General features: G+C 46.6%; 4 protein-coding genes across 4 annotated transcripts; 1 reads left to right on the top strand and 3 right to left on the bottom strand.

Moving 5' to 3' along the window:
• Positions 1-24,842: 24,842 nt before the first annotated feature.
• On the bottom strand, positions 24,843-47,323 carry LOC139060484 (uncharacterized). The gene is made up of 7 exons (XM_070539625.1): positions 46,894-47,323; positions 43,959-44,174; positions 35,636-35,816; positions 30,764-31,060; positions 29,791-30,041; positions 25,564-25,788; positions 24,843-25,375 (listed from the first exon to the last, which is right to left on the bottom strand). The coding sequence occupies exons 1-7, from the start codon at positions 47,214-47,216 to the stop codon at positions 25,222-25,224; spliced, it is 1,647 nt and encodes a 548-aa protein (XP_070395726.1). The 5' UTR covers positions 47,217-47,323; the 3' UTR covers positions 24,843-25,221.
• A 6,936-nt stretch (positions 47,324-54,259) lies between these two features.
• LOC139060483 (uncharacterized) lies at positions 54,260-76,407 on the top strand. The gene is made up of 6 exons (XM_070539624.1): positions 54,260-54,577; positions 60,855-61,128; positions 61,773-62,046; positions 65,868-66,110; positions 71,082-71,323; positions 75,669-76,407. Exons 1-6 carry the CDS (start codon positions 54,283-54,285, stop codon positions 76,084-76,086), a joined length of 1,746 nt encoding a protein of 581 aa, XP_070395725.1. The 5' UTR covers positions 54,260-54,282; the 3' UTR covers positions 76,087-76,407.
• Positions 76,408-78,020: 1,613 nt separating this feature from the next.
• On the bottom strand, positions 78,021-86,174 carry LOC139060482 (uncharacterized). The gene is made up of 5 exons (XM_070539623.1): positions 85,654-86,174; positions 83,248-83,649; positions 81,737-81,935; positions 80,493-80,725; positions 78,021-78,468 (listed from the first exon to the last, which is right to left on the bottom strand). The coding sequence occupies exons 1-5, from the start codon at positions 86,109-86,111 to the stop codon at positions 78,117-78,119; spliced, it is 1,644 nt and encodes a 547-aa protein (XP_070395724.1). The 5' UTR covers positions 86,112-86,174; the 3' UTR covers positions 78,021-78,116.
• Positions 86,175-91,617: 5,443 nt separating this feature from the next.
• On the bottom strand, positions 91,618-99,242 carry LOC139060481 (mediator of DNA damage checkpoint protein 1-like). The gene is made up of 4 exons (XM_070539622.1): positions 99,089-99,242; positions 96,368-96,399; positions 93,832-93,963; positions 91,618-92,960 (listed from the first exon to the last, which is right to left on the bottom strand). The coding sequence occupies exons 1-4, from the start codon at positions 99,141-99,143 to the stop codon at positions 91,641-91,643; spliced, it is 1,539 nt and encodes a 512-aa protein (XP_070395723.1). The 5' UTR covers positions 99,144-99,242; the 3' UTR covers positions 91,618-91,640.
• Between the last annotated feature and the right edge of the window lie 37,734 nt (positions 99,243-136,976).

Below are 136,976 nucleotides of genomic sequence, written 5' to 3'. Positions count from 1 at the left end.
ATATCATTGTCTTTACTATCTTACGTGGAGGAATATTCACATGAGATGTCCTGCTCATGCGTTGAGAGTAGGCTGCGTTACTTTATGTTTGCCAGTGCGACGAGTCTACTGGTCAATTTTTGTAGAGAGAAAAAGTTTAATGAGAAGAAACGCACTGAGGGCTGCCTAAAGATCATTCGTCTGCCACACTGAAGTACGGGCGCGTGTCAATGTGTGGCTAATGGTCAGGGCTGATTAATGATTTACCCGGCGAGTGGAAGTAGTTGATGAACTTCAACAAAATATTTGACACTGTCATTGATTTCCTTTACTGGAGACTAGTTCAGCCGTTTCAGATGGCCTCCTAGGAAAACGAGCATTTTATTATATTTTGTTCTCATGAAACGTAAAATACGCATATGGCGTCAAGGTTGAAGTTCGCTTAAAGTTAAATATGATTAGGAAAACGCGAAAAACAAAAGACAATAAGAAACTTCGCCGTTCGTTTTGTTTATACCTGGATACCTGCAAGGATAACAGAAGAAAGAGAGAGAAATAACTCTATTGGCTTCGTAGGGTTAAAAAGGCGAGGTCTTCAGTCCAGGGCTCCAATAGACATGACGATGTCGCACACCCGCAGGACGAGCGCCTGCTAAACTTGCGGGTTCGTTTTCTTAGCACAGTCTCCCAGCTACCCATGGTTGGGATGTGGTTGATGTAAAGCCTCTGTCCAGGCGGCGGGAGCTGGCACTCCAGCGTTGCGTGAATACTTGTCGGGGCGCCCCCAATGGCACCTATAGAGGGTGTTTCAGCGAGCATTTTCAAAAAATAATTAAAGGTTTCCTGTGGCAGATATCAAAATTATAGTTCATGAGCTGGTCTACTCGAAGCGGCTGACAATACTTGCATGAAAATTGAGATGCAAAGTCGAGTAATTATTAAAAATTCACTAATGATGTTTTAACTAATTTTATGGCCCATAGTGCAGTTTACAAATTCTAGCCGTGGAATTCGCAAGGCGGATCCACTTGGAACGAATTTTCAAGATGACACCAGTTTCGAGATAGAAATTCCCGAACATTGCGGAGAAATGCATTGGCGTTCCAGTTCGTTGTTAAGAAAACGTCGTTTCATGCACTGAAGCACACAAGTAAATCGCAGTATGGGTTATAATATAATTAGCTGAAAAGGTATTAAGTGAATTCTTCTTAGTTAGTCCATTTTGCATTTCTTTTTTTTGTGCAAGTAGTGTCTGCCACTTCGAGTAGACCGGCTCATAGACTAGAATTGAATTATCTGCCATAGGCAACCTTTAAAAAATTTTGAAAGTGTTCGCTGAAACGCCCTGTATATAGTCATTGGTGAGCTCGTGCAACACTACAAAGACAATCTTAGCCAACAGCTCAAAGGTCGGATGCAAACACGTGATGCCTACTTGCTTACTGCGGGAAAGACTATGTATAGCACGACGAAGCCGATGCATGTCAGACCTGTATGTATACCCCACTGCTAGTGAATTGCTTTGTTAGATCGCGATAGAAGCCAGAACACCTGGCTGAGGCAGCGTTGAATGACACAGCGTTGAAAATTATGAAAACTACACCCTCCTCTTCAAAAAATCATGCCTGGCATGACCTTCAGACTTCTGCGATCGGTGCCCCATGCAAGAGATATGCTTGGACTAGGGTTTCGTATGTCTGATTCAGTCCATATGCACTGTAGGAATTGTCGGTACTCAAAAGAATGAATTTACTTATTGAGAGATCAGGCACGTGAAATTACATTCTTGACTCTTGGACTGTAAAGCCTAGAAGTCAAGAGTGAGAATCCATGCGCTTCATTACTGAACCATTCTTGGTGGTTGTTGGAGAAGCACTCTTTATTTGAGCACAATACAAAGTATGACGCAGTATCACTGCGGCGATTATCATTAAACGGCGCGCATGTAAATAGAGTGGCTTGCATATAATAAAGAATATGCACTTCTCACATGACTGTTAGCTGTGTTATTCGATCCTTGATATAAGTTTGAGTCGGACAAATTTTATTGCTTACGAGTTAACCGGTGCTATATCGTGCAATAAGGTTCAACAACGTAAAGAACTCTGATAACAACTCAACCGGTGTGTGCAGGCTGATGACGACGTCGATCCTATGCATCGAGGAGCTTGCATCCCTGGCTGCGTGGTGCGCAAATGACAATTTCTTGTTCTTGCTTGCGAGACCAATGATGCTAAACGTAAACACATTCCCAACATTTCTATCCTAATTTTGCAATCAACCATCCACGAATGGTAAAAACGTTTTGGGCCAACTACACTTCGCCTGTTCCGCGACGCCATGAAAACCGCGAAAATGCCCTATCTAATATGATATGCGCACATTGCTTATGCATGACTAAACCGAGCTAATGAAAGGTAATTATTTCTTATTCGACGCCTTTTTCGTCATTATCCTTCTACTGTTAGTCCAACGTTTCCTGGCTGAGCCTACTTCGCCTGTTTACCACGCAACGTCGAAAAACCATGGAAACTCACTGCGTCAAAGTGGAATGTACTCATTAAAGAAACATTAATATGCCAAACGAAGCTGAAATTTTTTATGAATAGCCGGACACTGCCCCGTTCCAAAAGGAATATCTGCCTGCCGATCGCGCTGGCACTGGTTACTAGGATCTGCTTGGGAGCATGGATTTATTTTCGTATAATAAAACATTTTTGCGTCGCATTATAACGTCATAAAGCCCTTTGGGCATGTATACGACATCACTATGCCAACTTTTCTCAGCTAAGGGTCCATTCTGTTGGCATTTTTAACCTTCTGTTGCACACCATCGTGATTTTCGACCAGCCACCGCAAGCTAAGGGAAGCAGACCAATCGCAGATGCCGCCACCACACCCCTTATCCGGTTATCTACTTTCACTGGGTTGGCTCGGCCCCGTTAAATTCCTCTCCACTTTAGCGTGCTCCTCGCATCTTGTCGGCCAATTAGGCAGGAAAAACTGCTCAATGTAGGCAATGCTATTCGCTTACCACCACCACCTCTAAAGCTAGAAAAGCAACCTCATATAAACGAACACCGTGTTTTATTGGACTTTTCAAATAGCGCTGCGGGTTTTCACGCCTATGGCGACGCAGATTTGACGTCAGGAGAATAGAGTAAAAACTGGTTGGTATGGTTTTACATTGTGGGGCCCCCAGTTATATTGAGTCTGTGCGCTAGTTCGTTAAACCTCTAGTCTGAAGCCTATCTTGTATCAAGTGTACGTCTGGGATGTGCAGTCGCGTAGCATTTTACTTCTGATGTTGTATGGTCGAACGCCTCTACAACGAAATGGCCTGCGTAACGAAGGATTCTGTCTGTACAGCTGAATTTTCGTCTGTCATATTGTGAATGCCTCTACAGTGAAGACCGCAGCAACAGTTTCGTGCGCAACGATGGAATGTTCGAGTCACTGCTAACTGATTTATTGCTTCACAACGTACGCGCCTAAAGTGGCAGCGCCACTTAACTGCAGTGTTTATATGGAACTACAACGACCGTCTACACCACGTTAAAGATCGACCATTCTGACGAGCTGCACTAGCGCGGCCCACTGAAAAAAAGAAAAGGAAAAAAAGGTCGACCTACGCCACAGCCATGTTCGCGCTCTGGCTAGGCGGCGGCTCTGACGCGAGCTGCAGCGAACTAAAGAACTAGGAATGAAATCCAACACTGAGAAACTCTATGCATAATAGGGCAAGCATACCGATGACGGCGGCTGCAGACGGCCATTTTGTGACGATCCAGTCGAGAACTGACCAAATGACAAACTCGCGCAATTGACTTAGGACGTTGCGTCGTTCTGGCCTTCAACGCAAGGCATTACGTGAACCTAGATACGATGAGTTTGGTTGCACTTGAACATTCCATTGGACAGAGTGTACAGCAGAAAATTAGCGTCTTTCGCTACGTATCTTTTCAATTTAAAGGTTGAATAAATATTGTCGTTTGCTGAACGTGACTAGCTGCTCCAGTGCGAGCCGTGTGATGCTTGGTGTTTACAACGAAGTGATCTCTATACTGAAGGATTTTGGATGTTCCCAAGGGCACTGTTATGAAGTTGTCTGACAGTGCTTGTACTTGCACTGGTATGGGCCATCTTGTCTGAAACATTTTGTTTGTCATACGTCTGGTCGCACTAAAAAGAAACAAAAAAGAAGATAAATGAGTAAAGCTGTGCGACGCAATTTTGGAGGCGACAGTCGTCATTCACCGAGTGCATGCTAGATCGGGCAACAATACTGTGCCTCACAAAACACAGGTGCTTCTAGGTAGCGCATCTTTGTCAACGCCCAATTCAAGCAATTGATGAGCAAGTGCACATCAGCCACCGGCGCCATGTACGAGGGTGCTGTGAACCTGCTCTTTTAAGTCCCTTCCCTCTTACAAAATTTGTTGAAAGGTTACTGAAATGTCATCGGTCAACGTCAACAAATGGCATTGAAAGCACAATGGGGAGTTAAAACATCATTTAGAAAGTCGTGGATAGGTGTTGATTATTGGCCGGCAACATTTTGTCAAAAAATCATTGGGACCTTTCAATTTGAAAGATCCTTGGTGTGTTGTTGAAGTTATTATGTATTTCAATATTGAAAGCCATTGAAGCATTTTTGAAGATGTTTTGAGTCTCGATATTGAAAGCCTATTAAAGTGTTATTGAAATATCTTGTTTGTCAATATTGGAAGCACATTGAAGCATTGTTGCAGACGTGTAAAGTCTCAACGTTAAAATCCCCTTGACATATTGTTGGAACATGTTGCATGTCAATATTGAAAGCTCACTGAAACACTGTTGGAGCTTTGTTGAACGTCAACTCTCAAAGTATGTGGAAAGATCTTTATGCCAGCATGTATTTAGCAGTGTTTAAAGCTGCATTTTTCTTAAAATACTGCTGCGCTATGTTGTGTTGCATATAATTATTTGATTTCACGTTGATGTTTGGTAGGAGAGGACAGGGGAAAATTTAAATACAGGCGTTTCTGTATTGCAGGCTTTGGTCCCCATGGGCTTAACAGCATGCTCCTAGGCTGCCGGTAATTAATCATATTGTAAAGCTGCTAGCAGTACTATTATGCCAGTTATTAAATTTGCAAAGTGAATGGTGTTTTACGAAACAAGAGTTCTGAACAGATGATGCAGATAAAAACTATATTTCTAGGTGAAGTGTTTATTTGTAATAAGATATCCGTGTAAATGTACAACTATTTGTTGCTTGAGATCATCACCTACTTCTTAAGAACTATTGCAAAGCACAAACTTCCCGCAGCTTGTCACCATAACAGAATAGAATACTGACAGATGTAGTCTGTGTGTCCCTCAAGTAAAACATATTTCCAAAAGAAATAAATCTTAAAAAATAAATACGCAAATAAATAAATATACAAGCAGACTGACATGGCTGTAAATAAGAACACTCACAGCAGGTACTTGCCTTCTCTATTAGGTATCCAGTGGTACTGTAACCATGGCACAATTTGATTGAGCCCACAGCAATCACTGAGACTTGATATGAAGGGTGGTTATCTTTAAGTTTCATTGAATTTATTAAAGACTGGCTGTTGCACTTGACCTAATTCTAGATACAGAGTGCCAAACATTACTTGCATGAAAAATCTAGACAATATATTCAGCTAATTAACAAAAACTCACTTCCTAATAAAGTTTTTACGAATGGTAGCCGGTAACCTTACAAGGTGTATGCACTTCGAATGAATTTCCAGAATGACACCAGTGACGAGATAGATGCCATCAAACTAGCGGTGAAACTGCACTGTTCTTCCACTTATTTTTAACAAAACGCACTGTTATGCATTGAAGCACAACTAGAATGCCCAAGTATTTCATCTCATATTTATGGATAAATATTGAAACTGGTGTCATTGTGGAAATTATTTTAAACTGAATACGTCTTTCAAACTCACTGGTTTCCATTTGTAAACTGCAATATGTGCCGTAATGTTATAAGCGAATTAGTAAATTTGTGAAAATCAGTTGAATGTGTTTCCGTTTTGTGAGCTAGTCATGTCCACCTATGAATAATCTAGCTCAAGAACAAGAATTGTGCTACCTGGCACAAGCAATCCAAAAAAATTCTGTAATACTGAAAAAGGATAACTCTGTACAATCCTTATTTTTTTCTTGAATGGTACGTGCCAATTTCAGTAAACATTATCTACTTTTGAAACCTGGCAATCGCAATAAGTGATGCCATGGGAGCAGTTAATATATTGTGCTGAATTGCTTGTTGCATGATCCATTTGTGTTTTCTGTCATAATAACGTTCCTACCGAGGTCATTTCACATCATGCGACGTATTCATATTAATTACTTTAGATAGTTATATGATGAAAAACTATTACTGAGGTGCTGGAAGAAAAAAAAATTCTGCCTCATGTGAGTTCCATTTCAATTTTGTTCAGTGCCACAAAAAATAAGGAAATTCAGATATCTAGTTTCATGCAAACATGAAAGGCACATCATTGCCATCACTGCAGAGCTTTTGTTGCACTTTAAATTTAAGCCAGCCTATACCTATTAATTATTGCTGATGTATTTTAGACAGCAAAATAAACAATGTTTGCAAAGTTGCCTAAAATGCAGTTTTTACTGAACAGACCCACTCTGACAATGGCAAAGATGCACTCTCAGGTGTGTCATTCCATGCCGAATCGACCAGGGTTTTTCCGGCACCACAGATACAGCGGAAAGCATTGCCACATGTATACTGGAGTTCAAAATTCGTTCTCCACTTTTATTTTTGCCAAACTTTTTCTTGCATTTTGGTGACAGTGTATTTTTTTTTTCTGCCGAACTCAGTCAGAGGACGTCAATCAACATTTTTTTCAAACGCACTATATTTGCATCGAGGCCTTCAAATAATGTACATGGAAATACGGTGAAATGATGTGGCTGCCAAAATAGTCAATTTTTCCAATACTTGAATACTTCGAGTGCTTTTGGCACTGGCGAGAGTGAGTAAAATTGCAATGTGTTAATTTTTTTCTTAACGAAGAGAAAATTAAGAAGACAGAAATTAAACACAGAATGGTAGGCCAAGTGACATAGCATGGCGGAAAATCATTTGACGCTTTGAAGGTTCAGCCAACCGCTTGTAAAGAAAGTGTAAAATTTTAAGCTTTTGCAAATGCTTCAGGTTCAAGGTCAAAATAGCAACTTTGGTGGTTGGCCAAAAATATATGGGATACATCATCAGATAGCTCTACATGTCTTCTATGCATGTGTGAAGTTGAAAACGAACGCATAATTTATAAATGGGAAAACGTTTTGTTGAATTTTTTTGTCAGCACTGGCTTTTCGCCAATGCGCGCACAAGCTTGCTGACAGGGCCTGCAGATGACAGAGCTGGCTTCGTCTGCAATGCAGATGACAGAGAAGCGGTGTTGGGGTCTGCATTTTATTGACAAAAAACGCATGCTCTAGCGCAACGAGGCTTGTGCTTGGTGTGGGTCGGGTAAGCTATACAGCCTTTGCACTTAAGATATTGATACGTGTTAAAATCGTGAGGGAGTACTGCAGTGTTAAAAGATACGTTTATTGTAGTTCAAAAAAAGAAATATTTGCTCTTACGTAGCTAGTAAACCCAAAAATAGCACTGATATTGTTCATGCAAAGAATTTTAAAGGACATGGCGCAATGTTTAAAGAACTGCAATGCAATGCGACACATGAACTTGCAATGCGACTTACAGGAAACTGAACACTGTGCCCTGTTCCCTGGAACCCAATCACGATGCAAGTAGCAAACACCTTCCTAATTAACACTGAAAGCCTACAAGAGTGGGAACAAATTTCTTTGTGGTGTTGCGTGTTACCACTATTTGATAGCCAGAACATGCTCATCTATAAAAGTCACACATGCCATGTTGAGTCTGATGTGGTCAGATGTCGTTGCCGACCACTTTTCGCGTTCATGTTAAAAATATGAGTCGAGACTGTGGCGCTTGAAGTCGCCTGCCTTCGTATTAATAAAAAAAAGGGAGTCACAATTGGTTGACTAGTTCTTGTAGCTAATTATATTCACAGTCTTTCCTTGTTGGATGCCAAGGCTTCATATATTTATTCTCTATGCGTAATCCACAAATGAACATTACAAAAAGTTCATCAAATTTGCAGAATAATATCTTTTCTTAACTTGTCACTTGCATAGCAGACACGTAGGGCTATGTAATGACGGGTCCCATATACTTTTGGGCCGGCCACCAAAGCTAATGTTTTTTGCCTTCAGCACAAAGCTTTCTGCAAAACATTTGAACTTTACAGATTTTTAGCCTATCGACTGAACCTCCAAGGCTCCAAATATTCTGCAGCTATTCCAAGTCAACCAGGCTGCGATTTCACATTTATTTTGTGCCTTCTGTATTTTCCAGCGTTTGAAGAAAAAAATTTACACTGTGCAATTTTGGCCGTCATATCACTTCATTGTCTCGACATGAACACCATTTCCATATTTGGATCACACAATTTCTCTTTCAAAAGAAAACGTTGATCAGTGCCTTCTAGCTTAGCTGGGCAAGAACAATCAATTTTTCGAAAATTTTTACGACGAAAAATAAATGGGGAGAAAGAATTCGGAACTTCAACAAACATATCGAAATTTTTTCAACTATATCTGTGATGGTCAAGAAAACGTTGGCTGATTTGACGTGGAATGACTCAGGTGCATGCATGAAACCAAATTTCTTTAGAAAGTTTCTCATTGTACCAACTTTTCCATACCAAGAAAACTTGAAATTATTTGCCATAATCGTACAGTTCTTGACAAAACTGGGTGGTTTGGCATGAAATGCCTGAAGGTACTTCTTTGGTGGAACTATATAAAAAATTTACAGAAAAATGTAGTGAAAAACAACAAAGCACTTCACTTCTATGCTGGATTGAGCCATCCAACGCTGGTGTTTCAGGAGACCAGCAAAACTAACATAAATAAAGTAAGCATAAAAAGGTCAAGACATACAAACGCACAACATTCGTACGCTCGTTTAAAAAATCCAAATTTGGATCTTCAGGAAACTAACATAAACATAAACAAACACAAAAATGGCGAGAGTTACAAAAGCACAGCGCGTGTTTTGGCTTGAGCTGCGCAACTTGGGGTCTTCATAGTCTTTTGGTCCCATGCGACAAGCGAGGCCAGAGTGTTTTTTGCATAGGGCATGTCGGTACCAGGAAATTTGCGATACGTGAAGCCTTAAAAAAACAACAAAAAGCCAGAACAAGTTTAAAAAAGGAACTTTCACGTGCAAGAGTGTGGCATAGAATATGCCCTCGTTATAATGAATTCGATTTATGTATTTGTCTTGCTTTATTCAAACTTTCCTTTGATACAGGGACATAGTGTCACCACTTAAATTTATTGAAAGTGGCACAGGACTCCACTAAGTGTCAAATGCAGAAAAGCGCAAAGAGGACCAACACACCGTAACAAAACAGTGACAGTGACAGTGACAAGAACTTTATTAAGAGCGTCCTGAAGAACTCGATTGGGGGGACCGAAGGCTCCCCGATCAAGTTGGTGGCTCCGCCCACGACGGGACAGGGAGGTGGTGACTCTCCGCGACGTCGCGGGCCCTCTGGACGGCCTGTAGTTGGTTTGTGAAATCCGAGCTCTTCAGCAAGGCGTCCCACTTGGACTTGTTATGAAAGTCGGAGCCCGCGTTGTACGGGCACAGCCAGAGCATGTGGTCGAAGGAGCAGCACGCGTGACCGCATTTGGAGCATGATTGTGGGAAGTTCGGGTCTATCCAACTCAGTGCTCTAGGGGTGAGGTAGGATCTCGTCTGTAAAAGTCTGAAAGTAACAGCCTGAGCCCTGTTCAGTTTCGGGCTGGGGGGAGGGAATTTTCTCCTGCTTTGTCTGTAATGTTATGTAATTTCATGAAAGGTCGTAAGATTATCTTTGAAGGAGCAATCCTACGGGAGAGCCGGACCGTTATCTTGGGCGCGGTTCGTGAATTCACGCGCCAGGCAGTTGGCCCGCTCGTTAGGGTTGCAACCCGCTTGGTTAGTTACATCGTTCATGTGCGCCGGGAACCACGCTAATGTAAGACCTCCAATGTGTTCTCGCGTAGTAATACGAAAGGATCTGTTGACGATGTCGACTGCGTATTTACAAACTAGAGCGGACGAGAAAGCTTTAACCGCCATGCGCGAGTCGGATAAAATGGTCACCGGGCCTATTGCGGCTTGAAGAGTCAAGGCTATCGCGGTTTCCTCCGCCTCATTCGCGTGTTTAGCGTAAATTGATGCGGCGCTGATAAGTGTTCCGCGCGCGTCAACGACCGTGATTGCAAACCTGTTTCCGCTGCCATATTTGGCGGCGTCGACGAAGAATGCGTCTGCCCCGTAAGGATCGATTCGTCGAAGGATGGTTCTAGCCCGCGCTCTTCTGCGACCTTCGTTATATATTGGGTGGATGTTCCTCGGCACGGGCTCAACCTTTATACCTTCACGGGCTAATTTAGACAGAGGGTGTCTGTCGAGCGGTGCTTGTAACTTTATGAATCTCCTCAACGTCTAGGATGTGAAATTCGCTTGCTTAGAAACAAAGTGGTGAAAAAAAAAACTTCACTTCGTTCATGAAGAAACCTAAACTACTGACAGCTAACATTATTTCTTGTAACTTTCATAATTAAAAATGGGCAGAACTTCACTGTGCTTTTACATGCTCCAAATATAATATTGTCATGCCACTAGAATTGAGTGTGGCTTCATTTGAAGTTAGGTTTAACGAGTTCACATGCAATTGGGGTGTACTTCTTGCCTTGTGTAAGGAAATTTGCGTGAGATGGTCTGCTTAGTCCGCCATTTTAATGAACTTTCTCTTCTTCTCTTCTCACACCCCATGTTTCGGTCGTCGTCCTTCTTAACTTACCGGAGGTTCCACTTCAGGCACTTCATACTCTCCGCGACTTTGATTGGGGCCTGAGGTTATAAGGAATCACGTTGCCTATAGCGCTGGATTCAATCTGCTTAGTCCGCCATTTTATCGAACTTTCTCTTCTTTTTCCAGCACCACAAGTGTCGGTCATTCTTTCTTATCTTCACGGAGGTTCCACTTCATGCACTTGACACCTTACAATGGCTTAGGACTCTCTACTTTTAAAGAATATACTGCTTACAGCGAATTGTGTTTTGTGCCTCAACGACTGGTGCTTCATAATAAATGGCCTCGAGAACGCCTAGTTGCTTCACTGTTTTGTTCACCATGTAACATCAAGCCGTAAAGTCCTTTATGTACAAGGACTAAAAGCCCTAGTTCGATGTCTGGAATTTCATACCGATGTTTGGAGTTCTAACATTTCTTCATTGATATCTTGTACTGATGCTGTTGTTCTTTTGTCTTTGCACGTTCTCGTAGAACTACCTTGCCCGTTACTCCCAGGAGACGATGCGCCGGAAGCCATGGGCTGGTTCCACAGGCAGCAAAATGAGGTGTGCAACCAAGGCCAGCCTTATAGGAGTGGTTGTGATGCTGGACAGCACTTTCCAGAGTGCATTTCCATCCGCCAGGGAAGTTTGGAGATAATGTTATGTATGTCTTCAAATCGCGGATCAATCGCTCGGTCAAAGCATTACCCTCAGGATGGTATGGTGTGGCGAATCGCAGGGCGATCCCCATTTTGTCTGGCCAAGATGTTATCCTTTCGTTTCTGAATGCTGGACCGTTATCCACGACAATGGCTTTAGTGTTCTTGAACATTTCCCGTTGCAGAGGCGAATCGATTGCATTGGAGTCTTCGTTTCCTGGTTTAGGAGCTGCCATTCGTGCACATTGGTCAATATGACCCAGAAAAGCTTGCATCTTACGCACTCCTTCCCCTTTGTTTTTAAGGTCGGAGAAGTCTAGGTGTACAACTTCAATTGGCACATTGGAGTACGCAGGTATGGTCATTTCTTTGCCCTTAGGCTTATATTTTGCTTGTCTCACTTGACAATCATGGCAAGTCTTTACGTAATTGTGTACATCATTTTTCTTATTTTTCCATGTGAGCCGTCGTAGCACTTTCATATTTGTCCTCCAAAAGCTGTCGTGCCCTCCCGAGTCGGGGCTGTCGTGATAAAGCTTCAAAATCTTCTGGTGGCTTGTTTCTGGTACCTCGAACTTTCCATCCATCAATAGAATCTCTTATGTCTTCTCAAATACTTGCGACATGCTGATTTTCGGCTATTTCATTCTGCGGAATGTGCAATGTTGAGAAAGCGTACGCGTCGGGGAGCTTCTTTTTAGGACGTCGTTCCGAGGTGAAAGACGTAGAAGGCGAACTGCTGGATTTTGCTGACCCAACGAGCAATCCTTCCCTTCGGCTGAGTAATATTCAGCAAATAAGTAAATGCACGGTTTTTCGTAAACAAGTTAAAGTGTTGACCTTTGAGGTAAGGGCGAAAGCACCGCAATGCCAAGATGATGGCCAATGCCTCTTTTTTTTGGTAGTGTAGTTTCAGATTTCTTTTCAAGCTGACTAGCTCTTCACTGTCACTCCGGTAACTTTGGACGTATCCGCGTCCATCATGGCGTTGGCCGGTTCCAATCTGGACCCACATCAGCTTCACGTTGTAACGGCTGCGCCAAAATGTAAGGAAATAAGAGTAAGACGGTCTGCTTAGTCCGCCATTTTAATGAACTTTCTCTTCTCTTGTCGCACCTTAGGTCTCGGTCGTCGTCTTTTTGATCTTCACCGAGGTTCCACTTCAAGCACTTCACAACTTGCAATGGCTTAGGAATCTTCACCTTAACGAAAATATTGCTTACAGCGAAGTGTGTTTTCTGCCTCAACGACTGAACGACTGTTATAATGAGGATTGTCTGTAGTTGTACACAAAGCTGGTTACCATGACATATGCAGATTGTGACAGATACGAATAAATTCTCAGTTTTCTATGAGCCATGCGCCAGTGGACTAACTTCTTTAACCCTTTGAGGTTCACTGCCGTGAGGTTGACTGCGACGGAAGACAAAAAAAAATGCGCGTTTTCAGAATAAAGCGTTGCCTAGCATTTCACTGGAGGTGCTGCAACATTGTGGAACTTCTAGAAGATATCTGTATTGTGCTGTGGCCGTTTGGGTTTCTCCAAAACTGATTTTTCACTTAGCTCCTTGGTGGCTGTCCAGTAGTTTGGAAGTGTGGCCACTTCGCCTAGTTTACTATAAAACCAGAATAAAACATCTGTAAAACTGCAAATACTAAAAGAGGTTTTGTCGCTTGATTGTCACAAAAATTATTTATCTGTCTTTTCCTCTAAAATTCACTCTGAATAACTGAAACGTGGAATAAAAATAGGGTTGTGCGAATAGTGATTTTTGAGACCGAATCGAATAATGCGAGAAGCGAAACGAATATTGGGCAGTTTCTGAATAATGAACGGATGTATCACAATTATTGTAAAATTCTATTCACATCCTAGTATTCTTATAGTTAGCAAGTTTCTGTCTGTGCAGACTACGTTATGAAGAGCTGTTTATTAAAAGCACAAATGAAGCAGCAAAAAGTAGTTTGTTCGCATGCACAGGACTCTTGATTGATCCCGAATGACTTCTGCGCAGCCTCTAAAGTACAGCTACTTAAGTAACGTAGTCTGCTCTGTTATTTGTACAAGTTCTCACGTTTTATGTCTATACTATGTTCTTGGAGGTGAAAATTTACCGTAGTTTGGCTCGAATTTTATGTTTCATTGGTGTTTCGAAATAATCGAATATTCGCATTTACAAATGACTGTTTGATTCGAAGACCAAATCACATAGGACACTTAATTCATTATTGAAAGTTTCGAGAATTTGCACAACACTAAAAAATATATACCTCCTAAATTACAGAGGCATATCTTTCCCCAAAACGTGTTTGTCAACGGGGTAAACAAGAATGACGGGAAAGCCCATTCATCTTTTTCAGAAATCCAAGGCCATAGGCTAGTTAGCAATGGGTTATAATAACCCTGTAAATGGGTATGTGAAGTAAGGAATCAGGAGGCACTTCTGAAAATTTCCGAATGGGAATAGTGGACATGTCCGAAGTAGTCGCCAAGAGCCTATTCAATGCTGCTCAATTTATTTATGCATATAGGGAAAAGCCACATAAATGTTCCTTTTTTCATGTTATAAAATACAAAGTGATGAAGTACATGTTAATAAATGGGTTAGGTGCTTAGAATGAATAAGCGTCCACTAAACATAGAAATGTTGACAGTGATGCTGGCAGCTCTGCCCCTGTTGTTTTTTTGATCGAAACAAAAAACAAAAAAAAACGCCACATGTCCCCTCTGCTGAAAAGCTGCTGTTTGGCATCAGATGGACCTCCTTCAATATAGGAGCAACTTTAATTCTATGTAGTCTAATAAAATTGGCGAAACCACTGTTTTGCATTACAGAACCTGGAGAGCTGTTAGTTTTGATTGCTGAAATTTGGTGAACGTGCTGCTTCTCGAGCTGAGCAGTAACCACACTTGAGCGTAGCTTCTCCACGATTCGTGTATTAAAATAAAACTTTCAGGCTACTTAAACATGTCCTCCATGCCACTAGATTTGGAACGTGTTTCACAGGCAACTATCATTGCAATAACAGCCAATAGCCCTTATAATGCACAAATGCGGCTAATTTCATCTGGTGGAGCCGCCAAAAACTTCAGGCAATGAAGGCAGCTTTTAAATTTTAGAAGCATTTGAGTATGGAGGCCTTAGGCACTTAAGATCATATGAACAGTCGTTCTAAATGGTAGGCTATTGTGGCACGCAATCGCACATCCGGGCTACATGAAAGTAAGTTGTTATGCCTATGGCAAATTCCTAATTTAGGATACAAAGTGTGAATGTAAAATGCAACGGGAAAAGATGTATGGTACTTGCCTATAACAGCGTTGACTCTGGTGGGGTCAAGAGCTGCTTTTGCCCCTTGGTGTTGCTTCCAAAGAGTAAATAGCCCAAGAGCTTCTACTCTGCGAACATACGGTGAAGCAAGGCTCTTGCAAACTTTCCTGGTCCACCATGGCAGGCCATGGTAAGCTGCGCCAGGATAACCTTCTCAATGCGCACTTCTCCAACTTATGTGAACCTGCATGTTTAAGCAAACGAGTTTTATGCCTTTTAAGCACATTTACACAAGAGCCATGCTGCAAATAAATCACAACCATAGTGCCTGTTGCAATTCTAAAATTACCTGACTTCTTACTAGCTTTTCCCGCTTTTTTAAAATTACGGGGCATTACGTGTCAAAACCACTTTCTTATTATGAGGCACGCCGTAGTGAGGGACTCCGGAAATGTGGACCACGTGGGGTTCTTTAACGCGCACCTAAATCTAAGTACATGGGTGTTTTGGCGTTTCGCCCGCACAGAAATGCGGCCGCCGTGGCCGGAATTCGATCCCGCGACCTCGTGCTTAGCAGCATAACACCATAGCCACTACGCAACCACGGCGGCTCTTCTTACGCTGTCTGGATGCCACGTGTTTCAGAAAAACAAAGATTTATCCAGCACAAACAAGATAAATATTAAGTAAACCAAATAATCGAAAACAGCTAGTATTATTTTATGCAATCAGCATTCTTAGAATACTTCATATTTTCAGGTGTTTGTCTCTATTTTGCCACCCATCTGTGTCAATGGGTAGCCCATGGCCTAATGGCAAGAGATCAGGCTGCTATGTTGAGGAAAGTGGTTTCATAATGAACTGTAGGAACAACTTGGGTCACTGGGTATGTGACCGTGGGCATGTGCGACTTTTCAATGAATCTCTTTCACGCCATCTTGGACCACTGCTGCTGCTTGTGTCGACAAGCAGCATTAGGAGCTCGAAGTGAGAGACGAATGTCGATCGTTACCTTGACTACCATCACAAATCAGGTTCGCTAAGCTTGCTGTGCTCCAGAAGCAATATGCGAGATTCCACTCTGCTGTTCGAAATGTACATAAGCCACAAAAGCAGTATGTGCCAACCACCACCTCATACATTAAATTAATTGACTCGCAAAGCACAGGCTGCACAAAATCACGGAGGGAATCGAAAATCTTGTGGACAGTCAGGAACCTCTAGGGATAGATACTCGGTCATATCCCTGACGTGCGTCATCGTTCCCTCACGCACTGTATTGCATTTCTGTCTTTCTCGTTAGGGCCACCGTTCTAAGAATAGTCATCACGTATCACCACTTATTAATATATAAGTAGACACTTATATCTACTGTTTATTAAATATTTATAGAAAATGCTTTGAGCACGAGTTCTGGCAGAGATACTGAATACTACAGCGTAAAGGAGCACTAAAAAAATTAATAAATTAAATTTTGGCGTTTTACGTGCCAAAACGACAATCTGGTCTTGAGGCAAGCCATAGTGGCGAACTCCGGATTAATTTTGGCCACCTCGAGCTGCACGGTACATCGGTAGTTTTGCATTTCGCCTCCATCAAAATTCGTTTGTCTGATCCTGTGACTGTGCTTCGCAGCGCTGTGCCAACGCCACTAAGGAACCACGGCATGAGAGCACTAAAGAGAAAACATATTTTAGACGTATCTGTAAATGACCTTCCTACAATTCGATTCACTCGTACCGTGACAGGAGGCTGACTAAACTGTATAAGGAACAAGAGGAAAGATTGGTGGCCGCGCTGCCTTGAAGTTGCCACTCCAGCTTGCTGTGACGCCATGGACGTCTGCTCAGGTGTAGCCTTTTTTTTTACAAATAAAGGGGTTCTTCATTGTATTCCAAAGAAGGCGAAAACTAAAATTAAAAAGCGTCACGAACTTTTACTGAGCCAAAACAACCCAAATTTGTAAATATACTTGAAATCCACAATGTGGCAATGTGACAGAAACTTTGGGGCGATAGTCAGAAAATTGAACTTTCAGCTTTATTTTCTATAATAAACAGCCAACTATCAAGAAATAAACAGAAGTAGTTATTTAAAACGAGGCTTTTTATTTTAAATTGATACATGATGTCATTAGTGTCCCCTTAATAGAAAACAAGGAATGCACTTGGCTGCATAATGGGATAACATGCATCACTGGTTTTCATTAGGCAGGATTGTCAGTATAGCAGAGGGCATGCACTGGCTGATCCAGAGGGGAGCGCTGCCACCTGCCCCCAACATTCCAATGATGCAGTGATGCGATTTCCCCATCCTAAAGCGACATAATAACAAGGTGATTCATGCCGCGCTGGCTACAGTATATGGTGACCGGCACTGCACACTGCCAAGCCCGGTATCAATATTCCTGTAATTTGGCACGTGAAATGCAGAAAGCCCGGATTCAACTAACTTGCTTAATGGTTGCTGCTGTTTTCGTTTGGTGCCACTAGCAGTGCATTGCTGTATGACATACGGCATAATACGTTTATTCTGCAAAAACCTGAAAGATGTGCACTCATGAAGACCCCTAATGTGCACCCCAAGTTTCTGAACGCCCCTCTTATATCAGGCATACACTCTTAAAAGGCACATTCTAGGTTTAATATGTTCACAGGTGACACTGAAATTTGCTCCTAGTCCCGGTGCAGTTGCAAACGCTCACAGTCGAGTGCTTAAAGGGATGATGCCTGCTACTGCAGGCACTGTGCACCAACTGATTACCGGAGGCAAATGCTTGCGGTTGCATCAGCAATGTTTTTTTTACTGCTCCCTGCAATACATTTTCACGGAATCACTGCATTTGATCATAGTGACGCTACAGAATGAATGGCCAAAGAATTCTCCTTTCGCGCTTTCAGCTAGTACGTCTCCCAGCTCATTCTGAATCTGAAAAAAGATGTCAGTATTAAATCATGAAGCCGCAATGCGCCAGAAGCAACAATAAAAAAAAGGTACATAGACCATTAAGCTGACATGGATGGACGGATAGAAATGACTGAGTGAAAACAATAAAGTGAGGTTGCTCTTGCCACTGGCAGTGTGAGCTGGCCAAATAATATATTTCTAATTGATCTCCCTATTTAAAAAAATATTTCTGCGCATCTACTTAATTGCTATGGCAACATCTTAATGGCAGCTTCTTCATATAAAACTACAATGTTGCATTTTCTTGCTTGCTGTCTACCCAATGCTACTGAAGTTTTTCTTACTCTACAAGAAAGTATTTCATAGAACTGCCCCACCGACAAAGCAGTGTTCCAAGCTTATGGCAATGCGTCATTTAATTCACAAGGACACGCTTCTCTTTCAATGTTTTCTTTATAGTGCTCGAATTCAAAGCAGAATAGTTTTTTTGTCATAACTAGCTACCTCTGTTGTCACAAAAAAGTTCACAAATTATTGACGTTTATCTTGTCGATAACGCATACATGTCGCCTGGAAACACAGTGGGACGACACGACAGATATGCCCAGGCATCTCGTTCCTTCACTGATTTGAGAGCTTTGTTAAATAAATCAGTTACTGAAGTGTGAAAAGCTGAAATTTCAGGCTATTACATTTTTCTGAGTGTTCTATCCCAGTAAAGTAGGACCTAGAGTGCCACGGAATCTGCCTTTTCCGCGAATGCAAAGAGCAACTACGCGAAGCCGCTTGCGCGAAGCACTCGATGGCGTCGAACGCAGAGCATTAAAAAAGAAAGTTGAATGCGTGCGAACTGGTGGAAAACAAAACACACGCAGTTGGCAAGGCGCACAACTCGATGATTTCGCAGCATTCGGTGGCACCACCCCTATTTTACCTCACCTATCACGCCGAATCACATGTACAACCTTGAAATTCTTTATTATTATCGCGCCATAGCTTGCCATCTGTTTTCTGATATAGCGAGCGTCGACCACACGGCATGTCAGCGGCCTTGCGGCAACGCGAGGGTACTCGATCCTCGAGCGAACAGCGCAGCCGAATATATTTTCGCCGATCCTACCGTCCCTCGTTGCTGCAAGCCCGCTCACACGCCGTGTACTAGACGGCATGGCGCAAACCAAAGATCTTTGATTAGAGTGCACTCCGGATGGTTTCACATCGCACATTGTTTTGAGCTCATTAATAACGATAAATCAATCGGTGCTCGAACACCATACCAGAAATCGTTGCGTACAACATGACCTGTTATAGCTAGCACCACATAGCTGCCTTACGTCACAAGCAGACCGTGAAGTTAAAGCAGGACAAAACTTTATGTTCAATATCATGAATCTAGTGCTGTACAACCGATTCTCGCTACGAAAGGATAGTACTAGGAATGAAAACTAGAAAACAGGCGCGCGGAAGACGCGCACAAGCACGGTACGCATTTTCGCGCTTTTCACCGCGCCGCAATGGACGAACATGGGAAATTCGAAACGCTCACTCACCGTTGGTGTTACAGTGTAGGAAGCGGTCTTGTTGATCTTCGAGGCAACAAGCCCATAAAAAGAAGTCTCAACGAACTACACAAACAGCGCGGCAAACGCAGGAACCTTTCAAGCAAACCGCCTGCACAAACTCCCGGATTGCGCCGAAGCGTCAATAGCTCAAACGCGCATTTATACAAGTACACGCATACAAACACATGGTTATATCAACGTGAATTGTAACATTTATTAAAACATTTTGTAATATAACATTATTGCTGAAGAACTGTTGCGATTTGCGAGGGTATTAAAGTTTTCTGCTTGGCTTCTTTGATGAACAACTTTCTTTATTGCAGTAACACAGTGCACCGGCCGGAGCTAATGGAGTGCGCGGGAATTGGCGCAAAATTGGAACGTCGCAAACGCCGTGCCATAAGTGCGCGCACAGTTTTCGTCGTTCGGAAAAAAGAAAAAAAAGTAATGCGTGCCGCAACAATGCGAACTGAACTATTGACCAGAAAAGGACAGAAATGTCGCTGTTTGTGGTTCTTAGTTCGACATCATGGCAAACCGCAGACGGTCTGTCGTCCCATTCTTTAGGAATTTGTGCCTGTGCTTCTGCGCTATACGATTTGTAACCGGGAAAGTATAGCAGCGTAGATTGTGCTTGGTGGCCAAGCAGATTTCGAGCCCACTGGCCAGTACCCCGTCTATGTTATCTATCAGTACCCCGTCTATGCGTCTATCATTATCAAGATGGATTTACGCAGCGAGCGCTCCTTAGCTGCATCTACAATGCCAGCACAAGGCGAGGATGCTTCGGGCCCGTCAGCACCCACGCCCACCGTCATCCTAGCACAACACCGCGACCCAATAACCTTTTCTGGCACGGACGACACTGATGTTGAAGACTGGCTTCAACTATATGAGCGGGTGAGCTCCAGCAATCACTGGGATCAGATCATCATGCTCGCTGATTTGATGTTTTACCGCGCGGGTACGGCACGCGTATGGCTTCAGACCCACGAGGAGGAACCTACCAACTGGGACATTTGTAAACAGAAGCTGAAAAATTTGTTTGGCAAGCCTGTTGGACGCCAGCGCGCCGCCCAAAAAGACGTCGCTTCGCGTGTCCAGACGTGCACACAATCTTACCTCACGTACATCCAGGACGTGCTCGCTCTGTGCCGCAAAATGGATCCGAAGATGTCCGAACCTGATAAAGTTGCACACGTCATTAAGGGAATAGCAGATGATGCCTTCCACCTCCTTGTGTTCAAGAATTCTTCCACTGTGCAAGCAATTATTACTGAATGCCGGTGGTTTGAAGAAGCCGACAGTCACCGCATTGCCCAGCCGTTGCCCCGCCTTCCCAATACGGCTGCTACGTCGACCTGCGAAGACCTCCGCAGTCCGCCCATGCCCGATCGCTCTGATGAGGTCCTACATATCATTCGACGTGAAATAGAAGCCACATCTCCTGTCACAACCCCAACCCTTAGCCCCGACAATTGCCAGGCGGCGGTCTCACGGATACAGTCCGTCGTGCGCCAGGAATTGGCCAACATTGGCTTGACCAACGTCTGCTCAGTTAATCGACCTGACTACACTCCGTCCAGCACTGTAATACGCACCCGGAGTCTGAATGCCCCAACGCGGTACCGCAATGCGGCCGAATGGCGCACTCCAGACAACAAGCCTATATGCTTCACTTGTGGCCGAATCGGCCATATTTCACGTCACTGCCGGTCTTCGTGGATTTCAACCCCCTGGCCCTACCTCCCATCCCGCGGCCCTCATGCTGCTCCTCGGTCCCTCCCGCAAACGCAACCAGTGCATTCTGGCGACCCTTCTCTGCCTTCCTGCTCTCTTTCGCCACGTCGCCGCTTCTGCCGGTCGCCCCCATCTCGCCGATCACCGTCCCCTAGCTCCTTCCGGCGCACCCTTCCGGAAAACTAACGGGTGCAGCTCCTGGAGGTGATGCTGTCAAACCAACCCGACGCAAAAATACTCTTCTGACGTTGCCCACACATCGGAACCTCATTAAAGTGAACGTGGATGGTGTACCTGTTACGGCTCTGATTGACACTGGTGCGCACATATCTGTGTTGAATGCTCAGCTTTGGAATCGTCTCAAGAAATTCCTTACTCCTTCCCCGTCGGCTGTGGTCCAAGTCGCCGACGGTGGAACACCAGCCGTTATTCGCGTGAGTGTCACCGGACATCATACTTCTGTTTTATTTTATGTTCTAGAGCACTGCCCTCTCGACCACATTCTGGGCCTTGACTTTCTGTCTACATATAACACTTTGATAGACTGTTCTGCTGGTGTTGTGCAACTCACTCTACCTGCTGCTATTCACCCTCCCGATAGTGCTCCGATACGGCTATGTTCCACAGAGCATATTCGCCTCCCACACCGTGCTGTTACCTACATAGGTGTCTCCCCCGTTCCACCTATACCAGACGGTGTCCACATCGTATCCCGTAATCCGGATGTCCTGCTCTCGCATAACGTCACTTTTCCTCACACCGTCATTACCATTTAGGACAACGCGTCTTGCCTTCCACTTGTGAACTTTGGACTTTGTACACAAGTACTCCCGCGCGGAATATCCCTGGCGCAAATAACGCCGGCCAGAGACTACACCATTTCTACTTTAACTTTTAACAGCTCCTCGTGTTCAACTCTTGCTTCGCCCCCTGTCCCTTCAGACTTGAATGCCCTAACAAAAATGATTGCTCCCGACATTCCACCCCAGCGTGCTAATGAACTGCGTTGCCTCCTTGCCTCATACTGGGACATATTCGACCTTGAAGAGGGCCCTCTAGGACAAACATATGTCGTAAAACATCGAATAAACACCGGTGATACGAGCCCGAGCCATCGGCGACCCTACCGCGTCTCACCTACTGAGCGACAAATCATCCAACATGAAGTTGACAAGATGCTTTCTCGAGACGTCATCGAACCTTCTTGCAGGCCATGGGCATCCCCTGCTGTACTAGTTAAAAGGAAGGACACCAGTTGGTGATTTTGCGTGGATTATCGACAGCTCAACAAAGTAACCAAGAGGGACGTCTATCCGCTACCACGCATTGACGATGCCCCGGATTGTCTGCATGGAGCAAAATAGTTTCCGTCCATCGACCTTCGCTCCGGCTACTGGCAAATTGCCGTCGACGACATGGACCGCGAGAAGACAGCATTTATTACTCCCGATGGCCTGTATCAGTTCAAAGTGATGCCTTTCGGTTTATGTAATGCCCCGGCCACATTTGAACGAATGATGGACGCTCTCCTACATGTTCAAGTGGTCCATCTGCCTCTGTTACCTGGATGACGTGATCGTTTTTTCTCCGACTTTTACGACACACCTCGAACGCCTATCAACGATCCTATCTGTTTTGCGTCAGGCGGGGCTACATTTAAATTCGTCTAAGCGCCACTTCGGTCATCGGGAAATCTCTGTGCTCGGGCATCTCGTCGATTCTTCTGGTGTATGCCCTTATCCCGATAAAATACGGGCAGTGAAAAACTTTCCTGTGCCATCATGTGCCAAGCATGTTCTCAGCTTCTTGGGCGTTTGCTCCTATTTCCGTCGGCTTGTCCGAAATTTCGCGAACGTTGCCCGCCCTCTCACTCAGCTCCTCATGAAAGACGCCGCATTCATTTGAGGCCCTGAGCAAGCTGGGGCTTTCACCGAGCTGATTGGGCTGCTTACGTCCCCGCCAATCCTCGCTAACATTGATTCGTCAGCTCCAACAGAAGTCCGTACCGATGCCAGTGGCCACGGTATTGGCGCTATCTTGGCACAGAAACATCAAGGGCGAGAACGTGCTTTAGCCTACGCCAGCCGACTTCTTTCCTCTGCAGAGGGCAATTATTCCACCACCGCACGCGAGCATCTGGCTCTCGTTTGGGCAGTGGGCAAATTCCGCCCCTATTTGTACGCCCGCCAATTCACACTGATCACTGATCACCACTCTCTGTGTTGGCTTTCGTCCTTCAAAGATCTTTCGGGGCGTCTTGGCCGCTGGGCTCTGCGTCCTCAAGAATACAACTATTCAGTTTTATACAAGACCAGCCGGTTACATCAAGATGCGGACTGCTTGTCGCGCCATCCTGTCGACCCTCCTGGTATTTCTGCGGCCGGCATACCTGTCACCGTTCTCTCTCTGGCTGCTTTTCGCGATATTGGTGCCGAACATCGTCGGAACACCTCCTTACAAGACCTTATTCAACGGCTCACTTCAACGACGCCCGATCCTTCTCTTCGCATGTTTGAACTCCAAGATGGTATATTGTACCACTATAACATGCGCCCGCACGGCCCTGCCCGACTCTTCGTTGTACCTGAGCATCTGCGTCAGGCTGTTCTCGCCCAGCTTCATGATGCCCCGCCTGCTGGTCACCTTGGCGTGTCACGGACCTATGACCGCGTTCGCCGGCGCTTCTATTGGCCTGGTCTATACCTTGACGTCTGCCGTTATGTCACTGCGTGTGACATTTGTCAATGACGCAAAAAGCCGAACACACTCTCTGCTTGCGTATACAGGGTGGCCAGTTTCTCTAGAACAATCTGTCCACCATCCTTCAACAAATCTGCTGTTACCTGGTCCTCCCCAGCTGCCTTCCCCCTTTGCATATCTCCCAAGGCTTTCTTTACTTCTTCCGGCGTTACCTTTGGGATTTCGAATTCGTCTAGACTATTTTCTCTTCCAAGTCACGTAACTTGAACTATAGGCGTATCTACATAGTGGGCAGGGGGGCACTGCCCACTCGGTACATACGCCTATTGTTCAAGTAACATGAAACAAGCTCTATATATGTAATTGGGAATAAGTGATCAACAAATAACATATATATGTGCAAAAGACGCACACATACACATTTGCGCTTGTTATCGCACATATTTCGGAAGTCAATATTGCTCAATAAGGCTCAGTATTACTGTCTGTTATTCAACAATACGTGAACCGCATTTAGTTAAGGACTTTATTGTTGTGGACACTCAACAATTGCTCAATAATACTCAATACTCTTCAAGCATAGGACAGCATCATTAGACGACTTTTCTGTTGTGAAATACCCACCAACTTTATTCTTGAATTATTGCTGTGTGCTTTCAATAATTGTTGAGGTATTGTTGAAAGGCTATTGAGTCAACATTACATCAACAATATGCCAACAACATTTAAATATTGATTCTTATAAGGGCCTGGTGATTTTAAGGCAAGTAACTACTTTTTTCCCCTGACGAATCACACAGTATGTTAGAGTGGAACATGCCCTTCCACTGAAACCTATGTTGTAATAAATTAGCAGTAAAGTTGAACATTTTGAAGAAAGCTGATCTTAGAAATAAGTATAAATATCGCAAGTGCATTTCAAATACTATTTTGTCCTTGCGCGCAAAAGTATATGTAAGAAATTTCACCGCAGATGACAATGACAACAATGGCGACGATGTGCGAATATTTTTTTTATCATGAACGAAAAAAATCAGTAAGATAAAAAACAATGCCAAAGCGCCGACAAGGTCGGTGCTGCACATTTACAGACCCATTGCGAGCGCCTGCGTGCTCGCATGCATCACTTTGTTTAACAAGGCTTTCCGGACCGTCAAGCACGTAAATTATCCTCCAGGCGCATTTATAAGCACCATTTTTCAGACGCCAACCACCACCTTTATCGGTCACTTTAATTTGATAGAAGTGCAGTGGGCATTTCTGGTGGTTAGAGATGATTATATTAGATTTATTTACAATGATGCACGCCCAAATACATGTCCACCACTTGTCCAGGCCACACACACTGCCCAAACGATGACTGAACACGCCTTGGCGGATGTACGTGCCCATTCCACAATCGACGAGAGCCTTCCCCGACCGACGGCTGTTCTTGAAATGTGGCACAGTACTTTTCTCGCCCTGTGCGGGCGTCAGCGACGTGCCGGGGGATTCCCCATGCACTTTTCTCGGCATTTCTGCTCGTTGACGAACAAGGTAGGTGCCGCGAGACAGCGGCGTCTTGCGAGGAAGTCCTCTGACGCTTCGAAGCACTTGTTGGCCGAGTGATGCGAGAAGTAAGGGAACCTGCGGAGGTTGCGAAAGGCAGCAGACTTGCTTAAGACAGGCGCACGCACGCACGCACGCACGCACGCACGCACGCACGCACGCACGCACGCACGCACGCACGCACGCACGCACGCACGCACGCACGCACGCACGCACGCACGCACACACGCACACACGCAGGCAGCCGCGGTGTTGCAGTCGCATACCTGAGTACCTCCGGTCTGCACACCTCGGCTGGTCCAGGACCGACGGGACATGGCTCACGTGGAGAGCTGGTACCCCACTCTTCTACCTGGAGGCACCTGTGCGCGCACTCTTGACGGCTGGAGAACACGGCGGTATTGTTGGTCGCCGGACAGAGCCCATCGGGGAAGGGCCATCGCACGCATCGCACACCGTCGAAGATGGCCCATGTGGGCTTCACGTCGCGCCTGCGTTACGCAACAGGATGGGTGCGCATGGCCCGCAGAACTCACTCATGAAACGCTTTCATGATATCAGGAGGGATTATCTTGACACCACGTCAATGTGCAAATTCAGTGTTTTATTACTTCTTAGGTTGGACTTATGTGTCTGATGATCTAATTTCACTCATTCACTAGAGCACTACATGCTTGTTCAGGAGAGCGGTTTCGATGAGGTTGCTACTTATTTCGTAATACCGTAATACACATAACCTCTTCAGAAGATGTGCGGAGTATAGTGCTACCCTTAATTACTTCTGAAACCCCTGAGCCCAGTCCGATGCGCGATACGCTACCTAGGCGATGTGGTCATAGCGTTTGAGTGCATATGTTGCATGCTTTGGAGCCATGGGACAGGGTGTTGTCGTTGGCTATGATGCATACCCATTGACACATTGACAGGTGAGTCCCCTTGTATGAAAATAGCACTATCGTTTTCCACAGTGCACCCGCCTCAAGTGTTTTCAAATATAGAGTTATTTCAACGATGCGATTTTTGCTTGACAAACATTGTCAGAATTCTTCCATTCATAGACCCCTTAAGGGTTCTTGAATTGTACTGCACATTTTCATTGGAATACAGTTCAATGATCACTCTTATAGCAATCACAGTGCGTTTATTTTTGCAGGGCTTGTACAAGTTGCCCCATTTATTTGCATTTACAATGATATGCAGTGCGTTTCGCATAAGGAGTGTCACACTTTTAAATTCTATAGCAGTACACAGCCGGGTGAGCAACCTAATGTTAATTGCTGTCATATTGAGCCAATCGGAATGTTTTGTAACACAAGAAGCTGTCTAATGTAGTTTAAATAATGATGACCGTGGGAATATGTATTTTAAAGCGATTGTGTTAGCATTGCACTGTTCGGCATTTTTCGTCTCTCTGTCCGCAGCCAAGCGATGGGGGCCGATCCCGGATGTAGTGCAATAGCGGGCCGACCCGTGGCGGTGAAGCAGGCAAAAGGATAGACAGCTGGGCGAGTTGGTACGGTAACATGATATTGGCTTCTAGCGCGAAGTGAAACACGGACACAGAAAGGAGCAGACAGGACGAGCGCTAACTCTCAACTAAATTTTTATTGAAACGAAGAACATATATATAGGTGATTGCAAAAACCGTAGCATCAGAACATGACAATGTAAAAGCATCAGTTAAACATGTCAGTGGGTAAGGAAGTCAAAGAACAAAAAAAATTATTTCAGATTAGTACACGTATTGCGAAGGTACTGGAATTCGCAATCTAACAGAGACAACGAAGCATGACTGACACAAGTGTCTCCTAATCTTTTTATGTGGAAAGCCTCGATAATTTCCCTCGTGGTTTGGCATCTCGTGGTTTGGCATCTCGTGGTTTGGCAAAAGATTAGGAGACATTTGTGTCAGTCATGCTTCGTTGTCTCTGTTAGATTGCGAATTCCAGTACCTTCGCAATACGTGTACTAATCTGAAATAATTTTTTTTGTTCTTTGACTTCCTTACCCACTGACATGTTTAACTGATGCTTTTACATTGTCATGTTCTGATGCTACGGTTTTTGCAATCACCTATATATATGTTCTTCGTTTCAATAAAAATTTAGTTGAGAGTTAGCGCTCGTCCTGTCTGCTCCTTTCTGTGTCCGTGTTTCACTTCGCGCTAGAAGCCAATATCAGGTGAAGCAGGCGTCAAGCACTCCGCGAAGGGAAATGAAAAGTGCATATATTCTTTGGAATCAGGCGTGCAACACATAGAACAGTATTCGTTTCAACGAAGAACAGGCACAGTACAAGCATCCGAACCACATAATTGATGATGAGGCACTCCTTATAATGCGAAGCACGCAGCGCTCCTCACATACGTTTCCCGGTAAAGATTACTGTTGCCCAAGCTGCCGCTACGACGGCAGCTTGCGACGTAGTGAGTGATGTCACTAGTCTTCGTATATAAAAGACCCAGCCTATAGCAACTTATTTCATTGTTGTTGTAGCACCGCTATGAGTAGGCAATGCACATTTAGAATTCCCAAGGAGCAACGTGAATACGAGGAGTGGCAAAGGCATAAAGAAACGGCAATACAAGCAGCGGCGGCGTGCTGTCAAGATAGCAGGTACTTTCATTAGCCCATTACTCTAAATTACCATTACTACCATTACTCTAAACAACAGCTTCGCTGGACATCCAATTTCGCATGTCCGGTATAAAGAGTCAATATTTTTATTGCAGAAGACATACCAACAAAAGCAAATGTCAACGTAAACCACTTTGCACAACTTCAAGTCATATCACAAGAAAAAAAATAAAAGGTTAGAGAAATTTTGAAAAGCATCTGGTTTACGTATTCCGATAGGTAATTCTTTAAGTGCCGTTTCCTCCTGAGGTATGATAGAATGTGGTAAAACACGAAAAAAAAAAGAATGACGTCAGTTGCAGGCGATAGAAGTCATGCTGCTGGCGATGTTTGAAAGAAGTGCTAAAAAAGAGAAGTGGTATTGAGATGACCAAATGTTTTCACTTTGTCTATTTGTATGGACAGCAAGATAATTATGAGAAACAAATTAAATTATAGGACCCAACGTTCGAAAGAAACACACGCACTATGACAGACGTCCTAGTAGCATTTTCACGATTGATTTCATTAGCTTAGGAAAGTTTTTTAACGTGCAGCCATTAGATGAACGGCTCTGCAGTTCTTCATCAAAGGAATGTGACCTTCACGGCAAAGGGTCAAGCTGCCATCGTGTTCAGTGTAATGAAGCCGTATTGACTGATCCATCTTGGCGGGGATCATGAGGTACCGTTTTTGGGTCTTTTCCTTTTTAATGCCGAAAAGGAGTTGTGTAAAAGAAAAAAAGTTCGCAAAGAAATATGATTGATCTCAGCGCCATGAGCTGTCGTCACTAGCATTGCTGTTTTCATATTCGTCGAAATAAAATCCCAGTAACACCGCAATACGGCAGCGACAAAACGTACGTCACGCTGTGTGTTCTGCAGACGTCTATCGTGTGCATTACGGCGCTTGCATAGCGGAAGCCGTTAGCATCTATTCCCCTACCTCATAACCACCATCATCATCATCAGTTCAGCAGCAGCAGCATATATTATGTCCACTGCAGGATGCAGGCCTCTCCCTGCGATCGCCAATTACCCCTGTCCTGCGACATACATACATACATACATACATACATACATACATACATACATACATACATACATACATACATACATACATACATACATACATACATACATACATACATACATACATACATACATACATACATACATACATGCCAATCCATAAAACAGATGCGCAACCAGGTATCGGACGCCAGATTGGAGTGATAGTCTTGGTTACATCATTGTACTCAAGGAAGATGGAAAAGGAGCAGGAGGGAACATGACGTCAGGCCGCTAAGGCAACCTCCTCTGACGTCTCCCCTCCTTCTCTTTGGGGCCTATCTGTGAGATGGCTTCTGTAAACTAGGCCTTCAAAAGTGCCAAATGTTTCATGGAATTGTTTGGTTCTTAGTATCTGTTTGCGACGCCCCCGTAACGGTCAGATCTTGGCCCCCTTTCTCCTTTATACCCTCTGAGAACTCGGCAGCCAGAAACTGCCTCTCGCCTGTCACGTCGAAAGGCATGTTTCCAGCGAGTCTTTGGATTCTTTATGTCTAGGCTTCAGGATTGTCACGAGACGCTCTTTCGTAGAGATACGTCCTTTTTCCTTCCTCCATTATCGCACCGCATAGGAGCGCGCAGGTGTTCGCTTAGGGTTTGAAGATCCCGTGTTTATTCCGAATTCCGAAGCGCCATCTGTATTCGCTTCGCTAACGTACTGATTCGCAGTAATTGATAACTGATGTTCGTTTTTCTGTGTGTGCGTCTTTTTGCCCGCGCTTGAACTTGTTACCGCGTCTATTCACTTCCGCCGTGGGAATTTCCCCTCATTCCGGCAACCCTGCTATTCGCTAGAGATGTTTCTCACCAGGTGCAGGGCGCGAAGAGTGGTCCTGTCGAGCACACTTTTGGCCTGTCGGCCACCAGGTCATTGATGCCCGGAACTACGCAGACGCGCCGACAATCGTCCATCGTGGCGAAGCGGTCCGGGCTGCGGTTGCACACCCGCACGTTCTCCGTCACGGTAAACACGCATTCGTTGCTGCTGGCTCGGTAGTGGTACAACTGGTACAGCATGCCACAGAAGGTGTACAGGGCGTCGCCGCACTTTTTGGATGACTGGGCGCGTGAAACGCAACCGCACAACGTCGGAATATAAAAAAAAAGTATATGAAAAGTCCAGGTTCTGACGTCGATAAACCACAATCTAATTATGTCGCACGCCGTTGGGAGGAGGGGGGGGGAGGGGCTTTGGAATAATTTTGGCCACCAGTGGGGTTGAATAACAAATCTGAAATGCACGGTACAAGTGTTCTTTTTTTTTTTTTTGGACACCGGCGCCATCACAATGCGGCCGCCGCTGCCAGCATAGGATCCGGGACCTTGCGCTTATAGCAGCGCAATGCCATATCTCGGCGGGTGTGTTAGAATTCAAAGTTGGTGGTTTACCAAATTCTGGTTTGAGCTCTGGCAAACAACAGGACCTCGAAATAATGTAACGCTAATACATTTCGTCGGACACATCAGGAATACATATCTCAAAGCCGGTGTCACCCGTAGAATCCGTTCCAATTCGACACGCTTTGCAAAGTAACGGGCTACAATTAGTAAATTGCAATATGTGCCGTTGAATAATTGGTTAAAACTGAGTGCTGCTATTTCGTTCATTAGTCGAGCATGCATTTTGATTTCTCATGCAAGTACTGCCCACCACTTCGAGTAATGTAACCGAAGCACTTAAATGGCTTTCTCTGACACAGGCGATCTTGAAAATTTTCTTAATTTCTAAAATTTAAAGATTTCAGAAATTCAATACAGCCGGTATATTGAAAGGGCCTCACCGGCTCGAGTATCGGAGGCAAGGGCTTCTCGGCGACGTCTGTATCGTCGTGCTCATTATGCGTGGTTGGTGTAATCTTCGAGGCTCGGTTCGGGTCGGGCTCAGCTGTCCCGGTGGCCAAGTCGACATCTATCATCGGTTGCGCTGCACCTGCAGCCTTTGCACCACCGACCAGGCCCATGCTGCCGGCATTCTTCGCGGCTTTCCTTGCCTTGTGACCTTTCCCTGTTCGGAGAGTCGAGCTGTGGCCTTTGGGGCGCGCGGCCGAGGGGTCGGTCTCTTGTGCAGGTGTCACGGCCTACGATCAGGCAGAGCCCCACATTTTACGGCTTGCGATAACCTGAATAGGGGCGCAATTTTGTAGCGATGCGTCTTCGGGTGCTATACCATTTCGGGGTGCTTGTGTTTCGTCACTGGCCGGAGCGATGCTCCGCCCACGGTATTAACGGAATCAGCCAGCCGTGAACGCTTGATAATAAGAGTTGCATAGAATCGAGCGGATTGAATTCCTAGAAACTTGCAGCTTAAGTGATCAAGTTGGTGCGTGCTTTGGAAGGCAATAGCATGGTTCCTTTCCCATAAAACGGCCAGGTGATTTGTAAAGGGAGAGAGCGTCTCATCTTCGGTGTAGTCCGACCGAGTGAAAATATTTCATTCCCGGGATAATTTGAGAATGAGATTCCGTTTGTTGTTCATTTTCAGGCTTTGTCATTGATTCGAGTGGCGCTACGCCTACGCTATTTCCCGGATCACCCAGTCGTGAACAGTGGATGATAAGAAAGGTACAGATTCCAACGAAAGGAATCGTGACATTACACCAGCCCAGGACTCTTGCTACAAAAATATTGTTAATAGCAACACAGTTCAATTTAATGTTCAAAATGTATGCGTGCTTTTGGTTTCTGGCAGGCGTTATATATTTCAACAAGCAGGCGAATTATTTCCAACAGACATTTCATGAAAGGAGCCACACTTACTGTTGTCACCTTACCACGTATGAAGGAAATGTGAGCATTGTGGCTTTTCGCAGGGTCACAAAAACCCAGCGCATTCGGAATCAACAGAACTATCCACAAGGACGATGCCCTTCCTATCCGCCGCTTGCGAGTTTGTGTGAACGTTAATTATTGAAGGAAAGGATATATCTGGAAAGACGTTAAGACGGAATAACTTCCCCTGAGTGGTTCTCAAGAGACGGTCGCAGCGTGGGGGATCTGATGGCCTGAGATCGTGGATTGGGCGTTTAGATGAATGACGATAACACAAGGTCATTTCAGTATACGCTACCATATGAAGAATGAAATCATGCTCGTGCACCATACAGGGCCTCCAAAGTCAGGGACTCTCTTTCACAAGAACCGTTGTGATTATTTTTACCTTCAAAGACATCAGCGCCGTTAAAGAGCCCTATTTCGAGACTTGGGAAAGAGCAAGGCAATCCTTAATCATACATCTGAATACCGCGAACGAGTTGCTACTCTTGAGCTCGAAAAGGTGATGATCTTGCAAGAGCGGGCTGCTGCCTTTCGGTCGGACCTGCGTATTCATTTGGTTAACAGGGATGTGGTACACTGACTAATTTAGCAATGCTAGCATTGACAGTATTCTGCAAGGAAAGATATTTTTTAAAAAAATAGAGTTGAACCCTCCGCCTCTACTAAAAAAAAAAAACTTTCTCAGGTGGATTAGCATAGGCGGCAACTCATACATAAAGCGAAGCGTTATAAGGAAGTTCTACCGCCTTTCGGAAGTCCTGGAGCTCTCTTTTATCAGCCGCGATTACATATCCAAGAATTCACAAACGCCTTTGCTATAACCCCTTCACTATGCCTTCGCCATACCCGGAAACTTGTTCTATCGTCCCTTCAAGTTTAACCACTTCCGTGCTACGCGAGCGTGCATGATAACGGTAGCGTTGACGTTTGGCGGTCATCCAAGCTCGAGGAGCAATTTTCATACCATTGTTGAACGCGGGCAAGAATGCGGATTCAGATAAAGCTTCGCAGCCACCACATAGACTGGTGAGAGCTCAAGAGAGAGGGTGCTAAAATCTTTAAAAGAAAACTAAGGGATTACTGAATCTGCAACGAATCTTGGAGCGGCTGGGTGGTACGGCATCTGTCGGAAGCCATTGCGATGTTCGTGACGGTCATTTGTAAGAGCTCCCGCAATCTTGTTTAATACTGTGAAAACTCCCCTTACCACTGCAATGAAAAGCCATTTCGTGTATTTATGTGAGGGTTCAGTCTGAGCTGACGCTGTAATATAAGGTACCGCATTGTGCCCTGACTGACGGTTCACTTACTCAACACTGCATGCTGAATGTACGCTGAGTGAGCCCTCGATGTATGCTGATTACGGACCGAAAGGATGTTAAAGCAGGTCGCAAGAGTACCTTGTAGAATAGTTGGTAAACAGCAAAACCGCACCGAGGACAGTAGTGGCAAGCACTCGCCGTTGGCCATGCAACGGCGAGTTGGCCATACAACTACTCTCCCTCTGTTACGCCGCAAATAGGCAATGAGCATTCTTTGGGCGCTCCCCACGAGTCAACCCTTTTATTAACACCCGCAGACACGCCGACGGGGCCCGACATGACATGTGACGCGCAAAAAAAGGAGCTTACTTCGAGGTGACAACAACCACCGTCATCCATGGAGGCGGTAACTACTACGAAGTCCACTCTCCTGACCCTGACAAGCTGACCGTCACGGAGAGTTCACTAATTGATCAAAGGGGCCAACGTCGAAGACTTCCGTAAGAATGGCGTGGACTTTGGTTTCCCAAATTGCTACGCGGTTGCGACGTATGCGGGTTGATGGTGCAACAAGCGAGGGCGAATCAGAATGTCCTTGCGCCAATTTTTTTACCCAAATTACATTTGTAAATGCGAAGTCAACAAATTAATGCCCAGCGGCGAACCTTCCTTGTACCAGCCTTATATGCCGGTAGCTCCGCGGAACGGCGCTGCTGTCAGTTTTCAATATGGCGGTTATACTTCACACGTTCACGGCGTACGAGAAATGAAGTGTGATTCGTTTTCTGTGGAGCAAGGGACGATCACCCATCGTAATCCACAGGGAAATGCAACCCATGTATGAGGAAAGATCTCTCGTTTTGAGAAATGTGAGGTGGTGGTGGCGTGAGTTCGCAAAACGCTGTGAATACTTGCAAGACAATGAACATTCGGGGAGCTTGTTGCTTCGGTGACTAACAATAGAGGCATTTCAAATTTAGTGCTGCGGTGGGACACATGTCTAAATTGGTGTGGAGACTATCTGGAAAAATATTGTAAGGTACGTAGAATAGTACGGTATATTTTTAATTACCTGCATATGCGTTATTTTAGCTAATAAAAAAGAAAGGGGAAAAGACTGGTTCGCCCGAGTAGGAGGCGGAGTATTGCAGGACGATGCGACCTCGGGCGGAGTTATGTGAACAGTATGGCTCCTCCGACTGGCCGCGACAAGGTAATCAAATTCCCTTGTGCAAGGAACTAGAGAAAAAAAGAACTGCTTAAAGAGGACCTCTGCAGTGGGACTGAGAGAACTTTGAGTAGAATTCGACTATTTGTTTCAATATGTAAATAAACCCTTCCACTCCTACTCCCGGACGTACTCATCGTTATGCCTGGAGGATTGTTGGTCGTGTTGCGCCTTGTTGCACGACCAGACGTTTTCTAGCGTGTACCTGAGTCAAACTACATGATCGCGTTTGCATTTACGTCCCAGCGAAATGCAGCTGCCGCACCGCGGATCAAATCTGCGATCTCGATCATAGTAGCACCGCGATAGCCACTGGGCTACCGCGGCGCGTAGGATAAATTTTTCAGTGATGCTGTAATGACAATATTACAGGCGTCTGGCAAAGGACTTGGCGTCAAGCGCGGTTTTTCAATCATTTTTGCTACACTCCCCACATGCGCTAGTCCATTCTCGGCGAGCCCTGTAATATGCAGTGAAGCGGAAGCTACGGGTCGTATGAACACACAAGACACGCTCCTCCGTTATACGCTTCACATCGCCCTTCACGCGTCACGCCGACTTTACGGAAGCTTCAACAGAAGGCTCAGTGTGGCGTATATAGACAAAGAAACAAAGAGCAGAACTAGGAGGGAGCTTCAGGGGTTAATGTTGAACGCAGGAAAAGTCGGCAGGTGATCCAGACACATTTAGCATTTGTGTCTAGTAATGCCGCGCTAGCCGCCTACGCCTTTCCAAAAAGACAACGAGTACTATAGCGACGCACAGCTGCGGCACTTGTACGTCGCAACGAGGACGATGAATGCATACGCTGCAATAGGTGACCGAAACATGCGCAAGGATATTGGTAGAACATGTGCACAGGCAGGCTAGAAAACCGAACAAGTGCCGCATCGATTAAAAATAGGCGTAAACCAAGTAGACTAGACTAAGTCCGCGTAGCACAGCGTCAAGTGTTGGGTCAATCCCTTGAGAGAGAAAAAGCGATGGGGATGGCTTCATAGAGAGCCGGCTTGAAGGGACAGCTGCGGGACGTAATGCTCTTCCTGTCAGTCTATTTCCTTCCTCTATGGGGGCTTACAATGAGCGAGTCCCCTCCTCCTCACAAAACACAACCAATCATTGATCGACCAGTCGACGCCTTCATCCTCGTGACGTCACGTGTGGGACCCTGCTTGCTTCACAGCGTGTGAAGAACTGACCGAAAAAGCCCGGAGAGGAGAGGATCATTCCTTTTTTTCCATATAAAAGAATTTGGGTTCCTCGCAGAGCGGAAAGCGGTTATGTTCACCATAGGTGGTCGTCACTAGATTCTGCACATTATGCACGTGCTTGTTTAAAGGGCGTTTAATATTTTATTAGTGGCATTGGGGCGCTTTCTTCGTGCTCACCGGGACGACCCGCTCCTCCATGTGGTGCGGTTCCTGCCAGTCGGCCAGAGCGAGCTCCTCCTCGTCAGGAAGTTGGGCGGCCCAATGCAGGTCCATAAAGACCGCGACCACGGCGGTGATAAGAAGCACCATCATAATTGCCATCATCGCGTACCACAGATAGGGCGCCTGGAACCAGTCACTGCGTCCAAGTTTTCGTGAATGACACAGTTGCTTAGTTATTGACAAGCACATGCAAAGAAATAAAAAGAAAATCACGTGAACGTAAGCAAATGTCTTTAATTGAAGTGTATAAATAATGAGAACAAAATTTACCGATTATTACGATACTTCCTGATGCGAAATTTGAGCGCAGCTCTATACGCGTTTTTCATTTCGCGATATATTGGTTGGCTTGTACGGACTTTCTCGCGTGGCAGGTTGCAAACGGAGCTAACCGCGACGTGACTGCCTCGCTAATCGCAAGATCACGACAGGTAGCGCGTGGGTGACTCGTGCGCGCGATTCAGAGCAGCCGCCTCAGACAGATCTCCGCTTATGCGGCGCGTTGTTTCCCTATAAGATACTGTGCGACGCGCTCGCCGCATGCCATCGGAGAACAGACGGCAGCGCGCTCCTGTGGCGCCATCTCGTAGCGGTCGTCGCAAATCTTGCACGGCACTACGCTTTCCTTCTCACGCTTTACCTCTGTTTTCCGTCTCATGGTTCCGCTGCACCCTCCTCACCACTTTCCTCCTCGCGCATTCTCGCTCTCGCCATTTTTACATCCCCGCTGCGCTCCACGTTCGCTCTCGAAGGGAAATGAAAGTGGACGATAAGAGAGCCTGCAACCAATCGTACCTGAACCCACACCTAAAGCATGATAAATTGATTGAGAGAGCTTACCGCTCCAAAAGAACACTGCGCATACCGGCGACACCGTATTGGACGGCACTGGAATAATTATGACCATCTTGCGCTCTTTAAGATGCAGCTCTGCCTAATTACGCTAGCGTTTCTGCATTTCGCCCCCATCTAAATGTGGCCACCGAGGCCGTGACGAGTGGTTAAGCAGCAGAATGTCATAGTGAAGTCACAAAACCACGAAGCAAAAAACAGGTAGAAAAACAGAAGTGGTGTCCCTGGCCCAGCGACTCCATCACAAACTGCAATGATCGCACGCAGGGACTTATGTCACACTCCAAACACCAAAGAGCAAGCCGCGCTAGCGGGAAGAGCACATATATTCGTATGTGGAACACGTGTTTTCTTGCTTTAGCGCAGCTCTTAGGCGTCCGTTCCTTGGTTTAGTGTCGGCGTCCTTCGGCGTAACTGCGCGACCGCGCTTGTGCCATTGCTCGCGCGTTCGTCTTCCTCTTCTACAGCTGGATCCGATGCCGCTCATCATGCCAGCGTTCCCATTCTACCCCTCGCGCTCGTGCCACTGCTCGTGCGTTCGTTGTCTTCTTCCACAGCTGGCTGCGATGCCATTCATCGTGCCAGCGTTCCCATGCTGCCCCTCCCTCAGCGAAGGAACTGATGGAACTGGCTCACAGCCAGTCGGTGCGCTGATTTCGGTTTCAAATTCTCTGCCGCAATATATCGCGAAATGAAGACACGAATCGAGCTGCACGAAAATTTCGCGTTACGAAGTATAGTATTCCCAGGAATTTTTTCATCTTGCTCCTTTCCCCCTTCTCCGAGTGTAGGATATGCACTCAGGCGCTAAGGTTAACCTCCCGGCCTTGCTTTCTTCCTTTCTCTCTCTTTCACTGCCATGCCATCGTCATCGTGCCGTCGTTCGTCCATCGCCGTCATTCCCTCGTCGTCATGTATGGGATTTGCATGTTCGAGGACGACAGGAATTCACTGAAGGACGCGTTTCCCTATAAATGTCCAACTTCGTCATGTGCCCTCTATACTGACAAATGGTCGCTAAACAAAAACAGCCTTCGTTGAAGAATTCAATGAAACCTTTGTTTAAAGTGATTACCCCAGCGCGCGGGTACCACACATTTACAATGTATTGACTCGCCGTAGAATAATCAGAGCCGCGGCCGTGTGACTCGAAGCACACTGCTCGGCTCTGGCGAGGTGGTGGGCCTGAATTCTAGAGCTGGATTAGGTGTCGAGGGTGTGTGACCATGACGCAGCCACTAAGCCGTTGCCAGAATTTGAATCCGCTAGCCGGTGGAATGATGGTGTGCCTCTTTGGCCTCATGAGAGACCGAGATCAAAGTGTGCTGTCGCTGGCCAGACGTGCTTGGCAAAACGCGAATGCGGCTGCGCTGCGACCTAGTCCAGCTTATCGACCGACAGTGAAGTGTCCGCCACGGTGACGCGACGGATTGGGGTTGATGTCCCAGTGTCAGTTTTTTTAAAGTGATGCATTTTCTTTTACATGTTTGGTTCCAGAGCAAAAATAAAAAAAACAATAGAAACGTTCAGATTCAGTTTCAATTGGCGCAAAAGTAACGCTTTTCTTCTTTTTTTGCATTGTACTACATGCGGCACAAGAACAGTAAAAGTCAATTAATAAAGCCGCACAACCTGTTCTACAACACAGATGTTTATGGCTTGCGCCTATTCAACGCCCCTAAATCGAGCTCTTCTCTTTACTTTCATTAGCAGGTAAAGCATGCAAGTCGCGCCTCCATTAGCGAATGCTAGGCTTGTCCGCTGTGAGCGGAGTCGGTCACGAACGCGCCCAACTAGTGCGTTCTAATGTCTCCAGCCACAACGGTTTTATTTTTCCCGTCAAGGTAAACCGGCAATTTGACTATAGCTGTTGATTTCTGGACATACTAACGCATTCATAACCATATTTTGCTTTTCGTGACATACGTGTTATGTCCCTTCTCAGCTGTCACCACAAGAAGCTCGGCTTCTCCTTGTTGCGTTTCTCACGTGACCTTTCATGACAGACGACTTCGTTTGAAACGACTTTCTAGGGCTACTATCCGAATCATTATAATTGGGTATCTGTTTCGTGTCTATAGGGTCTGCAGACAACTGCTGTTATGGGGGCGTATACTTGTGAATAGTGATGTTCTCCGAATTTGTTTATTTGTAGTCGCCCGTCTGGCTGAGATGATGAATCACGTGACAGACGAAACACGTTTAGTTCGAGCGAGTGAGTAAAGGCAGAAAAAGAATAAAAATGAATAGTTATAAAATGCATCCATCGTAAACATTACTGAGTCGGCTTCTGCCTTAACACGAAACTCGGCTAATAGTGCCATTAAAGAAATTCATGCACGAGCGAATTAGGCGATCAAACAAACGATGGCAAGCAGTCTAGTGCGACCTAATAATGTGCAGTATTTTGTAAATTCGCATTAACGACAATGTACAAAATTTCAGTTTCATACTGAGAAAACAAGAGCGAGACTTAGCGCTGCAACAGTTAATTCACAGTGACAAACATGAGCAACGCATTGACGTTCCGCGATGTGAAGCAGATTTGTTAGGAGTGCACATTCGAGCTTGTGATTTTACTTTGTGGTTGAAATGTACTACATACTAGCGTAACTACGCTTCCTTACAGTAGCTAAGCTTGTTCCATTCTCATTTGTTTTCGTTTTACAGCGCAGCTGTCTATGCCTAGGATCTAGAAAAACATGTGTGTCGCCCGAGACGTTGACAAAAACAAATAATCCTGAGGGCCGATCATGGTGATAGTGCAGAAAGAGTCCAAGCTCAATCCCCTGTGGGCTCGGGGAGCTGTAATGGGCCCTTGAACTACACTTGCCACACGTGGAACCCGAAGAGATCTCAGGAACTAAGGTAAGAAGAGATGTTTTTGAAAAAAATGTTTTGTACTACTTTATGAAAAAGGCGCAAGTTGAACAGCAAGTTGCCATTATCCCTCAAGAGAAATGTGTATAACAGCTGTGTCTTACCAGTACTCACGTACAGGGCAGAAAACTGGAGGCTTACGAAAAGGGCTCTACTTAAATTGAGGACGACGCAACGAGGTATGGAAAGAAGAATGATGGGCGTAACGTTAAGGGATAAGAAAAGAGCAGATTCGGTGCGGGAACAAACGCGAGTTAATGACATCTTAGTCGAAATCAAGAAAAAGAAATGGGCATGGGCAGGACATGTAGTAAGGAGGGAAGATAACCGATAGCCATGAAGGGTTATGGACTGAGTTACAAGGGAAGGGAAGCGTAGCAGGGGGCGGCAGAAAGTTAGGTGGGCGGATGAGATTAAGAACTTTGCAGGGACAACATGGCCAAAATTAGCACATGACCAGGGTAGTTGGAAAAGTATGGGAGAGGCCTTTGCCCTGCAGTTGCCGTAACCAGGCTGATAATGATGATGATGCTGCTGCTGATGATGATGATGCTGATGATGATCAAAAAGGCTTGTGCGAAAATTCTCGGCGCCCAACGCGCCAACGCGCTAGTGCCACAGCTCGCGCATTCGTCGTCGTCGTCGTCGTATACTACAGCTATCTCCGTTGTCGCTCATCATTCCAGCCCGCAATTTTACTTCTGTAATCGTAATGGGGAGGCCGCGTCTACGGGGCATTGATTAAGGGGGTATGAGCCGTTCGTTGTCTTTACGTGATGGACACAGTTATCAACAGAGGTCATACACAAATGTGTGCGCGTACTTATATCGCAATGATGACGACAGGTTAAGAAAATAGATATGTTTGCACCTTTTTTCAGTGTTGTGGGTCACCTCTCTATCGAACGCTAAGTTTCGGTGGTCATCCAACTTCACAGAATGGAATGGCTCATTAGTTTTCTGCCATTTTAGTGGTTGATTGCTCAAATGCAAAAATCACCGTGGTTACGAGCATACGCGTGGCTAAATATATAGATAATATTTTGTAAATCTCAACATTTGTAATAACACCGTTATTCTAACTAATTTCTTGCAGTCGTCTCCATTCAAAGTCAATGAAGTTAGACGCTATGTGAAAATAATTATGGTCACAAATTGCGTATGTAATGAAAAATCAAATTGAATTGCCCAGAGAGTCGTTTGAAGCCTGAAGAACGTTGTGAAGAGAGTGCAGTTGCTTCCCGCTATTCCAAAGTTCGAGGCATGCTGGCGGCTTCACAAGTAAACATTATAAGCCCAGATTAGTGCGATACTGCGCGGGCATAGTCCGCTTCAGGCACGTACCCAGGGGGGGCCCGGGGGGGCCCGGGCCCCCCCCGAAATGAAGTGGCATAACCCCCCCCCCCTCCCCACCCACGCCACCACTCCTCACACATTCCTAAAGCGCCGCCAGATCAATGTTGAGACTTCGCAGCTGTTCATCGGTCAGCATAATGCTGCCCTTTTCACTCCTTTTAGATGGCGGTAATTATCGGCATCTCTTGTAATGTGAAGGACAGTTTTCTCGTAGATTCCGCACCCACGCGATTAACTCGAGATGCGTTCAGTTGTCACCATCTATTCAACCGTCACGCGCATAGCTGTTGCATTTGTTAGTTCAACCTTCTTTGTTTAGGCTGATCCTGGGACCAGGAGAGGGATGCCGCTGTTACTCAGCTTGTCTGTACTCTCATGGAACGAGTTGCGGCCGGAGAAAACGCCAATTGCGTTTAACTTATCCTTTTGCTTCATTGTTTCCTTGAGTTACGGCTCGCCGCGACGCTGGCAGATGCCCTGAACCATATACACGTGATATGGGTTAGATAAGGGGGAAAATAAAATAAAATGCGAAACAGCGTCCATCACGAAACCCTGCAATAAGCCTTAAACCCATAAGCAAGATGACTGTCGCCCGTTACTTCGTCTGTTTTTCCCTAACTGTATAGCACTTTTCGTGCAAAATTGGCAACTGGAAACAAAAATCGCAAGGAGTTGAGAAATTAAGCGATCTACTAAGGGAGAGAGCCAAGGCAACAACCAAACTCCAAGCAAAAGCGAATAATAAAAATGTTAACCCTTGTTTATGAGAATATTTATGGATCAACATCTTTTATTTAAAAAGGAAGTAGAGAAAAGGCCGCCGGAAGTGGAGAACAATTACTTGTTTTGAATGACGCTTCTACAGTTATCGGTCGAACTGCCTCACATAGCCACTTCTCTGCTGTGCTTATGTGGGTGTTTTTCTAACCTTTAGCGGTGAGCGCAGTACGTCTAGATTCGCAGAGTCCTGCGCTCTACGCGGTTGTATGGGACTGGCGGCCGCACAGCGTTACGCAATTCGCGGAACTGTCAAAACTGATCAACAAGGCGAACATAACTGATATTCGAAACTATAACATGAGAAAGACTGAAGAAGCCATAAAATATGAACGCAGCCCGAAATCACTTAAAAAAGAAACCTGGCATAGGACAAACCATGATGTATGCACTAAAAGATCAGAAGGATAATATCATCAGCAATCTCGAAGATATGGTAAAAGCAGCGGAAAAATTCTAAGCTGACCTGTATACAGTACCCAGAGGAGTCACGATAGTTCACTTAGAAACAGTCATGAACAGGATACAGAAACTCTCCTATAACTAGCGATGAGGTCAGAAGGGTCCTGCAAGACATGAAAGAATGAAGAGCGTCAGGATAAGGTGGAATAACAGTCGATTTATTCAAAGATGGGGGAGACATAATGCTTGGAAAACTGGCGGCTATTTATACGACGTGTCTATCGACTGCAAGGGTCCCAGAAAACTGGAAGAATGCAGACATTATAGTACTAATCCACAAAAAAGGAGCCGTTAAAGAATAGAATAATTATGGGACCATTACCTTGCTCCCAGTATTATATAAAATATTTACCAAAATAATCTCCAATAGAATAAGGTTAACACTGGATTTTGTCAACCAAGGGAACAGGCTGGCTTCAGGAAGAGATACCTAACAATGGATCACGTCCATGTCATCAACCAGGTTATCGTGAAATCTGCAGAGTACATAAGCCTCTCTATGTGGCTCATATAGATTACGAAAAGGCATTTGATTCAGTAGAGATACCAGCAATCGTAGAGGCACTACGTAATCGAGGACTACAGAACGCTTACGTAAAAAGCTTGGAAAATATTGCTACATGCGTGTGATATTTGTTTGAACGAGGCGCGTAGGCGCCATAACACCAGAAAAGAGGAGGAAGAACGAACTGGGCTCGCGCTTTGAATCTAACCGGTCAGCGCTGCAACCGTTGTTGTAAATATAATCTGTAAATAGTTTCTCGTCTTACTGACTCGTATTTCGCGTTAGAATATCTACGAGGTTCTACAGCTACCTTAATTCTACACAAGAAAAGCATGGAGATACCTATAGAGAAAGGGGTCAGACAGGGAGACACAATTTCTCCAAAGCTATTTTCTGCATGCTTAGAAGAATTCAAGCTATCAAACTGGGAAGGCTCAGGAGTAAAGATCGACGGAAAATATCTCAGCAACCTTCGGTTTGCCGATGACATTGTTCTATTCAACAACAATGCAGACGAGTTACAACAAATGATTGGAGACCTTAAAAGAGAGAGTGTAAGAGTGGGGTTGAATATTATTATGCAGAACATAAAGATAATGACAAAGAACCGGGCAAAGGAACAAGAGATCAGGACGGCCAGTCGGCCACTAGAGTCTGTGAAGGAGTACGTTTACCTAGGTCAATTAATCAGAGGGAACCCTGATCATGAGAAGGAAATTCACAGAAGAATAAAAATAGGTTGGATCGCATACGGCAGACATTTCCAGCTCCTGACTGGAAGCTTACCTTTATTATTGAAAAGTAAGGCGTGCAATCAGTGCATTTGGCCAGTGCAATATGTCCAGTGCCAATGCATTTGCCAGTGCATTTCCCAGTGCATTTTGCCAGTGCATACGGGGCAGAGACTTCAGAGCAAGTTAAGGACCACGCAAAGAGCGATCGAACGAAGATTGCTAGACATAACGTTAAGAGAGAAAGAGAGTGGTTTGGGTCAGAGATCGAACGGGTATAGACGATATTCTAATTGACATCAAGAGGGAAAAATGTAGCTGGGCAGGTCATGTAATGCGCCGGTTAGATAACCGTTGGACCATTAGGGTTACAGAATGGGTACCAAGAGAAGGTAAACGCAATCGAGGACAACAAAACACTAGGTGGAGCGATGAAATTAGGAAATTCGCGGACGCTAGTTGGAATCGGTTGGCGCAGGACGGGTAATTGGAGATCGCAGGGAGAGGCCTTCGTCTTGCAGTGGACATAAAACATGATGATGATGATGATGATGATGATGATGATGATGGAGGAGGTGGGCCCCCCCCGAAAAAATATCCTGGGTACGTGCCTGGTCCGCTTCTTGTGCAGACATATTGGTGTCAGCGAAATTGGACGCAAAAGCGTTCTTCGTAAGACTGCCTTTACAAATGGGGAAAATGTGGAACTTACTGCCAGTGGGGTCGATGGGCTATCGTGTCATGAGTGTTATCCGGTTGTGGCTGCAGCGACAGCTGCTCGCTGTCGCCGTTGATTCCTTGGGCGTAGCTGCACTGGGTCCCAGAGGACAACTTGCTGATGTGGATAGCACTGTCGGAGCGCAGAAACGGGTAAATGCCATGGACGTCGTGGAGGCTTCTCCCATTATCATGGCCGGTGCCTTCAAGGCTGCGTGAAGAAATATAGCGTTATAAAACTCGTTACTCCTGAGGTTTAATAGAAGACACATGCACGTCTATTAAGATAAATGTTACTACACAACTGCGCATGTAGTGTGTTCGGGTCGTTGGGGAACAAAGCTGCATCGCCTGTTGAGGAGCATGATAGCGGCAGTCTAGAGCGGCGGTGACACCGGCTGACATAATTTGCAGACCAAAATGATCAATCGTGAAGAGCATACCGAATATTCATTGTATACGTATCATTACAAAAATGGAGAAATTAACACGCCATGGTTGAGATACTTTGGTATTTATTTAGAGTTCTATAACTCTCAGCGTCGTGAATGTTCCTCTGTCCTACGAAAGTAATTAAACAATGGTTGGCCTTCATCCGATTACAGCAGGAGTTGCGGACACTGCGAGCAGAGCGCATCCGTGGTTTTTACAACATCGGGTTCAAGCCCCCCTCCTCTCTTGCATGGCGTGACCATTTCGTGGCACTGTTACCGTGTGCTACAATCAGAAATGCACGCTCTTCCTAGTCCGATTCACGGGTGCACGATAGCCCTTTAGACATAGCAGAACTTCCTCTCATCGCGGGGCATGTGATAGCAGGGCGATTGCTTTGGTCTACATTCTTAAGAAGCTTGCAAGCTTTGAGGCTTATTTGCACTACAATAATAACCCACCACTATCTTGCGTCCCTTTCCTTTCTTCAGTGATGTTCGAGGAACTTCCAGGTCACGAACGGCATGTGCGTAATCAACGTGACACAGCATTCTCGACAGGAAAGTAGCGAGCTCAGAGTTTACAAGAAGAAAAATGCGGGGGGCAAGGCACATATGATTATTGTTGTGTTACAATATAGGCCCCCAAAAGTGCAAACCGTAAGCGGAACTGGACTGGAGGAGACACCAGAGCAGCCTTACGCATCCCGCGAACAGCTGGTTATGTTACCGTTCGACGTGAGAGTGATATTGAGCTTACCTCTCTCCCCAGTGATGCGTTTATAACTGGAAACGTATCAACTCGCCTAGCGATGCACAATCGTAGATAGAGTTCGGCGACTGAACGGTGTTATGATCGGCCTTAAATTCAGCGTCGGAAGTGCAGGCAACGTTCCAGCTCACATGCCTTTATCAAGCTCATTGCTCTCCTCTCGGAGATGGTGTCACCATTTTGGCATATACCACTCCCTGAGTTGACCCGGGCAACAAAGTTAGCAACGAATGGTGAAAAGCCATTGACATCACACACCGCCAAGAAGGCCAAAAGGCTGCGGCGAACACTCGGGCACCGGCACATCTATGGGCGCACATATAGCCAACTTCGAGAAGACAGTAACCACGAAGGGTAAATGACCTTTTCGGTGAAGACCTCTCCACTTTCCTTGACAATGCACCCCTGCGCCAAATGCACTGCCTGCACGCGGGAGGTTACTTAAGGCCGTCATGGACGCGGTGTTAACCAGACATTGTCGTGATTCTGATCGCGTCACCACCTTGTACAAATGATGTAAGTAGATTTCTTGACACCTTATTTATCAGGATGCCCCTCCCCCCCACCTCCTACGCCATATACTTATTCTTGCGCTGGAACCTCGCTCAGCGGGTCCAGATTGTATCAACAGATAAAATGCCTACACAACAAAGAACTGGACGCAAGCGTAGACATTTGGAAGGAATCTAAATGTAGACAGTTGCAGCCACTCTCAAGATTCTTTTCTGCTTCAAAAGTGTTACCTTTGCAACGAGCCCTATGCAAGCCATATTTCAGGGCAGGTGCGAACAGTCAATATCATCGAATAGTGAATGTAGTAACAAGGCATTTAATATTTACTTTTGCTGTAATCGCACTATTGTGAATTTTCGAAGTATCTGAAAAGTAGCCAGTATCAACGTGAAAACTTCTACCACCAACAGCTTCAGTTTTGGCGGGCAAGTCGCACCGCCATTAACACAGCTCACGGCAAAGATAGGCCAAAAAGGAATAATTTGTCTACAGTGGCTGACTGATTTCTTGAAGCGGTTCGATTGTTCGAACATTTTACGGCACCCGCACTTTGTCACTAACCAATGCATAACGGGTGATCGAAGTTTCGAACGATATAAGGTGTCTCGCGCGTCTTTTAGGACGTGCTTCATAGGCACGATCCCGCTAAACGATGCTGCCATGACGAAAGACAGCGCCATTCTGGTTGCAGCCGCACTCTCTCTCTTTCTGTCGAGGTGGTTTTTCGGCTTACAAGAGCCACACGACAGCTGCAAGTAGACCTGATTCGACTCGGCACCAAACCGTTATATTGGTTGTCGAAAAACAATATATAAGAACTAGTTACGTTTGGAAACACTGTGGCAGAAATAAGCAGTCACTTCTCGTGGCTAAAACAATTTATCCAGTGCATATGAAAAGAAAAAGAAACTGACACTCAACTTCAACAACCGCAAATTCAGACAAAAGGAACTCCTTTTCCTTGGACACCACGTGCATTCCAATGGTTTAAAACAGCGCTGGAGCCGTTGTGAGAGCGTCAACTCCAAATCTGGCGCGTGAACTCAAAGCACTCATGGGGTGAGTTATTTATTATGCCAAGTTTTTTGTCAAAGCTGCTCACGCTAGCGGCTACAGTCTGTTCTCTGCAAGTGATGCTTACGTCATGCTTCTCCATAGATAGGCAGACGTTTGCCATCAAGAAACGTTTCATGATGTGCGTACGTAGTGCCTACCTGTGCTGAGAAATTCGCGGCGTCCTCTCCATGCCTGCTGGGCAAAGCGGATGACTCAGAGGTAAGCCCTCACGTGGTTCATCGAAGAACTCGGTGTCGTACTTGTGCAGCCGTAAACTCCCGCTGCTCTTAGCGGTAACCATACTGTAAGTGTTGCTACCTGAGCTTTGTTCGCGCCGCGCTTGATCTGGCTGCTGCTCGGTTGCCTGGGCGCCGTGCTTGCGGAGGCTGTGCTGACTCACTCTGGGGGCCTGTTCTTCACTCTCGTAACCGAGGCATCTGCGCGATGACAGAGATGAACTAGTTAATGGGGTTTCCTCCATGGCCGCGTTGTTCAACGCTTTATCTGCTGCGGTGTCTTCAATATGGCGTCCACAATCTGACTGCGTCTGCGATGCCGGCGATCCAATTTCTCGTGCTTGCGCGAGCGCACGAAAGCGCGACAGAAGAAAACAAAGAGCAGGAAACTTTCCTTAGTTTTGTATTTATTTTGTCTCACAACATTGGCTCTTACCCACTACGAGAGATTGTCCAAGAAGCGGGTGGTCTTACAGGTGTTTTCAATAACATTAAACCCTGCCTGAAACTTCGAAAGTGAGAGCTAGGGTGAGAAAAATATACTGCAGAAATTAGAAAAACAAAAGTTTGAGAGAAAATATTTTAACATGAAGAAACAAAATTGATGGAAAAATATATTAATCTTTAATCTATGAAGGTAATCGTTTTCTGGCCCCTATAAAATTGCTTAGATGAATCCGACTGTTATAAATTATTAAACCGGGATATTACTCATTTTGTAATATATGTTCTTTAGTTAGCATTCAATTTGTTTCAGTGTTCAACTGCGTACTCTTCTTGCTTGTGGTATATATTTTTGCACGTTTTTTTCTCTCCATTAAGTACTTCTACGTCCTAGGTTACCTCCTGCAGCCCGATTCATAACGCTTTTTCGTATTTGTGTAGAGCCAAAGTTGAGGATCATCATCATCACCATCATCATAGGTGCTGCTTTTTTTTTAATGCTTCCGGGCATACAGGGAAATGTGATGCGGGAGAACAAGGATGATTAAATGAAAGAAAAAAGGTTTGTGGATCTAATGAAGTTCATGGACGGAGCGATAATTGGTCCCTGCGTCCAAGCAGTGTAATGACTAGGATTATGCGGAGAACACCCCGCTGCTGCGAGGTGCCGGAGCCTCGTCGGTTTCAACGCAGGGCAAACCCACAGCAGGTGGTGGATGTCGGCTTCAGCACTGCGTGACTGGCAGACTGGACACCCAGGGCGGGGATATAACTGGCGAAAGTGTGGCCACGTCCGAGTCACGGCAGGGCTGAGGGCAACCCCGACCCGGGTCCTCCGAAGCGGAACCTCCTCTGCACGGGTGAGACCATGGAGACGGTTATTGCACATGGACGTATGAGAGCACGTGTGTGGCGCCAGAGGTGGCATCATCTAAGGGCAAGAGCTGAGGCAGTGGCGATATAGACGTCACTAGATGGGTTGCAGAATCCACACGGCTTTGGAAGCTCAGAAGGTCGCGTGAAATCCATTCGATAGATATTTTCTGCGGGAGTCGCGCCGCCGAAAGATGTATTTACTTACATACTTCAGGGCTACGACTAACGCGCTGTAGGAGCCGCGTAACCTGGAGGGCATCAGTGCGGATGACAATGCAGACCGTGGGGACCATGGGAAAGGCGGCCCAGAGCACAGCGCTTCTCGAACAGCAAGGAGCTCAGCACAAAAGGAGGAAGAGGCTCATGGATTTGAGACCGGGACCTCTTATTAAGGGCACGTGCGCAAGGACAATAAAGCGTAGCGGTCGTTTCACAGTCCTGTATGCTTGCATCAACGTAAATGACGATGGAGCCAGCGGCGCATGGGCGTCTTGAGCTGAAATTCGGTCACAAAGCGACGCCGCCGCCTGAGCTGATGTCGGGCGACGTATCGAAGCGAAAAGCTTCACTACGCTAGTAAACACCACGCTTCGCGCGGGCCCGCGTATGTCGGAATTGGCTCTGTAAGCGTGTTCGGAGTCGGCGCACGTGGCCACTGCCGCGCGCTTTGCATCATCGCTTGACGTTCGCCGCAAGTGCGTGTTAATTGCGGAGGCCGACTATATAACCGCTTGCCAGAGAATCGGCATGCGCATTCAACGTGGAAGGAGAAGAGAGTGATAATACCGATACAGAGAGCTGTGTTTATGGCTGTACAGAAAGCGCAAGACAATGTGCCCAGCAATGATGAATAAAGAAGTTTAATAATCTCGCATAACTTATGGTATATATCATTGATAAGCAATTTGCATAACTACACAAGGCACACGTATAGCATAGCCATAAGCTAACCAAAGCATATCCATAAGTGAAACCGTAAGCATATCTGTAGGCTAAGTCATAAAGCATAACCATAGGCTAAATCATAAAGCATAACCATAAGCTAAACCATAAGCATCACCGAACCTTTTCGCTTCGAGATACCCAGGCTTAACCTTTGCTAAGCCCCAGCCAATTTTATATCTTGGCTTGGTATCGCTCAGCTGTACCAAACTTTAGGGAGGAAGAGCTGGCGATGGCGGTGGTAGAAGGGAGCACAAGAAAGCGTAAGCCGTGAGAGCACACGTTGCGTCCAAAAGGCTGGCGTTAAGCCGGCGAGCATCACGTCACTGCTGCACCAGCTGAAGTCGTGGGCTCAATCAACTGCACATTTTCTTGCTGAGCCATGATCGGGGCGATGCGGGGAAGGCAAGGGATAACCGTCATTGCGTCACGATTAACAGCTTTAAGGCGATCTCAATATTCCCTTGTCAAATACTGGAATTAGGCTTAAAAACAAAGCGTGATTGCACTACCACCTCCACCGCAACATATGAACGGGCGCCGCCCGTTTTAGGAGCAGTGCGTCAAATGAGAACCAGCGTCTGAATCGTCTGCTTCTTAGCGTTGGAGAGCTAAGCTGTCCCACTTTCCGACTCGCGGACCGTCAAACCCAGAATTTTATGATTGAACATCGTTGAAGTGGGGTTCCGGATAGAGAAGTCGAATGGGTGCTGCGGAGAGTTGACGCCGGCCTCAGCGGTTGGCGACTGACATGCAAGCAGATTTGCTGACGGAAAGATGAAGCCCGACTGAATAAGCGTAAGTCGACGTAATGTCTAAAGCCGATTGAAGGGAAGCTGCTTGAGCCTGCAGGCGCTCTGTGGTCGCCTTTCCCTTGGTCCCTATGGCCCCCTTCGTCAACTGCACTGATGCCCTCCAGGTAACGCGGCTCCTGCGACGCATCAGTCGCAGGACTGAAATATGTCAGCAGATCCATCTTTTGGCGGCACGCATCCTGAAGCAAATATCTATCGAGTGGGCCCCACGCGACCTTCTGATCTTCCAAAGCCATGCGGATTCTGCGACCCGTCTAGCTACCTCAACATCATCACTGCCTCAGCTCTTTCACCTCTTTCACCTCAGCTCTTTCAGATGATGCCACCCTCTTTTAAGAAGAAAGGAACACCTCCGGTACCATACACAGGCTGTCATACCTCCATGTGCAGTCACCCTCCCCCGCGGTCTTACCCGTGCAGAGGAGGTTGCGCTTTGGAGGATCCGGGTCGGAGTGGCGCTCACTCCTTCCCTGACTCGGAAGTTGCCGCACTTTCACCAGTTATATTCCCTTCCTGGGTGTCCAGTCTGCAAGTCACGCAATGCTGAAGGCGACGTCCACCAGCTGCTGTGGGTTTGCCCTGCGTTGAAACCGACGAGGCTCCGGCACCTGGCAGCATAGGGAATTTCTCGCCATAATCGTTGCGATTACACTGCTTCGACGCAGGTACCACATCATCGCTCCCTCCAGGACTTCATTCGATCGGCAAATCTTTTTTCCTTCACTTATTCATCCGTGTTCGCCCGCATCTCATCCCCTCCCGTATTTGTTGAGGCATTAACCCTCACACTAAAAAAAATTGCGACAGAGGGAAAGGTCGGATCAAGTACCGTACTTCCACAAGGTCGCCCACAATTGAGAAAAAAAGAAAGAAAGGTGGCAAGTACGTACGATGTACCTGCGGTATTATCGGTGCCTAATTGCCTAATATGTTGCACAGGATGTGGGCTCCTGTTTCTGAGCAAAAGAAGAAGCGGCCGTGGGAGAAAAGGCACGCCAAGCCCTTTCTGACCTGCACTGTTGGTGTGGAATAGGAAATACTCTTGAGTTGCGGCATGGTCTACATCAATAAAAATGGCCATTCATGACCGCTTAAGGAAATATGATGCTTGTACAAAGAGTTGATCACGCTCACATCTGGCCATCCACTGTGGCTCGTGCGCGTATGTACCATGGCTAGCGGGCACTAGATTACTTGGCAAAAGCCGCGGCGAAGTTGCTCCAGAATTGATAAAGGCGTTTCACTTAAAAAAAGGGGGGGTACGGAATGCGTTCATGTTCATTTATTGTCACTTTTACAGCAAGGGTGTTTCGTGCCCGTCAGCAAATCTGTGTGCTTGTCAAATTCCAGCGGCTTGGTATTTGAAGATCCTCGCTAACTAACTTTGTAATGCCAATGGGTCGAGCATCAAGCGAAAAGAAGTATTACGAAATATTCCTTTCCAACATACATATACGAGATTCCACTCCCGTTCGTAGGTATACTCTGTGTGAGATGTGTTCTGTGTGTTCTTCAACTTTCGTTCCTCCCTTTCAGTACAGGTGACGCATTAAGAAGGAAATTGCTCGTCTATTGCTCTTACTTACTGAATTCTGTGGAACAGCCACTGCTGGTTATGAGCCATCGGTTTCCAAGTTAATGACAACCAGTATTGAGGCTGTGTTTATCTATGCTTAAGAGCTTTATTTGATCAGTGTCATTTGTTTATGAAAGCAATCTGACTAGGCGAATAGTCCGAATGGGTGGATACAAGAGTACTTTAAAGGCCCCATCATAATTATCATCATTTTTCAACGCCTATTAGTGTGAAGCGTAAAAACGAAAAACAACAAGCTTTTCTTTCAGGGCTGCAAATAAGCAAAAATCTGCGTTCTCTGACGAAATATGGTTTCATGTGTACAATCCGCTAGTATTTTTTGTGCAAGCATAACTAGAACCATTGAAAGTTCAAATACGCTAGCTCATGCTTGGCCAAAGGTCGTAAATAAAATTAAGATTTAATTTGATGACATATATTTTCTTTCAATGCTAAGCTGCTCCTGCCCACTAGATAACCCACTAAGCGGCTTATTACAAGATCATTTAGCACAATTGCAAATCAATAATCTTATAGCGACGGATGCATCAATGTCGAAAGAGAAAGCGGTTGTAGGCATTTTAGAGCTCATCTCTTAGGCGGCCGTTCCTGCGGCGAGCGTCGGCGTAACTGACAAAAGGAGCGCAGCAAAAGATGAAAGAGCGAACGCCGAGCGTAGCGGGGAATGAAAGATGCAAGGAAAAAATCGGAGAAGGAGGGTGCAGCGCAAACATGAAGTGAAAGGCGGAGGAGGAGGGTATGCTGAAAGGGCTAAAAGAAAAGCGTAGTGCGGCTACGATGGCCACGAGATGGTGCCAGAGTAGCACGCGTCGTCTTGGAGGTTTGCGGGTGGCGGCTGCTGTGAATTGCGCCCACTCGTCACCCACGCGCTGGCTGTCGTGGTATCCAGATTAACTAGCCAGTCACGCCATACTTCGCACCGTTTGCGACGTGCCGCACGAGACTGATTGTGCGTACCAGCCAATATATCGCGAAATGAAAACACGTATAGAGCTGCGCTGAAATTTCGCATTAGGGAGTAACGTAACAGTCGGTGAATTTTTTCAGAGGTGCTATCCTGTTCTTGTTCAATGCCCCTTCCTGATTTTACACCCATAATTCAGGCATACTTTTTAGCAATTACTTTAGCTCTTCGAAAACTTCCTGTAAATTCTTCGACAGCTGTAATAGTACCCCATTCTTTGTCAATGTGCACAGCACTCACCTCATCCTTAGATAGTGCAGTTTTGAATGTGCTAGAATCCTTAAGCTTGTCGGCCTTTCGTCCGGTGCGCTCGATACTGGTACCAAGTAACCGCGATTTGCTTTAAAAGGAACTGGCTGACACACTTGCGCGTACATGCCTATATGGACCAGTCATGCATGTTCGGCCGACTTCTATTTGTATCACCTGGGCTAGATTTGCAAAATTCTCTTAAAGTACTCTGCGAAACAGACATTCCAAATATTCGACTTAAATCGTTTGCTTGTCCCTTGGAACAATCAATGGTGTCCCAACACGTAATTTTGAAGTAACCTTTACCAAACTACGATGCCGTATTCCACCAAAAATATTTATTTAGACAAGTCTGGTCTGGCGCTGTCCCCTGTGTGCCATATCTGCAAGGAACCTGAAACCACGGGCCATTTTTTATTAACCTGCTGTCGGTTTGCCATCCACGAAAAAAGTACTTCGAAATTCTATTCCGAAAATCAGGCATTGCTGTAAACAACAACATTCTCTCCTTTGGGGCATACACATTCGTTTTTTTTTTGCAACATGAACGTATGCGCACCGTCTGCGAGTTGATTTCTGACGAAATGAGAATGCCTAGTTAATTTACTGATTTCTTATTCATTATTTTGTGAAATTACAATTTGATTTGTTTAAAATTTCTTACCTTCTAGTTTGCTCTCATTTCAAAAAGCACTCGTTTTCCATTAGGAAAAAAATTGTGTAACATTAGCTTGTCTGCCGTAGTTGATCCTCCAATTTCAACTGTTCCCTCACACAGGCGGTTCAGGTGGACTCACGGGCGGCGACTTAGGGCTGTATAGGGATTCGCTTCTCACCTTCCACGAAGTCTTGACACATTATCAACTTGCTCGGCGGGCCTTTCCGCTACCACACCCTAAACTTAATAGACCACAATCGTCGGCGTTTCGCATGCTTCAGACGGGGTCATTTCCCTCCAGGGGCAGATTCAGTCACTTCGCGCCTAACGTAGAACCCCACTGTCCAGACTGTGGGGAGGCGTACTGCTCCTTGTCCCATATGCTCTGGCAATGCCCTGCGTTACGCAGCTCATCGCTAACCACTCTAACCGACTGGGAGGCAGCCCTTAAGAGCGGCGACCTCTCAGAGCAACTACGGGCTGTCCAGAGGGCCTGCGACAGGGCGGAGGACCACGATCTTCCGACCCCGACGTGGGTGCGGCCCGCGACGGCTACGGGGACTCCCTGAAAAGGGGGGTACCCTAACGCCGGTTCCTCAGGACCATTAATAAAGTTCTTTGTCTGTCTGTCTGTCCCTCACACATACTTTTTCGCTCGAGTTTAATACCCCAGCGCCACCCGTTTAGTCTCCGGCTACTTGGCCAACCCCCTGTAGAGGGTACGCGCTATAATATAGGAAGCAAGCAATCAAGCAAAACTGCTATGGCGTCTCCAGTCACCAACGTGAAAAAACCCTGCCGCAAGCTTCAATTCTTCGACAGTTTGACCTATAGCATAAGTTCCAGTCAACCTCCCAAGCAGGATCAGCTGGATGGCCTTGCAAACCAGGAGAAAGCTCCCGAAAGCGTGGTTGGCCCTGTGACGAACTGGAAGCAGCCATCACTCATAACAAAGCGACCAGCAGCGCCGGCTCCCACGAATACGTCTGGCCAAACTCATCGGTCCACGGAGGCGGTGAGGATAACGCAGGAATCCCCGACGGTTACAATGCGTTCAGGTACGACGTGAAGCGAGCAAGTAACAGAGTAACTGCATTGGCTGAGTGGTTAAACATTTGTTTGAAACATTCTGTCGTCTTCTCTCCTTCCGTATAAATTGTGCGCCAACTAAGGCTTTTCCTCGATGAAAGGTTGCATGAAGTAACTGTGATGATGCCTTGATATCGCATTTGTTGCAATTTGCCTCTAACACTGGGCTTTCGAACGATAGAAGCCATTGTAAAGAAATCACGATAACGTATTTGTTCCACTTCCTCACGCATTCCGGGCTGCTGGACAATGCATTGCGTGGAACTTGCAGCACAGATCGGTTGATGAAAGTTAGTTGAACAACCATTGTGGACATAGACAATCGTGTTTATAGCTGGACTTTATGAACGTGCCGCGAAATTTTTCTTGCATTCAGTACTTTAGGACTTTGTACTTATATGCATACCCTTAAATTCAGTTAACGTTGTAGTACTCGCCGTGGCTGCGTAGTGGCCGTGGTGTTGGACGACGTGGTCGCGGGTTCGAATCCGGGTCACGGCGAGTGCATTTCGAAGGGGGCAAAATGCAAAAACACCGGTGTACTTAGATTTAGGTGCACGTTATAGAACCCCAGCTGGTCCTAATTGCTCCGGAGTCCCCCACTACGGTGTACCTCATGATTAGATCGTGGTTTTCGCACGTGAACGCGATAACCTAGTTTAAATAACATTTTAGTGCGACATTTGTTAAAAAGAGGTTCTCATATTCTAAATGGTTTGTTTTGTATGAAGTCATCAACCATTTGAAAATGTGCTATGACGCAATAGATTCAAGTAGTTTAACATTAGCCCTTAAGAACATTTAAACGGCATAAAGTTCCTGCACTACCAGTAATTTCTGCCGAGGTTAAGACACAATATTTTATTAGGATAGCAATTATATGGGCACTCCAGGCGCATTTCTGCCGTCGCCGTTGGTGTCGCTGTGAGGTTCCGTATGAGTGAAAGCGCGTGAGGGTGAGCCGGCGAGCGCGGTAAATTTGCGTGCGCGGGCGAGCAACGCGGCCAGGACAAAGGGGTTCCTCGATGTCCTCCTCGCCCGCCGCTCCGTACAGAGTGGAGACAAGCGTGGCGCCTACTACTGCGTTGGCCACGCGAATCGCGGGCGCCGTAGTAGACGCCTTTGGCGGACGCCGTAGGGAAGCGTTGCCGGCGCTCGTGTGTCTTGAAAGCGGTCTGCGACGTGGCCTAAGTGCCCGCCCGCGCGGGCCTCACCTTGAAAGCGATGTGGGATGCTTGCAGAGTGCGCGTAGTGCCGTTCCGCACATCCTCTGCCCCGGGAGCGGACGGAATCACAAACCGAACCTTGAGAAACCTGGATGAGGAATCAATCAAAGCTATCACAAAACTCTTCAACCAATGCTGGGAAAAGGGCAAGCTGCCGGCAGCGTGGAAACACGCAAAGATAACCTTCATACCGAAACCAGGGAAGAGCCTACAAATACAAAATTTGAGACCTATCTCCCTCACGTCATGCCTGGGCAAATTGCTAGAACACGTGATTCTAGGTCGCCTGCAAGAACACATGGACAAGCATGAACTCTTCCCCAGCACAATGTTGGGCTTTAGACAACATCTCTCCACACAAGACCTCATGCTTAGACTATCGGAGGAGGTCATTAACCCTATTCACAGCAAACGAACCAAAGCAATCCTAGCTCTGGATTTAACCAAAGCATTCGACAAAATCAAGCACTAGGCTATCATGGAAGCCCTTTCAAATCTAGGAGTAGGCGAGCGAGCCCACACCTACGTCAAAGCCTTCCTATCCGCTAGAACGGCGGAAATACGCTTCGGGTCACTCACATCTGACCCTTTCACAGTGGGAAGCAGAGGAACGCCGCAAGGATCGGTACTCTCACCCCTCCTTTTCAATGTCGCGCTCATATCCATGGCACAGCTGCTCGAAGTAATACCAAACCTATCGCATTCCCTATACGCAGACGACATTACACTCTGGGTAACCAAAGGGAACGACGGAGAGATCGAGCACCTACTGCAAACTGGAGCATACGTAGTCTCGGAACACGCCAGAAAGATAGGATTATCGTGCTCCCCACAAAAATCTCAACTTCTCGTCATGAGATACAATCCGCGAGGCCATACAAAAACCTCAGTCCCTATAGAAGTATACGTGGACGGCACCCTAGTTCCCGAGGTCCAAACGATCCGGATACTAGCTATGCACCTACAAAGCAACGGCAAAAACACAGTGACTATAAACAAACTTACGGCATGCGTGAACCAAACCAACCGTTTGATCCGACGCATCGCCAACAAACACTTTGGGATGAAGGAAGTGGATCTTCGGCGTCTAATCCAGGCTTTCGTGCTCAGCCGTTTCGTGTACTCCCTCCCATATCTCAACCTGTATAAAGCGGGGAAAGAAAAGGTAAACTGCCTCATAAGACAAACCTACAAGGCGGCGCTCCACCTGCTGAGATACACATCAACCGAGAGACTCCTGAAACTGGGCGTCCACAACACGCTGGACGAACTAGTTGAAGCACACAGAACGGCCCAATACGAAAGATTAACCAAGACACCTGCGGGAAGACACATCCTAAGGAAATTAAGCATCCCGTACGAGAGCACTCAAACAAAAGTCGGGCCCATACCCAGAGACATCTTCAATCGCCTCAGGGTTGACCCAATCCCAAAGAACATGCACCCGGAGTATCACAGCAAACGGAGGCAGGCCCGGGCCAAAGCACTCCAGAAACACTACGCAAACCACGAGGAGGCGGTCTACGTAGACGTAGCCGAACTCGGAGAACGCGACGCTTTCTCCGCAGGGGTAGTAGGAAACGACCTCAAACCTATCACCGCGGTCACCATTTTTGGAAGGCACGCGGAAGAAGCGCAAGAAGCCGCGATAGCAATAGCTATCAAAAATACCGCAGCCAAAATAATTTTCTGCGACTCCAAGACGGCAGTGCGTAATTTTGCCAAAGGCAGAACCCACGAACCGGCGCAACAAATTCTGAAGAAAGTACATTTCACGCCCCGCCAGATCAAAATCATCTGGATCCCTGCGCACTCGTCCCATCCCGGGAACGAAGCGGCTCACAATTTCGCCCGAGGACTCGTCAACCGGGCAGTGAGCCAACCGATCCTGCGAGGAGCAAAAGAGCGCATGATAACCTACCACGAAATTACGCAATACTATAAAAACGAAAGACTCGAATACCCACCCCCTGACAATTCCTTAACCAAAAACCAGCAGGCGACGTGGAGGCAACTCCAAACACACACCTTCCCCAACCCGTACAAACTATCCATAGTCTACCCAGGGACACACTCCCCTGAATGTACGCTATGCGAGGCCGACAAAGCCGATTTAGCACACATCTTGCACGGATGCCCTGAGCGCAAACCTAGAGCCGAATGGCAGCTATCCAACCGAGAGCAGTGGGAGGCTGCGGTGACCAGCTCGGAACCTGCGGTTCAACTGCAGGCCGTGACCTGGGCTTTAGAAGTCGCCGTAAGACACGGTCTGACGGCCACCTCACGAAGCCATCATGACTTGCCACATCTAATCTCATAAATCATTTTCTGTTGACGAATTAAAGTTTTTACCACCACCACCACCTCGTATGCGCTGTGCATTCAAATTTTCGTTCGCGTTGAAGCGACGGATGCACGGAGGTTAATTGCCTCGTGGCTGCTGCCGCGATTCCTAACTCCAGCGTGTTCACAGACAGTTTCTGCTGTCATCGAGTGAGATGTGTTCATGTTTACAAGTGCGTACGCGACACCGTGCTAATTAATGTAGTTAAAACATGTTGACGGGCTAGTTGGTTTGAATCCGTGATAGAATGTGTAAGCGCGACTGAACAAGGCCGTAGAAAGAAGCAAACACAGCGCTGTCTCTGTGTGTCTGTTTCTACGTCCTCGTTGGGTCACGCTTACGCATTCTGTCATTACTAATTTAGTTAGTCAGCGAATGTTTACAAGTTTATATGGCCGAGAAAACTACGACCCTTACTTCGTACAGCTATCCACTAATTTGCTATCGCAATTGGCGCCCCGCCTTTCGAGTGGAACTGAAGATGTTTTCAGAAACGCACCAGCGTCATATTTTCCAATGGAGATATTCGTACATTCAACGTTGCTGACGGAGAACTGCGCCGAAAGGAACACACTCCAGCCATCTGGGTACTTATAGTTACCCTCCTGTTGCAGAAGTCAAGGTGATTTTTGATGTTCTGTTAGTGTGTGGAAGTCAGCTGTTACGCGATGCTTTTTGGTACGCAATCGGCCATAAAAATTTACGGGGCACGGAAGTTCCGTATAAGCTGAATCTCTGCAAAGATTCATCACATAGAGTCGTATTGATGTTTCAATCCTCAGCAGTTTCTTCGGCCTACACAGTGGTCTATTAAATGAGAAGCGGCATGCCTTAACATTGCAGAAATTCATATTTTCATGAGTCTCGAAAGCTTGTCTAACAGAATGTACTGTGTGCACTCTCTTGACCTGCAATGATTAAAAGACATATAGTGCACAGCCTCTGTACCAAGTGTTTGTAATTTATGCACTTGGGATGAGTGCGGCTTTGCCGGAAGGGTGCCTGACAGCTGCATCCTACTGATCAGATGATATCATATTATGGCCTTCGAGTTGACGTGCCTGAAACGATTGGCGGTTGAGAAAACCGACCATGGTGACCATGCAGCCAATGGACTGGTTACACGTGCGCTAAGTCACGCGTGGTTGAGAAATTTTTGTTCTTGCCGTAATGTTCGAGGTAGGCCGCGACGGCATAGCGACCTGCTGGCGCATTCTTAAGTGTAATGTAAGACAACTCCGTGTTTTCGCTAGCCATTATCTTAAGTTTAAGGATAACGCTAATAGGACATGTAAAAGAAACAACAAAATAAGAAAGTTCTCCAGCGTGCGTAAAAGGGCTTCAGACGCACCACGTGGAACATTTCAGATCGTTCGCGGCGCCGCTGTGAATGCGAAATGCCACCTGGCACGACCTCATAGTCCAGTTCGCCAATACGTCGGATGATCTTGTAGGGTCCCAAATAGCGTCGCAATAGTTTCTCACTCAGTCCTCGTTGGCGTATCAGGGTCCAAACCCAAACACGTTCGCCGGGCTGATACTCGACGTAGCGCCGTCGGAGGTAGTAGTGTCGGCTGTCGGCACGCTGCTGGTTCTTGATCCGTAGGCGGGCAAGCTGTCAGGCTTCTTCGGCGCGCTGGAGATAGGTAGCAACATCAAGATTCTCTTCATCAGTGACGTGCGGCAGCATGGCTTCGAGAGTCGTCGTCTGGTTCCTGCCGTCAACCAGCCTGAACGGCGTGATCTGTGTTGTTTCTTGCACCGCCGTGTTTTAAGCAAAGGTTACGTCTGGCAGGACCACGTCCCACATCTTGTGTTCGACATCGACGTACAGTGCTTGCATGTCGGCGACAGTGTAATTCGGGCGCTCCGTAAGGCCATTCGTCTGCGGGTGGTAGACAGTCATCCTCCTGTGGCTTGTCTGGCTGTATTGTAGAATGGCTCGGGTGAGCTCCGCTCTAAAGGCCGTTCCTCTGTCAGGCTGTCGGTGACGAGAACTTCTGGGGCGCCATATCGCAACAGAATGTTCTCGATGAAGAATTTTGCCTCCTCGGCTGCGCTACTTTTCTGCAGAGCTTTCGTTTCACCGGAGCGGGTGAGGTAGTGCGTCACCATGACGATCCACTTATTCCTGGATGTTGACGCAGGAAAGGGTCCCAACAAGTCTATCCCGACCTGCTGAAATGGTTGGGAAGGAGGCTCGATTGGCTGTAGTAATCCTGCTGGCCTTGTCGGTGGTGTCTTGCGTAACTGACAGTCTCGGCATGTCTTGACGTAACGGGTGACGTCGTTGGTCGGGCGCGGCCAGTAATATCTTTCCTGTATTCTCGATAGCGTCCAGAAAAATCCGAGGTGCCCAGCGCTGAAATCGTTATGTAGGGCGTGCAGTACTTATGGACGCAGCGCTGAGGGAAGCGGGCGCGTCCAGCGCTGAGCGAAAAGATTTGTTAGGCGGTGAAAAGCGGTCACCGGAAAAAGATATACAAGCACACGTGTCAATATTCTGATACTCAGTTTCTATCTATTCAGTGTATCTATCTAGCATCACGGCGTAGGATGCTAGATAGATACACTGAAAACGCCTGTAGATCGAACAGAACGCTTCGCATTAAAAAATGTGGGGTTCATATCAGTATATTTTAAGCGTTTTCTCTTTGCCACGAATCTAATGCCCAGATCAATATGCGAGAAACACAAGGGTCTCTGCCAACATGGCTGTCATAAGCGCTTCGTCGTCATCGTCATCTACGGAGACGTCCTCATCGGGAAGTACGCTGAGCAGTCAGTCGACCACCACTTTCGAGTCGTCCTCCAGCACTACGACAAAAGACGGCAACCTGGCCATTGTGCAGTTCCCTGGTTCACCCGTCATCGGCAACAGCTTAGAGCCGATCGCAGAACCCGTGCTCCCCGCCGGCGATACCACCGCGGCCCAGGAGGAGCTACCGCTGTAAGCCGATTTTATTCATAGCGTATATGTGTACCCTCAGCTGCAGATAATTCTAGATCACATCCGGGGCCCAGCGGCGCAGTCGAGCAGTGGGAAATGTTACGGTGCCCACCTTTTTATTACCGGAGCCTAGAATCAATTTCTGTTTGCAGAAACTGCACCACTACACTGCTAGCGCCACTCACTTAATGATCGGTGCACGTTTGAAGAACTACATGTTGCCTACGTAAATACGTGGACGGCTGCACTAGGGTGTCTCTCATAGCACAGGTGTCTCTTTAGGACTTCAAAAGCACCCGTTCACTCAAACATGATTCAAACGCCACTAGCATGCCTGGCTCACTATCTTTTTGTTTTCATGCATCTCCCGAGAATGCCGCATCTGCGATTTATTACTACACCAGGTTGCGATGCCAGACCCTACACGTTCTACTATACTGAGCAGCTGAGGAATTAATTCTGCTTCCCTGTACAAGATGCCGGGCCCATATACGGTCTAATCCAAGTATTTCTGAACTTTTGAAGATTTTAGTGTTACAACATACTGGTCGTGCTTAGGGCCATCTCTGCGCGACGCGCTAAAGGAAAGCAAGCGTTGCCTAGTGTTTGTAAGACAAAGTTCTGTTTTGTTCTGCGCATGGTAGTTCTGCGTCACCGTACATTTGGAATCAAGGACACTTGATGCACCGGCTGCTGCCATGCCGCAGAGAGTGGATGCCAGTGGTCGGAGCAGTTTTGTTGACCGCGATCCTGGTGGCGTCTGCCATCTCCGCTGCGTCGAGGGTGAACGGAATCGTGCTGATGACATCGGCGGTCATCGAACATGCTGAACCGACGCCTCATCTTGTCTTCCCCATCGACAACGTCGCGGCTGGACTCGTGGTCACAAGTCCGGTGCTAACAATAGGGAAGGAAGGGGTACGCGCATGGTAAAAGTAATACCACATTGACAACATATATGTTCTTCTTTGTTATGACGTGAGGTATTTAATGCGAAGGACACGACGAAGCTTAATTATTCAAAATTTATTTTTGACCTGCAGGATAAGTTCCTGTCCCATCCTTATGCTGTCATATACGACTGCCTGTAATAGTCCTTATGCCGTACGTCTTCCATTCAGGGCGTTGCCGACTTATTCACGGATACCAACGCTTAGGGCGGTGGGCTGTAGACTTTAAACTATAGAAACGGGTATCGAAATCACCAACGTACATAGTTGAACACACTGATGGCGCGAATGCAGATGTAAAAAGACCTTGACAAACTGTGCTCTTGTAAGCTATTGTTGGAAAACATTCAAGTTCCTCCAGATTTCTCTAGCGTCCAGCTCAACCCGCCTGATTCTGTTGCCTATGCTTGAAAGCTCACCACAATCTTAGCGAGGCGGCTACCATTGTTCACCTTTGCATGAACTACTCTGTTAAGTGCACATTTGCGTGAACTCCTGTTTACATTTAAACACTGAAGTTTAAAGTTGATTCAATAATAGGAAGAATAGACAGGAAATGTTGTACAAGATATCTGGATCCTTAGCTGAAAGCTAGTTGGAATTCATGCTAGTTATTATTGACAAGCACAACGGCATGATATAGCAAATCATAAAGGAATCATATCCACATAAACATTCATTTATAAACAGAAGGCAGGGTACTTGTAATAGCTACGAGAAACCTACAGAAAGGAATTCATGATTATACCGATACAGTGCCAGCGAGAAAAACAAATAAATACACCAGCGAAATGAATACCCTATACAGGTAATAGTAGTGAGCGAATATGGAATTTCAATGGTATTAAAAAAAATTTGCCTTGTTTTCCTTCCGATGGGGTGTTGTTCCATATGAGTGCTCTAGTGCTGCTTAGCGTCCTCCTTCCATATACATTATGAATTTTTGGCAAGAGAAAATTTCCCTTGAGTGCACTGCGTGTATTGTTTCTGGAGCATGAAAGTGTTTGATAAACTCGAAGGGTTATTAGTGGTTATACTGTTTTGAGTATTTATTGTGTTCAAAAATTCAGTAATAAATGAAAAGACTGTATATATACACTTTGAAAGAGGGGCAATGATTTAGCATTGTAATCAGAAAAAGTCATTAAATCGAATTGCCCTTTTCTGAAGACGTATAGTTGGTTCTACGTATGAAACGTACGTGTGACCCCAAGATGCAGTGCAGTAGGATAGATGGCTATGGAATGTGGTCAATTGCTTTCAAAGTGGCAGTATCGAAGTAATAACGGCATTTGTAAAAAATAAAACAGGCTCTGCTTTAATTTTTTTTACGGAGCGATGCAATGTGAGGTTTCCAATGAAGATGCTCATCTAATGTGACACCCAAATGTTAATTTGGACTCCCCCGCTCAAGTATATTATGGTTTAGAGAAAGCAAATTACATTCTCTTAGGGGTGCTTTGCATGAAGAAGCAAATAGAATATATTTAGTTTTGTTGGAATTTAGAGTTAGCTTATTTGACGTAAGGCACCGGTTAACGTTGAGAAGTTCAATAATAGCCGCTTGGAATGTTTTGTCTGAGGTGTGTAGCACGCAACGTAAAACTTTGTGGTCTACATACACTACAGAAGAGAAATTCTTTAAGGCATTATGAAGATCGTTTACAAATTAAGAAAAAAAAATGCTGGTCCCAGTACTGAGCGTTGTGGGACCTCTGTAAGAATGTCAGAAAGGTCGGACTTGGTATCTGCAATGGCGACTTATTGTTTTCTGTTATTTTCTGTTATTGTAGAAAAATTTAAGAGCTGGACCTCGAAAGCCGTAGCCGTAGCATCAGTATACAATAATCCACCGTCTCAAACACTTTTTGGAAGTCTAGAAATATGCCTGGGATACTTTTGTTGTTGTTCAAGTGGGAATTCATATAGTCACACTATGATAATACTGCTGTATTTGTCGCTATTTTAGCTCAAAAACCATGCTTTCAGTAAGACAAAATGGATTCACGTTGAAGAAATTAAGTGATACGTTTAGCGATAAGTTTTTGAAAGACGGTGTATAGGCAAGTTAATACAGATAAGTCAATAAACATTCGCAATTTTGCATCGGAGTTGCTCTGTTCTTGCTTGGCGCACGATAAATTACCTCTACAACAAAGCATAGAGAATTTACAACAAGCATAGTGCTCAAAAATAGTGCAACACCCCAAAGACCTCAAGACCTCCTCAAGACCTCAAAAATAGTGCAATACCACCACCCCTATTTACCGTACTTCAAGGTTTGGAAAATAATGAATATCTGGGTGTATAGTGCAATTCGTCTGAAGGCAGCCATGTTTCTGAGGTTCAATAACACCCAACGGGAAAGTATGCAATGACATACTTTGCTGTGCGTAAACACGAACATTAAATTGCAGTACACGTTGCATATGATAAAAATAACTATAACTTTATTCATTGTATTTAGCGTTTCAACATTTCAATAACTGTTTTGTTATATCTTTGCCCCTTTGCGTAGATCGCATCATTTGCTTTGGATCTTCAGTTTTCAATGCGTGTAAACTGCAGTCATAAATAAATCTGCTTTTGGCTACGGGGCCTTATACTTGAGGACCTTCAGAGTTTAGTACAATGCCTCAGCACACCTTAACGGTAAGGTTGTTTTAAATTTTCTGTAGGGAAGTTTGCAGATTCGCCGTAGAGGCGAATAATTTCTTCCGAGGAGAAAGTAATAGAGAAGGGCATAAGATAAGATTAGCAGTTCTGTAGGTCATATAAATTACAAGAAACACTTACTTACTGACAAGCACACATGGTCTCATTCGCACACTGACGGCCATCAACAGGTCTTCCTCGACGAACGTGGGCCATCGCTATTACAACGCTAGCGGGACAAGGAGCGCTGGCAGCGGGAATGGCGCGCGGGCTTTCAAAAAAGTTAACGTTTTGTGGTGCCGCTCGCTTCGTCATTTCAACCGCACCGCGAATAAAGAATTGGATTGCGCAGGCGAAGATTTCGCGTTTGAAGTCAGCCTGCTCACCCCTCGGTCTCGGACTCGTTGCTGATGGCCTGCAATGTGAGGCCCGAGGGTTGCCTAAGAGCTCGGCCGTGCGGGCAGCCATGCGCTGCCACAGTCGGGCCGAAGTAAGAGACGCACTCTTCTCCTATTCCCGGCCTGCTCTTATACCAGGCCAGCTGAATCACGTGACCTCCTACATTGGGCACGCGGCAAGGTGGCGCGAAGGAAGCCTATAGCTTTCTGGGCTCCCACCGGCATGCTTATCCTCGCACCGCGGCACATCTCATGACCATCAACTTACGGCACCCGGGCCACTCTTTGCGAAATTGTACCTGAAGGATCCCCATAACCGCTATCACAACAAAACTTCATCTTATTACACCTTTTTGCATTGTGTAAGTAAAAACATCACACAGCAATGTGCTCGCTAAATAAAGCTAGCCTGCGAAAACTTAGGTTTCGTTTTAACCAAGGTGAACTAAGTGCGAGCCTTCGTGCCATACTTCTAGCATTCACTATCCTGAAAATTTGCACACAAACACAAACACACACACACACACACACACACACACACACACACACGCACACGCACACACGCACACACACACAAACACACACACACACACACACACACACACACACACACACACATATATATATATATATATATATATATATATATATATATATATATATATATATATATATATATATATATATATATATATATATATATATATATAAATCCTTGAAACCTTCATTCTTACAGCAGCCGATTGGCCCCGATGGTTTCGACGTCAACGTTGGTGACATGGGTGGTAGAAAAACCGGTGCACGAAACGGGTCAAGCCGCAGTGCACGGAAGATCAACGGGACTGCAGGTGCTTGGACCACTGATCGTGCTTCAAAAGTGACATCTGTTGGCCCTATGATTCCAGGCGACGCAGGCGACAAAAACCGAGCTGGCACCGAGACATTGGAAGATATTATGGCCTTACCCTTTCGACTTCCGGTAAGAGGATGCGGCACTTTGTGTCCTGTGTGCGTCGTTTCTCACTAAGCTCACTTAAGTGGCAATGCTTTCGGCAATTTTGGGTCTAAATAAGCAAAAGAAAAATAATTTGACTGTGTATCGAAAGAGAGGTGGTATCCGCGCTATGCCTCGATACTCCGCGTACTGAGGCTAGCGCACGCCTGCTTGTCAACCATGGTTCCGATCAAGCTCTGGCAAACAATGGACCGCCAAGAATGACCACGTGTACCATTGTAAACCATTTGTCAACGTGGAGCAGGTCATCTAGCTTTAGCTCACATCACTGAGGGACCGCTCGCTAAGTAAAGAGCCGTTCAGGACTTAACGGCTGAGGTGCGGACGGTAGCGGTGTTTGCCGCGGCACCATAACCACGTGCACAAGATCAGTAGCGGTCATGGAGACTTCCGGGCTCCCCGGTGGCTTGGGGCCAACGATGTTCGCGCCACGACCTTGGCGATGTCGACTGCAGCTCACGTGACTGGCCCGATGGTGGTGATAACGCCGTCGCCTCCCGCACGCACTCCATGTGACTAAGGTCTCCCGCTCTTTCCAGAAAGCGAGCTGGCGCGCGTCTTTACCGTAGCGAAGCTTTGCCGTGCGAGCGGCCACCCTGTGGCACGAGGTTTCTCACGACTGGTAATGACGTGCTATTACGATCAAACGGGAACAATGTCGGAGATGAATCTGGGCACACTTATTAGCAATCAAGGGCATTTCTGAAAAGAGGGTCTCTTCTGTGTATTATGCTTCTGCATGTGCAGTATCTAGGCAAAACCGTCAAGCGAGCATAGGACGCAGCTTCGCGATTCGTTGCCCGCAGAAACGCTGCGAAAACAATGTTTTAGAAGTGGTTGAGTGGCCTGGCAAAGTAACGGCCTCTGCGAGTGGTCTAAGTCGATGAGTCCGTTCGCTCTGCAAGTATCCTAAAAAGCTGAATTTTGGAGGCGATGAGAGAGAATGAGCTGTTGTTATAGGCGATGTTTTAGCATCTCATTGTTGTTTTATAGCCATACCCCTTTCGCAGTAACGGTTAGTTACTTCGCGGAGCGCAGCTGCGTCAGCAGCAACGACCAGTTCAATACACCACGGAGGAGCGCGCTGTTTGGGTCTCAAGGCTGTGAAAAAAGAAGTATGTTTTGTGAAGTGCGAAACATTGAAGCGGCGAAACAAATCTTTTCAAAGACATAGAAAGCCGAAGCTTGCAATACCTATGCTGTGAAGTGTTTCGACCACGGGCAGAGCACTTGGAAAAATTATATCCACGTGCGGCGGGGCGACTGGGCCGTCTTAAACGGTGTGAATGGATTGGATTATTGCAGCTATCGATACCTATAGGAGGCATGTAGCGAGTGTTAATCACTTCCTTTTCCCCACTCCGAGAAAGCCCAGTTTGCCTCGCCTTGGGGGTCATTGTCCCTTGTTCGCCCGAGGGGGGCGCCACCATAGCCCCCCTCCATTCTAAACCTGTCAAAACGGGTATTCCTTGTCTCCGTTAAACCAACCTCCCAACAAGTGGTGACCCGGACGTCATGTCTTGTGGAAGCGTCACCTTAGGCCACCTTGAGTACTGGTCAACACACGTGAGGAGATACCTGAAACCTTGGCAGAGCAGAAAAAAGTCCCACCAAATCTAAATGCACGTGATCGAAATGACGCTCTGGTGGTCGAAACGGCTGCACGCTGAAGGTGTTTGCGGTGTCACTTTCACGGATTGATAGGCTTGGCAGCTTCTTGCCCAGCTTCAAGCATCTTTGTTGAAAGCTGGCCAGATGAGGTGGCACGCGATAAGCATCTGTGTCGTTCTGATGCCTAGGTGGCTTAGTCCGTGCAGCGAATCGAGTATTGGCCGCCGAAAGTGATGGGGCACGAACGGGCGAGGAGCTGCCTGCGATGTGTCGCACGTGACCAATCTATTGTCTAGGGAAGTGACACCTCCGCAAGCTGGAGATTCGAGCCTTTTCGCCGCAATTGGCGCAGCTCGAATTCGTTTTGCTGGGCGGGGGCTAGAGCTTCGAAATCGGCAGGAACAGCAGGCACAGCGCCGATCCGCGGCAGTGCATCAGCGGACTGATTTGGCGGATGTCCGTAGAAAATTCAGAGATAAAGGAAAGTTGCCGAACCTCAAGTTCTAAAAATAGGAATTGTTGTTTTTGGAAACGAAGGTTAAGGGCTTGTGGTCGGTCAAAATGTAAAAGCTACAGCATTCTAGAAAAAAATAAAGGGAATGCTTGACAGCGCAATATATGGCCTACATCTCCCTCCTGAAAGTGCTCTAGGGAGCTTCGGTAAGTTTGTGGAGCTTTCATAAGAAGCCCAGTGGCTTCCAATCTGCGTCATCGTGCTGCTGCAGTACTGCACTCATTGCCGTGGTCGACGCGTCTATGATAAGGCGAGTGGGCGCGTCGGGAAGCGGGTGAATCAGCAACACCGAAGTCGCCAACCGCGTTTTTTTTTTCTGGCAGGAGTGTTCATGCTCGAGAACCAGTGGAATGTAGGCAATTTTTTTGAACTCCCGATACAGTAGGTCGGTAAGCGGCTGTACAACTTGCGCACAGGATGGTATAAAGTGCCTGTGAAAATTTATCAGCCCCTGAAACTCCCGCAACTTTCGGAAAGAAGTTTGAAACGGAAAGTGCTCGATTGCCGGCATCCGTGATTCTAATGACTTGGTGCCTTATAGTGAAATTCGATGGCCGAGAAAATCCAGGGTTTCAACTGCAAAAATACATTTCTGAGGCTTTAGGTCCAAGCCATGTTCATCCAGTCACTCAAATAGAAGGCGAAGGTGCTCTTTGTGCTCTTCATCTATGCGACTTGCAACGATAATGTCGTCATGGTAGACGAAAATGAAAAGAAGTCCGCGCGTAACCTCGTGCATGAACTTTGAAAAGTTTGCGCCGCATTATTCAAACCGTAGGGCATACGGAGAAACTCAAATAGGCGAAATGGAGCAGTTATTTTTGTATTTGGAGTGTCGATGGGTTCGACAGGAAATTGGTAGTACGCGCTCATCAAATCGATCTCGCTGTATATTTTGGTTCCTGCGAGACGAGCGCCGAGGTCCTGTATATGGGCAAGGGGATTCTGATCCGGAGTAGTGATGACACTCAAAGCTCGGTAATCACCAGAAGGCTGTCAGTCGCCACTGTCCTGATTTGGAATCAGATGGAAAGGTGAAGACCAATTGCTAGACCTAAAGACGAATAACGCCGGGCTGAAGCATGTGTTCGAAGTCACGGCGGGCGACTTTCAACCTCCGTCCAGCGAGCCTCCGTGGCGGGGTGGTGACAGGTTTGTCGGTGGTGGTGACATGATGCGTCACCTCGTCTTTCACGGGCAGCGCATCGTTTCGGGGCTTCGCGAGTTGCGGGTACTCAGCAAGTACCTTGTCGTACGTTGAGACTGGCCGAAACAGTATCGGAAGCATTCGTTGCTACGTGGGTGTGGCGGTGCGGTCGCTCTTTGCGCATAGGTACTGAGTCCGACAATTCCAAAGGTCACCTTTTTCTCCCCTGGCGAGGCTGCTCGGCAGGCGCCTTCATAACACCTCGGATACCACCCACATAGCAACGGCATGGTCGAGCGTCTCCACCGACAACTGAAGGCGTCATTGAGCGCCACGCTCGGCAGACAGCACTGGTTGGAAATGCTACCCCTAGTACTGCTGGGGCTGCGAAAAACAATAAAGGATGACGTCCGAGTCAGTGAAGCCGACATGCTCTATGGGTCAGCAATCGGCGTTCCGGACCAGTTTTTCGGCACTCAGCAAGGCACTCCGCCAGCGACCGCGCAGCAATTAGGGAGACCACATCTCTGGCTCAACCAGCTTCGACCTACATACTCACGGATCGCCCGCCGGCAGCCTGTGTTTAGTTTTCCGTCAATGGACACAATCACGCATGTCTTTCTGTGGGGCGCCTCTATTAGTCCACCACTGACTTCTTCCTATGAAGGGCCGATCCGTGTGGTTTCGCGTTCAGAGCAAACCTTGAAGGTCGACGTCCGTGGCAAATAAGATACAGTGTCGTGTCACTGCGTGAAATCAGCCTATCCCTGAACATTAACTCTTCATTCCTTACGCCATTCACACGTAAGCCTTCGGCATTCTAGGGGGGGGGGAGGAGGAAGCTCTCGTAGGGACCGTCCGTCACGTCGCTGTCCCCACTCCTCCGAAATTCAGTTTGTCTCGCCGTCGGGGTCATTGCCCCCTGCTCGCCCTACGCGATCGCCTCCATAGCCACTCGGCAAACCTGGTTTTACTTTTGAATAAAGCCAGTCGACTTTAAGTTCTCAAGCTGTCAAAATGTGCATTCCTTGGCTCGGCTAAATCGAGCTGCCAATAGGTACAAAGATGCTGCGAACACGCTAGACCTAAGAATGCGGCTAATATAACGCTTCCGCTGCTGCCTGTGGAACGTTTTTTACAGACTAATTGTTGATACGGGCCCTTATTATACCATGCAGGAGTCTGCTTTCTGCAACGTGATGTTGTACAACTATTGGGTTTACAAAAGGTGGCCTGGCAATTTTAGTTAAATATTTTCCGTCGAAAGAGCTGAAACGCGATGTGTTCATATAACTCTGACGTAGAAACTGCGTACGCACTTTTCGATATTAGGTAAAGCAGGTAAGCGTCAGGCGTTGCTTCTTTTTACCCTTCACTCATAAGCCCCAAGATGCTCACTAAAACAAAATATTTAGTCTAATTCTCTCCACTGAAAAATATACACGATGATGCCATGGAGTTTCAAAAAGAGCACGCGGCTGACTAGAGTGCCTTACACGAAGCTTCGAAGCTGTTTGTACAATTTATTTACTTCCGAGTCCCCACTCTGTGTGCTTCTGTATAGACAAAAATAACTACTAATTGATTGATTGAAAGCCATCACAACAGCTGCAGATGTGAAATCTTATCTTGTACATGATCTCGTCGTCATCGTCCCTCGCAGGCTCAGCGCCCTTGCACTGATGCGCTCTTCACGATTTGCCGCAAGAGCCGCCGGGAGTATCGGTACAGCCGCACGGCGAACGCTTGCGTCGAAGCCGGCGCTGGGGACGCGGCTCGGCTGCATGTGTGCAACCGCAGCCCCAACCGGTTTGCCTCTGTGCAAGTCTGCGAGAAGCGGTGCGTCTTCAGCGAGAGACCCAGTGACTCCTGCATGGAGCTGCCGCTCTTCGCAGCGTGTGCAAGGTATGAACTTAAGCGTGGATCAGAAGAGATGGGGCAAATCCATAATAGCGATACATTGTCAAAAAAAGGGAAAAATTCGGCAAAATCAATCTCGCGATTACTGCCGATGGTGGTGCAATTGCCGATGGTCCTACCGTCGAAATGACTTGTGTACGAGGTGGGTACTGCAGCGGAAATTCTCTTTCGCACTTCGATGGTGGTATGATGATGATGATTTATTGGCATCCCCTTGGGAACGGGGCGTTGACAAGTCGTTACCTAACCTGTTGGAGGTAATCAGGTATGCTACAAAAGTTTCTTTTTTTTTAATGCGAGGGTTAATGCCTCAGGGCATACAGAAGTATACATGTTTTTCATTCTAGCATGTTAGTATACATCTCTTTAACCTCATTTCTCTTCCTCAAAAGAGATATACCTTGTTGCGGATGCTTGTTACGGATCCGGTCGTATCAATCTCTTCTCTGCATTTTCCCCACCAGTATTCTAAACGTCTCTTGCTTATCTTGACTGCTGAATAGTTTATGCTTCCATTCATTTTAAATGCAGGCGCTTCTGGAAGGTGCACGTTATGTAAGGGTGACACTGGGTGAGTCCCTTCGCATTCGGTTAGGACGTCCTGAGTGGTCTCCAAATTTTTGCTGCAGCATACACATGCCTAACTTTGTTGGAAATATTTACACCGGTATGTTTCTGTGGTTACGCAGCCAGCTCGAGCCTCGAATAGCAAGACACTGCCCTTTGCTTTACCGCTGGATGGCGCCGAGTGTTCCTTAGGAACACGTAAAGACTCCCCCCGGAAACTCTGCGAAGTACCAAAAGAATGCTAACGCGTCAGGAAATTAAAGACAGTTAAAGTCGAAATGCAAGCATTCTTCTTAATTACTTAGTCCAGTGTCGTAATGTTTCAGGACTGCCCGGATATGTAATACAAGGGTAGGTGCAGCCATGCAACAGGCCTGCAAAAGGTTGCTAGCTAAGCATCTGCTACATTGATAGGCTTACTGGTTGAGCTAATGTATGATGTGTAATGGGTGCACTCGTGCTATGTTTTGGACGGCCACAGTTCACGCCCAAGCTGGTCAGATATTGTAAACTGTAGGCATTGCCGTCTTTGCAACACGCTGCACGTGTCTCAAGACGTTCTAGCGTTCTCACCCTGAACAAATTGGCAACGAATAAGCGGCGATACCCTGAGAGCACGACGGCGGGAACGTGCCGCGACTGTCCCTATAATTGCTATCTCAATAAAAGGAGAAACACATAGGACTGTGGCCACCCTAAGTAAACCTTACATAAGCAAAAGATAGACACTTCGACAAACAGGCATTGAGCACGCAGCGTTTGATCTGCATCTGAGTGCAAGCTTTAAGAAATTCGAATTCTCTCGAGAAATGGCGACCGACTTGGGCGTGTTTCGATGCAATTATTCTACCGGCTCCGATTTCCCTGCCGGTTTCCCCTTTCTTCTCGGGCGGGCGTCCATGGACGCCTGTGTTAACAGTTTAAAGCAGTGTCCCATTTTTCTTGCGGCTAAAGAAGGTGGCGATGCTGATCTACTACAGCGATTTATTTGCTTTCTCACTCACCAGTCGTGCCTTGCCCCGCCCTGGTGATAACCTACTCAGCTCTAATCAAATAAACGACAAACCACGAAAGGAGAAAGTATTGGTGCAGAATTTTTGCACTATATAATCTGCTACGATCATGCATATAAAGCAAACAGATGACGAAGAAAGAGAAAGCCTAAAGTAAATATATTTTTAATTGATAATTAAGAGTGCTTTCGCCTCACTTGTCATGAGGGCGATCCTTGACGGTCTCATTTCTAATCTTGTACACATGCATAAATATCTAAGAAAGTTGACGGGAAGACGGCTGCCGCGGTAGCTTGATATTAAAGAACCATATGCGTCATGCGGTTGATGTAGGTTTGATTTCGATCTGCAGCAATTTAACTTTCCGCCCACTTTCACTTTACCTTTTTCTTAGTAATCCTACATTTGAGTTAAACATGACAATTTATCTCGTCTGTTTATTTTTCTGGATTCATTGTGGTATTCGATTTATAAATGCTAACTAGAAAGCAATCAGACATGTCGGTTACCTATAACTCTCCTTCTCCATGCTTCCATAATACTTGTATATATTTTTATATAACCTCTCCCAGATTCGTGCAGCAGTGAAAATATAAAGGATGCAAAAAAGTTACGAACGACTGAATAAATAAACGGCTCGTCGTCCGTTGACACACACACACACACACACACACACACACACACACACACACACACACACACACACACACACACACACACACACACACATATATATATATATATATATATATATATATATGTGTGTGTGTGTGTGTGTGTGTGTGTGTGTTTGTGTGTGTGTGTTTGTGTGTGTTGTTTTTTGTCCACTTTCATTTCTATAAGTTCATTATTTCTTTATTTCATTTATCAAGTATAAGTAATTTTCCCTCTGTTGTCCTTGATGTCTTCGTTGGCTTCTTATGATATAACTAATAAAACTCGGGTGCCTCGGTTCTCGTTATTAGATAACAAGTGTCTGGAATCCGGCAGCATTGACTCCTTCAGGTAGCACGTGGGGGTTTATTGATCGGTTGGCTCTACTAAAAAGAGATCAGGTAGTCGTGACGCCTGCAGCAGAAAGGATGTTCCACATCCGCCGGCAAGGTTTATGAGGGGTGGCGCTGGCTAACACTCCCAGGGTTAGTTCTTGTAGTAACACATAAATACCGAAGAAAGTGAATGGGAAGTGGGTGATTGCAAATAGTTCAGGAAAAATTGTTGCCGATTTCAAAGAACTCAATCTCACCTTGGAGACCTTTCCTAAATGCGTGTTGGCCAGAAGAAAAATAACCGCCGTTTTTTTTTCATCAGGCCCTGTAAGCATTGAATCAATAAAGATACGTGCTTTGAAGTTTGCAGTTTCGGGGTCATTAGTGCCCTCTTCCGCTTGCACACGCAGTGTCAAACCCTTTCCTAAACAGTGCAGCTTTTTAAGACGTAAGCCTTTAGGGGATCATGAGTGTCCGTGCAGTCCATGGTGGGCGCAGGAAAGCGCTGATCAATCACAACCGGTGACGCCTGTCACAGCGCTTGATGGATGACCTTTGGTGAACAATGGGCGATCAATCAAAGTTGAAAGGTGGCCTTAGGTGAACTGTGGGTGATCCATCAAAGTTTACAGGTGGTTCCGAATGAACAATGGGTGAGTCAGTCGGATGTCTCCGAAGGGCACGGGCACTGCGCCCTCCGAAACCATACCTTACTCGCGTCCATGGCGGCGTCCGTTCGCAGAACAGTTCAGACAGCAGCAACAGAGACAGCCATAGACAGGATTTCGCCTATCGCAGTTTAGCTCAGCAAAGTGCCCATAGCTTTTTAGAGCGCAGCTCTTTGGCGTCCGTTCCTGGGTTTCGCGTCGTCGTCGGCGTTGTCGTCGGCCTCGTAACCAGCTCCGCCCCCCTTTCATCCCCCCAGCGCTAGCAGCGACCGACTGATACCGCTGGATGCCGCTGACGCCGCTAGAGAGTCAAGATAACGTGACTGCATAGAACACCGTCGCCGCCATGCAGAAAGAGGAGGAAAGGGTCCCCCCCCCCCCGTTCTTGTGTGGCGTATAGGGTGCTCTTCAGTTGCCGACGCGCCGGTTATTTCACGTAGGCCCCGGCACGTCGACGAATACGTGACCACCTTCCCACGGCTAGACCTGGTTCTTAGCGCTGCGGAAGCGAGGGTATCATATTTTTTGTGTCGGCATCGGCGGCGTTGTCCCTGAAACCAACTCCGCAGCTGGGGTTGACTCACTATCGGCGTCAGCGGCATCAGTCAGTCGCTGCTATCTCTTCCCTCCTCCCTTTATCGTGTTGTCCGCTTGCTGCGCGCGCTTCTGCCCCCATCGTTTGCCGCTGGGTGTACACGCCGCCCCCCTCCCCCCTCTTCCTGCGAGTCTCCGGTTGTCAAAGCGCCGGCTCGAACTTAATTCCTTTCTTCGCTCCTCCTCCAATGCAACCCCTGTGCGGTGGCAATCAGAGAGCCAGATCGGTGGCGGCGGATCTGTATATGTGCACCGCCCGAGCCGACATTTTTCTCCGACCACAAAGCTTCCTTCATGACTGTCAAGAACTGTTAGTGGAGTCTTTGTTAAAGGAATACGTGTGAAAAATAAAAAAAAAATTCTGTGATAGCGCATACATGTGTTGCTCGATTTCTTTGCCTCAATCTATCGAAAAGGTGAAACAGCTTATTTGCTGCGCTCAAATTTCGCATTAGAAAGTAACGTAATCGTCGGTAATTTTTTTTCTGTCTTTTCGCAGGCAAGACGTGAAGAACGGATGGTGGTTCTTCGACGGCAGGTCTTGCCTGCGTTGGGACTTCCCAAGGGGAGGGTGTCCGGCAAACAGCGGCGTCGTGGCCGTCTTCTCGACGGAGGCCGAGTGCGTTTGGCGTTGCACGAACCCGCGCTACCCGCCTTGTCGCAAGCCCGCTTCGGCGCCGTGCGGCGACGCGTTCCTGAAGTTTCCGGCGTTCGCCGACGTGTCGGCGGAAGAGGGCCGAGTGCGCTGTCTCACGACGCCGGGGTCCCGGCCGCGGTCGCGGCGCTGTCTCGCCGGCTCGAACCGCTACCGCTCCAAGGCTGCTTGTGAACAGTCTTGCGGGAGGCGCACTCGCTTGACCACCACAACGATGCCGAACAGAATATGGAGGGGAAAAGGCTCTTCCGGAACGGTTTAGTTCCCTCCGCGTATAAAGAATTCGATTTTGCGACGAGGCTGTAGTGCCGATCATGCTTGCAGCCTTAGTTTGTAGACATTAATTTTGAATAGAACTTGATGATCTTTTTTCAGGATGATAATAACGATGCCTAGCGATTTATAGTGTGCGTGGTGGACAATACGGAACAAGGGTTGTAGTCGAAGCAACGTGTATGGGAAAACTTTGTTGTAACTCGTCTGCCGCAATGTTGGAGATGTACCCATGTGTGGAAAAGCTTTTTTTGTTTTCATAATGTGGCAAACTCGTCTTGTCAAAAAAATATAATCTGGGAATATTCAAGCGGATAGTTCGGTGTTTTGATGGAGCTAATAGATAGGGAAATTATGCGAACAACTGATACGCCTGACACACAGGCATAACTAAAGTCCTTTCCAGTAAACCCCTTTTGATACTCTGAAGGACCCTTTACAGAAAGGAGTTGCGCCGATGACACACGGCACCGCACTGAACTTCTTTTGGTAGTTCTTCAGATGAACGCCGCAAGAAAAATAGCGCTGGCTGGTAAAGCCACTAGAGAGAAAACATTCCTAAAAACCTGCGCATTTAATTACACTTAGCTACTGTAGAACCTAAAAATACATTTTTTTCATTGTTGATGGCTAATACTGCTTATGGTTGTTTATTTTATTCGCGTTTTTGCATTGTTGGCAGCCATTTAACTTGGTCCAGCAACTATGTACAGCCGGTGTTTTGCTGTGCGTGCTGTTCATTGGTGATGCCCACGTTTGCCGTCCTTTTTCACGTCTTTGTCGTCCATTCCTTTGTGCGCGCAGGCGTCCTTGTTTGCTGGCGCTAAATATGTTTTCAATTTACCAACACGCCCAACAAATGGCAATGCTTCTGATATGATCTGTGCAAGCTGATTAGGCGTGATTACACCGAACGAAGCAAATGTAAGTATTTATCATTGGACGCCTTTTTCGCTACAATACTCTACCATTGATGAAACTTTATCGTGCTGCGCCCACTTCGCCTCTCTGTCACGCGAGATCACAAAACCACGAACACTCACAGCGTCAAAGTGACGTGTACACGTTATGGACTCACTAACATGCCGAAAAAAAACTGAATTTTTTTCTGAATAGCGGGAGGCTGCCCCGTTTCGAAAGGAAAAGAAGATGGCTGCCCATCGACTGCTCTGGCACTAGCTACTGGGAGCGGTAGTGGAGCATGAATTTATTTGCGTATGACAGAAATTTTCTAGGGGCAGTGTCACGTTATTGTGCCCTTTTGGCACGTATGCGACATCACTTTGCCAAATCTCTACTGAGAATCCGTTCTGGCGCCATCTTTAGCGTTCACCCTGGAACCTCTACCATTTTCTACGATTTTCGACCAGCCACCACAATCTATGTAAGGGTAAGCGGACCAATCGCAGACGCTGGCACCACCCTCTTCAGCCGGTTATCTACTTTCACTGTGCTGACTCGGCCCCATTCAATCCTTTTCCACTTGAGCGTGCTGCACGCCTCTTGTTGGCCAATTCGATAACAAAATCTGCTCAATGTAGGCAATGCTATTCGCTTTGAAAGCAAAAGAAAAGTGGCGACCTATAAACAAGGAGCGTGTTTAACTGGGCTTTTCAAACAACGCTGTGGGTTAGTGCTCCATACTTGTGCCGATGGTTCCGTAAATTTGACGTCAGGACATGGCAACAAAAACAGAGTGGAATAGTTTGACGATATAGGGCTCAAGGAATCCGAACTATGAGGCGCTGTCACTTGTGTGCAGTTTGCCACAGTAGATTTGTTTGCTGCATTGCTACAAAGGTGCCCGTGAATATATCGCTCGCGCGTTTCGTTATCGAGTCTGCTGTCAAATGGAACCCATGTGTGCGCGTTATATAAAAACAGTGAGGCAAAGAAATATATGAGAGGATAAGTAAGGATAACTTAAACAATGAAATGCGTAACCCAGAAGCCAGCCCTGCAAGCGTCTGCTGCAAGGACACGACGACTTTACGCACAACGGTTTATTTTCGTTTTCATCTACGTCGTAGGCTTTCGGCAAGCGTCTTCACACGCCAGCGAGGAGTTGAATCGGTTGAGCCCGTCCAGGCAGAGGTGGCTTCGAATAACGGAAGCTGAGAGCCTCAGGCAGCGTACGCGCCCGTCTTTCGGCGAGCGGTCGGCGAAGTACGGAAAGCGCAGCTGCTTGCGCCCGCACTCCGCGGGTCGGGGTGCTGAGCACGGCGTGTCCCGCGGGTTTGAGCAACGGCTGCTGCAGTCCGAGGCCGTGGTGAACACCAGACTGTCGTTGGACGGGCAGCGACCAGACGGAAAGCTCCACGGCGCGCACCTATTGCCGTCAAAGTACCATGGCGGTGACTTGAAGTCATCGCTGGAAAGATGAAGAGACAAAGTCTCGTTTAGGTCTAAGCCTTGCGCCCCCGCACGCCCTTTAAGCTATTATGGTTAGACGAAGCTGGATATCCAATCACAATTTATTGACGCAATAAAATGCTGTAGCATATCTATTTAGCCGACCGTGTACATGAGCGTGTACAGCAAATGTTTGCTAAAAGGACTGACGAAGGACACACCTTTAATTAAACAGTAATGGTAGTGCCTTTCAACTTCCTGAGCGGTTACTGCGCTTTGGAACGGGTGGTTAGTAGTTAGGCCAGCACATGGGTGCAAGGTGTCGATAGGTATTCAGGCATATAGGTGAGTGATATGATCATATTTGCGCTGTGCTGCAGTGCCCTTTTAAATTTCTGCAAACAGAAAACAACAGTGCACATGCACGCGAGAAAACTGCGGGACACTTCAAGTGTAGCAGGCATGAAAACATGGCGAGTACTATAGCTGCGCACAGGAAATGCACTCTTCTTGTGCTTCATGTAGCAGAAGTTGAGAGTAGCTACAATATTTTGATGGGCTTATTTGTTCTTACAATGTTTCAGAGCAATGAATGACTAAGTACAAATTAACACATTGCATTCTGCCGACAAAGATGAAGAAGCAGCGGAGTTTCGACAAGGTATCGCAGTGAACGTTGGTGACGAAATAGGGCCAGATTGGCCAAGTTGGTCGGCACAGCGAGAGTAATTCAGCGCTGTCGCATCAAACGTCTCCACAGATTCATCTCATCTTAGGATTACTTTACGTTCTCTGTCAATGGCATGTGTACCCATGTATAAGTGGAGTAGTGGCGGAAACGTGTGCATTCTCGCATATCTGTCAACATATGATTCCGCACTTGTGCCCAGGTATTTAACACGCAATCGCGAAAGGAGCGCGCGGCTGATGAACCAGAGTGCCTGTAAAACTGCTCAATATAAGTGCAGCACTTTCTGTGTTGCAAGTTTTCGAACACCACCATGGGTTGTACGACCACGGCGGTGGAAAAGGTACTTGAGGGATTCAGGTATATAATCATACGTAGTTCTTTAGGCGGCCACGAGTCAAGTTTCAGACGTTTAGCCACTTTTGATGTTGAGCATTTTGTCCATTGAAGTTCGCTCATAATGGGGTCATATATTATCGGCTGGAAGAATAAATTGAAGAACATGGTAGAATACGACAGTATCCGGAATACCATCCATGCACTAGATCCCAATTACTTCGTCTCACATCTTCGTCATAAAATGCGTAGCGCTTTCTTTCCCAAATAATGATGGTCCGTCTTGCCTAAAATTTTCCTACGTGAATGTAATATCCGATTCGTCATTACCATAGCGGTCCTCGCGGTATTGCGCCAGCCACCTTTATGAGAAAAGGCAAATGAAGGCGCACAACAATAAACAAACACTTTTGATCACTAATATACCGTTATCGAGCTTTGATTGTTCGCGGTAAATGAAAGTCATATAAACCACAAAAACCAATGAAAGAAATACTTGCCAGTTGTAGAGCACCCCAAACTATTGTCCATGATGGTTTTTGTGCGAGCCAGTTTCCGATTTATTTCCCAGCAGCTTTGCGTGTCATGTTATGATGCCATAGGCGGTCACGTGGGAGTACGACTTCATGACGTTTTGATAATCAGGCTCATTCACTCATTTGCAATGCGACTACTCCCTGTGCGAACCTGGCAAATGAAACCTAAATTAATTCGTAGAAAAGACATGATAGTGCTTTGTTGAGGGCTCTCCAAGTCTTGCCCACATTTTTTATAGGGTTTAGACGTATAAGACCTTCTTTTTCCAGCTCCAAAAGGAAAAGAAAAATTGAATGTGTCATGCCAGCACTTGTTTAAGAGTAGCTTAGGAAATATGAGCAGTGATACGTTTCATCAAATTGAATGGGGGCACAGCTTCTTGCGTGAGCACCAATTGTTTTAGGGGTTCTGCTAGGTAGCGCAGTTATTTGTGCTTGCCATCTACGTAAACGAAGTTGGGAATAATGCCCCAATACTCTTGCCTTCCGCAAGCGGCGAACACGGGCTTCTCCAGGCAGTTCGGAGAAGGCTGTTCACTCCGCAAGCAACGCATTTCGCATCGGTGCTTGGAGGAAAACTTGTTCCGGCCTCGGTTGCACAGCTGGACGAGGTTGTGAGACGCGAGCATGCAGGTATCCGTGGAGCTGCTGTAGAAGAATTCCGAGTTGCTGCCATGACAATATGTGTAAAAGGCTTTCTGGCAGCCAGGCGCAGTCTGCCAAAGGAGGAAAAAAAATGGAGGCTTTCGTGGTTGCAGAAAGTTTTGGTAAATGTAGCCTTTACAGGTCACTATACAAGTTATTATTCTGTCGTAACGAACAACGACATGCATGCGAAAAATGAGAACGCTAGTCAGAAGTTACTTCCTGACTTAGAAGGATGCAAAACACCTTCGTTGACGTTATGATTGCACGCTATTGTTTAGGCATTTGTTTCTTACCCATTTTTCTGGTCACTGAAGACTGGTTTAGTTCCGTAGCTTGGCGTTTCAAATTTATTTTCAATGTTTTATTGGCGTTTCAAATTTATTTTCAATGTTTTATAATTACTGCGAATGATTAAAACACTGAAGTTGAAGTTTTAGCTTTATTTTTTTTAGGCAATAACAATCGTATTGCGCTCGAACCAATGTCAAAAGAGAGATTAGAAGCCTTACTGGGTACAGGCCTCGTTTGCCATTACCACAGGAGTTACTTGGCCAGAAATACTGAACAGTCATACAAAGGTGAAGCATTCGAATAGTACATATCCGGCAAGGACACATTACAATATCCCAAGAACTTCACAACATGAAAAAAGTGAAGTGTGAAAATTAGAATTATGGCGACCGCTGACAACTGCTACGCAACTCACTTCCAGGCGCAGCAAATGTCGCTACAGTCAGTTGCGATTTCTTGTGTTGAGCACTTCTTTTCGCATGCGGTTAAACAGTGATCCAAGAAATTAAACCACGGGCGACTTCTTTCATTGTTCTTGGCAGGTGAGTTTCTGTTACGCAAGTGAATAGGACATGAAGAAACACCAACGACATAGACTACATAGACGGGCACGGAAATTTGAAGTCTGCCCCCGTTTATGCCGTTCATGCTCATTTCGTCTTACATGTCCACTTGTTCTGTACAAAGTCAGTTTGCGGGAACCGTGAAATGACACTTGTGCCTAGCCAAAGCTTCATCTCGACTATGGCACCGCGCATAAAACAGGGAACGGAAAGACGTGCACTCACACTCCCAATGTGGTACGGCGGACGCGTGGCATTCGCCGGCACTAGCATGCCGGGGTGACGATGAAGACGGCTCCCGCGTTTACTGCTGCGTCTCGCGCGAACCGCCGGAGCGCCCTCGAAGTCCGACGTCTCTGCTTCTGCCTCCCAGCCACTCTCGCCTTTGACTGCAACCTGATCGTGGGCGCTTCGAAACGTTGCCCTGTCATAGTGAGAGTATAAATGTGGTGATAAGGCAATATATGCGAGAAAGCAGAATCGGAATAAGTAAAATATCTCGGAAAAATAATTATTTTAAGGCCGCTGGTGCGCCGTAGAGTTAACACAATGCAAGATTATTTCCAGTGGGGCATAACGTCAGCGGCATTTTAGAAAACCAGAGACAACAGCCTGAAGACGATTTCAAATATTGTCCCGATGCGCACAAAATAAGCAGCAAGTAATTTTTTATCCTAACATGATGTCTTTTTCATTCTTTTATTCTGACTAGCAGGATTGTTGAGGTCAATAATCCAATACCGGTCGGTTTGAAACAACACAACGAGAAATTTATATACTAGCGAGGCGAAAGTTACAATAATGGAGGAAACAAGCAAAATAATTGCGGGTAATTAATTACCTGCAGGTATGGCACGTATTGAATTTCACGATGTCTATTGGTATAGAAAATAAAAAAAAATCAAGGTAGGTAATCAAAGTGAACAGGTCATGATTTATTTAGCAGAGATCGTTCGGTGCTGCACGGCTTTTGTCTTTCGTAAAGATGCAGAAAAGCCTTCGCGATGATTATTTCACAGGCCTGGCACACAGCTAAGCCAACATGTGAAACATAGCCGGCCATTGCAATGGGCAGCACAAGATGTTGCAACGATCACAGGTTCTGACGTCTTCGTCGCTTAGTGTTCTAGTATAAGCACACAGGAAGACGTATTCTCTCTTTGAATGATCCCTGTAATTAAAAATTAAAAGCAGCACCACGGCATAGGCACGGTGTCGCCGCGGTGAGTGCTCTCTGTCATCAGCCCAATTCAGCCTACGAAGCGAACCCTATTCTCTGATTTGTGCAGCATTGGAAGTTTTTTTTTATATCTAGCACCGTCCCATAAGCTTTCAGTTACGTGATTGGGCACATGTCGCCACTAATGACTATTAGGTGGGGGTGTGGTTTTGCAGATGCGAATTTAGATAAATCAGTGGATTATTATGGTGTCTTGGATAACCAGTGTGCCACCTCTTCACTTAATTCGAAATCCGCATGTCTTGAGCGCAGGGGAAATATAATGGTGCGTCTTTATTTCTTTATGGACGAAATGAGATCATCCTTGATACCGACGGCGAAACTTAGAGAAAAGAGAGAGGAAAATCAAGGGGAGCAAAAAGTGGGAGGTCAGCCCTGACGGTGTTCGGCTTGCCATCCCACACTCGAGGTAAAGTGTTCTGGGCTCCGGCACCATTTATAAATCTAACAATGTTCCGAGCTCGAGGAGAAGTGGCGTAACTTCCGGAGCACTAACCTTGGATGTGCCGCCCTGAGCGTCGGCTGCAGCAGCAACCTCCGAGGCGCCATCATGCTCCCGACGTCGCCGAACCCGTCATCGAGCGTGGTCTGCGGGATCGCCTGGGGCGCTTCCGCCGGGAGCGGTAGCATGTCTGCCATGCGGATCACGGTGGCGACGGCCGTGCCCAGCAGCAGGGACGTGAGCACCATCAGTCCGACCACGGGCAGGCACGACTGCCAGGCAGAGCGCGCCGAAGCCGCGGCCGAGTCCTCGGCGCTGGCGCCAACGCCGCAGCTGCCGGTGGTGTCGCCCCGTGCCGCCGCGAAACTGCTGGGGTCTTCCATGGAGTAGGACGACGCAGATTCCGTCCACAGAGCCGGCATCGAGCATGGCGTGGAGTGGTCGACGACGTCGTTGCTGTAGTTTTCGTTGGAGCAGCTTTGTTTTTTTACTTCTCGTTAACTTTTGTTTACCTATATAGCCACATTTCCACTAATTTCAAGTTGAGGTTCATATGTCTCTTATGTGTACTTCCTCAAGTGACCCAATTTCTTTTTTATCTCATTTATTCCTAAACATGTTGCGCATCCTATACCCGTAAGTTTACTATGTGGTCGTTTACGCGAGAGATGCCTGCTCACGCACAATAACTGTATGCTTAAGTGTGGCAGAAAATGTGCCTAAATGCTTTTATGCGCAATAACATTCATTATTGAGCATTCTTCTTATTCTAATTATTGTTACTATTATTAGAGTGGTACAAACAACATCAAATGCATTACAGTTAGGGAGAAGGGCAAGTCAAGCATCTTTTTATATATCTTGGCAGCAAACATTACTTGGACAAAACAAGGCAGTGCAGGAAATATTGCGGAAAAACAAAAAATAAAGAAAGGTCTTCTTTGCGGAACAAGTGCGAAGTTACTCAATACCACAAAGAATTAATCACACAGCCAGCGGGACTGCAGATGTAAATGAATATCATAGACGTCACTTAATCGAGGAAAAGAATTGATCATTAGGAGTAATGACTACCACAGAAGGAAGCAACCAAGCTTTTCAACCTGCATTTGAGCACACGCACTTGTCATGCGCAGAATTTACTGCTTCCCACGGCTTATTTGATCGTGTACCTGCGGTAGGCGGGATTTCTTACGGCGACATTTTCTGCGCATATGAAGCGTACCAGAAATGAGATGTACAGAAGAGAGATTTCAATTGAAATTAAACTTCAACTTTCCCATTGAAGACTGCCATTCTGTAAGCTAGTATACCTCAATAGGGTGTCATCTTTCAAGAGGACAAACGCAGCAGAGGCTTTGGGAGGCACACCGGTATTGAAACCTACTCTGTCATCCCATGCAGTTTCGCATGGCAGTGTAGCGTTCGTGCGAGTTTCACGTACGCGTGGAAGGGAAGCAAAACTGTAGCACTCGATTATGCAGCGTTTGTTTACGGATAGGGTACTAACAAAGTTCGGCAAGGAAATGTAGCGAGCTAAATTTACCGCCAGTCGCCAACGAGCCGAATCATGCCAGAATGGCCACCACGTGGTACATCCTGCCAGAGTACCACCTGGTAACTTTGTGAACGCGATTCACACATGCCAGCGTGGGTTTTTTGCAAACATGTGTCGGCCAGTCGAGACATCAAATTGTATTTGATCAAAACTGGCCGGGCGATCACCAATGGCTCTTAAGAACCGAAATAGGAAAGCCCTACTAATTCGAACAATATTTACTATGAGCTTTTCATTTTCTGTCATATGACTACTGGCGTTATAAAAGCACATCTTAGTCATGAGAACCTGCAATTAAAAGCTATTATTGCTTTGAGGCCACCGAGCTCTTTCGATAGGTATTCCTGCAGTAAATTACAGACCTTCAGAACAGAATATAACGTCTCGCGAGCTTTGGATAACAGTAGGAGCGAATAACATGCTAAATATGCTATCTTGGCGCTACTGTGAGTGGTGCGGCCCCCGCTGTATCCCTGTGGGGATGGCAGTGCATGGCTGAGCTCGGGCTCGCACGTTCGACCCTGGCCAAGACAGCCACCCTTCAATGCGGGTGAAGTGCAAAAACATTCGTATACTTAAATTTTGGTGCACTTTATCGAAGCCGAGGCTGTGAAGGTAAGTCCGGATTCTTCCTCTACGGCTTTACTGATAACCTTATCGTGGTTTCGGCATGTACAACCCCAAGAATATAACTTTTAATTTTACCTGTCATGTTCGAGCTTTCCTCCTTTTTGTCCGGCGTAGAGTATGGTGTCCTTTGGATATTCAAATCGCACACACTTAAGTTTGTCCGAAATAAAGCGGACTCATCTCTTCCTTTCTTTAAAACTTTTTTTTGACTGATTAGGGAAGCCCCATTTCAAACGTGCGCAACGCGAAAATTCATGCAGTACTTTCCGCACATGTAAGTTGGGGCCCCCGTGGTTGTGCCGCTCGTCCTTGTCACCGTGGCCTCCGCGCTCCAGGACTGGCCCTCCCAGTAGGAGGACGAGCTGTCAGTGTAGCCGTAGAAATCATCCGAGCTCGACATCCTGCTCCACGGCGGTCTCGCCTGTCTGGCCGGACGGGACGGGGCAGTGACGCCGGCGACAGCGTGATGTCGAGCAGGTCGCAACACTTCGTGAGTCTCGGTGGACCTCCGGTCGACGATAGGCCGCTGCAGCCGCTGCATCGCTTCCGGCCGAGCGACCAGGAAGGACCGCTGACCATCGAGTTGGCGCCTCGGTTCTAGCTCGAGCCATTGTTCGTTGGCCTCGTTCCATCCTCGACGAGGCGGCTGTCGCTGATAGCGATGGCCGGGCATGACGTACGTCAGGGCGCCGAATGACGGTTTCTTGTTGCCTACACTCTGGGACATCATTTCCGTTTGATTAGACTACAGTATGTTGAGGTCAAGTGGCGAGCTGGTTGAGTACTTCTTTCACTTCGCTCGTGACGTTGATGTTAAAGATGATGTTAAAGGGCACAGACCCTCGAGTAGAGGTCGCCACACACCGAGAAAAATATTAAGTGTGCAAACAACTTGAACAGTTTGCTAACGAACTACGACGAAACTGAAGAGAATAATTAAAGAACATGTGAGAAAATATTAACGTTTTAGTGGAAACGACACCTCTAATAATGTCGCCTACTAGACGAATTTGGGGAGGGCATTTTAAATTGCCCTCTGCCCGAGGTGAAGCTTAGCAGCTGCTAAAAATAAAACAAGTAAATTAGGAACAGACAACCAAAACGCTATATGAGGAGGAGAGAATTCTAGGAAAATGTTGTGCAAGGTACTGAGGCAGCTGTAAGAATCTCAATTGCAATGATGCTACAGCATAATATTCCATAGTGGGTTACAGGGTAAATGAATAAAAAGTTCGTAGATGGGCGTCCCCCCGGCCACTGTCGAAGACGCCTACCAGGGCCTTCCGAAAGAGCAGAAAGATAACATCATCATATCACCCGCCCCGCGCAATATGCGTCCCCAGCGCAACGTAGAAAGAAGGAAGGTCAGAGCGGTGGCGCTCCTACGCCGTGCAACAGAACTCCCTGGCGGCAGCTGCTTCGTTGACGCGGCCAAGTATGGCAACAGCAACAATTTCACGGTAGTGTCAATCAACCACAGGGGTTCGACCGTTAACGCCGCTTCGGTACGAAGCACGTCATCGCGTGCGGCCGAGCAAGTGGACATTGCCTTGGCCCTCCTGGACGACGGACATGCCAATATCTTTAGCGACTCCAGGGCAGCCATCCGTGCCATCAGCGTTGGCACTGTGTGTAAGGAAGCCTGTCGCATCCTCGACGGCAAAAGCATCGCCACCCACACTCTCACGTAGTTCCCCGCTCTCATGGGATCCATCATGGGAGACCCCACAAACCTCAACGAGCTGGCCCACTCCAAGGCGCGAGGTCTCGCTTTCCGCGACCATGGAGAACTCCAACGCCGGCCCGCAGTGGTGGAGAACAGAGATCAACCGACCACATACAACAAAATTGCGCAGCACTTTTACCTCGGCAGGAGAGACTTTCCCCTTCCACACAAGAAGTTAAATAGAGCGGAGGCATTGACCCTCAGATTATTGCAAACAGGTTCATATCCCAACCCGGCTTTATTCCACAAAATTTATCCCGACACCTATGCTACTAGTTCTTGCAGGCACTGCAATGACATCGCTAGCCTAGAACATATGCTCTGGCGTTGCCCCTCGTTACGAGGCACAGAACAAATCAACGAGGACAAGTGGCTCTCCGCTATCAAGAGCGCCGATGCCGGGGCGCAACTATGGGCTGTCCAGAGGGCCCACGATGCGGCGGTCGGGCAAGGCCTGACTCTCCCAACGTGGGAGCGGCCCGCAGCACGCTGAGTCACGTACCTCAGTACCTTATTAAAGTTTTGCATCCATCCATCCATCCATCCATCCATCCATCCATCCATCCATCCATCCATCCATCCATCCATCCATCCATCCATCCATCATCTTCTGAGTTATTGTTGTTGCTGTTGTTGTTGTTGTCTGTCGAAGATGAGCGCATTTCTACGACTCAATGGCCAGAGGTTTACGCCCCCTCATACTTCGCAGAGAACGAAGTCAGACTTGGCAACTGTGCTTACGTTAATAGTACTTGTGCAGATATTTTCCTTCTTAATATGGCTGGTATATACATAATAGAGAAAAATATTCTTATGCAGAGAAGTCAATCGGGTTAACTCCTGAAGTGCCTCATTATTCTGAGCAAAAGTGACGTAATTAAATTTTCAATGACGTATTTTGAAAATTAACTTCATTGAGAACCCTTCTAAAGCTTTTTCGACCAACTAGCTTGATGTATTAAGCGTGAAAACGCTGCTCCACTGTCCGGCCAGGTCAATGGGCCTTATAACATAGAACTGTTCCAATATGATTTTATTTCAGTCTCCTGATCTGAAGTCTACGTAATCACTGAGGCAAGCATCGGGCGCTGACCCACGGCGGTGTTTCAACAGGCAAATGAAAAGTTTGTTTGCTTTCAAAGCGAATAGCATTGCCTACCATCACATTTGTTTTTGTTTTTGTTTTTTTGGCTGACCAGAGGCGAGGAGCATGCGGAAGAGGAAAGGTTTTTTGTGGGGCTGGGCTAGCGCAGTGAAAGTGGATAACCAGATGAGGACGGCAGTGTTGGCGTTGGCGATTGGCCGGCTTCTGCTTGCTTAGCTGTCGGTGTCTGGCAGAAAATCACTGTGGCGTTAAGCGGACGGGCAAAACTGGCGCTAAAAGGGATCCTCAGGTAAGATAACTTGGCAAAGGTAAGTGGTGTACATGGTAAAAGAGCTCGCCAACGTTGTAGAGGCAACGCAAGAATTTTTATTATATGAAATAAATCATTCTCCCCGGCAGCACCCGAGCAGCCAGTGCCAGAGTTACCGGCGGGCAGCCATCTTCTGTTCGGAATAGGGTAGTCAGCGGATATATATATATATGGAGCAAAATTGCGTTCGGCATATCAATCCAACGTTAATGCCTACATCTCCGTTTGACTTGGTGAGATACGACGCGTGTGACAGACAGGTGATGTGGGCACAGCACGGTAAGTTTTCACCATTAGTGGAGGGCTGATGGTAAAAAATGCGTAGAACTGGAAATAATTAGGTTTCTTTTGTTTGGTTTAGTCATGCATAATTAGCGTGTGCAGGTCATATCGGATGACAAGTATTCGTGTATTTCCTGAGGGCGCGTGACCGACAAGGAAACAAGAAATTTTAATCAATCGTGGAGTGCTCACTGCACAAATCGAACAGTTTGGGATAGCTGTACATTAGAGTGCTTTGATGTCGCGATCGCTTTGCGAATGATCATTTTCGGTAGACGAAGCGAAGTGTAGGATATCATCGACATCTTAGCTCGAAGAGCAACACTCTAAGCGATGACAACACTTACAATTCTCTTCCCTCGAAGAACTAAACTCTATTACATCGTTTTCACTCACACTTTCGTTGTCAGAGTCAAGCAGCGGCTTTCTTTAGCGCGCACGACATGCAACCTTGACGTGACATTAGTTTTCTCCCATCATTCTCATTTCTGGGAAAACGGTATTTCCGTCTCTGGCATAGAGATCGCTAAACTATATGTATGAAACGCGTAATCTGGGACAACAAAATATGAAGTGGTGGCCTAAATCCAGTCACCATTGTCATAGGTTTCTGCATTGTGAAACCATCGCTAAGGTAAAAAAAAAACAACGTTAATTCTTTTCGAATAGTCCCCGTCGTATAGTTGGAGCTCTCAGTATTAGAGTGTCAGGAAGCTAAGAATGAATAGATGTTTTGGTTTTTATAGTTGCTCCCTGTGAATTTCCATGGCTATCACAGTATACCAGTTCTGCGCCAGCCTTTTTCGAATTCCGCTAGCCTGAGTAATTGTGCTGACGGGACCGGTGAACAAAGAAGAATGCATCTCCCGGAACAATAGAGAGATCGCACTGAAGAGATGCTTGCATCTCTTTTGCCTATTTCACGCCCTTTGTTTCAAGCTATTCTAGGCATGCAGGAAGGCACCATTGCTCCTCGGCTAAGCCATCGTGCACTGTCTTTGGTTCGTTCGCCATTACATGCACTTGTTTGCAATGGCAGAGCTTCCGTTTGCAGAACTAAATAATTAGGACTGGAAATAAGGACGTGCTGATTGTCTCAAATAGAACTTTGCGAGCATAGCCGCGGTTATCTCGTCATTGTTTGTCCAGGGAATGCACCAAAATGCATTGAAATGGTTGCTGGAATGTCTAGTCTGAGTGGGGAAGTTTGCGTCGAATGTCTTATACTTCACTATTCTAACCATCTTTTACCAACAAAGTAAAAGTGGGTGTTGATGGGCTTTTGCCATTTACAGCTTTCTGCGCTAACGTTCTTCTCGCTATAGTATCGGTGAAAAAGTGAACGTACCGTGCGAATCAAAGAACTTAATGAAAGTGGGTTCGTGGTGGCAGGCATTTTTATAATTTTCTTCATCATCTTTCGGCCTTTCCATTGGTTGCACTTTCATTAAACAAATGCCGAGTGGTTGGCCTGAATACCATCGCGTGGACGTCTAATAAAACTATTTTATGTGATTTTAACGAACATACTATGTTTCATCCAACGTTCCTTTGCTTTTTATCTGCATCCGTTCCGCTTAGATGGTAGAGTGTAGTTATTAAAGTGATAGAATGAAGCACATTTTATAGCAATGGGAATCTGTTTATTTCTTATATACAAGTACACTGAGGTGCGCCGACGCGATGAAGACGCCAAGGTACCACAGGCGCACACCGCTAGTACGGCTTCACCGTTCGCGAGAACACATCCACTGCGTCGCACTCACTGCTACAAGCTAGTTGCGAACTTTCAGTGCTATTTAAACGTTCCAGACTTGGTCATAATGATTAGGAGTCCTACATTTATTAAGCAGCTTACTTGCTCCTTTGCGCCGTGTATTAGTTAGCTGCTCAGGGAGCAGAATTTCGGTGGTCTTTGAATATTTTTAAAGGATCTGAGCTTTGATTGCTAAAGCGTCTTCGAGTATTAATGTGTACTATCAAGCATATGTTTGTTCACACGTGAGAACTGAATTTGCAGCTATAAGATCACAATCAGCTGTGTGAACTTGGATCGACAACAGCTTCTTGTAAGTGACGTGCGCGGCAGGGGATGCGTTCTTCGCACGTGGGATAATGTCGCATTTATAGTTCGCGATTTGCCAAATGCAGTTCACTTAAGGGGCAAGCTAGCAAAGCAGTTACCGCTTTCGGTAACTCACTTTCACTAAAATAATTGTTGAAATTACCATGTTTGCTGTAACGAAGATTTCGGCAGTATTTTTTGCACGCTGCTTTCCGTTCTACTTGCGATTCCTGCCAGGGAAGTAATGCGACGACATATAGTAGGTCTTCAAAACCATTTAAACGATTATGGTGACAATACTTCAGGCACAGTACATCGACTCGTGGAGTAATTTGCACCACGAGATTTAAGTTCAGGCACAGTTCAGACAAGGAATCCAGCGTACTTAGGCTTTCGATTACGTATCCGCACAACTAGACGTGTCGAACAAACTGTTGTCATAACATTCTCGGGGAAGAAAAAAAAATAATGTAAAAGACCTGCACGATAAAGCACAGGAACAGACCTATGCATCTGCGTGAGCTTGTTCATAAAATCACGGTTCTAGCAGGCGCTGAAAGCAACACAGTTATACTTTGCACTCTGCAGTAGCATTCCCGAGTGACTTTCATTCCCTGGTTATCAATATTATCCGAAGTCTTCGAGAAGCAGACATGCCTCTGTTCTAACTGCATTCAAACACATTGTGACCATGTGGACTTTTTGCGTGGATTCAGTACCCTACTAGTAGGGGCTAGGTGTCGTTTCGTTGGCAGCACAGTGAAAAAGGCACTAGTGGCATGGGCAGAAGCATAGCCCCGGTGGCGCTCCTTTAGCTGGTCTGGAGTCCACCTCCGAAGACTGGTCTAATTTTACCGACAACAGCAGTGGCTTGTAAGCGTGCTCTGCATCTTTCTTTTCCACCTTGTTTAGTTTGACAGTCACGAGGCGAGGCAACCTTGTGAGGTCATTCATGGGACCTCGGGTTCGGCCGAAAAATGACAGAGCGCCGTAGGCGCCGAATGGTTCGGTGGGTTGGAACCTGTAGAAAAGCCGCCTCTTGTCATGCAGCCCGGGAAAAGCTTCCTTCTTTCCGCGCCAACTGTCACGCTGCTTTTTTGTGCGTGGCTCTGGCACGGCCTTCGCCAGGCGTACGACATCATCCGTAGCTGGCTGTGACTTGTTGCGCCTCAGCTCGGGCCGCGCGGTAGGCGAACCACCCTCGGGTGCCATCTCTTCTAGAGATCTGGCGTCTTCAACTTCTCCTCGAAACTCTTCCCTTCCGGCATCTGGCTGCCGATTGAAGTCATCGTCAAGCCAGCTAGCCGGATCGATAACGGATTCCGGCTGTGGTAGCGGCGGGTCGAATCGGGGTGGATTCGTAGAAAACGTGTGAAACTGCACCCTAGTTACCGATGGCTTTCCTGAAACAGGGCCAATGCTTGTCCACTCCTGGAAGCTCCCGCCATTCTTATGGGGGTCAGTGCCTTCGCTAAAGGTAGGCATCACGCTTTTTGGAATCTCCACCTTTTCAGTTTTGGACCGAGCCTTGCTTTTTGAAGGTCGAGGTTCCGGCTCCTGACCTTCCCTTATTTTGGCGAAGACTCGGGCTCTGCTTCGCGACGAACGTTCTCGCGTCGGCGCTGTCGTGGTTTCCTGTTTTGTCTTCCTGCTGTCGGATGACGCAGCGATGCTAAGCAATGGAAGCAGTATCAAAGGCTCGTGCGTTTTGGGAGACGCTCTGGCTGATGTCTTCGAAGACGCCTTCGGTGTTGGCACCTTCGGGGAAGACTTACTGTAGCGAGAAGTCATAGAGAAGGAAGACCTAGATCGTGCTTCGTTTTCTCGGTAGCGTGTGCTGCTTGGTGGCTGCCGAGGTGGTGGCGGTGGTGGCGGCAAGACTTTCGGGGCTACAGGAAGGGATCCTTCGGTAGACGCAGATTTGGTGCCGTTCTTCTTGTTCCTGGCTAAGTTGAGGTGGTAGAAGCTGGGTGCCTTGCGGCAGTCAAACTTGTACCACCAATCGCACACGAAGTTTCGCTGGTTGAATATTGTGCCATTGACGCAGAGGAAGCTCGAGTTACGGCCATCCGCTAGGCAGTTGTGGTAGACCTGAAAGTGATAATGACATAAAACTTATGTCAGCAAATTGATCGCTACATACACTTAAGAATTTCGGCACAGAGCGGGAAAGGCCTACTGATGTTGGATACCATTAACGTGGCTTGTATGATGAGCCTGAAAAGCTAAGGCTGTTAAAACCTGTAAAGTCAGTGCACGCTTAAGTGCACGCTGTAAAGTCAGTGCAGCAACAGCAAAGTGACGTTGTAGGTTTGCCACATTGTGAAGCTATAAGTATCACGAGTGTTCGCAGCACAATAACATTTCATCTCTGGAGTACTACGTTCGAAGATTCCACAGTAGCTATTTGGCGCGACCCAACAATAGCTCCAGCGGGACACAAACTCTTTTGGCGCCCTTGACAAAGACCTATCTGATTCTACCACAGCTCCACTCGCTACTGAATCCATATTCTTTTTCCAGGACAGCAAACTTGCGGATGTGACGTCTTGAAAACAGTACTCAGCGTTCTTTTCTTTTGTTGTGAAAATTTAATAGAAACAGGACATGGTTTAAAAATGTGGTTACTGGCCTCGTTCGAGAAGTTATCAGGAGTAGGTGTACGCATGTTGCAAAACGTTTAAGCTGACCGACAAACGCCGTTCGGGCACTTCGTGCGACAAGAGTGCTTTTTTTCGTTCACTTAGGAGGTTTCCTTGAACACTTGAGAAGTTTGTGTGAGCTGTCCTAGGTGTCCATAAAGCTTTGCACATCGTCTGGACTTTATCTGTTAAAGTACATTTGAATTCAGAATTGAATGGTTACTTATTAGAACGTGGTGGTGCACGAATGACTGTTTGTATTCTGACTCCTTCAATACCCAGGTACATGAAATTATATTCAAAATTTCAAATAGACTTACCTGGCAGTCCGTCTCTACGTCGGCAAAGTATCCGGGGAACTCTTGATTGCTGCAGCGGAACTCTGTGATAGGTATTTCAGATATGGCGGGTGCTGTGCCGATCGGCCGGATGGTAGGAAGGGCCCTTTTGCCCTGCGAGAAAACATCCTTCAACGTGAGCCACTCTAATAATGGACCTGCCGGGCGGAAGTCACAAATGCTTCCGCAACCTGCGAAACCACACAAGCAGTACATCTAGGGGGAAGATTTGGCGAAAAACATTGCCACGGATTTGTGTACATATAGAATCAGAAAGAAAATATTACACTGAGCTAACGTATATGCCTCTGTAAATAACAATAAAAAAATTGGCAGTGGCATAGCTCGGCGATGCCAGGATAGACGTAGCGAAAGCTAAGGCATAGCATGGGTAGCCTTCGTTAATCTTGAGTGCAAGTCCAGGTTATTCTGGTTGTCTAGATATGTTACGGCGTTTAGCCAGTCGTTCGGCACGCTGTTCGTCTGTTTTCTGGGCGATTCGTTTCCTATTCATCCCGTTCCGATGTCGATTCCAGGCCGCCTCCTGATTACGCCGCCTCCTGCTTACTCCCTACTGCTGCCTCAACTGTGGTTTTGGTGCACGCGAGTCTCCTTTTGAATCTTCCCACATGTTATCAGGCGTGCGATGCAGCTGGCGAAGCGCGTGGAGGTGAGCGCAACGACGAGGAGCGTGGTGTGACGTAATGTGCCTCCTCGGAGCACGGCCACGGAGAAATCACAAGTTCGCGGCCAGTAAAGCTTTCGCTTTAAAAAAAAAATGTGGGATTTAACTTCCTGTAAGTACATAGTTGGTTACGAGAGACGTTGTAGTCATGGGCTCTAGCTGAACATTTGGAAGCTGCGGTTTTATTGCCATTATCGCAATGTTGACGACGAGATTGTACCCACGACTTCGCTCTATGTAGCGCAATGCCATTACGTGACGGTTCGCTAAAAAATGAAAAAAAAAGAAAGATGGTATGCGATTTTAATCTTTCATTTAAATGTCTCTTAGTGGCACTCGAACCTCCGCTTTGGTGTTGTTTAGGTTACCTTAGGCGAACGCAACCCATGAACCGACCGCGGAGGCAACTGCATTCCATTAATTAGCCGGTTAAATATCAAGCCGCCTTCTTGTGTGTGACGTCATTAGCGGCGTCATTACTACCGCTTTCTAATTCTGGTTTTCCAGGAATTTCGCCTAAGTCGTGTTCCTGGGGGTCGGGCTTTCTAATGACTACGATTCAGTGCTTTGGTGTGCGGTAATCAGTGATTTCTAATTATTAATATTTATTCCAGACACTTCAGGGAGAGATAGATAATTTATTTCAACGAAGGCAGAGAAGTCGGCGTTGGCTAACACACTCTAGACATTTCAGTTGTAACTGACCTTATGTTCGGAGATATTACGTGTAATGAAACCCATGCCTATTACAGTGTGCTATATTTTTCTAGTGTTTTTTTAACTTCTCTTGAATTTCCTCCCCGCTCGTCTCAGGAGGGGAACGGGAAGGGCTGCGAAACAAACAGTGTCCCTCGATGTTTATGCCTATGAAAAATTCACCGACGATTACGATACTCCCTAATGCGAAATTTGAGCGCACTTCTAGATGTGTTTTCATTTCACGTATCAATATTTTGTATTATGGTTATATAGGTACACAGTTTATATTAGGGAGAGAACGCTGTGAGCAGCGCGCTTTGTTCCCGTACAGACGTCGCGCGCTACTCTGGCGCCATTTCGTAGCCATCGTTGCCCGTCCTGCGCGACACTTCGTTCTCCTCACGCTTTCGTTCCCTCATTGACTACAGCAGCCCTTCGGCGCGCGGAAAGCGTGCCACCAGAGCCAGCGGCGGCAACACCCAAGAGAGCGGCACATCAAGCCGTAGCACTCGTATCCGCCCGCAACGTCCCTTGCAGATGAAGTGAGCCACGTCACACACGCTGGTACTGCGGACTGACGACGCCGCGGACGAGCGTAGCACTGCCCACCTCACGCTACCCCCCCCCCCCCCCCCCCCTGAAGGCCAAGATGATACCGCCCACGAAGCTGCGGGGCCCGTGCCCGCCGGCAACTCAGCGCATGCGCAGGCCGTTCGCCCTCCGCTCCTTCTCCACCTCGTGCTTTCACTCTAGCGTTCTGCTCCACTTTCTTCATATCTTGCTGTGCTCGTTTGTACGATTACGCCGGCGAGGTATGACGTTGACGCTGATACCATGAACGGGTGTGTGAGGCCTGCGTTCTAAAATGCGATTTAAAAAATGAAATAAAATATTGACGCGGAGTTCATGAGAAATAATTTTTCGCGAAGATGCTGTTATGAGAACAGTGGCACAGGAAGAACTGTCGGCGCTACGCATATTGATGTGCCAGCCGTTTGTTTCATGGTGGTGCCAATGTTATTTTAAGGCGCGCAGTATGAATCTCATCGAGGGCGTTGAATTGCATCTGGTGGGATTTAGAAAAATACCAATGACGTAGAAGAAAACGATATTGCCCCGAGCAACAACACTTACCTTTCTTTCGGCTGCACAGATGGTGGACACGCCTGGAAATAATGAAGAAGAAGCGTATGAGCTAACGGAAGGGAATTTTCTCAGTAATTTTGGCCATGACAAAAGCGCGCATTCTGGCCACACGTCTTCCATCTGCGATTCAAAAGCGTGGAATTATCAACAAATGACTGATATGTAACTTTCCTGAGGGTCTTGAGTTCCAATAGAGCTTGTAGAGTTTCTATATCATGTGTTTGAAGAACTGTTGTTGCTTTAAAATTTCATAACCACTCGAAGAACTATCAGGGATATAGAACAAATGCAGAATTTATATTTTTTCGTATGGAACTGCAAGTGAGTACAGCGAACTTGGAAGTGCTCATCCCTGGTCGTGCTCATACCGTCGGGATTGCATCAAGGAAGACAAGAACTTCATCATCGAATGGCAAATGGTTTTCTTAGATTATGAACCGATAAATGTCCTACCTAGTTTTAATCACAACTTATAAGAAGCGCTTATCAGTTATAAATTACCGACCTTTCGCATCCCCAACACGCTCCCAAGCCCCCGTATTTCTTAAAGATTTCATTCTTCTCTTTCTTTTTCTTTCACCCCCCCCCTTTGTTGTGTCTTGGTACGGCCCTGTCTCCCCCCTGCTTTTTTTTTCTTTTTTTTCCCTTTTCCCCCCCTTTTTTCTGCTTCTATTTCTTTTCTTTCCTCCCCGCGTGCCCACTCTCACGCTCTTGTCCCTTCGTCTTGAGAATGAGGCTCACAGACGTCGGACGACAACGCCTGTTCCCTCTTGTACTCTCTCTCTTTAAAACCAGCCGCCAGCGACAACACCCGCACGTGACGTCACTGCACTAACCCTTTAAAACTAACACGCCGAGGATGACGAGGCCGCCTTTGACGAAGATAGGTCCACCTATCGAAACGTTGGCCAGCCTGTCTGAGGTACTTCAACCCTGTTTAAAAAAGTTTATACCACGAGATAAATGCAAGTATCTCTGTTCCATCGAGGGCCGCGCATTAATGTTTCGCAAGTTTTTTCGTTCATATGCGCTGGGGCAAGTGCACCGAAAACACACATACACACGCACACACACGCGCGCGCGTAAATACAGGCATATTTAGGGCATTCCAACATGGTAAATAGCGGACACCATGACATGTGATAAAATAATTCGAGCTACAATCAAATACGCCCTCCATATGCAGTAGTCGGCATCTATTGAAGTATTTATAAATAAATGAAGGCTACAAAAGCTTCCTTGAATGACAAGCTCCACAAGCCGACGAACAGACAACTGTCATCAAGAGAAGACAGTACTTGAGTCGTCAGCTAAAGGAAAAATTAAAAAGCGATGTTATGTTATGATGCCGATAAAGCAAGGAGGTGAATGAACGTCATTACATTTTTGGCGATTTAAATAATAAACAAAATAGAATAAAGCGCGTGACTCTCGATTGCTTCACTATCTCCATAGCGCAACAAGTGCACTAGGTACGCATGCACACACATCATGTGCACATGAGTACACATGCTGATCGTAAGATACCCTTTAAATTATTTTGAGAACGATAGTGACCCATCTGAAGCAGACAGTGAACACCAAGAAATAAAACATCGTGGAAAATCGGGCAGCCAAAATAAAATAGATGTCCCTAAACTAAGCACTGCCGCTGTTGTCCCTCGGAGTTATCCAGTGCCTTGATTGAGTCAAGTTGAAGTAATAGCTTGGTGCCCTGCTGTACTAATGCTGAATGAATAAATCAGGAATTAGTAAATAATATGTCTTATGAATAATTGGAAGTAACGACTTACGCGCAAGTCCACTGTAGCAGTTGTCAGCAACGGATTAGAAAAAAAAAAGAGAAAATAAACTGTGCCACAATGTAGCACCGCCGACAGTCTATTAGCATGCGACAGTGTCACGATTGCGGCTTCTCGACAGTTGCGCGCGCCTGGGTCACGGGTTACTCTGAACGCGCGCTTTTACGAAAGTTACGTTTTTGTGCCTCGTACCTCTCACAAACGCGATTTCGCTCGTACTGTGGTTGCGCCCGCCTACGCTTAGCATGCGTCGATTTTTCTGCTAGATATCTCCAAAGCGGGCGAAACCCACCTGTAATGCTGTATACAAATACGTGACCGATGGTTCGATCTGTTTTCTGTTTACCCGCACGGCAGCCCAATTGTCATTCTAATCATTTGGTCCCGATCGCAAGCATGCATGCTTCTGTCGTACCAAAGCTGTGAAATGTCTGGCGTGCGCATCTCGGTATTCTTTCCTCATGACTGTTAGAGCTTTGAGATGCTGTGCGAGATCGTACTACCTTCGGGATCGGCCCATATATTTCGACACACCAGTGCCTACAAACTGGCTGCAGGCCGCCTTATAATGCTACTACATTAAAGCCTCGTATCGAGCGGGTAACCCGTAACATATTTAAATTTCTCTTTAAACTTCGCAATATTCGCCAGCTTGTTTTACAACGAAGCATGGAGAAGTGGCAACAAAAAAAATAAGAAGAAAGAATGAAATTCCTCACGAAACTGTCACAGCGAATATCTCCACTCTTTCGCGTAGCTACTCTATGCCATACACAGAGAATAATAATAATAATAATAATAACGACACGTCGCGTCGCTCATCACGTTGAAGACCGCGCAACACAGCACGGTTTCGATCGTTGCCAAGCGGTAATCCAGGAGTTGTGGTAACACCGTCGTCGCTCACCGAAGACGAGGAGAAGGATCCATGCGTCGGCGACTGCTCGCGAGAGCCGCATCATTTTCTCGCCGTGGGGATGAACTGCGCGCGCGGTGCTGGCGGCGCCGCGGAATCACCGGTGCGTCTCTCCTGTCTCGGGTCGGGACGGATGAAATGGCGAGAAAGCACTGCTGCCAGGAAGAGCTTGTCCGCGCCGAGGTCTTTATAGGACGACCGCCTCTCCCGCGTTGCCGCCCGCTCTTGCCGGCTTCACCCCTCCACGTCTCCTTCGCCGAGGTGGAGGGTAGCGCAGTTAAGCGTTGCCGGACACTTCCGAGAGCTTCTTCTCGCCCCGGGACCGACGCGTCAGCTTTCGTGTCCGGCGTGACCCGGCGAAAATCGGTTCGTTGGTCGCCTTCTAGGCGCGCCACGCTTTCACCCGTCCACCTTCTGATTCCGCGCTTTTTTTTCTGCCTCTAATTAGCGCTTGACCGCTGTTTTTCTTCTGCGTCGTTTGCACACCGATGAAACAAACGACAAAGGCCTAGAGGTAGCACATATAAAAAGAAAAAGAAGAAAAGAAAAGACGGCTCTGCGTGTTGACGCATAGAAAGTGAGATCCTTCATGCTCGTTAACCGAGGTTGTACTCGACACATTGAATAAATTTCGAATGCTGTGGTGGTGCATGTTGCTTACGTGTTTGAGAGCATGTGTCGAGTTTCGTTTTTAAGGAAATCTTATATCTGTTCGTGTAATCAACAAGTTGCTTTGCGCCAGAATCACCGGCGGGCAACCGCAGAGGCTCGTTTGAGAAAGCAAAGCACGGGAACGCTGAGAACTGTCGCTGCGTTTTAACAGTTGAACAGAACGAGAGTGTACCAATGCTTGTAGTTCCACGATGTACTAGCATTGGTGACAGAGACAGTCACGTGGCTATTAGGCTGCGCGTCATGAACTTGTGAGCACGGAGAAAGGCTCTTGGCAGGCCTCAATGTGTCGTTATTATAAACTGTCACCTTCACAGAAGAAACTGAGTCTCCGAATACAGGCCTAATGAGCGTGTATACGGACTCTTCCGCCGGCCCGGGGCGTCGGTCTTCAGCATAACTTCAACGTGCTCAAAAGCCTTTGGAGAAAGTGTGCGCTTAGGAGAGAGTTGCGTTTGACTTTTAAGCAAAGGTTTCTCGATAACTGTTCTCGGTAACTACGATAACACCGCTGTTGATGTGCCAAGTACGAAGGGAGCAACAACTGTCCGAATGATAGGCGTGCGTTGCCACGACGAGGAACCGATGTAGCATGGGGTGCTCTGTCCGTTAAACTTTACTGCCGCTGTTACTCGAAGGAGTGCCGGATGAGCTCTGGTACGTACGTCTGTTTCTAACTAAATCTGACCCGTTTCTAGTCTCTTTCGTGGCCCGATACAGACTACAGTAAAGTGCAAAACAAAGTGCCCCACTGACGCCACTGAGTTTGTGCTATAGAGTACGTGCTCCATGGGTTACTAGTATGTGCCACTAGATGCATATCTGCAACTGGAGCTACTGGGTATGTGGCGGCTATTAAAGTTAAAATTAGGTTCTGGGGTTTTACGTGCCAAAACCACGACATGATCATGAGGCACGCTCTACTGGAGGACCCCGGATTAATTTTGACCAACAGGGTTTCATTAACACGCACCCAAAGCCCGGCCGCCGCGGTCGGGATTTGGTGCCGGGTCGTCGTGCTTAGCAGCGCAACGCGGTAGCCAGAAGCAACTCGGGCGGGCTGCGATTGACCATGATAATGATGACCGTAATGATGATGTTCATTTTGGTGATGATAATGATGATTCGAGTGGTGATGACTATGATTGTGGTGATAACTGATTACAGAAATTTCGACATCGATTCAACCTCTAACTGACGTCGTCCAAACGCTGTCACTTCAGCACGGCTCTCAAAGTAAGCCACGCTGTTCATACGCTCATTCTCACCCGCAACTCACACGAAACTTTATTCCAGCATCCTGGACGCTAAAGTGGCCAAGAAGACTCGCCCAGGAAGGTACTGTCCTTCGTGGAATTGAATTTGATGTTGCATTGCCTTCTAACTTTTCGGTGAAAGTGACACTTTGAAGTTATTTTATAATGGATTGATTGTCAATTCGTTTGGGGGCATTCGCAAAATGGTAAGCGAATGTCACCTGAGTGATTGTCAAGTGGGCGTTAAGGCAGAGATGTATGCATGCGGTGCTCCATTGAGTGGCAGTTATCTGTTCCGATGACTTATTGATGGGCGTAGAAAAGTACGAAACTAAGGCACTATATATATATATATATATATATATATATATATATATATATATATATATATATATATATATATATATATATATATATATATATATATATATATATATATATGAAGCACATGCACATGTGAAGTGTTCAGATTTTCTGGTACTTTGCAACTGAAATTGCGAAATTGTGAACGTGATCTATGTGGCACGACACGCTACACCGACATCACGAAAAACCGACTATTTAGCGGGGATTCTCCCTCCCCCCCTCCTTAGAGCTATTGCTTTCGGTATTCTATCTAGAGCTATTGTCGCCTATATTGTCGCCTGTACAGGGTGTTGCAACTGTCATGCGCCAAGATTTAAAAAAAAATATCGAGATACTACGTAGCTGGACGGAACCAAGACAATGTTATTTACCGGCGCTTGAGGAGGAGGAGGAATAAACGTTTATTTGGGAAACAGTATCCCGCGATAAGCCCCGGTTCTACTCTATGTGGGATGTCTCCTCATTCCCGGAACCCTCTGGCCTTCGCTGCCTCCTTGGCCCTGGCGACGAGGTGTCGTTGTTTCAGGTCCTCGGAGACGAGCTTGACCTCTCACGTTTCTATGAGGTCTTCACTTTCTTGTGTGGCGTTACAACACTCTTTCGGTGAAGGCAATTTGTCTGTGTCTGGATGACATGGACATTTAGGGATCAGGTGCGCCAAGGTGACCGGTACGCCGCTCATTGGGCAATGGTATCCTTGTAGCGTAGGGTATATTCTATGCATGAGGATTCCGTGGGTGTAAGCACTACTCTGTAGTCTTCTGCGTGTAGTGCTTTCTTCCTTATTGAGCTTTGGGTGAGGTGATACTCAGATTATATTTTGTATTCTGCCTAATCACACAATTAGTCTGAATTAGTTAATCATTTTTTGAAATATTATAATTAAGTGGAAATTGTCGCTGAGAAAATTGTAGAGCAGAATTAAAAACTCCCGATGCACCTTTTTGTTGCTCAGTACGTGCTACATAAAAGTGTTTTTCCGAGCACGAAAGAAGCCCGCGATTCCACGCAAAATTGCTGCGTGTCTGGCCACTCAAGGCACTTTGCTTGGGTTCGTGGGCTTATTTCACCTTGGTTTCACCTTGGGTTTGTCCAGCCACGTGTGGCACTTGCTTGTTTTTAAATTTTGATGCAGGGTAGTCGGCAAACAACCCTGTGTAACAAAAAGGTGTAACCCTGAGTAACAAAAATAAAACCCTGTGTAACAAAAATGGTATAGCGCACGACCCGAAGCGCCATTTCCGACTGTATGAACAACCTTGTTTAATCGAAATGCGATACCTTACCGAAACATAGCACACATTAGGCGCAAACGTTACGGGTACAGATAGCTATAAGGGGTTAATATTTTATTATTCCCGAGCACTGTACTCCAAGTTTGTGGACAAAAGATTCTTCCTTTTCTTAATTATCAGCTTACTATGACGCAAATTTCGATTTTCGAAAGGGCAACGATTTCATTTGATTGATTTTGATTTGATTTGACTTTGCTTTTAACATGTTGCCCTCGTTTAAAGCAAGAAAATAACAACTTTTCTTTATAGCAAGAAAGAAAGTTTCCGGTCAATAAGTGATCCTTGTGAGGCATGATTTTTCTGAATACGAGCTTCGTCTCAGTTCCTTGACACGCGGAGTGCCTGGCACAACAGTTGGCGGCTGGCAATACTCCCTCCTACTTCGCCACCCCCTCCACCATCTTTAATACTCCCGGTCAAACAATCCTTCTAATTGAAAAAAAAGAAAAAGTTATTTCTCGATGTGTAATTAAAAAGAAATCATGAGAAACGCAAGAAACAACGAGGAGTAGGATGCGACTTCATGAATAAGTGAAACCCAATGAGATGACTACAGCAAACACTTCGTGCGGACGGAAGACGCAACACCATCGACCCCGTGAACTGCCTCGCCTCTTCCTCCTCGTCCCGGAGAACTAGTTTTCTTTCGCGCACTCCGCTACGTTGTGTGTCAGCAGCTGTCCAGCGGCTGCCGTCAACGGGGCCGCGCTGATGGATTGATTAATTAAGGGCGACACGTCAAACACTCGCGTGCACGTGACTGTTTCAGAGCGCTGGTGTTCTGCTCGGTTGATTCGAATGGACGACGACAATGAGGTTCATTTGTTGCGCGATGGATCACTCTAGCACGCTTTTGTCCCCGGCGACTTTCGCGCGCGGGACATTGGTGCCGCGTTGTAAGCTATTTGACCAGCATAGGCCTGTCCTACAGAATCTTTTGAACGACCTCTGCAGCGACATGCCCGAGTCGAACAATTGCATGTTTTCTTCCTTTTTACGTTTGTACACTTAAAACAATTGTGCAAACTTTAGCTCGTATCTTGTGTCCAAGCAAGAATTGTGGCCTGTCGTACTCAGGGTAACCAACTCTCGAATGGTCGAAGTAAGAAGGGGGCGGGGGGGGGGGGGGGGCGCACGGAGGGGAGAGGTGGTGGCCGGAGAAAGGGGGCAGCTAGCAACGACCGATGCTGTCAGTGCCAGCAGCCGCCCGTCTCTCGGGGAAACAAAGTTCCACAGCTTTCTTTAGTCCTACCACGTCGCGATTTCCATCAAGAAACGTGCACTAGTTGCCTAGTTAGCACACATACCAGCAAAGATAGGGTTAGATCATACTGCACCTGACATGAATACCCCCTTTGTAAGCGGTTAAGGCCTACATCAGAACTAAAAGCATTACGAAAACGAAACTACCTTTGTGTTTATGACAATGCATCATCATCACTATCATCATTATCAGCCTGCTTACGCCCACTGCAGGGCAAAGGCCTCTCCCATACTTCTCCAACTACCCCGGTCATGTACTAATTGTGGCCATGTTGTCCCAGCAAACTTCTTAATCTGACCCGCCCACCTAATTTTCTACCACCCCCTGCTACGCTCCCCTTCCTTTCGAATCTAGTCCGTAACCCTTAATGACCATCGGTTATCTTCCCTCCTCATTACATGTCCTGCACATGCCCCATTTCTGTTTCATAATTTCCACTAAGATATCATTACCCGCGTTTGTTCCCTCACCCAATCTGCTCTTTTCTTATCCCTTAACGTTACACCCATCATTCGTCTTTCCATAGCTAGTTGCGTCATCCTCAATTTAAGTAGAACCCTTTTCGTAAGCCTCCAGGTTTCTGCCCCGTACGTGAGTACTGGTAAGACACAGCTGTCATACGCTTTTCTCTTGAGAATAATGGCAACCTGCTGTACATGATCTGAGAATGCGTGCCAAACGCACCCCAGCCCATTCTTAATCTTCTGATTATTTCAGTCTCATGATCCGGATCAGGTCCTACCTCCGGTCACTACCTGTCCTAAGTAGATGTATTCCCTTACCACTTCCAGTGCCTCGCTACCTATCGTAAACTGCTTTTCTCCTCCGAGACTGTTAAACATTACTTTAGTTTTCTGAAGATTAATTTTTATGACAACGATTAATTGATTATGATTAATTTTATGCCAATTCGACAGACGACAAAAATTGTGCGGCTGAGCTAACAATCAGGTATTGTAAAATAAGAACTCTAATTTATTACAAATGCAGAATTGTGCCAAGTGGACGTCCGGGCGGGGTCAAAGTGGGACTAGGGAATTTCACTTCAAAGTCGGGAATACGCCAACTAATTTCGAGTGGTTAGCTATGTTAGTCTTATACGTGCGTTTATTGAACAACTGTGACACTCCCGCGTGTCTTTTTATGTGTGCGTGCATTTCTTTTTCTCCTTATCTTTCTAGGCGTCCGCATTTTTTTCTTTGGGTTTCTGTCTCTCCTTACCCATTACCCATTGCAGTGTAGCAAACTGGATATCTATCTTCCGGTTAACCTTCCTCCCTTTCGCAGCTCAATTCTCTCTCTCGCTCTCTCTGTCTGTTTACTTTCCTCTTTCGTAGTCTGCGCTGGCTGTATTTTTGTCAATTACTCTGTACCACGGGGATACTACATGCTGTTCTTAATTTTAAAGCACCAGGCGTGGAGCGTAACAGAAAAGGAAGATAAGCGAGAGAGATGGCAGTTATTGCTATAATTCCGGAATTTTGTAGGCAGTTCATCTTTCGGTACACAAGAGAGAGCTAACTCTGAAGACAGAAAAGACACTTTTGCGCCCAACTCTGCGATGCACAAAAGGCTGGAGACTTCATCACTGCCGGATTTGAAGTGGCGTGATGCCCAGGCGGTTGTCACTTAAAGCGCACATTAACGGACACACTCCAAGGCATGTGTAAGAATGATTTACCGCCCCCTATGGCGAACAAAAATAATAAAGCATCTCACGCCATTTAGGGCTCCTGCCAAAAAAACAAAGAAAAAAAGACAAAGCCCCGTACATAGCAGGTAGTGACCTCGACCCTCCAAGTATTAAGAGGTTTAGCTCGAGAACTTCATTCTAAATACATGAAGAACGAGAAATTCTGTTTCTGGGCAATCACTATACTAAACTTTGTAAGGCTTGCTGCGCTAAAACGAAAAAAGTTAAAATGTAGCGACCACTGGAAGCGGAATTTTTCCTTTACGCCATCAATCTGAAAAGAAACAAAAATCGTATGGTCAAAAATCGCTAACTTTAGGAAAACGATACTGTAAAGTTTACAAGTCTCACGCAGTAATGAAAAATGCTATCATAATTCTGTAAATTGCATCAACAGTACATCTAAAGCGGACAAAATTGCTGTACAATGCCCTAATCTGCAATATAGAGTATTTATGTGAGTATGACTTCTTCAAAACCCTTGTAAAGATTGTAATAAATTCACGTAAGCTGTAAACTTACATATAAAATTTGACCCATTCAGATCCTCGAACGCAGTCAGTTTAGAAAACGGCGATATCCCCTTTTGATGCAGAGGGAGAAATTTGTAAACTTCAGACTTTCACTTTTCTGAAACATAAAATAAAAAAAAATCTCGTGCAGACATAGAGGACCTAAGTCAAAATTTCACTTCCAACAGTCACTAGCATATAAATGGTGTTCTAAAATGTAACAAATTTCCTCAATGTGGTCCGGCGGGTAATCATAGAAAAGCATTTCTGCAGTTTACATGTATTTGAATAGGAGGCATTGGAGTATCGTGCTCGAGCTAATGTTTCCCGTTAAGATGGTACCTTTCTAGTCAACATGTTCTTGATTATTTCTGTTCTACATTCAGTAAAATCTCTGTTCCAATCATTTCAAATGAAACGTGTTTACCACAACAGTTCGCCTTCGAGAATCCCGCACGTTAGGGAGACATTATCTTCAACACGGAAATAAAAACGAGTCTGCTAGAATCGAATTAAGTTCTTAGGACAAAAATTCAGTGAGTTCATTCAACAGAAGTCCTCTTATTCTGCTAGGCGATTTTGCTCTTGTTTGGACCACTTTCGATTCGCAATAAGTTCCACCCGAAGTAACGAGTAATTAAACTATCCTGACGTGCAGTAACCACCGTTATCTCGACAAAGTGGCAACAAACTTGACGCTCCACAGAACAACGGCAACACTACGGCATTCGCGGCTATCAACGTGGATGAATGCAGCATAGCGAGTGTAGTGCTCTCAAAGGCACACTGCTACGCGTCTGCGCTCACGCTTCCGCACACACATACGGGAACGTCCGCACGCATTCGCGTACGGACGTGCGTATACCCCGGCATCAACGAATGAGTTGACGTGGCCTGCTTGGTCACGTGAAGTTTCGACACATGGCAGTACGCGCGAATCGCGAGCGCCTCCGAGCACAATGCGGACCGTCTCAGCGGAGCACATTGTTGTCAGCTCTCAACGCCTATCCCGATTACGTAACGGAGGCCAGGTGGCTTCTTCTTCGCGCGAAGCCCTGCATTGTCCGCCGACCACGGCTCTTTGTCGCTGCTCGAGCGGCCATCCGGGGCGGTAGCCTTATTCGGGCAACAATTACCCGACCCCACGGACCTCTCATGCGCTTTTTGTCATGCGCGTGTTCGTACACCCGAGTAGGCACGGTGAGGCGGCCAGCCGCGTTGCGTAAGAGGACAGAACGCGCGCTCGTGCCACCATCCTCCTCCTCGCACCTCCTCCTATTCCTTTGCTGATTCTGTGGTGGTCCGCTTTCTCCGAGTCCTCCGGTCGGACGATGCGAATCGCCACGGTGGTTTGCTTTTGGAAGTTCAATCTAAGTGACGAAACGTTGGACCACTTTTGACTTGGTGGAATGTTTGTACTTTTCCGGAACAGCGCAGGCTACCTGCTGTAGCATATCTGAAAAAGGCAAAGCATCAGTCTTTAAAAAGGCTCCGTAACTACACGAAACAGAGATGCCTAAAGCATGAAACAACGACAACGGCGGCATCAGATGTGCTATGTTTCACTATGCTTTGAAGCTCAGGAAATTTCATACTGATAATAAAACCATGTATTTGTTTGTAAACTCTGTTCTTCTATTTTTTTTCAGAAACAATACTTCCCCGACACCTTTACCTTTAGTTTCCAGTTACAGTACATAAATGAATTAATCAATGTCCTTCTTCTTTATGTATAGTAACCCAATTATTTTCTAGTTTTTTACTTTGGGCGTATCTGATACATAGTTTGGACAAAAAGCCTAAACTGCGGCAAAAGGAACAAGAAAGGATGACCGATCGAAAGAAAAATTAAGTTTACAGGCTTGCAGATGGCGGTGGGTGTAAGTGATGATGTTATTCTTATATAGTGGTGAAGTACCCAATTTTTGACCGATGAACACACGTTAAAAAAACTGAATTTTGAAGTGCCTCACGCATAGTAAATCGGTGGATGTCATCTGCGTACGAGACAAGCGAAATGAACTTTTGGCACCGAAATGCTGCTGTTAGTAAATTCTAGTAATTAGTAGTGCATACTAAATTCTCCTTGACAGACGTATTTTGCTTAATAACAAGTATTCATACAAGAATATCGACACTTGAATGGGACTTATGCGCTGTAACATCGTCGAGCAATGTTTTCAGCTGGGGTTTTCTTTGAGAAGGAATTTATATACGGCACGCAAGGAAAAGTAGCGGCCGCCGGTTGAGTGAAGTCAAATCTGAAAGCAACCCAATATTCGCATGGCATACTTTTGAACACCTTACAGATGAGCCAGTTGGTCTTCCTATACAAATAGGTTATATTAGTGCCAAATAGTGGATGGGCTTAAACACAATACAGACAACGACAAGCTCCTCTGTCAGTTGTTCAATAAAACACCACTAACCGCGCTAGTGTAGTGGGTATGTGATTTGCATGGTTGAGCTCGTGGTTGTGGGTTCGATCCATGCCATGGCGGCCGTATTTCCATGGCGGCGATATATAAAAATGCTGGCGTACTTAAATTCAGATGCGCTTTAGAAACCCCTGATAACCTGTATTATTCCGAAGTGTACTTCTACGGCGTGCCTCATAACCGTAATGTGATTTAGGCAAAGGAAAACACCACAGTTTGCTTTGAAATAAATTTAATAGAAGGAACACTCCCTAATGTAAGTATAATTTTGAGCGAATACACGCCCTTTGATCATCGCGCCACTCCACAATAACTATGACAAAAACGTAGCGCATGTCAAAGAGCTGCACTCATGAATTCCTTCTGGGAAGTAAGCAAGAAAGCTCATGGAAACTCTCAAAACTTTCATGCAAACTCAAGCCTTGTTTTCTTTTTTTTTTCATAAACAACGCCTAAAAAGCCGAAAGAGCCGAGTTGTTGTTCTTGCTCTTGCCTAGACTATTTGTCTAATGGGTCAATATATTGTGAGGATTGACATTTCAATGCTATTCCTTCTTTCTTTTCGTCAGTGGTCCTCGCGGGTCCTCGCATCGCACCGCCCAAGTTATCGCCGGGTTCGGCCGGACATGAGTGGTGTGTGATAAAGAAGGAATAGAATTTAACAAAACAGAATCCTTACGAGGAAGCTTTAGCTCGGGCCCAACTCCGACGCGGCCTATACAAATACATGTAAAAACGCAAAAACGTTTTTCTGAGATAACCCCTGAACCGATCTTAATGAAATTTGTTGCATTTGAGAGAAAAAGTTATATTCTAGTGACTGTTGGAAGTGGAATTTTGATTTAGGGCTTGAAGTTTGTTAAAAGGATTTTCAAAAATTCAGATGTTTGAAAAAAATAGAAGCACGAAGCTTACAAACTAATAGCTCTGCATCAAGAACAGATATCGCGATTCTGTAAACGGCATCCATTAGACCATTCAAAGCGGACAAATTTGTTATGTCAGTTTACATCTTACGTGAATTTGTTACGTTGTTTACGAGGGTTCTGCAAAAGTTGTAATTACACATTTCCCCATTTTTTGACGTTCATGTGTAACATATCAATTTTGTCCGCTTTAGATGTGCTATTAGGTACAATTCACAGAATTGCGATATCATTTTTTCTTGCTGAGTTACGGAGTTGTAAACTTGAAAGTTTCGTTTTCTGAAAATTTGCGATTTTTGACAAATTTTTATAAAATATTGACGACCTAAATCAAAAATTCGAAACCAACAGTCACTAGATTTTAAGTTTTTCTTTTAAATGCAGCAAACCCCGTCAAATTTGGTGCAGTGGTTGCCTAGAAAAACGAATTCTCCTTTTACATGTATTTAGATAGGAGCACCCGAGCTAAAGCTTCCTCTTACATCATTTCCCTCCCTGGAGCCATAGTATTGGATAACGTGTCCATGGGCTAATTGGCTGATATTCAGTTAAGTCATCGTAGCGCAAACGAAACATGACACATAGAACAGAAGACCAGCGACCATAGAACAGAAGAAGTGTCAGTGATTCTCTCACCCTAACTAATGTTGTTTTAACTATTGTTGTACATCCACCCCTTATATAATACCCCATGTGGGGTCTTTAGGGAAATAAATAAAGAAAAAAATACCAGACGCCACGGATGCCAATATGTGATGCAAGGTCGTAATATCTAAGTTGTTTTCCTTCGACTCTATTCTATTTCGTATCACCCATCGCAGTGACTTGTCGATACCGCCAATAGAGAAGGCGAGGTCGTCGATTTGAAAGTTAAAGCCTGCAGGTATTCTCCGGTAGCTTTCATTCAGCTCGCTAGGAGGCTGTTTGGCTATGTGTCGTTGTGCCGCGAGCATCCGTACGAACTAACAACGTGACGTGACTACAGGCATGCCTTGCGCAGAGTAAAAAAAAAAAAAATGGGTGTGCGTGTAGGTGGCTGCTAGCAAACGTTAACTGCACCTGTTTTCTTTGAAGCTAGGAAATAAACAGTGCGAGCATTCGTATGGGCAAAACGTGGTCTTCTGGCTTTCATTCTTATTTCGACCTAGTTGGCACTATTCAACTTTAGTCTATTTTCCCTTCTTGTATGCAACCTGTTATTCTTCTCCGTGTTTTGTACCAGCCATATGAAGACGAGTATCGCCTTGGCTTCTTGCATGTCTAAAGGTTGGAGCGCTAATGGTGCTTGCGCGAAGTTTGACACTTCGTTGTTTTTGTACGTAAGTCTTGCGGCGCTAGCCTTAGACGTTGTTGAAGGAAATATGCAAGTTGTGTGGTTGCTCGCATACAGCTACACGGAACGAATTGAGAATTAGGACAGCTACCCTGCCACTGAACGAGACGGAGTAAGCATATGAGAAGAAAAAAAAGTTCTTAAACAAGTGGGTGAACGAGGCTGCAGAGGACATTAAATAACATCAACAGAGCTACGGCGAGGGCCAAAGGTACGCGTACGAGAGTGAACTTTTCTGCCGGGAACTTTGGAAACCGGAAAAAGGGTGACTTCTGCTCGTTTCCTTTTCCATCTCTCTAAATGGAGCCATCGTGAGTCATGATTTTAACGCTTTTCAACGGAGAACTCACGTGGGAAGTTAGCCGCCCACGTGCCCACATTTTGGGTGCACGACGTTTATCTTCAGACGGACGGTAGCGAAGAAAGCGCCAGGAAGTCACACGGAAACAAGGCAGCAAGCACGACCTGCAGGATGCACTCTTTTGCCGCAGAGATATTATAAACACCGCCACTGCAGCTTTCTTAGGAGGAAACCTTCATGGCAGAATTCTGGAGAACTATGTAGCCCTGTATTTGGCGGACAAGGTTGCATAACGGCAGGTTGCCGCAAGTTCTGTGGTGATAGGGGTTTTAGTAACTGCTGTGTACTGTTGTGTTGTTGGCCTCTGCGTTGGTAGTACTGAATAGCACTACTTCTACCAACATTTATCCTGAAAGATCTGACGTTAGAAACGGTGGAAATGTCGCGTAAAAGGAATCGGCATACAGTTATTACAAGTAGCATTGCTTCGCGCGTAGTCGCTGGCAAGAACTCTGAAGTTCGGGGTTATCGAAACCTACTGTAAGGAAATAGCTCTAGAAGATTTTCAACCGTGTCGAGGGTGAACCAAGATGAGATGTCTATCATGACAGTATCTCTCACGTGGCAAGAAAGACAGAATGAACAGTTGTCACATGTAGGACGAGATTAGCACCATTCACTTGCCATAAATGTTCGACATTTTTAAGACTCATTGCAACGTCTCATATACGAAAAAATAGCGGTGTCTAACGGAGTGAAGCAAAAAAAAAAAACCTTTATCAGCGATGGCTCATAACCCCCAAAGTCCCTTTATGAGATTTTCTAAAGAAATGCGAAGTACCGAAAACATTTGCGGTGACGCCGACGCACTTTATTGGACAGCGCCCACTTCTGGCTGGGAGCTGCTTCCGTCCGCCATGTTCCTCCTGGGCCAGTCCAGCTGCTGAGTTCGACGGCGCAAGCAGGCTTGTTTTCTTGCTTGAGCAGTTGTGTCGGCTACATATTTGTAGCGAAGGTGACCTCCGTATATCTGTCGCCGTTTGCTGGAAGTCAACGTACCTTTGCGGACGCTTCTTGCTGCCTGCTGCTGCAGCAGCCACCGCGGCCGAAATGCGCATTAGGAAGAAAAAGTGCGGGGAAAAATGCAGTAGGAAGAAAAAGCGCGTTAGGAAGAACATGGCGGCTGACGCGACCCGCAAGGGAAAGCGTGGTAGTCGCTAGTTGGCGAAAAGCGCTCTAGGGTCTTGAATAACCTTGTTAGCAAGCAAATGTGCCATGGCTGACTATTAATGAGGGAGTGAAAGAAAGAATGAAGGAAAGAAAGAACGAAAGAAGAAACGAAATAAATAAGAAAACAAACAAAGAATGATCGAATGAACACAGAAAGAAAGAACACAAGAAAGGAACAAAGGAAGAAACAAAGAACCAAATAAAAAAAACGAGAGATCCTCTAGGTAGGGCATTAGTGGCTCGCATGTGACGCTGAGGAGGTCGACCTACAGCGTCATACGTTTACTTCGCACTGCGGCTCGTTATCTTTTGCAAGAATGACCACTCCGATCCTAAAACTTGATGCATTACCACGTGCGCAGCAGGCCTTCGCCTTCACGTGTTTCAAGAGTGTAACAAGCTGCTGAAGTTTCTTTTATTGAATTCTGGGCTTTTACGTGCCAAAACCATCATCGGATTAGGAAGCACACCGCAGCGGCGGATTCCACTTTAATTTTTACCACCTGAAGTTCCTTAGCATGGACCCCATGCGCGATACACGGGCGTTATTGCATTTCACCGCCAGCGAAATGCGGCCGGCGCGGCTGGGATTTGATTCCACCACCTCGTGCTCCGAAATGCAACGTCACAGCTACTAAGCTAAAACTGCAGCTACACCTCGGCAAAACAAAACAGTGGTTTGGTAAGGCCATGCGTTTCTTTTTTCGTAATGACATGAAAGCGTTCTCCTTAAATGGCTATGCAATGTTTTAAGCACTTTTTACCCGTTTCCAACTCGAATACATAAGATGAGTTAACTCTTTCCCGAGCTCATAGACATGGAGAACATGTAGTGTATAGCGACCAATAACATTACACGGTGATTAACTTATGTTCTGGACTTCTTTAAACGTCGGTTAATCTGTTACAGGCAGGTGATATTTTAATTTGGTTACTGCTCTCCCGAGCGCTTCGAGAGAGAACAGGTTTCAAGAGAGAGAGAGAGTGCGAACATGAAACGATGAAAGTCAGAGAGGCTTACCAAAACCCATTTCGCTTGGCTACACTGCGCGAACAGATGGCCCCGCAAATTGGTATAAAGAGTAGAAACAGCGAGACATAGCCACGTCGCAAAGTTGACGGTACATGCAGCATTATTAGAGTTCCACGCAGGAAGGCTTCAATAATCAATTAGTGCATTCGGGGCCTTTTAAATATGTGCAATTTAAATACCGACAGAGCTATATAGTTACGGGAGTGCTTGATCGGTAAAAAAGTAAATGTTGGGGTTTTACGGGCATGACCGACCAGGCACAACGTGGCGAGTCACTCCAGATTAACTTGCACTGCTTGGGTTTCCTTAACGTGCGCCTAAGTCTTAATTTTCTAGTATTTTTGCATTTCACCTTTTACCCTCATTGAAATGTGGCTGCCGCAGCCAGGATTGAGCCCGAGACCTTGAGCTCAGCATCGGAAAACCATAATCACTAAGCTACATCGGCGTATCATTAAAACTTCTTTCTGGGCGAGTTGGTGCATACTTGACATAAAAACTGTTACAGCGCAAACACACGCAACCACAAAGTATACAGGACAGGACAGTGTCCTGTCCTTTATACTTTGTGGTTGCATGTGTTTGCGCTATAACAGTTTTTATGTCAAGACATCAGTGTATGTTCAGAAGTATCGATGGATGACCGACAGCACCTGAAGCCCGTCATTGCATGCGGATATACTTCCTTATGTTATAATTGCCATTCAAGGTGTGTCAACACCATCCTGTCCTTCGCAACTGGGAAGAATAATGGGGCGGTACGATGCCAAGTCTAATGGCGATTTAGAACGCTCAAGTAACGGTACTAGGGGGCTGATCTTCCACTTACAAGGAATTAATACTTTGCGCCAGGATTCGCTCTATTTCTCCAAGAGGACATCGCCGGATTTTTTGCCAAGGTTTCCAAGTGCCTTATATGGGACTCCGTCGGGCCCAGAGGATGATGACTTCCTACAAGTCGCACGCTAAACTTCTAGCTCATCTATAGAAAACATGAGATCTATGCGAGAGTCCGGGAAGGCCACAGCATCACGTGATGTTAACACAAGCAGTGACGGCAAGCCAGGCATTCTTCCGCAGAAGTCCTCTGCAATGTCCATATCATGCCTTCCTTAATGAAGGGCAAGGGACTTGAAGAGTGGCGCCGTTGCGGGGACAGTTGTAGACCCCGCAGAATTCTCCATATATATAACAGAGACTTACAAGGATTCAAAGATTCACAAAAAGATTTCCATTTTGGAGATTGTAACGTATCAATGCTGCACTGGATTTTCTTTTGGATCCGCCTCGGCTACCCGAGGCCGTGAATACATTTGGTGGGCCTGTACCTTCTTTCTGCTCGTCGGTGAATCACTCGAAGCTGTTCCAATATGCTTTGCCTTGTATTTTGTGTACTTTGGAGAAGGTCTAGAAATGAACATAGTCTCTTGTAGTGCATTTCGAATATAATTCTCCAGGAATGGCTGGTGGCCTTCTTGATATACGGCTTCCATAAGTGTCCTGGACTTAATACAGTCTGTTCTACGGAGGGTAATAGATCATCCCATGATTTAACTTGGTGAAGTGTACTGCAAGGCGGAGTTTTAAGCGCCACACTCTTCAACGTAACACTGTTAGGCCTAGTTGAATCATTGCCAAGGACGGTCCAGATATCCGTCTATGCAAGCAATATCTGCATCTGGGCGTCCGGCATGACACGTCCCCAGATACGAGCAAGACTGCAGAAGGTTCTGACGCAAACGTCATCTTATCTGCCTATGAAAGGCCTAGAACTATCATTAGAAAAATTCCGATTAGTCGCATTTACACGTAAAACAATGACTCTATATGTTAGGGCGCATGAATGGACAAGTAATTGGTTACGAAACAAAACGCCGTTTCTTTGGAGTGATCATGAACCGTGATTTGTATTTGGCACCACATATTTCATATATAAGAAAGAGGTTGACTGCAATAGCCACTGTATTCAAATTTGTCGGTGGAAAGTCTTGGGGCTCATCTGTGCAATTGATGCTACAGCTATAGCATACGTTATTTATGGGCTTTCTGAGACACAGCCTGCCCATGCTGGGTAGCACCAGTAAAACGAACCTTCGCACACTCCAGAGTATACAAGCCCACGTTCTACGGAAATGCCTCGGCCTCCCGAAGTGTGCATCCACAGCAGCCACAATCACGATAGCTCGTGACCACCCTATAGCAACGTACATTGCAGCCGACCCTCTAAGAATGCAAATTGGACATGTCGCAAGGATGCCCTTTAACCATCTTTCTTACCTGCCAAGTAGGCTACATACAAGTTTCAGCCGTCTCCTGACTAGCCACGGAGCATCACTACCATTGAAATACGTCCCAGCAGCACCGCCTTCATTGCTACTGCGGTCACCGCATCGGTACGCCTTACCATTCCATACATCAAGAAAAAGGCATAGATGCAGTCAGCAGCATTAAAGCACGCAGCCTTACTGCTTTACATGAAGTCCACAGGGACCACACACATGTTTACACCGATGGGTCGGTCATGCACTCTAGTTCAGCCACTGCAGTATTTCTCCTAGCAAAATCTGCAGTGATAAAATTCAGGACATCACAATTGACATCAACGACGACTGTCGAACTTGCAGCTTGTCGAGCGGCACTTTAATTGATCAATCAGAACGCCCCAAAAATGGACCATCTTATGCAATTCCAAGCTCGCCCTGGAGAGTTTGCTCTCTGCATTACGCCGTGGACCCCACGAACGACTTGTCGAGGACATACTAGAAACTCACCATCGGGCAGCTGAAAAAAGACATGACATCGTATTTCAACGCTTATCAAGTCATTGCGGGATCGTCGGAAACGAGCAAGCAAAAGCAGCCACTTTATCTCCATATAATTAACAGTGGCGATTGCGTCGATATCTCGATGTCAAGAACAGACGCAGTGGGAGAGCTCCGTGCGCTTGCTTGCGAGCTTACGTTGGGCAAATGGATTCGGTAGATATTAAAAACTAGCGCCTTTGCTCCCTGGATCCTCATCTGAAACTCCGCCTTCCACATTGCTTACCACGACTGCAGGTAATTCTCATTTGACGTCTGTGGCTTGGAGTAGCCTTTACGAATGCGTACACATACCTCATCGGAATGGCCACACGGCCACAATGTGAAGTTTGCGGTGCAAAAATATGATAAGGCGCCTTCTGTGTGATTGTCGCCGTTTCAAAGCAGAATGAAAAGTCCCCAATAGCACGCTAGCCAAGATTCACAACAGCTCCATACGGAAGCCAGAGTTGTACAACCCTGGTGCCAGCTGAGGTAGGCTCGAAGTGCTTTAAAAGCGCTAGTATGCTTTTTAAAAGGAAAGGTACTCATTGAAGAACTATCAAATGCGCGAACTGCTGCGTTCCTTTGTTTAATCTTCTCTTGTGTACTTATCTTTTTCGCCCCTTACTCCATGCCTCTGTGCAGAGTAGACAACTGGACGCTTTACTGGTTAATCTCTCTGCTTTTCACGTCTTTCTTCCCTTCCTTCTTTTCTTCTTTCCTTCCTTACTTCGTTCCTTCCTGAGAAGTATCACGTGTAGCCTTTGTCACTTTGTGCTAAAAGGCAGACGCGCTCGGAACAGGCGCGCGTATTCCAACACGCAACTGAAGGTACCATAGGCAGTAATAATTGTAATCTCAATAAGAAATATACACGACCTGTGAAATGCGATTACCGCTTGCCTTGCAGATAGCACCAAACCTCGAACGATGTTCGCACTGGCATAGCCCTGATAACAGAACAGTTGCCTCCTTCGAAAGAACTACTGTCGACAGCTACACTTCCTATAACAAAATTTTACAGTCACATCTCCTAACATCGTTCATGTAAATTTTGAGTTTTTCAGGATTAACAAACAAACAAATAAAAACAAATAAACAAACAATAGGTGGTTTGTTCTAGTCGATGGAGCTCAGGGAGTCTCTGATATCAGGTGAGGAACGTCAGAGCAAACCGCAATATCTTTAGCATGGTGATACTCTACTGCAACCGAACCATGCCGCAAACAAAGTTGCGATTTATTTATTAGCTTACTTATTTAGAGGGCTCTTCTTGAAACATTACTTGATGGAGTGGGTTGTTGACGGCAAACAAAGACAACAAAATTCGCGATGGAACGTTTTCCATGAGCCGCTTGATTGTTAGTGGGTCGATGATAGTGGCAACTTCGTGGGCAGTCGATTGTTCAGTTGACTCAGTCTGCATGCAGTCATGCTCCCTTCATTGAAACATTCCTTTTACTGCTAGAAACACTATCGTTTCTGCGCAGCTTTTTGCTCAATCTGGTATATATATAAACAAATGGTGGAACAAACAGCCGATTCTGTCCGCGAAGCTGACAGGCGATTGAATGGCACTTAGGTACGGGATGCTAGTCCTCGAAGGCAATTAGAGGTTCCCTTCGTTGTCCTATGCCGCTACGTTCACACATGTACCCCACAGATACGTCAACCCCTGACTGTTTCTTAAAGGAAAACTCACACAGTGAATTTATGCGGTCTTTGTGAGGGAAAGGAATAGGGCAGTGGGGAGGGTGGGCAGAAGTGCAATGATGGCCACCTATTCAAAACCCCTATATGCCACATAACTCCCGTATCCATTAATCCGATATAGAACATACAGGGGCCTGTATAAGAACCAGCTTTTCTTCCCATATGGTATATGGTGTTATAGGATATGTGTGTTATGGGACATACAAGATTTTTTCAGTGGGACACCTGTACTCGACAAAAAAAAAGCACGAGACTGGGCATATAATTGTTCGAGACCATTTATCCGGATACGACTATGCTTGTTGGACCAAATGTTCCCTTACATCATGGTGTACCCGCGGTCACTGAAGTATACAAAAACCTGGAAAATGAACATCGAAAATAGAGCAGCCTGTTCTCAGTCTCGAAAGGACACTGACAGATCTGTGGTTATGCGGCATAAGAAGTCCAATGTTTTTCTAAGCTGCCACGTATCGCAGACTAGCACAGCTGACATGAATTTAATATATGTATTAAGCAATAAAGTATTTGTTATCATCCCTCTGTCTACGTATTCATGGTAAATGAGCCGGGATTTCGAATATATCAGCCTATAATTGGCCAGTAAGCCTTTTTTTACTGTCTGTTGTGCTTACATTTGCGCAGCTCTTTCTATGCTCCTCAAATCTCTTCTGCTGAGCCCAATGGACAACCATCTCCCAACTGGTCGCAAAGAAAGGATATTTTTTTTTCAGTATATCTCGTGTATTCTTCGTTCCGAACCAGAACACGGCCCAATGACTCCCATGGCCGGAAAGTTTGGCCAGTGCGCTACGCTCAGCGAAAAAGAAAGAATCATGCCGCGGCCGAGAAGAGTATACAGCACACTCTATAGAACACATCGGTTAGGGGAGCAGGGAAAAGTTTTCTTGTTGCTGATGTTACATAATTGCGGAAGTTTCAATTACGACCGTGTTTTGCTGGTGTCATAGGGACGTCACGGCGTGCTCTCTCGCGCAAGCGCATACACGGAGTGACCACAACGTGCCGCGAAGGACACTCCGAACGACCGGCCGACACATCTTTCTTCTCACGAGCTGGTGGCGCTGGCAGAGGCAGATTACGTGCAAAGTCATAAAAGAAGCACGCGACCATCGGAGTTTTCACACGCTTCGCTCGTACTTCCTACTTTCCGGAGAGCGCACGGAACCTCGAACGCACCTTACAGTCCATTACGGAACGAGCTCCGCTGGCCTCACGAATCTCTGACAGCGACTCTTCTTTCTTTCATTCGTAGTCCACACCAGGCGTTTCTGCTGCTGCTGCTTGGTTCGAGCGGATTCTGCACGAACAGGAGGAGGAAGAAGTGGTAAGCTGTGATCTGTTTACAAGGAACAACAGCCAGGCGAGAGCGGGAAAGAAAAAAGGGCAAAAGTGTAACGGGATGGAGCTCAGGAGGAATACCTATAAGATATAGAAGCGAGCATCATTCAGCACAGTAAGCGGTCGGTTATGAAGGACCCCGCGTGAAGGGATCCGCTGAAACGGAGAGTGAATTCACGAAGGTTGCACAAAGAAGAGAACGTAAGTGAATAAAATAGGAAATGCCAAAACGAAAATCGAAAGAAACGGGGAAACAGAAAGCGGACTTGAAGAGCGATTGTTTGACGCGGGAAATGGTATTACGCAAAAGAAGTGCGAATCCGGACCGCGGCATGTGCGCACGTGCGAATTGGAGTAGAGAGAGAGAAAAAGAAAAGGAAGTGCCGCCTTTAAACGCACTGCAGATACTGTGTGTTGCTTCAATTCTGACCTTAATTGAAGACACTCCATTTTCACCCCTAAAATGACCGCTTCGAGCCGATGTAATGGGTACGTTTCTGAAGTAATGGACGCAATGGACGTCTCGGGGACATGACGCCATCTCGCACTGAAGACTAAAACTATAAACTAACATATTTTGACTGTATTTTAACACTTGTACGTACGAACTTATGAACAACAATGCGGATTACATTAAACCCATTAGGGAGCGTGACTATACGGCTTTCACTTGACGAGGGAAATGAGAAAAAAGCTGGGGGGCAGGCAGGGGTGGTCTCACATTGTTTTTTTCGTGATATTCTGCTACAAAGAAATTCCGTACGGTGGCGGGGGAGGCCACGCGCCCGGCGTTTTCCCCTCTCTTGCGAGATATATAGTTTACGCCAAATTTTTACGATGCTTATGATTTACAAACTTATAAAATTTTTTTACAAAGCCTTACTTACGAAGTAGTGGCATAATTTTAAAACAGGACGAAATACGGTTTTGGCCGCTTAAGGTGTGCCAATAGGTGCAGTTTAACGCATTGAGGCATGCTATATTTGTTTTTGCTATTTACGGAGGGATAACTTTTATGCTTCGGTTTTCATGAATTTTGTGAAGTTTAACAAGTTATGTGAATGCACTGATGACCTCAATTAAACATGTTTCACTACATTAGATAGGTTTCAGTCTGGTCATTTATTTATTTATTTTAAGGTACATCACAGGCTTCGGTTGGAGCATTGAGTGATGTGGGATTGTACAACGAAATACATGAGCATTAACAACAACAAAGAAAAGCAACCGTAACCAGAACAAGAGGATGCATCATTATACAGTCTCAGTTCGTAAAATGTGCATACTAGCGCTCGCGGAAAATTTTGCCCTTAGTGACTGAAACAATGGTATCTGGAGGATTGTTCCTAAGTGCGATGGCTTGTGGCAAAGCCCAAGAATTGAAAGCTTTAGTTTTACCAAATATCGCGTTTGATACTGAGGTGATTATGAAGGCGCCTGGATGTACGAAATGGTTTTTCAAGTGGCAGTGGGGATGCCGTTACGCTGTGAATATATTTGCGTATTAAGCATAAAAGGGCAACAGAACGACGAATACTTAACGTCTGGAGGGGAACTCCTAGCATAATTTTTCTTATACTGGAATGGTGGTTATAGTTACATGAAATGAATCGAGCGGCTCTATTTTGTACGGCTTCAAGCATTGAAGTTAAATACTCTTGATGAGGCGACCAGATGGACGAAGCAAATTCAAGCTGCGGGCGGACGAAAGTTAAATAGGCCAACTTGCGTGTATGTGCAGAGCAATGAGGCAAATTTCGACGTAAGTAACCCAGCGTTTGTGACGATTTAGCAGATATGTTGGGGATATGCAATTTCCACGAAAAGTCGGATGTAAGATGCAAGCCTAAGTACTTATATGGCACCGCACAGGGCAGTGAGGCGTTGTTTATCGAATATGTGAAGTTAGAAAGGGACTGTTTACGAGTAAAGGAAATTGTTTTGTACTTATTCGAGTTAAACGTCATAAGCCAGTTATCAATCAACGAGGTTAAGGTCCTTTTGGTGGATCAAATGTTCATCATGACTTTGAATACGATGAAGTCGTCAGCCAAGAGTCGTTCGCAAGAGGAAATGTTAGAAGGCAGGTCGTTAATATAAATTAAATATAGCTAAGGGCCTAGCACACTGCCCTGCGGAACACTGAATGCGATATCAGAAAAAGAAGCAAAAGTAAAGATGACTGTGAACTGCTTGCGAAAACAGAAAGTTACGAAGCCAAGATAGGGTTAGTGAGTCTAGTTTCAGGGAAGATAGCTTAGCGATGAGTCGGCACTGAGCAACGCGATAAAATGCTTTTGAGTAGTCAAGAAATATGCAATCAGTTTGAAGCTTATTATCCATGTTAAAATGCAAGTCAGTGGTGAATTCCAGTAACTGTGTATCACACGAAAAAGATTTTCAGAACCCATGCTGATTATTAAAAAAGAAGTTATTAAACTCTGCTTGGTTATCAATATTTCATGTAATGATATTGACACGTGTATTTATATTTATCGGGCGACCAGGTTTCGCCGCCTAACAAATCTTATCGCACAGCGCGGGATGCGCTTGCATGTATCCGAAGTTTCTGGAAAGGTATCGATGCTTCTATCCGCTGGCTGTTGTCGCCGAACGTTATGTTATCTGATTTAATCGCCTGACGCGAATGGTGTAGAACTTTGTGGCAGGCACGCGGGTCCGAACGATTAGTCTGGAACATTCGACGACCGCTCTATAAAAGCCGACGCACTTGACTCGCTGATCAGTTTTCCGACGATCGCCGACCGTGTTCGCCGCTATCGTTGTGCTATAAGTGTAGCCTGTTTTTGTGGGCACAGGTTCGCCCAATAAAAGCTCGTTTTGTATTCCACCGTATTGCTTCTTTCTTCACCGTCACTACCACGTGACATCTGGTGGAGGTGCTTTGCGTTCATGCACCGGACGCCCCCACAAAGCCGTGACCCAAGCCCTCACTCGGACGACACCAACGTCGACAAGAACCAGCGAGGTAGCCGCAGGCTGCAAGGATTGCCCCCGGAACACGGACTTTTGCCCGAGACGACTAGAAGGACGGCCACCAAGTCCACCCCAATGGCAGCACCAGCGTCACCCGTCGTGCTGCAGCAGCCCAGGGAGCCTCCGACGTTCCGCGGTTCAACTTTCGAGGACCCGGAAAGCTGGCTTGAGACGTACGAAAGAGTCGCTACCTTTAACAACTGGAACAGCGACGACAAATTGCGATATGTGTTCTTCGCTTTGGAAGACGCGGCCAGGACGTGGTTCGAAAACCGAGAAGCCACCTTAACAACCTGGGAACTTTTCCGAAGCGGCTTCCTGAAGACATTCGCAAGCGTCGTACGCCGAGAACGAGCCCAAGCGTTACTAGAAACCCGGGTGCAGCTACCTAATGAGACGACCGCGATCTACACGGAAGAAATGAGCAGTCTCTTCCGCCACGCCGACCCTGAAATGCCCGAGGAAAAGAAAGTTCGCCTACTCATGCGTGGTGTGAAGGAGGAACTTTTTGCCGGGATGGTACGAAGCCCACCGAAGACCGTCGACGAGTTTCTTCGCGAGGCCACCAGCATCGAGAAGACACTCGAAATGCGAAACCGGCAATTCGACCGCCGCACGAACGCGACAAACTACGCCGGACTTCAGTCACTGGCCACCGACGACCTACGCGAGACTATCCGAGCTGTCGTGCGGGAGGAGCTACAAAAGCTGTTCCCATCATCACAGCCTCAAGTGGCTTCGATTGCCGATGCCGTGCGTGAGGAACTCCAACAGCAACTTGGAGTAGCCCCTGAATCGCCGCAGCCCAAGCCGCAAGCAATGACCTACGCCGCCGTCGCACGCCGTCAAGGCCCCCCTCCACGACCGCGCCAGGGCCCTGTCACGCCGCAGTTTCGTCGTCCGCCGCCGCCGCCAGCACGACCACCCGTCGCCCAGCGCACCTACCCGAGGAAGACAGACGTTTGGCGCGCTCCTGACCATCGCCCGCTTTGCTACCACTGCGGGGAAGCCGGCCATGTGTACCGCCGATGCCCATACCGGGAGATGGGACTGCGAGGTTTCGCCGTTAACGCGCCGCGACCACAGATTGGCGAACGACCTCGCGATATCGCCGACTACCTCACCGCCACTCGGTGGAGCCATCGACGTGCTTCCCGTTCGCCGTCACCAGGCCGCTACCTGTCGCCGCAGCGCCGACCATACACTGGCCCAGCCCGGGGCCGGTCAGCAAGCCCATATCCGGAAAACTAAAAGCAGCAACCGATGGAGGTGCGGTTGCTGTTCGTCGAACTGACGAAGATCCTCCGCCGCCGACGAAGACGACGACGAAACGATCTCGACGACATAACGACACGCCGCCGTCACGACGAAGTCAAGAAAGCAAGACTACACCGACGAACGACGACTTGACGACGCGACGTTCTAACTTCAGTTCAACACGACGCAGCCGTGATCCGACGCCACGACCTAACTGCAACGCCAGACAAAGAACCACCGACCTCGACGTGCTTCTCGACGGCCACGCAGTTACCGCCTTAGTGGACACAGGGGCTGATTACTCCGTAATGAGTGGACATATCGCCGCCCATTTGAAGAAAGTTAAAACTGCATGGGAAGGCCCCCAAATTCGGACCGCTGGAGGACACCTCATTACGCCGACTGGAATCTGCACGGCAAGAATAACCGTTCATGACCGGACTTACCCTGCCACCTTCGTTATCCTCCAACAGTGTTCACGAGATGTCATTCTCGGTATGGACTTCCTGAACCAACACGGCGCAGTCATCGACCTGAAGTCGAAGTCAATAACGCTGTCGGAAGATAAAGCGATACCGCCGGAGAGCCCTCGTAGTCACCACGCCTTGAGTGTGCTTGAAGATCAAGTGAGCATCCCGCCTCGCTGCAGCATTGTTCTTTCGGTCAGCACCGAAACACCCGCTGACGTAGAAGGTGTCATCGAAGGCGACCAACGCCTCCTGCTAGACCGTGAAATTTGCGTCGCAAGAGGGATCGCTCGACTGCATGGAGGGAAAACTGAAGTGTTGCTGACAAACTTCAGCCCGGAGTTCAAGCACATCAACAAGGGCACGACGATCGCATACATCGAGGAATTTCAGGAAACCAGCGATGCGTTTGTCCTCTCGGATTCTGTTGCATCTACCCCGACGACCGTAGTTCCCGAGCCAGACTTCGACATAAATCCAAGTCTCCCCGTGATTAAGAAGCAACAGCTCAGAAGTCTCCTTCGACGCTACAAAGACTGCTTTTCGACGTCATCGAGGATTCGACAAACCCCAGTCGCAAAGCATCGCATAATAACCGAAGAGTGCGCTCGACCACTCCGCCAGAGCCCTTACCGAGTTTCGACGCGAGAACGCGAAGCTATAAGAGAACAAGTCGACGAAATGCTGCGCGACGACATCATCCAGCCGTCGAAAAGCCCGTGGGCATCCCCTGTTGTCCTGGTGAAGAAAAAGGACGGAACCCTACGTTTCTGCGTCGATTATCGTCGTCTGAACAAGATCACGAAGAAGGACGTATACCCCCTTCCACGGATAGACGACGCATTGGATCGGCTCTGCAACGCTAAGTACTTCTCCTCGATGGACCTCAAGTCTGGCTATTGGCAAATAGAAGTCGACGAAAGAGACCGCGAAAAGACCGCCTTCATCACCCCAGACGGCCTCTACGAGTTCAAGGTTATGCCATTTGGACTGTGCTCGGCGCCTGCAACGTTCCAGCGCGTGATGGACACGGTTTTAGCGGGATTGAAATGGCAGACCTGTCTCGTTTACTTGGATGACGTCGTTGTATTCGCCGGAAATTTCGACGATCACCTTAGGCGGCTTGCCACAGTACTAGAGGCCATCAAGTCATCAGGGCTCACTCTGAAGCCAGAAAAATGCCGCTTCGCTTACGACGAGCTTCTGTTCCTAGGCCACGTCATCAGTAAATCCGGAGTACGCCCCGACCCCCAGAAAACAGCTGCCATCGCAAAGTTCCCGCAGCCCACCGACAAGAAGGCAGTGCGTAGATTCCTTGGCATGTGTGCCTACTACAGGCGCTTTGTCAAGGACTTTTCACGCATCGCCGAGCCGTTGACACATCTAACTAAATGTGATGTTGAGTTCAAGTGGGAAACGCCGCAGGCCGACGCATTTGAAGAACTCAAACGACGCATGCAGTCGCCGCCGGTACTTGCGCACTTCGACGAGTACGCCGATACAGAAATCCATACTGACGCCAGTAGCCTAGGCCTCGGTGCAGTTCTAGTCCAGAGGAAAAACGGAGTCGAACAGGTGATATCTTACGCTAGCCGGTCACTGTCAAAAGCGGAAGGCAACTATTCTACGACCGAAAAAGAATGCCTCGCCATCGTTTGGGCTACAGCTAAATTTCGCCCTTATCTTTATGGCAGGCCATTCAAAGTCGTCAGTGACCATCACGCGTTGTGTTGGCTAGCGAATATAAAGGATCCTTCAGGACGACTGGCACGATGGAGCCTCAGACTACAAGAATACGACATCACTGTAACCTACAAGTCCGGACGAAAACACTCCGATGCCGATTGCCTATCACGCGCCCCCATTGACCCGCCGCCGCAAGATGAAGATGACGACGCCTTCCTTGGCATGATAAGCGCCGAAGACTTCGCTGAACAGCAACGGGCAGACCCGGAGCTAAAAGGCCTGGTGGAATACTTGGAAGGGCACACAGACGTTGTCCCCAGGGCATTTAAGCGCGGATTATCTTCCTTCACGCTTCAAAACACTCTCCTCGTGAAGAAGAACTTTTCACCAGTCCGCGCCAACTACCTTCTTGTTGTCCCGTCAGGACTTCGTCCAGAAGTACTGCATGCCCTACATGACGATCCGACCGCTGGACACCTCGGTTTTTCCCGGACACTATCGAGGATACAAGAAAAGTATTATTGGCCGCGCCTGACCGCCGACGTCGCCCATTATGTCAGAACATGCCGAGACTGTCAGCGACGTAAGACACCGCCGACAAGGCCAGCCGGATTACTACACCCAATCGAGCCTCCTTGCCGACCATTCCAGCAGATCGGGATGGACTTGCTGGGACCCTTTCCGACGTCAATAACCGGAAATAAGTGGATCGTCGTGGCGACGGACTACCTCACCCGCTTCGCTGAAACAAAAGCACTGCCGAAAGGTAGCGCAGCCGAAGTGGCGAAATTCTTTGTCGAAAACATCCTGCTGCGACATGGCGCCCCAGAAGTCCTCATCACCGACCGAGGAACGGCCTTTACAGCGGAGCTCACCCAAGCCATTCTGAAATACAGTCAGACAATGCACAGGAGAACAACGGCTTACCACCCGCAGACGAATGGTCTTACGGAGCGGCTGAATAAGACCCTCGCCGACATGCTAGCGATGTACGTCGACGTCGAACACAAGACCTGGGATGCCGTCCTGCCGTACGTAACATTCGCTTATAACACGGCGGTGCAAGAAACAACACAGATCACGCCGTTCAAGCTGGTTTACGGCAGGAATCCGACGACGACGCTCGACGCCATGCTGCCGCACGTCACTGACGAGGAAAATGTTGACGTCGCTAGCTATCTCCAGCGCGCCGAAGAAGCCCGACAGCTCGCCCGCCTGCGGATCAAGAACCAGCAGAGGACCGACAGCCGACACTACAACCTCCGACGACGCTTTGTCGAGTACCAGCCCGGTGACCGTGTTTGGGTTTGGACCCCTATACGCCGACGAGGACTGAGCGAGAAGCTTTTGCGTCGCTATTTCGGACCGTACAAGATCATCCGACGTATTGGTGCACTGGACTACGAGGTCGTGCCAGACTGCATTTCGCTGTCACAGCGGCGCCGCTCACGACCTGAAATTGTCCACGTTGTGCGGTTAAAGCCATACCACCAGCGTTAACGAACTTTGGGACTTCGCGTAACTGACCTTTGGACTTTGTTTCTTTTCGTTGTGTTGTTACTTCTGTTTAATAAGTATCCTTTTGCGTTTCGCTCTCTTTGTAGCATCGGGACGATGCTTTTTAAGAGGGGGGTATTGACACGTGTATTTATATTTATCGGGCGACCAGGTTTCGCCGCCTAACAAATCTTATCGCACAGCGCGGGATGCGCTTGCATGTATCCGAAGTTTCTGGAAAGGTATCGATGCTTCTATCCGCTGGCTGTTGTCGCCGAACGTTATGTTATCTGATTTAATCGCCTGACGCGAATGGTGTAGAACTTTGTGGAAGGCACGCGGGTCCGAACGATTAGTCTGGAACATTCGACGACCGCTCTATAAAAGCCGACGCACTTGACTCGCTGATCAGTTTTCCGACGATCGCCGACCGTGTTCGCCGCTATCGTTGTGCTATAAGTGTAGCCTGTTTTTGTGGGCACAGGTTCGCCCAATAAAAGCTCGTTTTGTATTCCACCGTATTGCTTCTTTCTTCACCGTCACTACCACGTGACAATATGTTAAAACATTTTGCCATATATGCAAGTGAGCGAGACAGAGCGATAGTTAACCGCCAGATTTCTGTTACCGCTTTTAAACACTGGAATTACTTTTCCAACTTTCCAATCAAGTGGGTGATGTGCTGTTGATAAAGATAGTGTGAAAATGTGATATAATATTTTACTAGAGATAGACAATGTATTCTTCAAGATTTTAGAACAGATGTTATCGGGACCAGCAGAGGAAGATACCTTAAGGTTCGTAATGAGGCCTTCGATTCCTTGAATTATGATGTCAATGGGCTCCATGTATCGAAATTCATGATCAGGAATAATGGGCACTTTGGAATGATCTTCCGCAGTAAACACAGATGAAAAGAACCTATTGGATTCATATGCGCTCTCTTGATCTGACAGCTCGAATTGCTAATCATTTTGTAGCGATATGTGATGGATAGTGCTGTCTGGAGCAATCATTCGCCAAAACATTGCGAATGATTGCGTTAAATAGTTAACTTTAGGAATATATGCGAGAAACCTTGTCAAACTTAGTCCAGTAGAAGCTCTATAAAAGAAAAACATTTCGCTGTTCCCTGTACATATCGTCACGAACAGCTAAACATAACACCTTTGCTTTCACGGACTAACATATTGAAGTTCCCATTTTTTTACTGGGAAATTGAGCTTTGAAACTGTTGAGGCAACGCAGCTTGTTGTCTGCTGCTCCATAAGCGTCTGTTCAAACTGAGCGACAAGTAACCGCCTTTTAAGGTGATATATATTTATTGTACTCATTTGTACAATATTTATTGTACTATTGGGCACATTTGTTTGTCAATGCATCGTCTGTTCATGTTGTTCCTGTATTACCACTCTCACTCTTGCAATAGCCCCGAATAGGCTGCAGAATGTAAAACTAAATAATAAATTCTATGCTTCGTACTTGCGCTTCCTTGCTAACTCTTTGAAAATTTACTTTTTCTTTATTCATTGTCCGCGTTATTATGTTTTTGTCACTCGCCAGGCACGGAACTGGTGGGATAAAAATTGAAGCCAAAGTACACAAGGTACACATCCATAGAATTTGTTTTTTGTTCGACATATCGTAAGGATACATAAGGGATCGAATGTATTTTAAAGGTTGAACACAAAAAGCCTAGTAGCATAGCGACCCAAGCCTGAAAGAAAGCACCTTTGAGCCGACTTCTTTGCGGAAATAAACCCGTGGCATGGGATCTCGCGGTACGATTGGGCGTGGAGCGTCCGACCGCTTTTTGGTTCCACCGAAAGGGGCGTTCCGCAATCTCGAGCTAGCGGCGAGCCTGTCGCCCGCTTCTACAACACAGAAAAGCATCCGCCTACGCCAACATTCGAAACAACCGTGGGGGGAGAGGGGGGGGGGGCAGTTCGAAAGAGCGGCCGTCAATCTGTCGCCAATACCCGTCAATCCGTGCACCCTCAACAGACCTCTCACCTTGGCGACCCGCAGAAGGGAAGCATGCAGTTGCCCACTAGTGTGGGGGTAAATTCTGCCGCAGCTTCACGGTGGTCCTCTTCAAGGAATGCGGATGCGAAGGCGCAGCGTGTACTGCGGGTCGCTGTTCAGAAAAATGAAAGAGCTCTCATGCCACTGTACGTCGTGGTGTGCGCAGGCGTTTCCGGGACGAGGGACCGTGACCCCGTAGTCGGAATTACCCACTAAACGTGCACCGGCAATGCCGCGCAGAACTGGGCCTGGGTGCTTGCGTCGCCTAAACTGTGTAGCCCTCTCGAACTGTGTCCGCTGAAAGCGCGTACATCTTACCACGTCGTCTACAACTTTCACTCGTCGGAAGCAAAACAAAATAAAAAAAAGTATTGAAAGCAAGTTTATATATAGCATAGAAATAGCCTAGTACGATGCTGCTTTATGCAGGAAAAGCATGTGAGCTGTCGCGCATTCTAATCTCGATAGAAGGTGATATCCCAGTTCAAAGCTCAACTAAGAAAAATGATCTTAAGTCTGACGCAGTCACCTCGTGACAGCGAAAAAAAGTGTGAGTGCAAAAAGATGTACGACTCTCTGGAGCAATGACCGACTGTAGCGTGTTTGCGATTGTGCAATTGCTTCAGCACAGAGAAAATTTGGGGCTGAACAAGACAGAGAATAAAACTAAAAGGAGGATCAATACCTGCGAAACTGTGAACTTGAAAATTCGTAAAAATCCCCTGAACGCTACCAGGGGAGAGGAGGGTGGGACCACGCATTTCATTAAAGGGTGCACTTGGAGCACAGATTCTGTAGGATGCACACGAACATTATGAACGGTTATTACCAAATAACTAGGAATACATTAAGCACCGAAAAGCAACCAACTGTGTTTAGATCACTGTGACTTTTTCAGGGACTTTGATGTTGCCAATTTTGCGTACTTCTGGAACATGTCTAAATAAACTTGCTTGAAGCACGTACTCCTTTATTAAATGATGTTTTCTGCTGCCACAAAAGAACTACAAAGGTACCACGGTATCACAATATTTCCCTATAGTGTGCATTTTTTTTGCTATCTTAAGCAACCCTATCTTTAAACACGTTTAAAACTTCTTTGCAAAGACAGTCTATTTTTCATAAAGCTTGGCGCAACATTCATAAAAACCCAGAACGAGCAAAATTTCGCGAAAAATTCAGGCGCCCGGGTTGGTAGGTATGGCGATGCTTTCCTCGCTGGTACGTATTTTGTTGTTAATGGTATAATTTACGCATATACTTAAGCAAAGCGGCCCATTTGCTGTATATTAGTAGTGATGAAGGTTGCCTCACAGGAGAAAAAAAAAAAAAAACCTCGTGCCACTTTTTTTTCTCTTTTCGGAGGTCGCTTTTTTCTGTTTCGGAGGGAGGTCGCGTGCTAAAACCTCAACTAACGAAGACATGTACTATTACCGCTTATATTTTAGGAACTCCGCTACAATAAAGTTCTTTCCTCCTCCTCCGCTACCGCCGTCCTTTAAGTAGATACCGTCGTGTAGAGAAAGAAATATATAACTTGGTCACGCCTGTTTCGCGTACACAGAGGGCGCCGTCATCGGGCCGGGGATGACGCAATCGCAGTTTAATTTAGCCTCGCTTGGCGTTCAGGGTGGCATAGCCCGGCAGTAGGTTAGTCGACAGGAGTGGGAGTGCTCGCTTTTGAGAAAATGCACTGAGCCATAGTAGGTATAATCTGTAAAAGTCAAACGTGTGCTAATCAGCAGTTATAAGGCAAAATTTTTATGCAGAAATTTTGCGCTTCCTTGATTATGGTGCCTCCGCATTCGACAATTAGGGTCCAGAAATGGCGTGACGAGGCTCTGGCCAAAGACAGAGGGACTCCAATTCGCTTCTCCTCTCTTTGACGATGGCGTGCTCATTACGAATAGGGAGCGAGCAAGACTTCACTATTAGACCGCAGGACCCCAACTGTCATCATCATCATAATCATCTTGATCCTGTTTTATGTCCACTGCAAGACGAAGGCCTCTCTCTGCAATCTCCAATTACCTCTGTCCTGCGCCAGCCGATTCCAACTAGCGCCCATGAATTTCCTAATTTCGGCGCTCCACGTAGTCTTCTGCTGTACTTGACTGCGTTTCCCTCCTCTTGGCACCCATTCTGTAACCCTGGTGTTCCAACGATTATCTAAGTGGCACATTACATGACCTGCCCGGCTCCAGTTTTTTCTATTGATGTCAATTGGAATATCCTCTATGCCCGTTTGCTCTCTCATACAAACAGCTCTCTTTCTGTCTTTAAGCGTTATGCCTAGCAATTTTAGTTTCATCGCTCTTCGCGCAGTGCTTAACGTGTTCTCAAGCTTCTTTATCAGTCTCCAAGTCTACGCCCCAAATGTCAGCACTGGTAAAATGCACTGATTGTACATCTTCCTTTTCGATGCTAATGGTAAGCTTCCAGACAGGATCTCACGATGTCTGCTGTATGCAATCCAACGTATTTTAATTCTTCTATGAATTTCCTCCTCATGAACAGTGTTCCGTGTGATTAATTGACCTAGGTAAACATACTCCTTCACAGACTCTAGAGGCTGACTCGCTATTTTAAACTCTTGTTCTCTTGCCCAGCTATTCATCATTATCTTTGTCTTCAGCATATTAATTTTCAACCCCATTCTTAAACTCTTTTTTTCATGGTCCTCGATCATTTCTTGCAACTCGTCATAATTGTTACTGAAAAGAATAATCTCATCGGCAAACCGAAGGTTACTGAAATATTCGCCGTCGATTATTACTGCTAAGCCTTCCCAGGTTAATAGATTGAATACTTCTTCCAAACATGCAGTGAATAGCATTGGAGAGATTGTGTCTCCCTGTCCTACCCCTTTCTTTATAGGTATCTTCCTGCTTTTCTTGCGTAGAATTAAGGTGGCTGTAGAACCTCTGTAGATAATTATATTTTCCAAGGTATTTCCGCTGGTGGCATACCAGTAGTCATAAAGGCATTACTTAATCAAGGAGTACAGAACGCTTACGCAAGAAAGACCAACAATACTAGAGCACAAATTTTTGTGGCAATGACGGCAAAGGTACGGAAGCAAAGCGTGCACAAGTGAGAGCGCTTCTGAAAAGAGTCCCACGTTTCAATCCACGATAGTGTAGGCTGGGGAAGAGAAAACATAAACATATTATTAGCAATTTTTAAAAGAAAACAAAACACGCCACCCAGAGCAAAGGTTTACTTATTTTGCAGCTTTTCCCTTCCGCGTCAGGGGAAAACGTCGCAACTGAAAGCTGTTCCAATTCAGCGTCTGTTCCAAAAAACCAATGAGTGATTGAGTGCGAAGTTTATTTAGGTCCTGAGAAAAAAGAATTAAATCAATGCGGCGGCTCCACCGAGGTCGGGGCCGGTAGACAGAGTCCTTCGGCGACGGTCCGGGCCCTATGGACAGCCTTGAGCTGAGCAATGAGCTCTGTGCTTCTGAGCGCTGAATCCCAAAAGGACTGGTAAGGAAAGCCCGTTCCCGCGTTGGAAGGGCATGTCTTCGAAGTTGTATTCGTGGCCGCAGTCTGGGCATTCAATAGAAAGGTCTGGATTGATCTTGCTTAGTGTCATTGGTGTGATGTACGTTCTAGTCTGCAACTGTTCGTAAGTAACGGCCTGTGCTTTTTTGAGCTTTTCGTGAGGAGGAGGAAGAATTTTTCGCGTTACCTATAATTTGAAGTGATTTCGTGGTACGACACGAGCCGGCCTTTGTTTTCAAGATCCACCCAGGCTGGGTCGAAGTGAGGGGGCGGACCGCGGTGTGGAAAGATGGTTCTCGCGCCAGTTGGTGTGCCCGCTCGTTCGGACTACAGTCGGGACGTTCGAAAATGTTGCCCAGGTGGGCCGGGAACCATGCGATGCGTGGGGACATGAGGTTGTAATCTCCCGCATCTTTGAAGAAGATTTTGTTGACAACCGTAGCTTCTTTCCAAGAGACGAAGCCGCCGAGAAGGTTCTAATGGCTGTTATTGAGCCTGAGTAAATGATGGAGGCTCCTTTGCAGCTTCGAAGGGCCACAGCGATGGCCATTTCTTCAGCTTCATGAGTGAAGTTGGTAACTGCCGTGGCTGCGTAGACGAGCGAGCCGTGGGCGTCCACCACGGAGACCGCGTAGGCCCCTCGATTTCGATATTGGCTTGCCTCTCGCTTTTCTCCGCCCTTCGTTGTGAGTCGGGTGTATGTTTCTTGGGATTGGATGAAATGTTATTGCCCTCTTGGCGCTTGTGCATAGTTGCGACTTCTCTGCTGGCATGAAGAGGGGCTGTATGCCTGCTTCTATTAACATCTCGGTGCCCGCCCTTGTGAGTGAGAGCCAACTTGGGCGTTTCGCTGTGCCTCAAAGAGTTCAGTTGCCGTGTTGTGTAGCCCCAAGTTGGAAGAGTTGTTCCATGCTATTGTTTCTAGAGAGACTTAGTACGTCGATTTTGTTCAGCTCCGTCATCTTTCAGTTGAGGAAGGGAGAGGCGTGGGTTACGTGGCTCATGAGGAAGGCATGAAATGCTTCCATGGGTTGTTCTCTTTCAGTCCGTCCCTTGTGTTGGTGACCCGTGATATGACGCTGGTGAAGTTGAGGGTGCTCTTTTCGGTGTGCTTTAGTGCCTCCGCGTTGTCATTGCTGTAAGCCCCGATGACCATGCCCAGGACATTGATTGTGTTATACGTGGGGATGTTTCCTCCGTCCCTGGTGTGTACGTGAACGGGGAGGGAGCTAAGGATCTGTCTCTCCCTGGTGCCTTGTTTGCACAGGAGGAACTCTGATTTGATCGGGGAAAGGTTCAGGCCCTTGTTTGTAAGAAAAGCTTCCGTGGTGTCCAGCGAGTGCTGTAGGTTCTGCTCCAGAGTGCCTAGCGTGCCGCTCGCGGACCAAATGGTGATGTCGTTAGCGTAAATCGCGTGCCTTACTCCCGAGACTTTAGACAGTTTGTTGAAGAGATCGTGCACTGAGATGTTGAAGCGGCAAAAGCCCTGACCCTTGCGGGGTGTCGATGTTCCCTAGCTTGGATTTTCTGCTTCTGATTGTTTATGGTGGCCATTTGGTTAGCGAAAAACGATCTTACAAAGTTGTGGCAATTTTCTCCGAGTTGTAAGGGGGAGATTTCGTTGAGGATGCGTTCATGCCTGACCGTGTCGAAGGCCTTGGTTAAGTCGAGCGCCAGAATGCCTTTTAAATTCCTGGATTTGTTGTCTATGACGGCGCTCCTGATGAGTACCATGGCGTCTTGCGTGGATAGTGATTTTCTGAAGTCTATGAGATTGTGGCGGAATAGGCCGTTTTCTTCGATGTGCTCTCCAATTCTATTGTGGATGGCCTGTTACGCGACCTTCCCGAGAGACGATGTAGCGGAGATGGGTCTCAGATTCTTTGCATGGAATGCTTTTCCGGGTTTGGGGATGAGGAGCGCACTGACAGTTCGCCATTCGACCGGCACCCGGCCTTCAGCCCATACTTCGTTAATTTTGCTCGTAATCATTTGTATGGCTCTGTCATCTAGATTTCTGAGTACTTTGTTTGCGACTCTATCTGGGCTAGGGGCCGAGCGTCCATTCAGGTCGTGAAGGGCTTGTGCAATCTCCGAGACTTCGAAACGACGACCCAGCGAGTGTTGAGTTTTCCCCTTGTACTCGCGTGTCAGTTCGTCCCACGGGACAGATTCGCGCTCTACCAGAAGGTAGATTTTGGCTAGCACGTCAGCAAAGCCCCACGGACTCGTGCCTTCTTTCGTGTGATGACCGAGCCTTTCGATTTTTAGCCGGGCTCTTGGTCGGTTTGTTGCTGTAGGCGAATAGGTGCTTGAGAAGGCTCTACTTGCTGCCTTTTCTCATTTTACCGTCCGCTTCGTTTACACCTCGTCCCATTGCTGCGAACTCAACTTTGTGGAGTGTTCTTCGATCTCTTTGTTGATTGCCGTTAATTTAGACCTCAGCCTCCTGCTTAGATTCTGCTGTTTGCATCTTTCTCTTAAAGGGAAGCTGAAAGGTTTCCCAGAAAAAAATGAGTGAACATCTGTACATAAGTGTTTTCAACCCTCCGAATTCGAATATCGTATCGAAATTGAGCGAAAGAAAGCGCAAATATATTTTATTTCGACGAAAAGTGTAGCAGCGGACACGCCCAGCTCGCGCGTCTCGTTTCCGCCTGTGATTGGTCGGTGCGCCTCGTGACGTCAACTCTGCCGCTGCCGACCGCTGCCGACCGCTGCCGCTACACATGAAGCGCGGTGCCAGGTAGTATGGTGCTGTTTTTCTGAGACGGTAATAGAAAATTTAGAGAGACTGCGTTTTTCTGAGGAGTTCGACGTTGCTCCCTACATGTACGAGCCGATTGCGAAGAGCCGGCCTCTCGAAGAAGCAAACGATGTTGGTGCGAGCAGTGCTTTCGACGCGAACGAAAGCAAAGTCTTGGGATCTCCTCGTGTTGGAAATGCTCTTTGGTGAGTATGTTTTTTGCAAAGTGATCTAGTGATCTCGCCGATCTTTCGCCGATATAGTGAGCTAGTTTCCGGTCAAACAACTGTAGTGTTGTGTTCCTGCATGCCTCCTCGTGGAACGTAAGCGGGGATGCGATCGTCAGCATTTGTGCGCTGTCCAAAGCTGTCGGCAATCTACAAAGACGGTTTAAACGCGTGAAAAGCTTCCCGGTTCATGCAGTACGTGTAGTGACCTTCATCTGTTGACTACCACTCACGTTGACTACTACTCACGTTGATTACCACTCACGTTGACTACCACGAACGTTGACTACCACTCTACATACACGCAGACGCACCAACAAAGGAATGCAGGGTCGATCGAAGCAGTTTACGATGGCACGCACACAGAAACAAGCGCGGTCAGGCACGGTCGCGGACGCTGCGAAGGAACGAAGCAGAGTTGACGTCACAACACCGCGGTTTCCGGTCTCCGCTCCGCTCGCTCACTCAAAGGGGGGGCGGAGCTACAGCGCAATTTCAACCGATGATTACGTCGCTCCTAATTGAAAAAAAAAGCCCCCAAATTTTACCTACATGGTTTATAAGGTTCCCGCATCCGTATATGAGCGTCTTATTGAATTCGACAGACTCTTCAGCTTCCCTTTAAAGAGTTCTTGGCCTTCAGGAGGTGTGCGAGTCTGGAGTCCATGGCTGGCGCCTCCAGGTCCGTGCTTATTTCTTTAGTGGCGTTGGACACCGTAACATTTAGATTTTCTAGGAGCTCTTCGAAGGTTTCTTCTTGTCTGTCCTCATTACCCCGCATTTTTCGGGAGAGGTACCAGTCGACGTCGGTGTACGTTTTGGAAGGAGTGGGTGTGATGCGGACGTTGTTTTGTAGGATGAAATAGTCGCTGTCAATGTCCTTGCAGATTCCCCCATGACCCGTCCGCATTTCTGAGGAATGTCAAGTCCGGGGTGGTGTCCCTTTGAACGCAGTTGCCTCTGTTGGACGGGAACCTTGAGTCCATGATTAGTTTCATGCCTAGGGTGTCCGCACACTCGTCAAGGTTAATCCCTTTCCACTCGTTATTGGTGTGGTCCCACACGGCGTTGTGCGCGTTGAAGTCTCCGGCAACGACCAGCAGCCTGTCATGGGCTTCACACGCGACCGATGAAAGAAGTTTAAGTTCCTGAGTCTGCCAATCGGGGAACTGTAGACGTTTATTAGGTAAAGGTTGGTCTTTAAGGCCCAACTGGGAATGATTTCTGTGAGCATGAATTCCAGGCCTTTCTTGTATGTCGGGGTGCCCTTTTC

Source organism: Dermacentor albipictus, chromosome 5 (genome assembly GCF_038994185.2).
Source record: "Dermacentor albipictus isolate Rhodes 1998 colony chromosome 5, USDA_Dalb.pri_finalv2, whole genome shotgun sequence".
Taxonomy (NCBI): Eukaryota; Metazoa; Arthropoda; class Arachnida; order Ixodida; family Ixodidae; genus Dermacentor; species Dermacentor albipictus.
This window is presented reverse-complemented; position numbering and strand designations above follow the sequence as displayed.

What these genes read in the sequence shown, in the direction of transcription:
- LOC139060484 (XM_070539625.1), bottom strand. Translation starts at nt 47,216, where the DNA reads ATGGAGGAAACCCCATTAACTAGTTCATCTCTGTCATCGCGCAGATGC. An exon ending in TGGAGGAGCGGGTCGTCCCG is followed by an intron (nt 31,061 to 35,635) that starts GTGAGCACGAAG and finishes GCCTGATCGTAG; the next exon opens with GCCGTGACACCTGCACAAGA. An exon ending in CTCTTCGCGCCCTGCACCTG is followed by an intron (nt 25,789 to 29,790) that starts GTGAGAAACATC and finishes TGCGTAACGCAG; the next exon opens with GCGCGACGTGAAGCCCACAT.
- LOC139060483 (XM_070539624.1), top strand. Translation starts at nt 54,283, where the DNA reads ATGGCGTCTCCAGTCACCAACGTGAAAAAACCCTGCCGCAAGCTTCAA. An exon ending in CCTTACCCTTTCGACTTCCG is followed by an intron (nt 66,111 to 71,081) that starts GTAAGAGGATGC and finishes CGTCCCTCGCAG; the next exon opens with GCTCAGCGCCCTTGCACTGA. An exon ending in CTCTTCGCAGCGTGTGCAAG is followed by an intron (nt 71,324 to 75,668) that starts GTATGAACTTAA and finishes GTCTTTTCGCAG; the next exon opens with GCAAGACGTGAAGAACGGAT.
- LOC139060482 (XM_070539623.1), bottom strand. Translation starts at nt 86,111, where the DNA reads ATGATGTCCCAGAGTGTAGGCAACAAGAAACCGTCATTCGGCGCCCTG. An exon ending in ACGGGGGCCCCAACTTACAT is followed by an intron (nt 83,650 to 85,653) that starts GTGCGGAAAGTA and finishes CGAAAACTACAG; the next exon opens with CAACGACGTCGTCGACCACT. An exon ending in CTCAGGGCGGCACATCCAAG is followed by an intron (nt 81,936 to 83,247) that starts GTTAGTGCTCCG and finishes TCACTATGACAG; the next exon opens with GGCAACGTTTCGAAGCGCCC.
- LOC139060481 (XM_070539622.1), bottom strand. Translation starts at nt 99,143, where the DNA reads ATGATGCGGCTCTCGCGAGCAGTCGCCGACGCATGGATCCTTCTCCTC. An exon ending in TCTGTGCAGCCGAAAGAAAG is followed by an intron (nt 93,964 to 96,367) that starts GTAAGTGTTGTT and finishes GTTTTCTCGCAG; the next exon opens with GGCAAAAGGGCCCTTCCTAC. An exon ending in ACGTAGAGACGGACTGCCAG is followed by an intron (nt 92,961 to 93,831) that starts GTAAGTCTATTT and finishes TATCACTTTCAG; the next exon opens with GTCTACCACAACTGCCTAGC.